Genomic DNA, 121,114 nt, shown 5'->3' with positions numbered 1-121,114 from the left:
GCAGGTATTTGTGTTCTTCTCAATTATTACTTGCTATCCAGAACAAAATGACTCAGCTGAGATCCAGTCACATAAAACTGCTTACCAGAAAGATTAAAAATTGAACTACTGCTAACAGCAACTGTTTCACTATCTTCTTCTCTTCTGCAGGACATTTTTTTAAATAAGGCTACCTTGGAGAAATGGCATATTCACTGGAGAAATGCAGCAACCTGCTACTCTGTAAAGTAATAGGAAATTCAAACCCTCATGAAATGCATCTTTATTTGAAAGAAATGTGAGCAATCAGAGCTATGAATTGAACTAGAGACTTCAGAGTCTTAAGGTAATTTGAGTAATTTCAAGTAATTCTATAGACATAGAGCAATAAATTTTTTTGGAAGATCATCAAAAAGGACTTCCAGTGAGCATAGTTGGGTTGTGAGAGCTCAATTTATTTCATTCTATCTTGGGAGGCCAAATTCTCAAAATTATCTTCGACTTTTCCTGGAAATAGACACCAAAACGACAAACGAAGATGGAACACAGATGTCTGTTCCCACATGCAACACTTGTGATTACACATTCACAGGCCAGTTTGGGTGTGAAAATGATTATATTTTTACTCCATACATAATGACTTTTCCTGGGAAAATGGGAACGTGTATAGGTAACTTCTGTTCTCACTCGTGTGTCGGAGCTCTCCATGTCTGTTCTTAGTTGTAAGTTGTTCTGAGTATAAATCCTGGTTGTTGGAAGAACCAGTAATACCAGGAGTACTATCATGATAAGGAATAATTTTGGTGATGCTTATGCAGTGTAAAGAATCTTCTTTACCAGAAAAGTAAACAGCTAGCAAACAGTCCGGATAAAATTATTATGGTAGTCAGAGTTATGCTACCAAGTATTTGTATTGATAGGAAAATGACTCCCTCATATAGCCATGGTGTGGAAAATCTGGGTGTGGTGTACTTTGCTCTCATTGAGGCTATATACATGACTAAACTGTGCAGGAAGTCACTAATATTTTGCTCTTGATCACTATGTCTTCTGTTGAAGTAAATTCATTAAGACTATAAAATCTGAGCTAACCTGGCCTTAAATAAGCATTATGGCTGTTGTGGACTTGCTAATTTTGTTATATGATCTAGATACCTCCTTAGAAATGCCATTGTCATCCTTCCTTCCTTTATCTGCCAGTTTGTTTCTCATGTTATGTTTTGATTTTTCTTACCTGGATTAATGACAGCCAGTTATACTTCTTTGGCATATCAAATCTCAAGTGAAGTCTTGCCTTTTCAAGGTTATGAAGCCCTCCTTTCTGTAACACAGAAAAATAACTATTAGGTTCCTAAGAACTCTGTGCTTACATGGAGATGATTAATTATGTTGACTTTCTTCATTTGCAGTATTGTTCCAGTATGCCAATTAATGTGTCTGGCAGAGTACACATGATAGAATGTTAAAAATTGTAATTCTTGCAAATAATCCAGAAATAAAATTGCATTTGCCACATGGAAGACGTCTTGTTTCCTCTTTGTCTCTGGGTTTGTAAATTTTTAGGTGTTAATCTGCTAAAGTACACAGATTTCTGACTTGAACTTTAGTAACAGACCCATTTGCAACAGAATGCCACCCTTGTGGAACTTCAAAGAAAATTCAGTATGCACAGTAGGGAGCTGCACTTAGATGAGTTGCAGTAATCTTTTTATTGATTTTTTTCTGGGCAAATCTGATCATCTGATAGTTGGCAAGGTGCTGAGTCCAGCTGCTTTGGTTTATTTAGTTTGCTAGGTCTCTGGGTGCATCTAACTAGAGCTGTAGACTCCCTAACCAACAGACTAAATGCATCAAGATTAGCACCAGAGGGAAAATTGCAGCAGGATATATTCCTCCTGCTGCTCTGGCTCCCAGTTTCCTACGTACTGCAACCATCTGGTCTGTATGACAATGCAGATGAGTGATGCTCTCAAATGTTTTCTCTGATGCTATGTACCAGCAATTAGAGAGCCATAGTAATGCACCAATAATGAACTTCAGCCTGCAACCAGTACTTGATTGTACTAATCAATGTCTCAGCACAGTAAGAAACATAACACACAAAACTTCAAGGTTAGCTATTAGAAATAATTTTACTGGCATTATTTTTTCAGAGACAAAAGGAGCACCGAAGACTGAGCTGGGAAATCTGTGGGAGTACCAACAGTGGAGTTGCAGCCTTGCTTCTTAGTCAGAAAACTGCCATCTCCTCATCTCCTCTAACTTAATTTGCTTGGATACACTTAAAATGCATGAGAGGTAGTTCAGGAAATAGTTACTGCTCATTGCTTCATGTATATAAGAGAATGCTATTTAGTGTGTGTAACCTCTGTTAGGGCAAAGTCGCTTTAGGCTGTTTAAGGAGATGGTGTTAGAGAAGACAAGACTGACACCTCTGAAATCTTAAAATTATCTTAAGCCAATTGTCAGGTAGAGTTGTTTATTTATTTGTTTTTTGGGTTTTTTGTGGGTGGTTTTTGTTTGTTTTACTTCATTTCTGGCTTTCAGTGCCGTAGGACTAGATCACATCTTTCATTTTCCAGCTAGCTCAAGTTGTTGAAGTATGCTGCAAGAAGTAAGTTTTCAAGGAGCTTCACTTTCAGTTACTTTGGGGTGTGTGTGAGTAAAATGTCCCAGAGGTAAATCATCTAAACAGATGCAAACAGGCATGCCCGTTGGAGCACTACTGCACTGTGTTCTGGTGGCTGTAATAGCCCTACGTGTGCCCATGCCTTACTCCTGTTCAATCAAGCCAGATGTGGAAAGAGAAGGGTAAGGGTAAATGGGTCTTTTCTCTTGTTTTTTTTCAGCCAATGCTTAGTTTCCCTTGGGAGTGTGGAAAGTCTGACCTGATGCACAAGGCAAGAAGTCCAAGTACTTCACTGACAGTGTCATGAATGCTTCAAACCACTTTTAACATAAGATGTTTTTTGTTTTTCAGTTGGTGTAATCTCAGAGGGAATATGTCTAGTTTCTCAGAGCTGTTTGTTTGGTTAAGACCGCTAAAACCCACTGTCTCTCTCTCTGGGATAATAGCCCAGAGGAAGAGTTTCTCAGAACTGTTAACAGTCATTCTTATTCTCTCAGGAATTCTTGGCCATGTTAGTCACTGTGTTGTCTTCGGCATACCCTCACAGTTGCTGAACTGGAGCATGAATTACATTAGAGACTTGTGACTTTCACATCTGCTCTGTGAGCCTGTGCGTGCCTCTGTGCAGGCAAAAAAATGTGAAACCTTACGGATCAGAACCACAACATGCATTACAGGGTAGGAAATACCATTGTTACTCATATGGATATTAGCATAGAGAAGACTTTGATCTACTTATTACTGCCACTCTACTATTTTAAGAACTTATTATTTAGCCATTGTTTATCGTGGCATCTTTTAAAATTTGTAAGTACATTCCAAAGAAATTATGATTTAGTTTTTTTTAATGTTCTCTTCATGAACAAACCTATATACCTAAAGGAGGGATGTATATTAAGATTGTGTAAATCAACTTCGTTTAAGTAGCACATGTAAAAATCTCAGTGTATCACTAATATGAGGTATAACTTCTCTATATATAAGACTTTATAAATCCTCTTACATTAAAAACAGGACTGAAACTCATGGTTTCATATCAGAAGATGTGTATCTGTTTGTCAGGAGTTTATCAGATAATAGCTGATAGACATATTTTCTGTATACTTTACATGTATGTTGACTTTGAAGCAGGGTCACACTCAGGGTAGCTGCTAGAGAACTCTTAGCCACTTTTCACCAAAACGAAATACTTAATGAATTACAGTACTGCCTTTTCTAACCCCATGTATGTGAGTAGTTATATTTACCATAGTGAATAGATGGAGAAAAGTGACTGGATTTTAAAATCACAGAAAACATCCAATTGGAAGAGACCTCAAAGGTCATCCAGTCCAACCTCTGACCCAGCATTGTAGGGTCAATACTAAACCATGTCCCTAAATCCACACACTGCTTAAACACCTTCAGGGATGGTGACTCCCCCACTGCCCTGGGCAGACCAGTTCAATGTGTGAGAGCATTCTCTGTGAAGAAGTATTTCCTAGTATCCAGCCTGAACCTCCCCTGGTGTAACTTGGAGCCATTTCCTTTAGTCCTGTCACTTGCCACCAAGGAGATGAGGCTGGCCCCCTTCCCACACCAATTTCCCTTCAGGTAGTTGTAGAGAGTGCTGAGGTCTCCCCTCAGCCTCCTCTTCTTCAGACTGAACAACCCTAGCTTCCTCAAACACTCCTTGTAGGCCATGTGCTCCAGGCCCCTTATGAGCCTCTCTGCCCTTCTCTGAGCATGTGCCACCACTTCAGTGTCCTTCCCGTAGTGAGGGGCTCAGAACTAAACACACTACATGAGGTGTGGCCTCATGACACAAAGACAAAAATTACTTGCCCTTTACAGTAGGACATGTGACTTTTATATAAGACATCCTTTTCCTCAAAAGCAAATTACACCTGAGGATTATATTTCAGCTCTTCTTTATTATGGGCATAGTCTCTTAATCTTGGGTCAGTGGCCAGTACAGTCAGCTGTTCCCAGCATTGAAGAGAGCCTTCATAGCCCAAAATACAAGTTAATAGGGAAATGTGGGGAAAAGAATAAGCAGGTCACCATCTGCTGAAGAAGCCCTGGCCAGTTTCAGGACTGGAAATACGTAAAAAGCAAGCTTAGTTGTTCTGCCCAGTTACTATGAGCATGGGCAGAGGATATATCCCTGGCACGTGAGAAAATCATCACTTGTCAGTACGCTCCAGCTGGATGCAGTTGTTCTTATCCACTGCATTGCTGCTACCCTGTAGATGAAAATCAGACAGCAGATGACTGCATGTGAAAAACTTCCACACCTTGGCTCTTGACATCCCCCTTTTGGACTGCTAAAATGCAGATGTGCAGAAAGCTTCCACTAGTTTTTATTCCCTTATCACAGAAGACAAATATAGCCTGGGGAAAACATTCTGAGACAGGCTACCTACAACCATGAGAAAAGGAGAAGAATCAGGAGTATCTCCATATAGAAGGGAAGATTTAGAGTCTGGAAATTGTACTAGGTGATTCTGACATATCCACCTTGTGTTATCAAGCGGGTCCACAGGATGTTTGTGCCTGCTCAAGTGACTACTGAGAAGCCATGGACTTAGGCTGAGAAGTAGCTTGCACTGTATTAGGACATGTCTCCTACCAAGGAGACTGCAGGCTATTTCCTACAAACTAATGCTTGCTAAGCCATATCTCTTGACTCTTATAAACTGGTCTTGCAGGCTATTTATGCTAGAAATTATGGAACCAAACACAATGTTTGTTCATGTTACTTGTCAATGCTTATATGCTCAGTATGATTTTCAGCTCTATCAATCACAGTGCAGCTTTAGCACAGCACAAATTAATTGTTGTGCATGTGAGTCAGGATTGTTTTCTTAACTAATGCTATGGAGTGAACCGGTGGAACATATGCTGTTATGGAAAGAAAACACTCAGCTTTGAGAAAATAGAAACTTTGTTTTGTTGGGTTTTTTTCTTCTTGTTATTTGTTTTGGCTTTTGGTTTGGTTTGTTTTCAGAAAATCTACAGCAAAGAAATAGGGCTTCTCTTTTAAGAAAATATACACAGTGTATTATCTTTAATCTAAAGCGTTTACCATGTGTTACCACCAGTCAGCAAAGTTTTACAGAAGTGCTGAAGGAGGTAATTGCTTTTGAAGGAAAGGGGATTTTTCTCCTTATAGGCATTGTCAAGGAAAAAAAAAAAAAAGAAAAAGCCAACTTTTCCAACTTTTTAACCAGAACAGGTTTTTTTAGTGTTGTTTTTTTTCAGCTGTAGTAAGAGATTTTGTATTTAGGCATCTACTATTTCTACCAATGGCTTACACTTTCTTGAGAGCAGCTCTCACACGGGGAGGACCTACAGCTGCTTCATATCCTGCAGTGGCTACCTAGTTGTTTGCTGCCATTTGCATGGTAATAGGGCATATAAGTGCCACTCAACATCAGGCTCCTGATACATCTTAAACATGGTCCCACCTCTAAATACTTTTTTCAGGAAATCTCAGAGACAACAGCATGAGATTTCCTTGGCATTAAGAGGAGACTCTACATCCCTGAGTCTTAACAATAAACCATTTGCTGATCAGAGACTGGTAGCCTGGCCTGTCTCAGTGAAGCCAGTTTTCTGTGGTGTTATATTCTGGGAACTTGTTTTTGTTCCTATTTAGAATTTACTCTCTCTTTTTTGGCCAGAAATAGTCATTTCACATGGCCCAAACTTGCAAATAGTTTGTGTCCTTTGTGATGCATTATTTTGCCCAGCTTAAGGGTTTGGTTGATGGTTCCCCCCCAACTTTTACTAAAGCTATTGAATTTCTTCTAAATCATGACAGTCTGAGGAATCCCTTTCCAGAGTATGAAGGCTTAAACTGTGGAGCATCTGTCATAAATGAGGACATCCATGATTTACTGCTGCTAGGTAACAGTGTCACAGGCTAGAGTTACTTCCATGCAAAGTTTCCACACCTATGAACGCACATGCAGTGCTTTATCTATATGAGAACACTGTACTGCTAGAAGACACAAGGAGCTTCAGGTTAAAATCCTCATGGAAAAAAATGAAAAACAATAGGAGGAAAAAAGTTAAATTACTAAGTAGAAAGTTAGTAAATTCATTTTCTTTGTATTTTGTATGGGTATTGATTGTTTTAATTCCCTTGAGCCTCTGAAAATCTCAAATGTCATCTGCACATTGGCTGACCTCAAGAGGAAAGGCTCCTAAAATAGGCCTCTGACAATTAATTAATTATGTGATAAATGACAGTAGGGAATACACAGCCTTGACATTACAGGATCAAGCTGCTTGTGCATGCTCATAATATTTTAAATTTATTTTTAACAAATCCACAATGTGATTTTTATTTCTTTTGGTTCCCATTTTGTTTTAAGAGTTAGAATAAATGCCCTGTTGCACTCTATTCAAAATGAATAGAAGAAACCTCATTTAAATATCCTTTTTGATAAACTTTTTGTATAACTTTGTCAAACAGCAGCAAAAGAAACATATTCCAAATGCAAGTCTGAATTGATAGCTTCAAGTTTCTAATTATTGTGTCGATTTTACCCACTGCATAAAAATAGGTAGTCTGAAAAAGTTTCTGGGTGATGAATAAACAAATTGACTAACTACAGCTCTGTAGTGTGCGTGGAGAGAAAACTGTTTTTTGTTCTGAAAAGGAAAGATGATAGCTTCATTCTGTTTCTAATAAGCTTTAACAAACAATTAAAATCTTGGGTTTGAGTCTAGTTTCTGTTACTTGGAAAAGTTCCTAGAAAGGCCAGTGACTTCTAGCCCTGTTATAATTTAGAAATAAATGCTGGTTATGTGTTTATTTTTTAGTGTATGTGATCTCTTACATACAAAAGTTTATATGAAAGACAAGCATCACGAAGGCACTTAACTGGATCAGTAATTAAAATAACATTTGCTGAAGAATACCATACTGGAGCCAACACGTGAGTTGTTTATTGGCGTGAGTTAGTCCACAGCACTCATTCTCCTGAGGAAAACACAACACTTGTGCTACAAGTACTACACAGGGATATTAACCATTTAAATGCTGGAAAAACAAACTAAGGTAGAATGTGATCAGTGAGATTGTAAGAGTACATGTATGTAAAAAGATACTCAGGAGTGAATAGAAAGTTGGTTTAGGCCTATTTTTTTCCCAAAACTGTTGCTGCTTTGGTTGGCTCAGCATTTCTTAGCTCAACTTAAAATATCTTCAAATGCTGAGCACCAATGAAGCACGCTGAAGCTTACAGGATGAATGAGAGCTGTAGGTGGAGTAAGCAAGAGAGCAGGCAAGAGGGAAAGCACGGAAATTTTATTTGTTTTGTCCAATGATATCCTCTATGACATGATGGAATGGGATTCTACAAGAACAACATAACAGGTTTCTCTCAAGGTCATTTTCTCCAGTGTTCTCCTCTCAACTTTCCCCAATGTGAATTTGAAATGGATTAATAATTCCCTCCCATTCATGTAAATTACTTTTTCTTTCTACCTCCAAGAGCAAAATTGAGTAGGAAGCAAAAGTCATAGATCAGTACAAATTCTAAACCACAATAAGGATTTGCTTTATCGGAGGGGGTTTTTGTTTGGTTTTGGTTTTTTTCCTGATTAAGATTTCATCCTGATACTTGGTCCTATTATCAGCTTTGAAATACGCAGGAGAGTGAAGTTTTCCTGCCTGAGGCCTAAGCTTTAAATGTCTAACTGAATAAATTTGAAAATGGGCTGCGGCTGTTCAAAACTTTCAGAAGTTTATTTCTCTTTTGTATCTGTGTCTCTAGATGCAAACCCAAGTGAAAACCTGCAGAGTGATCCATAGTAGCCAAACATCATTTTGAGGGATAGACCACTTCCCCTACATAGCACTGCTGAGAGAGAGGTTAGTGCAAAACAGCTGAATAACAGGAATGACGAAGGTAGATAAGAAAAAATATAATTTCCACAAAAAGAAAATATTATTGTTTGTTAAAAATAACTGTCAGGTTTCAAAGTCGAAAGCATCAATAATTTACTGCAAATACCAAAGCCTGTCTGCATCCTGCAGACAAGTTCAGATTCCAAGGCAAATATAAAAAGTGATTTTCTTACCTCGTCGTCGTCCCCCCCCTCCTCCCACTAATTAAGTGTTGCCCTCACCTGTCTGGAATTCAATTTGAGATAATCAGGGTTCTTCCAAAGTATTTCAAGTCACCTGCTGAATATGCTGATGGCTGCCAGGATCTAACCTGTCTTCTCATTACTGATACAGCAGTGGTGAAGCAGAAAACTGATTTCTTGCAATATGGAAATAGAAAAGAGTGAGGGAAATGAGACTTAGGTGGAAAACAAGGTTGCATTTGCCACATACTTGTAGATAAACGTAGCTGTCTACCTGTTGGTTTCATGATGTTCTTTGCCTTTTCTGGTTTTTGAGAAGTAATTCTGTTCTCACAAAGCTTCACAAGGAGGCAGCTTTGAGAAAAAAATCGTTCTATGACCTACTCCAAAGCCCACTGAACACAGGGCTAGCAGATTGTCCATTGACGCCACTGACAATCATGTCTAAGCTTTTCATGCAAGGAGCAAATTCTGCATTACGAGTTGTTTTGTTAAGTCACAGAATAGCTTGCTCAACACTTCTGAGAGAATAAGAAATTGCTGTTTGATGCTTTAGTGAGCATTATCAGTATTAGTCCAAATTCAGCACTCCTGATTTCATTGTTAGAGCAGGGAAAAACCGTGGGATTGTTACTGGAAGTGTGAGTTCTTCACAGAGTTTCAGTCAATGTGTGTGCATTGCTTAGCATTCTCCATACCACTTTCTGTTTATGAAATGTCTTGATTTCTGTCAGTGAGGGCTTTTTTAGTATTTCCTTAAGTAGTTAATTGCAGTGCAATACTCTTCTGCATTCAATCAATCATGTTGCTGGTGGGATTGCCAACACATTTCTGACTCAACTTTAGCCCTGTGATGGGTACATATCTGTCAAGGAACCTGAACTGAGACCATTAATTTGAAACCATGATTTAAACGATGTCATTTTGGCTGCATCTGAAAATTCTGTAAAAGATACACTTCAAATTCCAAACTATGAGATCTCATGATATGCTGTTGTTTGAGAAATACACTTTTCAAAGTGTTGTGATTGGCACTTTGTAGTAAGGAAAGGTGGTCTTAGGGGTCAGAGAGCATGCAGAGGCTGGAGATGTGAACTCAGTTTCCAGATTCATCTGGAGAGTTTTGCAAACTTCAGGTTCTGTTTTCAGCCCTCTGGCCACAGTGAAGGTGATGATCATTCTTCCCCAAATCTTATCCCATTATTTCAGTCTCTAAACTGCCAAGTGTTCTTTGCCACTACTTGTTCATCTGTAACACGTAATCCTGGTGTTACTTGGGGCCTCAGGAAATATTAAAAACATAAATTATTTTAAAATTATCTTCATGTAAACTGCACATACTGTTTATTAAATAGCTATTAGGATAACAGAGACAAGCCTGACCAGAAGCTCAGACGAATGCTGGGTTTTGTCCAAAACTTAAAATAATTTTAGTCTTTCCAGTGTGGGTGTAACTTTACCACTGGAAAATACATATACACAGCACTTGGCTTGGGGTTTGTCTTTTAATTTTTATTCCTAATCAAACTGCCAAAAGACCCTATATGGTCTTTGGGAAATAACATGTTGCAGAGAATTCCTCCTATACAACAGCAAGAGCAATAAAAACAACATGACAAAAGTAATTTTCCAATCTAAGAGAGGAGGTGTCTAATCAAGCACCCACAGTTTGATTGTTAAAAGAGAAACAAGGAAATTTTTCATTTAGTTGGCATTGAGCCAACTTAGAGCTTTTGCATTTTGGAGAGTTCAGCCTGGATCCCTGGGCATATTTGTTTGTACTCCTGTTTGTAGGATCTGGCAAGTTTGTATTAAATGCTCAGCTGAGCAGCAAATAAGTGTTATTGAGCCTGCAAGGAGCAGGGAGTTGAACTTGATCATCCTAATGGGTCCCTTCCAACTTAAGATACTCCATGGTTTTATGACCATGAAAGGGAGGAGCTCCAAGGTAAAGGATTTGGATACACATCTTATGGCCGAGTGTTTAATGGCTGCAGTCCAGAGACATTGGGACCTCAGGCTTTGACTCAGCCTGTGCTCGGACATGTAAGCCAGGTACCGGCTGCTGCTGAGCGTCACGCTTTGCCTTGTAATTTTATCCCCCAGCATAGAGGTATTTGGTTAGAGGTTTTGTTTGGCGTTGGCCTGGTGCTGCTTAAGACAAAACGGGTTGAAAAGTTTGATTTATAGATTACTTGGTATACATAAAACCGCCTAGTGAGTGATGTGGAGCCCGCTCGAAGTGGCGGTCCGATGTCCGAATACTGCAAACAGTCCCGATGCATAAGGAGTTCTGCTGGAGCACATCGGGCGGGGTGGGGCGGAGCTGAGCTGAGCTGGAGGCGAGGCGGAGTTTGGGGGCGGGTTCGATGCCGGTGCGCGGCTGCTGCTGGCCGCAGGTGCGGGCAGAGCTGTCTCCGCCACCGCGCAGCCCGCGCCGGCCCCGCCTGGATGTGCGCGGAGGTGGAGGCGGCGCCGGGCTGCGCGCAGGGTCCCGCCATGGCCTTGGCTTTCTGCGGCGACGAGGGCAACTCCACCGCCTACAACGTGGACCACGGCGTGCTCAACAACGGCTGTTTCGTGGACGCGCTCAACGTGGTGCCGCACGTCTTCCTGCTCTTCATCACCTTCCCCATCCTCTTCATCGGTGAGTGCCTGCGGGGCTCCTGTGGCCGCCTGTGCCTCGCATTCTGCCTTCCCCTGTTGTTCTGCAAGCCCCACTCTCCGGTCTTGCCTTGTCTTGTCCTCCCCCGGTCCTCCCCCGCCCCTTTATTTCTTGCTCCGGGTTCCCCACGCTTTGCTGTGTCGCTTGTGTCGTGTTATTCCCCCCGCTTGTCTGGCATGGCCTTGCCGTGTTCCCTCCAGCCTGGCCTGACCCGTGTAGCTCGGTCCCCGCCGCGCAGCAGTGCGGGAGCCTGCGGAGGATGCTAGGAGGCGGCGCGGGCTCCGGGATGCTTCGGGGAGCGCCTTTCCCAGGGCTGCCCCCGCACCGCCCCCATGGGCGGCTCTCCGCTCCTGGCCGCGCTTGCCCCTTTCTTGCTGCTGGGGCTTTTGGAGGGGTATCCTACGAGGCTCCCTGCAGGCGATATCCCCTGGGAGGGGTGGCTTGGGTGCTGGAGGAGGCTGCAGGTCATGCCTAGCAGTGCGGGAAGCAAAATAACTGTGCTTTAAAGTGTAGCAAACCTGGTGGTAAGTCTTAAATTATCAGATGATGCCCCCTGCAATTACGGCAGAGTTTCAGGCTCCGGGCAGCCCCCTCATTGCCGGGAGTGACTAGGTGGGCTGCCCGGCTGCTGCAACTCTTGCCATATCCGCAGCAGATATTATTTGATAGCATAAAACTGGGGTTACCAGTAGGTGGCCCGCTGGTTTAATACATGTGACTGTGACTCCTTCGAGTACCTTTCTGCCCAGCCTGGTCTGTCCTCTAGATAGCCGGGGCACGAATGGTGTGACTTAACCGCTAGTTTTGTTCATCCTAAAAGGTCCAGTGCTGAAATAACGGTACAACTGTTAACACGTGGTCAGCTGGAGAACTGTTTAGGGTAATCTGGCTTTCTCAATGCTGCTAGTTTTTATCTGCATTAATAGAATGAGTTAGTCTTAAAAAAACCCCAAAAGGTCAACATATGTGTAAGTTCTTTAAAGAAATACATTGGAATAAAGAAATTATTATATGCATATTTGTTCAAATGTTCAGTTGTTGTTCATTTAAACTGTTCATATATTTGAAAGATACTTAATGGATGTAATTACATGACAGTAAGTTGCTAGAAGCATAGGAATGTCTGTTGCTGATACAAATATGTATTCAACATTTAAATACATGTATGTTTAACAAATGAGTTGTGTCAACTTTAGTGCACTGGTTTGTTGTACATATGCTTTTCTGTATGCAGGAGCTTTGTATGTCACTCCAGTTGCTATGAAAGGTCTTAACAAATAGTAATAATTTAATAATTTTCTTTTCCTGCTTAGGATGGGGAAGTCAGAGTTCCAAAGTACATATACATCATAGCACATGGCTTCATTTTCCTGGCCACAATTTACGCTGGATATTGACTTTTATCCTCTTGTTTGTGCTGGTGTGTGAAATTGCAGAGGGCATAGTGTCTGATGGGTAAGTGGATGTCTACCTTCTGATGGCATTGAGCATTTTAAAGGTTTCAGGGTATTTTTTTTTGTCCCTGTCTAAATTCTTTTCTAGACCATATTTCTTGTGGTTACAATCTGTGTTCTTGGTGATTAACCTACCGACCTTGTATCAGAAATTCCACAGACCCTGCCAAGTTATGTGCACACGCACACTGACCTTAATCGTTTTTTAGTTCAGCTTAATGACACTATCTTTCCAAAGAGTAAACACAGCTAAATCCTAACAACTAAAGCAGATGGTGACATTTTCATGATATGTTTTATGTCCAAGGACCCAGTCCCACAGTCCTTACTCTGACAGAATTCCCACGTGCAGAGTAGATCATTCCCCTGCAAGCTGAATTGTGCTCATCTTAATAAAAGGAATGGGTCTATTGGACACATGCTCTTTTGCATACCCTATAGAGGCTCTTCTGATGGTTGTGCAGTACACCTCTTCTGTTACCTTGTGCAGAGTACCTCACATTGTGTGAGCATGATGCATCATCTGTTACTCAATTTAGGATTTCTTTAGAAGTAATCTGTGGGGGGAAAACAGTCCAAGTAAAACAAGTGATACAGGAGAGGGATTTATTATTAAAAAAGCATATTCTGTGTAACACTGACAATGATCATCTTCTAAAGAAAGGTCTGATTTCCATAACTGCTATGAATTTTCAGCTCAGTGATTATAAAGTTGAAGCTCCTCATTAAATAGAGCAAAGCCCCACTGCTTATCCATCCAACTCTCCACCAACCAGTGTGAAAGGCACTGCAGTATGCTGCTGTAGAAGCTGATATCATCATTATTGTTGTAACTCCTATACAAAATATATAGGTAGGATGTTTCTTAGTGCTAGTTTTTAAAAAGGAATCTCTTTTCCTTCTTATTCAGTGTTGGGATGCTCAGAGCAAAATCTGCTTTGAATTTTCTGTTTTATTTTACTCTTCAGCAGTCTTCTTTTATTTTACTTTACCCTTCTCATTATGTTTATTTGCTGTTTAACTTGACTCAGAGTGCTACTGTTAAGTACTGTCACCTGATGAGAATCAAAGCTCCTAGCTGTAACTGGGGGAGTGCCAACCCACAGTCCTGCCTCCTGAGCACTCAGCAGGCTAGTAAGTGCTCAAGTGAGTAAATGCAGATTTTGAGACTCATCAGCTTTTTAAGATTAAAATGGATCATGTTGGTAAGTCCTTTTGACAGCAGTAGAGTACCATTGGTTTCAGCACCTCAGCAATAGATGCAGCCTATTGCAGATACGGTTGTGTCAGGGAATTCCAGCAACTTCTGTCTGAAATGAATAAATTCTAAAATAAAACAAACAACAACAACAAAAAAACCAAAACCACCAAACCTCCCACTCTTACAGTGTAACCTACTGAAGCTTAGGCTGCATCAAATCTGTTCTTGTTGCTTATTTTTCCTTACTCAGAATTCAGCCTTGGCATACAAAACTCCTGACATTACTGGGAGTTCAGACCAGAGGACCTTATTTGCGGTACGCAGGTACAGCTGATTGCCAACAGAAGGAGTTAAGTGTTTGTGACACAGGTTGTCAGCATGCCTCTCCAGCCAGCTCTGTAGAGTTCACCACAATGTCCATGTGAGGGAAGGCTTTCCTTTCCTTGTTCTAGTATGGATCTGTTAGACATTTGGGATGTTCTCCCCTCAGAAATGTGATGTCCCATGACAGCCTTCAGCTCCCTGATAGCGCAGCTCTTTTAGTCCCTTCAAACTACACAAAGCTAGCTTTTGCTGCATCAGGAACAAATCCAGAGATGCTAACTTATTTTCCATGAGATTCAGAGGACAAACTGAATTTCCCTGAGAGTTTGTGTCCTGAAGGTCTTCATTTTGGCGCTCTTTCAGAGCGGATTGGGAGACAAAGGGAATAGTACCTCTTAACAACACAGGACACATCATTGCTTTTGTGGGAGAAAGAGAAGTGTAAGAGAAGGTGACATGTAGGAAGGAAGGGAGGGTGGGAAGGGGGGCTGGGGGAAGATGATTCTTCCCAACTCTGCACAAACCAACATTACCCAACAATTCCCATATCCCAAAGTGCTGCAGCTGGCAGGATCCCCTCTGCTGCTACTTAAAGCAATGTCAAGAGAGTTCTGCTTTATAGGACAAAGCTTAAAGGTCTGTGATTCTGTTGTAGGTTTTGTTTGTTGGCTGAAAGCACAGATCACTGTAAGTACTTCCTACGCTGTGGTGCTGTTCCTTCTCCCAGACTGGAAAAAAGAAAATTAAGCATTTCCATAAAATGTTTCTGTAGGAAACCTTCAAGTGTGCTATCGGTTGGTCATATCTGCATATTTTGATGGACAGCTCCCAAACTAGTTTAGCTTAAATTAACTTTTCTCATTTTGGAGCTGAGCTGCTTATCCTAATTTAAACAACATTCCAGATGATTTCAGTAGGAATGAACATATCTGATTTTCAGCACAGGGGAAGAATTTGAAATCCAACTACGTCATTTAAGAGCATAAATCCTATTGAAAATGGGAGAGATCTGCGTCCATAACTCATCGTAGGAAATTGGATGCCAGGGCTGGGCACAGAATATAATTAACAAAAGCCAAGAGGGTTTGATTTTAATAGTTGTTCATTTCTTTCTTTTTAAGGGTATCTGAGTCTCGCCATCTGCACCTGTACATGCCAGCTGGGATGGCCTTCTTGGCAGCCATCACATCAGTTGTCTATTACCATAACATTGAGACATCTAACTTCCCCAAGTTGTTAATTGGTATGTCTCACAACTTACAAGACTGGGAAATGTGACTGTGGTACTGTGTGTCAGCTCATTCTGTGGCAGGTTGTGACAATCTCAGTGCTGCCTTGTGTGGATAAAGCTATATGTGTACTATGGTCTGCTGGCTGCTGTTACTGGACTCAGTTTGGATTTTTCCTGAGCCAGTTCATTGTTCTCAGTGCTTGTCACTTCTAATAGTGTTCTATATGGACCTATTGGCCAAGTGAAAAGATATCCAAACCTCCCTCTTGTCAGTGTGTTGCGTTTAAGCACAGTTTATGTTTTTGTGGGTGTTGTTTTGGTTTTTTCCAGAGGTATAATGCCATGTTTAATAATTGAGTGTCACTACCACATTCCCACTGTTAAGTCATGGAGAAGGGAGCACAAATGTACAACTGGTAGTCAAGTACCTTGCTTTGCATAATTCTTTCCCTCTAGCAATCCTTTTATGATAATTTTGTTCAGTATTTAGAGTGCTGATGCTGGGCAAGCTCTGGACACTACTTGAATAGTAAATAGTTATACCAGTGAATGCCAACTCTTAAGTGTTATTGGCACATATGTAATAATCTTGACCTTTTGTTTTTTTCAAGAATTTTTGGGGCATAGACTCCTGTAAGAAATAGAATTTTAACATCTAACTCTTAGGCAAGAAAGAAAAGTAGACAACAGTCTTTCCCACTTAGCCTGATTTAAATTTTAATCCAAAGTCTTTGCAAGCTGATGGCCTTTGATTTTTTTTTTTTTGATTTTTTTTTTTTTAATTCTTGACTTTTTGGGTTTTTTTGTTGTCTCATGTTTGAGAGAGAGCCTAAACCAGATGGTTCTAGAAGTATCCATCCTTTGTTCTTGACTACACATACTTATTACACAACTGTGAATATTGTCATCTTCCAGTGTTAATTGCAATACTCTGTATTGACGTTTGGGATTAGGTGATGATAACTTTATGTGAATTAGCCTAGTATGAGATAGTTAAATTATACCTATATTTAGAGATCAACCCACTAGAGTGCAGTGTGGCCATGACTTTTCTCTTAGAACTTAACACAAATGAGGTAAATTGGAACCATGAGGAAAAGCTGGAGTTTGAGCTTAACTTGTTGCTGAGTATATGAGACAGGAAACCAAAAGATGGTTCCTAGTTTATAAAATGTTGTAGATAAGGACTAATACTACACAAATAGAGTAAAGGAAGTGACCTGATACGGCATGTTCTGCTGTATCTGACTATCAGTGAAGTCCACTCAACTCCAGGGCATCTGCTTCATCCACAGTATCAATGCCTATGCTTGCAGAGTTGGTAACTGTATAAAGCAAAGGCTAACCAAGTCTTATCCAAAACTTACTAAATCCAGTGGGCAAACTTTCACCAATGCAGTGGAGAAGACCCTTAAAAACCTGTTAATTAATTCTGAACAGGATAGAATTTTCCAGTCCTGTGGAACTTTGAGATGATGTTGGCTTTTTTAACTTATTTTTTTTTCCACTTTGTACCTTGAAGAAATCAAGTCCATTTGTAGCTCCTCATAAATAAGCAAGAGGCAGATACCATACCAGACCTGGGGATTAACACGTTCCCTTGGGGTATGCAGGACAAGGACACAAAGTTCCTGCACTCATCCTGCTTCTCAACTTTATACCCAGGCTGTTGGCTGGTTCAGAGTAGTCGTTATCTCTTACTAAGAGAAAAAAAATTGACAGTTTAGAATATTTATTCTTTGAAGCTAAAATAGGTAGTTATAACAAGCATGGCTCTTCCTGTGTAGTGCTGCTTATTGGGGTACTCTAGTAGTAAAGCTACTTCTGGTGTTCTTTGTACAGTGTTGCAGGATGGGTGCATAATAGCTGTACAGTTTAGCAGGACAAATTTTAGAACAGTTTTCATACTGAATTGGAAACATCTGCTTGCTTTCTCAACCTCCAGAGTACACAACTGAATATGAGACTCTGCATGAGTTCTTGAGCTAGTTTACTTGTTTTGTAGCTCAATAAACCTCAGAAATTGGACAGTCGGAGAAAATAATTAAACAAGAGGACTTTGATGCTTTTAATCTGAAAGGGATACTAGTATGGGGTTTATTTATTTATTTATTTAAAGAAAGCTGTCCTGTTTTGAACCAGTTGTAATTGTAGGACTGCTTTACAATTCCTGATAGCAATCAGAGGGAGTGAGATAAAATTTCATTCAAACCTAATTTATAGCAGTCTTGTAGCATTCACCAAATTTGAAGCATCTCATTCACCAAATTTGAAGCGCCTCATTCACCGCCTTCACTTGTGGGGCAGCTCCCTGCCTTGAACTCATTATGTGGATGCATGTTTACAACAGATGAAAATTTCCTTCTGCAGATTTCACTTTGTAAAACTTCCCAAATATCACTAAATCCAATAGGAGAAGCATTTGTAACTAATAGTATCTTAATATTTCCATGTTTGTGGAATTGAATTTGGCTTCTGTTTTGACTTGAGAAGGTCACTCTCTGGTTTTTATTTTTTCTTGTGCATTATTTCTGGATATGTATTATGCTATTGTGTAATTTGCAACTGTGGAGCTGATGTACTTGTTTTTCCCTTTACAGCATTACTGTTCTACTGGACTTTGGCTTTCATAACTAAAACCATCAAATTTGTAAAGTTCTGTGATAATGGGGTTGGATTTTCTCAGCTTCGATTTTGCCTCACAGGACTTCTGGTTGTTCTTTATGGAATGCTACTAGCTGTAGAAATTAATGTCATCAGGGTGAGGGTAAGTTACTCTCCTGCACACTATAAAAACATCTAAGTCTCCTATAACCATGAAAGTCTCCTGCTGTGTTTTTTGTTGTTTTAATTTGTTGTTGTTTGGAGGGGTATTCCCATTTCTGGGTACTTAGTGTAAAATGCATTTCTAAAGGAGAGAGAAAATCCAGTTAGAAAGAGAAAAATATTTGCAAATCAAAAGCTAATGTAATTTCATTAGGCTAGATGAATCCATAATTTCAAAAAAATGCCAGACTCCATTGTAGTTAAATTAAGATGAATTTCACCTGTTCAACTTCTATTTTAAAATGTCTATCACAATTCACAGTTCCAGTCCTCAGAACCAAGTATTTCTGATGCAAGGGAAGTCCGGGTGAAAGGAATCATCTGCTCTATCGGAGAATATCTCAGACACACAAATAACATCTCTCATTCTCTGGGAGACAATAACAATAAGTGATTTACTGGAGAAACTGGGACCGCTATCAAACCTCCCTGCTATATATATGTATAGTTTTTCCCCACTGTGGTTATAATCCAAAATGAGAAATAGATTTAGAGACTGCTGGATATATAAATACTGGAGTTCTTCCTTTCGCCTGTCCATCACTTGACTGTGTGTACAAATTAAACTTGGTCTCTGGAGGAAATGAAACTTTTCTATGGAAATTTTCTTGTCACTTCTCTCACATCAGTATGTGACTCTTTCCATTAACACACTGGGCAGTATGGATTTTTCTTACAGCCTGTTGTGTCTATGGCAGAGTTTGGACAGCCAGGTTTGTTGCTACAGCTGGAGGAGGAAGAGATTGGGGTGCACGGAGAGCTCACCACTGCAGAGGTGGGAGAAAATAAAAATAAGGGTTAAGGCCTCTGTGCCAGCAGAAACAGCAGGCATTAGCCTCACCTTTTTTTCTGTTACCTTCCCCCATTTTCTACCAGAAGACAGAAGATTGACTTGTTTGACTTTCACTCCCAGCTGTATTCTTTCCACCGTTCCCATTGTTCTTCTAAATAGCCTTTTCCAAGCCTTCAGCATTTTTTCTAGGATCTGTGCATTATTTCTCTTTGTATGATTGGAGGAAAGATATCAGTGAAGCATATCCAGAAATCCTATTAAGATTAAAAGGATTTAGGGGCAGTCAGGTATTGAATGACTGAGTACTTTTCAAAAGGAAAAGGTTTATTTCTTTAGAGGCTTGACTTTGCATTCGCAAAAGTGAGCAACGTCTGAAAAAAGTTTTGACAATAGCAAATCCTTATCAGTCTGCCCTTGCTCTCAGTGGCTTAAATGACAGAAAAACATTTACTAGTGCCATATGCAGCCTCCAGTGCAGTGCTTTCCCAGACCTATTCAGGCCAGTGTAGGTGGCTGCATGCTCTTAGCTAATTACCGTTGAGGCAGCATGGGGGGGTAGGGGGGTGAGTGACTGAAAAACTCAGGGCTGGGCTTAAGCTAGTGTGTTCTATGGGGCACTCTCTGGAACTGAGGGGGCTGTTCTTGAAATGTAAGGTGAGAATTATTTTCCTGCACTAATGCAAATGAACTTCCATTTTCCATGCATTTAGTGTGATTCTTTTGGATTGTTTTGTATTTTTCTGAATTTTAGAGGTATGTTTTCTTCAAAACTCCCAAAGAAGTTAAACCTCCTGAGGACCTCCAGGACCTTGGTGTTCGATTCTTACAGCCCTTTGTGAATCTGTTATCCAAAGGAACATACTGGTGGATGAATACATTCATCAAGACTGCCCATAAAAAACCAATAGACTTGAAAACTATAGGCAAGCTTCCCATTGCTATGAGAGCTCTGACCAATTACATTCGCCTTAATGAAGCCTTCGAAGCACAGAAGGTAGGCAAAGCAGGGAATTATGTCTCTGCTGACTCAATGCTTGTGGTTTTTCATTACTTTTTATGCTGTGAACATGATATAAAATTTCACAGACAGGATGCAAATGAAGGATCCCCATTAGCATAGCTTTCCATAAACAGAGATCACATCCTCAGTTGTACCTTGTACAAATAATGACATTTCTCTAAGCATGTATGTCAAACAATTGCTAGTTACATGTGTGCAAAATCCATGTCATCTCTCTTTTGATGTGGAAAGCAATTATGGACTGCATTCACACAACACCATTATTCTTCTTAATTAGATGCTGGAATCATTCATTTACAGAGTCAATATTAATGAGATGTCATAGGATAATTTTTTTTTATGTGTTATTTCAGTTACTGTTTGTCTGTAGGAGACTTTAGAGCTGAAGCGACATCAGCTCAGATTCTCTTTGATTCCCTGGTGGGAGCTGAGTGTATTTAGAATTTTAAGAGAAATCTTTTGCATCTTTTCTAAGAAGTCAGTAGGTTACTAGTCTCTGTGTCCCCAGGAAAACAAAGCCTCCCTCTTTTTACTTTTCTCCCTCAGCAAGCCACAAATAAAACACTTACTTGGAGATGAGTGCAAATAATGCTTTGTTCCGAGTCTAAAAAGAAAAAAGAAACAGTTGTGGTTCCTGTGCTGTTTTAGCTTTAAGATTGCAACTTATTGTCAATGAACTAAAGCGGGGATAAAAGTACCAATCATTCATCAGACCTGAGGTTAATGTATAACATAATCCTTACTACTGTGTTGGTTTTTTTATTCTGAACAGAACAAAAGGTCATCATTGCCACAAGGATCCAGATCAATTTGGCGTGCTCTCTGCTGTGCTTTTGGAAGACCCTTGCTTCTCAGCAGCACGTTCCGTATCCTGGCTGACTTGCTTGGATTTGCTGGTCCGCTCTGCATCTCTGGGATTGTTCATAATGTTGGAAAAGGAAATAACACCATCCGCCCACAGGTACTTCCAAGTGTCATAAAAACAGAGGAGTCAAAAACGTAACGCTATGACTATGGATGGCCTCAGTAAAGAAAGTGACTCTGCAGTGAATTTGTGAATGCTAGAATGACAGTAAATATGTACTGCCTATTACTCACTGTTACAGTGTGATGGGGAGCAAAGCAGGTAACCCACGCATCTAGTCAGGCTTGAAGTCTGGAAAATTACTTCAGTCAAGATAACAGTCAGAAGTGTCCAAAACCCAGTAAGATCAAGGATTTTATGAACAGTCTTGAGAAGAAACTGTATGTGAGTGCTTTTCAGAAAGGAAAAAGTGTGTTTTCAATAGGCTGGCCTTTTCATCTCCAAAAATTAGTCATATCTGAGAGAATTAAAGCAGGGTTTGGTCATCATAATAAAATGACAAGTTATTTAACTGTGACAAAGAATTTCCACTAGTGTCTTTGGGGAGGTTACTTCTGGAAGATCAAAAGATATTTATTTTTAAGGGATGCTACTGAAATGCATGTTCTCAAAAAAAAAAAATCAGTCATACTTCTTGATTAATGAAAAATAAAATGCACACTCTCAGGAAGCATTTTCTCATTATAAGATGAGGTTGCTGAGGCTGAATTTCTTTGAGAAAGATCGGTTTATTTCTGCAGCTCACTTACTGTTTGATGTAAGACTTCGTTTTCAAAGTCTGTTGACACTAATGGAAATATACCCATTAACTCAAGTACACTTTGGATTAGGTCCACTGTAAATAGTGAAATACATCTGATGCATTGCAGAAAACTTAACAAAGGCCTTAGGCTAAAATTAATTGTTTATCCATTTTGCAATCCTTATCCTAATATTTGGAAACTTTAATATAGCAAGTAGATGCAGTGGAGGCCAGTTAATTAAAAAATTAAGATTTCAGGGCTATGTTGCAGCAAAGTACTGCAGAAGCTTTTGAGCTCTGCTTCTTGATGATTTGTTTGGAATGCTGCTTTAGCTGAAATGATACCAAATCACAGTTTATAGCTTATCCTGTTTAATTTTCCTATTACGATGTCAGTGGTGCTTCTCTGTGAAAGCAGCTCAGGTCTGATCCATACAGGCCCTAAAGATGGGCCTCATCCAGCCCTGACATCCTCACTCTGTCTAAGATGTACCCTCTTCATCACTGTCATTTACACTGGGGATCACCTAACAGCAATATACACTGATGATGAGAGCCTATGAGTGGCATTTAAGGGTGTATTTCACCTTTGCCTGGCTTCTGTGAATTGCTTTTCTGTAAAGAGGCTAATTATATTGTTTTCCTGGTCAGAGGCTAATTACAATGTCATTCATGTAATTTTGAAAATTGCTTTTGCTGGATTAGATGAAAAATTTTTCTGAAATGCATGAAGGCTTTCTGTTCAAACCACCTGTAACCAGACTGGGGTGTTCAGGAAAACTCCCACATAGCTAGCCAACTGGGTCTGCTCTGGAAAAAGTTGCACCATCTCTACTGATAGGAGTGTTACATCCTTATTTGTGATCACTCAAGAAAGGAGAACTTCACCCTATTAAGTGTTTGCTCCTGAGAGCCACATAGGTATGAGAAAGGCCTTCTAAAACACTGTCTTAGGAAGGCAAAGATAAGGTGTCAGATGTGCTGCTGAGTTTGAGGATGTTGGAAAGACTTGCCGTACAGTGGGATAGGATTGGGCAAAGTAAGGTGCAAGTGGAGTGGGGAGCATCTTCTACTCATCCCTTGTATTGACAATTCTTAAGTAATGTAGGTTGAGGAGATGTTGAAATGAGTCAACCTTGTCTTCCAAACACAATTTGTTTATGAAATTGAAGGCAAAGAGATAAATCTTAAGACCGAGTATTTGCTCTAATCTTTAGACCCTTTGTGACAGATATAAACTACTATGGAGCTGGAACTCTGAGATCACATGGGTGTCACAAGCAGTATTAACTGCTATAGAGCATGACAGCATCTTAAATTCTGTCACGCTCTTCATTTTTATTTATAGCTCCAGCATCAATATTTATGGTCACCCCAGAACATTCTTATGGCATGAATTTCTCTGGGTGTTAATCACTTCACACCTAAGAAGAGATTGACAGAATGATAACCTTTATATTTTGCTGGTAGCATCTTCCATATTGCAATGTTAGATTTAGCAGTTTCAGTATTAGGAGTATCTGCTAACAGCACATTCAAATGTTGCACCAAACCTCATTATTTAAAATAAGTTTAGTCTCTGTATTAACTTGTTGCATGGGATTTCTAGAAACAGTTAACTGCAAGGTGCAGATCAGATCTAATAACTTGTACAGACAGTGAGAGTTTGTGAAATACAGTTTATTAAATGTTATAGAAGCCTTGAAATCAGCAACAGCAAAGGGACTATGTAGGCCAGAAGAAATGTGTGAAGCAGGGAACACAGCTGGAGTGTAAATGATAAGAAGCCCTGAGAGGGAATGGAAAGGGCTGTCTTCCTGTTATGTCAGTATAAGCAAAGTTTTGAAGGAGCCAAGGGTAGAAAGATAAGCAGCCAGGGAAGATCAGAGGCGTTTTAGTTCCATAAGGCTTCACAAGGAAAGCTAGCCTCACAGCTAATTGTGGCACCTAAAGTGTCAGCTTGTTAAACGTGATCTAGAAGAAGTGTACTGCTTTCCCAGCAAGCTATAGACATGCTTCAAAATGCACTTTGGTGAACTTGCTGGAGGTAATGACCCTAAATAAAATTGCAAAACAAGATGTTGCAAACCAAAATAACATGTAGTTCCAGGGGTTGGAAGGATGGGGTTTCAGCTGGTTGTGAGGGTCATTTTAGTGTTCACTGACCTGAAGTGATAAAATAAGGAGACTCATATCTCTGAAAGGATGTCTCCTAGTCGGTGGGCAGTGCACATCCTTTAGCAATGACCATATGGAGTTCCTCAGTGTCCTAGCATTTTGGAAGGACATCAGAAATCTTATAGGTGTCATTCTGCAGTTAAGTAAAACTTACTGAATTGGTACATTATATGACTGTTTCCCTAAACTGATAAACTGTGAGGTTGGGAGCACTTTCAAGGTAATAAACTGTAGCTACCTCTGCTAATTAATTGTGCAAAACTGATAGCTAAACTACCATAACATCTGATTTCTACTTTTTGGTTTTTTTTAATAGATTAAAATCCTTGGTGTTTTCTTTATTTCATCTCAAGAGTTCCTGTCCAATGCTTATGTTCTGGCTGTACTCTTGTTTTTTGCCCTTCTCTTGCAAAGGACATTTCTCCAAGCATCCTACTATGTTGCTATTGAAACGGGAATCAACTTGAGAGGTGCAATACAGGTAGCTGATATTAAGTAATTAATTATTATTAATTAATCTATTTTAGTACCATCATGTCTGTTTGTAAATACCAATTAGAGTTTTTAAATTCCAAAATGAATCTCTCCTAAAATGTGTTGTGTGTTGCATATAACCATTGCCATTAAAGTCTGTGTTATCTGGGACCTGCATTCTTTTTCCTCTGCAGCTTCTCTGATGATCTGATATAAACATCTATTTATAATATCTTAATGCTGTATTTCTTGTTACCTTTGAACAGAAGTTTGCTGACAGAAAAACTGAATGTAACTTTTGAAATAATTTAGGTTGTGAATTATATCTCTTCTATCTCAAAGGTGAATCTTTGTAATACCCTGTGCAAATAATACAGCTTTAAATATTCTTGGAAGTATACTTGGGACAAGGTTATGTTGTATTCCTTATACCTGAAGTAGTGTCTTATTCTGTGGGTCGTGCCACAAAATCTACCAAGTGTTGCGGACTCTGTAATTACTGAACAGAAGATTGGTAAAATGGAGTCCAAAATTGCTGTAGAACTGTGGACAGCAGATCAAAGCTTTACATAGTATACAAAGCTCTGTGCCTGGAAATGAGAGCATTAGGGGTAAGATTACAATGTGATATTGCCAAGTGCACTGGCTGAAATCTACCCTCTGACAGCTTCAAAGCCAGCCTTAAGTTACGCTATTTATCCACCAAACTACATGTATCCTGTGAGAGTCTGTGTGATGGATGGATGCTTTCAGTGGCACTGTAATTGTTTAATCTTCTTTTGATCTTACACTTGGAGACAGTTGTCAGCTGCCAGACTTCTTGATTCCATCCGCTGGTTTTCCCTTAATAGTGTGAAGTAGAAAATTCCTAAAGAAACAAAATTTGATTCAAGATACATAGAAAACAATTACATGGCTTGTATCAAGCAGAAGAGCTGCAACTAACCAAAAAACACATGAAGTGTTACACCCCTAAGTGTAAAAGGGGTATTGTCAGAAAACAGGGATACATTAATTTTGTTTAAGAAAAGCTTTGTGTTCTCTGCACTGGATATTACCCTGAGGCCCAGATAACACAAGCAGTCAGACCATTCAAACTGAACAGTGTAGCCATCACTCTAAGCAACAGAATTAGTTAGTATTTGTGGCAGTCCCAGTGCCAGGCTTTTTTAAAATACTTTTTTCCTATAATTTTTCAATTTTCTTTGTCTTCTTATTTTCTCCCCTGTGTAAAACTGCACCTATGCAGCATGCCCTGTATGACTTTATGCTTCACGATGAATAGTTGGCACTTGGTCCAAAGACACTTACTGAATCAGAGCAGCTCCTGTCAGCTGAGTCTTGTGACTGCAAAGCAGCTCAATGTAGTCTTTTCCCAAACCATCTGGTAAAAATATACTTCGATTATTGTGTTTTAAGTTATTTTCGCACATGGTGCCTGGTTCTGCACTGAGATAACTACTTAATTCAGTACAGGACCTGTCACATTAGTTCTGAGAAATAAACTTTGTAGTGTTGCTGAGCTCTCCAGACAAAATGTATCGATGTTCTCAGCCAGGACTGTGGTCTTGAGGCTGGATGAGACCTGAATCAGTTGCCAAAGAAAAACAAGAAGAATGTAATGATGAATAGTTCTATTAGCACTAGTTACAGCTATGAGAAGCTGGAGATACCAATCATAGTAAATATGGGCTTGGGGCCTTTTGGACAGTAAAGGTTTCATTCTCTTGCTGATTTGCAGAGGTGCAAAAAGGGAGTGCTGAGACAACCATCATGTACCTAACTGCACTGTGCCCTTTCTGGGCAAATACTAAGACAGTAGCTTAAAATTTTCACTGTTACAAAGAAAGCCAAGCCTTATGCTCTTCATTCAAGTTACTGGGAATGTTGTTTTCCCTTAGCATGCTGTACTACACCTGTGTTTTAGATGGAACCAGAAATCCTACTTTATTTCTGAATGTTAACATGTTTTGATCTCTCTTCCAGACAAAAATATACAATAAAATTATGCAGCTTTCCACCTCTAACATGTCTATGGGGGAGATGACTGCAGGCCAGATCTGTAACCTGGTTGCCATAGACACAAATCAGCTGATGTGGTTCTTTTTCCTCTGCCCTAACCTTTGGGCTATGCCAGTACAGGTAAGGCGTTTGAGCGTGCTTTTGTTACTAATGTGCCTCAGTCTGTAGTGATTGATTGCTTATCAATTTTATGAAGGTAGACATATTGAAGAAGTTAAAGAATAACTTTAAATCACATTCAAGCTGTTAATATTATCTAAAAACTCTGTATGTATACTCCACATCTGTGACAGGACTCTAGATAGTTAAGGTTGCATTAGGATCTTGAGGGCTGCCAAACACGCTTTGCATTTGTAACAAGAACTTGAAGGATGCAGCAGGTTGTGCTACTTCAGTGCATTTATTCCATCAGGGAAGTTAACTGCAATGTATTGCATACATTTGTCTCCTGAATCCCAGCAGAAGAAAAAGAAATAGCAGTTCATTAAAAAATATGATCACTTAGAGATGATCCTTTGGATATCCTTTCAAACTTACTGCTGCCTCATGGATCACAAATTCTAGCACACAAAATTCCACAGATTTATTTCTCTGAAATGTTTGCTACTTTATCTCTGGTGTCTTTCATCTCCTGTCTTTAAATACCATTCTCTTCCGTCTCCTTTCCCATGTGTGACGTGGCAAATCACTGTTCTGAGTTGCGCTCAATCACCTCATGACTTTTGGTTCCATGTCCTGTAGCCTCAGAGCATTTGTAATGCCCAGTGAAATACAGCTGTGTCTTACTGAGTCTTTAAGGCAAAGAAAGCCGTGTCCTAACTCAGAAGGTACTTTTGTGATTGATTAACATACACCTAAGCCTGTTGCCCTACTAAACAGGAGTTTGTAGGCAATGTCCAACGTAGAAACATGGTGTTTCTACCTCCTTCATTGTTCCAGTTCTCTATATTGTGCATTGTGTCATGTGAATTTGTGAAGCTACTGAAAAACTACTCTGATCAAAGCTAGGCTTTTTTCAGTGTAGCAGCATTCCTCCGAGTCTCTGAAGTGGTCAGTCTCACTGAATGGCCACAGCATTAATGTAGGTTTATGCTAGTAAAAGGGTAGAGAAAACAACGAGTAGAAGGAGGTCAGAGAAATCTCAGTGTAACTGTAGATCATTTTTCAAAGCTTACCCTTACTGAAACAGTACTCAACTGCAAATTGCTTTGGGAGAGCCAGTACTGGAAGCCACAGAAACCTTCTGCACTTCCATTTAGGAATTTCCTGAGAAAACTAACAATAAATAAAATAGCTTCTGCTTTCTTCCATCTACGGTGTGTGGTGGTGGTGTGGATGCTTCAGTGCTAGCAGTAAATACAGACAAAAGAGGCAGCAGAGTGTGAATTCACACAGTGTTTTCAAAAAGAAGTTTCAAACCCATTCATTTTTTAAAAAATATTTTAAAAACATGGTGAAAATCCCATTGTTCATGTCACAAAGGTGGTCTGGTTCCAGCATTATGTAAAGCCTGATTTGGCTGGCATGGAAGTCAGAAAGCTGCAAGTAATCTACCCAGCCATGAAGGTTCTTGTCAGAGACAGTGAGTTCTTGAATGCATCTTGTGTCCTTTCACACAGTCTCTGCCTATGGGGAGTATTTGTTCTCTGGAAAACCAATTAGTGTCTTCCTGAAATACTCGGAGTCCTCACACTTTTGCTATATGCTTGAAATCTACTGTGGTACCATATGTCTTTTAGTTTCTCTGTGCTAGTGGGGGTACATTGTTTCCAAGACTGCAGTAGGACCTGGAGGAAAAACAAATCTGTCTGATTCTCTGGTAAAACTCTTTCTGACTCCTGGGAGAGTTGTGTAGAGCTTGAAATCAGGATAATGAACATGTTAAGATGTAACCAGCCAGCAGCTTACTAACTGATGGCTTCTTTTAACTGTTCTTTGGTGCCCAGGGTTTGTCTTTACGCATGAGCTGTGTGTAATTATAGCTGTTAAAATACTAAGATTCTTGTGGTCATACAGGTCATAGTGTGGCTGCATTCACACAGTATAAATGCATTTATTTCTCTCTTATGCAGGATTAACAGCAGCAGGATATAAACTAGTGTTCCCAACCTACTCTACAGAGGTTTATATGCCAGTTAAAAACATTTTACTTGTATTTAAAAAAGGCTGCTGGATACAGGAATTCTCAGTAGGAATTTTTCAGAAGGAAATACTCCTCTTTTAACATCAGTATGGTTTTCTTGAAATTATGGAGGGGAAAAAATGGGAACCAGGTTATTGTAAAATAGGGGGGAAACAATGATCAAGGAACATGTGCTAATATTGATGCCTAATTGTAAGAGAGTAGACAACTGTAATGAAAAAAAAACCACGAAATATTACATTAAATATAATAAATATATAAATAAATATATTACAGGTTGGCAGTTTGTTAGCAGTTCAGTTACCAGAGTATTTTTTGTCCATTGGCTAGAAGTACCTTGCAGTAAGAAGTCAGTGATTGTATACTGCTAAAATGATACAGCTGTGAGGCCTTCAGAAGAGTCTGCCCCTTTAATGATAACTTGTAGGGTATAAATACTGTTAGGCTTAGTCCCACGTAAATCTGTTAGTAAAACAGGCTGTGAGAGGTAGCCATTTCCTGTATGCTTTTGTAAGACCACTCTGGCAGCTCAAGGTGGTGAGGGCTTTAGTGCAAGTGAGAGTTAAGCCAAATTCATTGGGTGTTCTCTAACATTGTGCTTTAAAGTGCCAGAAGTCACGGACTCAAAGTTTTTTCTGAATGCATGCTTGCATTTGTATTAGAACTCAGCCTGCTCTCTAGTAGGTCAGGACAATCAGTGCCAAAGCATGCTCCTGTTTTGTTGATGGTGCACACATTGCAAGGCACAGATCAGTGAGTCATGGTGGGCACAAACGTTTCTCCAAAACATGTTTCCACATCAATCATTCAATACCTTGTTTTATGAGGCAGTAACAGCAATTACTGGGTGCTTGAGAGGTGGCTAATAAAAAGCTGAACAAGCTTCATTATTAGTTAAAACAAGGTTTTAATTGTTCTGTAGCTTTTGAATGAACAATCAGTGTTTCAGCCTCCACTGTGGATTCGAAGACCTAGCCATTCATGATGAGTTAGGATTTCTCTACAGAACAGATAATTTGAGCTCCATCTTTACTCTGACTGGAATCAATAGGAGCCTTAAGTTACTGTTTGAAGGCCATTGAAATGTATGAAAAGAGGCCTGAGGATGGCCATAAATTGAAAGATGCCCTCAGTAGGCTTGGCTCAAACCCTGGGAGCAAAATGAGGCCCTATAGAGGCTTTTCCCCTGCTTCCATTTCATAAACACCCTTTTTGGTTTCATAGTGATTATTAAAAAATCCTGTATTCTCATCTCTGGTTCATTGGCAGGGATAGCTTACAGCTGGAATGAAAGGCCATTTGTCTGTTTCAAAACTGACCACAAAGTAGTTTCTGGCTGAAAGTATTTGCTACCTTATGTAAATAATCAAGACAAACTAACCAGAGCTATTAGTGAATATCTTGCTCATGATGTATCTCTCTGGCAGGTAAAAGCTTTGGAATTTTGATGAAAGGGTAGGAAAGTGTTTCATTACACAGTTCTCTGAAAATATGATCATTTCCATCTCATGTTAATGAGAGTCTTCCCATCTGCCAGATGCTGTCCTCCAGCAATTCAGATATTAGCTATGTGCTGTTTATTCTTGCCTGTGTAGTGTGCAGTATGATAAATATAGAACTACTTGCAAGGTTGCTTACAGATTTCAGCACTTTTCAGATGCAAATATTCACATAATTAAACTGACAATGTATTTTCTTGGCCCATACCTGACAAGTTTGCCCCTGTTTGCAATATAATGGAAAACAGGATTTTTACAGCATAGACTGACCCTTTCAATAGGCAGGATGGGAAGGGGTTGGAAGCAGCTGCAAGCCAGCAACTCCCTCAGGATCTAACAGCTAGAACACCTTTCTCCTGTACGTGTGAGAAGCTGAGGCTCTGTCTCTAGTCCCAGACAGTCCCATAATGTCCTTGACAATCAGCCAGTAGTGGTGGAAAGCAAGGTTCAGTGTTCTGTGTTGACTCTGTAGTTTTGAACATCTCTGTGCACTGTTCTGTGCTTTCCTGTATTTGAGTGTCTAGATTGCCTGCCCATGACAGAGCAGTTGGGAAAGGAGTGTCTTGATCTGTAAAGAACAAGACCATTTCATGTTCTGGAGGAGAGCTCTGCCTAGCTGTACCCAGGGGTATCTGACAGAGCCATTACAGATTTTCTTTGGCTTCATGTATACTCATGGATTTCCTGACTCCAGATAGAAGCAGATTGCTCACTTACTCATCACTGAAAAAAATAAACAATTTACAGTTTAGGCTTTCCTCATACTAGATTTGTGGTGTGTGTACAGTAGGACCTTACCTTCATGTTACTGCATATTTCTTAAGTAAATACTGTGGCTCATTTTAGGAGTTCCATTTCAGTTTAATTAATCTGCAAAGAGGCATCAAAGGATTGTTAAGGGAAAAAAATAAAATCTGGTGTGCCTTAAATTCATGAAAATGTCAAAATGGAAATGTGGAAATGAAGGACTTCATTTTTCTTCATGGAAACATCCAGTTCTCATCAATATGTGTGAGAATGGATGAGCTTATGACTACTGAGCTTCAAAATGATGGAAGGTAGTGTTTCTATGAAGATTATGAGAGTATGTAAATATAGCAAGACAGTAGATAATGCTTTAAGGAAATACCCAATTTATCCTTTCTTTAATTAAGGGAAATGATGTATGAAATTAGCTTTCTACCATTATGTCTTCTGATTAATCTATTGGCCTAAATGGATAAATATGTAGAGTGTGGGTGCTCCAGATTGTGCAGGAGCCAGTCATTAGAGTAGTGGTAATTAGCATTTGGTGGCTTCTGTATCTTGTTTGCATTTCTTGAGCTGCTTACAGGAACCCTTTCCATCCAGGCTATGGCTCCAAAGACAAACCGTTCTTTTCTTAAGTTCTTTCACTAACCTTTCTTGAAGTCACGGCCAGTCTGGTACAGTGCCTCCTTAAAATAATTCCTTTTATGTTTGCTAGAGTTTATTTGAAGTGAAGGTTCTTATTGATAGGATTTATGATGGCCCTGGTAGAATGATCATACCCCACTGTGCCAATGATGCAGGAAGTATGAAGTTTGGGGGGCAGAGTTAACTGCAGTTGCCGTTGCTTTTGAATGTGCCTTCTGGTTACCCTGTGATTGCTTTTTGTATTGCATACACAAAATGAAGTCATCCCTAGCCTTCAGCCTTCCTCTCATTTGTTTGTTTTCTTTTTTTCTCCAAACAGATAATTGTAGGAGTTCTTCTGCTCTACTACCTTCTTGGAATCAGTGCCTTAATTGGAGCAGCAGTAATCATAGTCCTTGCACCTGTTCAGTACTTTGTAGCCACAAAACTCTCACAAGCCCAGAGAAGTACATTGGTATGTATCTTCAAAATCATACATGATGTAAGTGAGACCTCTGGAAATTATGCATTGCTCTGTGTTTGGAATTGCAAAGCCAACTCTAGATATTGATCAAGAACCCATTCTCAAACATTTTGTAATGTTCAAGAACGTGAAAATCTGATAAACATACTCAGTAAAGATGGTGGTTTGGGGGGTTATATTTTTCAACAAGTGTGCATTTCCCTAAGCGCAAACCCCAAAATCTTAAAACCTTTCTAACTTGCAAATGTGCACTGTCAGTGCAGTCAGATGGTGCACAAATAAGTAACTCATGCAAGGCTAGCTGTCCAAGGTGAAAAGAAGTAGAAATGCTACATCCAAACTCAGATGTTTCACAGATGTGTAAATCTATCAAGCTGATCTATCTAAATTACCAGCAGACAGTCCTAATTCCTGCAGCATGCTCCTCGGCTGAGGAGTTTAGGTGTCTGCCAAGTTCTGAGCTGTTGCTTGATCCCTCACTTGTCTGTAATTTAAATTGCCTACATCACTGCTGAGAAAGTTACCTTGGTTTATAGGAATTACCACACCCAGCTGCTTTGAGCCTTATCCCTATATTCAGTGACTATTGCACTGCCAAGCAAGCCATTTGAGCCTGGATAACTTGCTGAACTCTCTTCCACCACATTGCAAGCAATCAGAAAGCGGAGTAAAATGTTCAGTACAAGCTGTGTGATTTAAGAGTGCAAAGTGACTGCCTATTCACTTGAGCTCTAGGGAAGCTCACCTTTGTGGAAAATAGTAACAAAGGCTCTGAGTGGACAGAACCAGTGCAGTTCACCTCACTGTCCAAGGGCCTGCATATCGTTTTTGTGTGATACAATTTCTTTAAATATAGTCTTTAAGTAAATATGTATGGAAATGTTGCAGGAGTACTCCAATGAGAGACTGAAGAAGACAAATGAAATGCTTCGAGGCATTAAGCTCCTTAAACTCTATGCTTGGGAACACATCTTCCACAGCAGCGTAGAGGAAACCAGACAAAAAGAAATGACTAGCCTCAAGTCTTTTGCCCTTTATACCTCCATATCCAGTAAGTTTCTTCCTTCATTCTAATCTACTGTTCAGCTGAAGTGCTACTACATTATTAGCTGCTAATGAAATTTACCACTTCTCTGTTAATATTGATTCAATAGCTTTAGGCTCTGATCTGTACTCCTCATTTTCCATTTAGTGAGACTTCCCATTTAACTGAGTAGATTTTTGCCTTTATGGGAAATACACCTGAAAGAGAAACTCGAGATTAATGCTTCACAGGACATAGTTGGAGAGAAGCCTTTAAGGGACAAGTGTTTCACTAGCTACCTTCAGCCTGCAATATTCTCCTTTCTAACAGAGCATTCAGGTGGAAACTTTTATTGACGCTTCTTTTTCTTTCCTCCTGTATTTTGCACAATACGGTGTGCAACTCCTGTCACATGACTGGTCTTTGCACTGAAGTTCCAGCAGATGGTACTTAAGCTTTCTCACTCAAAATTCTCATTCCTTCTAAAACCAAGTGATTCTTAAGAGCCTTTCTAGATCCTAAAAAGGTAAAAAATGAAAATCATGGAAATTTCATCACTCCCTGACCAGATTGTTTTGTCTTGTGTAATCTTTCAAGCTGCTTTAAGGCATTTATCATCCTTTCAAGAAGACTAGGCCACAGTGAACTTTGTATTTGAGGAGACCATATGCAGCACCTGTATAATTGCTTGTGTAATACTTGGAAAAATTAGTAAAGTCATCATGAAGAACACTTTTTTGTAATCTGCAAGGTATTAAATAATTGAAACTTATGGTGAGAAGTATTTAAATGCCCTAAGGTACCTGTGCAGATATTTTCTAGGCTAATAAAGAAGGCTGCTCCCTAGGAAAATAACTTGCAGACTGGTTGGTATTGTTTGATTTCATTCACCCAAGAGATGAGCAGCTGGCTTTCTTCTCTGCCAAATTGTGACAAAGACAATGCACTCCAAGGGAAAGATCCTGATCTGAATGAATTTGACTGACATTACATGGAGGTTTTCTTTGACTTCTGAGGCCAGAATTCATCTTGGGAGATGCTGAGCTTTCTGTCTGGAGACTAACTTCCATTTTGACATAAACCAGAATTTAGCTGGAGTAGATTGTGTGACCGGAAACTTGGTCATACACCAAGCTCAGCACAGATGGGCTCCCTTTGTTTGCATTTCTTCATGTGACATTAAAATCTATTTATAGTCAGAGCCACAGGTTCAGCTGTAAGATTGAAGGAGCTGTAGAGGCTTATTTGATTTTTAAATCCTCACAATATCATTTTTAACACCTATGAAAAGGTGTATTCATCCTAAGGGTACTGTCTAGCCTGTAAACAAAGTGACATAGTTTGTATTTATGTTCTTTAAAACAATTCTGAATGTGCACTGATGCTTCTTCAAACACTTCTTACGTGCATTTGTGGTCTTGTTTGCATTACATGTGATATTTATGTGTATGTAAGACACAGCACATCAGTTTCTCAGCTGGGGTAAACCAATACTGCTTTTTCATGTTGTTGTTATGTATCATTCTTGGCTTATAAAGAGTTCCTATAGTGTCAACCTAGGAGTTTCTGATACTCTCTTTAGCAGAAATTACACTGATCTTTACAAACCTGCACTTGAGTGGACTGTATAGGGAGCATAAATCTAGGAGAATGTCCCAGTTTTCTTACCCTACATATAAATAGAATGATAAGCATAATCAGCACAAAGCATCTGCTAACGTTATCATGAACATGATTTCATTTCTTTCTTTAAAGAAAAAAAATATGCAAGAAATGTATTATTGATCAAGAGGAAGGCATACACTTCATAGAACAGTAAGAAAGCAGAAATTGGGAGGGTTATACATTTTATTTATTTATTTACAATGTTGAATCAGCTCTGGAATACTTGGCTACTATCACAAGGAAGAAAATGTCTTCGGAGCTACTTCAATTCATGAGGGATAGATTGCATTAGATTACCGAAAGTATACATACCAGTTTCAGGGCAGTGTTGGATAGACAACAAAAAAATTCCACTTCAGGACCACACAGGAACTGAATCTCATCTGTCTCACCCCTGTGCTTGGGTCTGTTTTGTACATCTGTGGAATTGGTCACGTTAGCTCTTTCTATAATTTTAATGAAAGGCACCACCAGAATCAAAGCTGGGCTGCAAAATTAATAGTGACACCTTTTGAGCTTTGGCAGTAGCAAAGATGACTCCTACATAACAATCCTGTGTTTGGTTTTACAGGATTCCTATGTTTGACGTTACAGGATCATATGTTTGATCCTATGCTTGGTTTTACAGGATTCAGTACATGCAGTTTAATAATTCAAGACCTAGCTGAAATCAAACTCCACTACATATAAGTAGTTAGAACCTGTACCAGACTCCTAAGGACATTCACAGAGTAGCCAAGCCTAATTAAGCAGGAGTAACTGAGTAAATCCTCCACAAATATAAGCTGTCAGTGGTACAGCACAGGGCTGCCAATCTTTCCTTACCCTTTGAGCTGCATTCTGAAACCTGAGGGGGCAACAAAGCCCTGAACTCCAGAAGTGGTACTCCAGAAGTAGGTCACAGCTTGATATATGTGCCAGGGCTCTCCTAGGAGGTCCTGCCACAGGACTGGGGGATGGGGCCGAGCCAGACTGTGCAGCCACTGCTGGGTCACCTTTACCCTCACTATCAAGGATTCAAGTCACCTGCCAGACCTTGTACCATCTTGGCCTTTCTGCCTGTCATGAGAAGGAGAACTGCAGCAGCCCTCACCTGAGCCACATGTCAGCTGGTGACAACTCGAACCCAGTCATCTTTTTTAGGGTGCATTGCTGGGTTCTGCCCTGATAATGTGAAGGGAAGTAAACCGTAGGCATTTTAAAGCAATGTGTTGTGTGGAGAATCTTGCACATTTTTCCTATCTTAAGCATAGAAAATACCATTGTAAAGCAGTGTTAGTAGTATTTGAGCTTTTAGCATGTCTGATGGAAATTGTTTCTAAATGTTCCTACGTGTTTTCCTTCACAGTCTTTATGAATGCAGCAATACCAATTGCAGCTGTACTTATAGTAAGTATGGACTTTCCTAAGTAGTGTCAATTACAACTGCATTTTCAAGTATAAGCGATGTGGAAATGAGGAAGGAGGAGGACAGGATGCAAACCTGCTACACGTTTGCACTTCCTCTGGGAGAGAACGGAAAATACCCACTTGTCATCCTGACCAGAAGCAGCCTGGAGTATGCAGCACTCCCCTAAACTGTTATGAGAGTATAAATTAAGATTCTCTAAATTTAAATGCTTATAAAATATGACATGTTTGTGCATTTTCTTCTTTATGACAAAGCACTGATGATGATGCCTGTCTCTTTATAGACATTTGTGGTCCATGCTCATCTGACAACAAAGGCTGACTTCTCCCCATCTGTGGCATTTGCTTCCATCTCCCTGTTTCACATTCTTGTGTCTCCGTTGTTCCTGCTCTCCAGTGTGGTCAGATCCACTGTCAAAGCATTAGTAAGGTGAGAACTGTAAAATTAATGACTTTGCTACCACCTCTCTGACTTCTGAGAATGTGTCTGTACCTCATTCTACAGTTGTTAAGTTTAGGAATAATGTGGTGACTATTTCTGTGTTGTTGTAATTTGCTTCCCAGCTTTTTACCGTGCGTGGACCCCTTGGCAGTATCATGTGGGCCAAGTTCTTTGCTGATACAACTGTCACAGACAGTATTTTGTGATCCACAGCTAATACTTCATTGAGTAGAGTGGGCTGAGCTAAAGCCAAAACTCGCTTAAGATTTAGTTTTGCAAATCACCCAAAGGTTTCCCTCCATCAAGCATGTAAAAGGGAACAAGGTAATCGCAGAAGCCCCTGTTTCAGCATGCATCTCCTGGGCTATGCTCTGCCTTCATCCCTCTGTCTGAGAGGTTGCCTGTTGGTGGGAAGTTAGACTTTGTCAAATTTAAAAAAAAAAAAAAATAAAAATTTATGTGTGAAAGTAAGTTCATGGCAAAATGTCTACTCCAGACTTGAATTTTTACTTTCTCATGAACGTGTTAGTCTGAGCATTCAAAAGGTGAGAAAAAACTTCCAGTACTGTTTCACTGGGAGTTCTGAATATCACCAGATTTGTGTAAAAACCTCTTAATCCTTTTTGTATGCAATGTAACTCTACCTGACTGATAGGGGAGGAAGAGACAGTCTGGACTTCTTACTTTATTAGGACTTCTTTGTGACCTCCAATACAGCTGTCTGAAGAGCTTGTCTAAACCATGGAACAGATACTGGACACCAGCCCTTGCTTAATTGCCTTTGTGTCTCCTTGGAGGTGCAGACTGCAGCAGGAGGTTGAGATTGACCTTGCTGTTTCAAAATTCCCTGACAGTGCAAAGTCACAGCTGTGTCCTCTTCTAACAAGTGTGACATCTGAGAGTGCTGGCAGCTGGCATGAATTTTTTTGCAGCCTCTGTGCTAGACTCTGGAGTCATGGCAAGTTGGCACACTAAGACTGCAAGCCAGCAAAGCACTGGGGGGACTGCACTGGTAATGGGCATGTAGTTTGGCTTGTCTGAAGATTTCTTTGTAAATTTAGGTCTTTGCTTATTAATGCTGCTGGAGCAATTGCAAACTATTAGTAATCAAGCAAGTATTAATTGTTGCTATCTGGGAGTTCTTCATGTGTTATTCTGTGGTTATCTTCCTATTAACAGGCTATTGCCCTGCCATTTGTAGTGCAGGCAGGAATCCCTGGGTTTAAACTCTGTAACACAGTTGACAGGATCCTTGTCTTCCTGGCTGGCTGTAGCACAGTAACCCAGCACTGTTCCAGAGTGCAGTGCTCCACCGTGCTGCTGGTGGTACTCTAGATGTGACTTCTCAGTACTTTATCCTTGGGTGCAATGTTTTGGAAGCATGTGCCAGGTATTTTCAACACATGCAAACATGTGAAGCAGACAGCTATTAGAAAGCTGTGTTTCTGCCAACTGAGCACAACTAATGCATGCTTGCTGTAAGTGTGTTCTGCTGTTAAACCTTCCTGCTAACAAATAGCTGAGCAGTAAGATCAGGTAAAGGTAACCTAACTCTGAACAACACTGACTTTCTCTAGCCTGATACATACTAATTGGATCTAGCAAACATATCAGACAGTTTCTCCTGTAGTCACAGAAAGGAACTAATGATCCAGCAGTGAAGACAGCATGTGAAGGACACTAAGAGAGTTCTGTTAATATCGGCTACAGTCTTTGATGACAGGTGCTATTAAGGACAGTAATCTCCATAAATAAGCTTGTCAGTATCTTTGATGTGCCCAATTGCAAAGCATCCTCATGGATTGTCATTGACACTATCAGAACTGTGTGATTGACCCCAATAGTAAAACAGATTTAAAGCTTCTGTTCCATGTAGGGATCTTGCAGACTTTCACTCCCTGGACCATCTACAGGGCTAGAGTATCCACATCTGAGTGCAGAGACTGTTGAAAGCCTTTAGGAAGGTGAAAAATTCTATTATCTCTTTGAAGATTTTGGGTTAGAATGTAGAGTGTTTGTGTCATTGAAAGTTAAAGGTGAGCAGCCAGTTGATGGATTTCTCAAGCTCAAGGCCTTCAAGGACAAAGCGTGTGCAGTTTGCCATCAGCAAAAGTCAAGTAGCAAGAGTGGCATTATGTATCTTAATAGGTTTAATATGAAACTGCTTTTTCAGTCAGCTGTGCAAATAACCATGTTTTAATCACTGCATCTATTCTGTGGCTTGAAAGTATGCTCCCTCTTGGAAATATTGGAATACTGGTGAAATTGTGATGTCACTGAGAGCTCTGCAGAGAACATAATTGTTGTATATTCTTCAAGAGTTTAACAGTGTGTTATTCTGAAATGGAAGTTGCTACCTCTAGCAGAAGATTTTCTAGTAGCTGTACTGTATTTTTTCAGTGATTCCAGGAGCAGATTATTGGGCAGGGAGAAGTCTTGGCACTTAGAGTACACCTTGATACACAACCAGAGACCAAAAAGCAAAATCAAACTATTGAATGGCTTAATAAAGGCATGCTCTTGTTTGGGTGTGCATGGTTTGCTGTCTTCTCTTTCTCCCCTTCCGGAGCCTGGAGTAGACATGCAGGGGACTTCTCTATCTGCTCTTTATACCTTCAGAGCAATTACTCTAATTTGAGTGTAATTCTCCTATAGAGATATGGGTGCAGCTGCATACCAACTCTCTATATAGACAGCATCTAAACCATGATTTGCTGGAGCTTCTAATTTCTTCCTTTGAGATAACAGACCACCTCATTAAGGAATTTTGTTTGTGTGAAGACTGAAGTAATTGTTGTGCTTCTTGCCCCACTCCAAGTAGTTATTCTCCTCCTTTTCAGTTGCTTAGGCTGTAGTACCTGCTGTAGCTAAATTCACTTCACTACGTGTATCTCATAATCCTCAGCTGTCACTAGCAAGCAGGCATGTTGGCAGGAAAGCTGTAGAACCAGTTCTTTCCTGGGGAGTCCTCAGGTGGCTTCCATCTCTACTTGTAGTACAAATGCTAACTGTACAGAGGGTCTGCAGTGCTCTAATGCTTTAGTCTAAGCACTGCTTTTGCACCAGTTGGGTATCTCATGAAGCTCTTAGAGGAGAATAAGTCTCCTCCTGAATAAGAAATTCCTTGAGTGGACTGCAAAATAAATGTTTTTATTCAAAAATACTATTGGTTTTAATGTTTAAGATCTCTATACTAGTAGATGGCCACGTATCACTATGCTACAGAGGCATCATTTGACTCTCTCTGCCCAATTAGCCTAAGGCTAAATATTGAAATCAAATTTTTTTTAGTCCTGGTCTGTACATTTATTTTTAGGAAATTAAAGACCTTCTGCCACTTTAGCATTTTGGAGAGTGATAGTTAACTTATTTCTGGCTAATTGAGCCCCTTTGATCTCACGTTCATGATTCAATCCACTTCCTTTACAAATTTCATTTGCTGTCCCTGGGAGTAGATCACATACACGTTTTATAAAGTCAGGTACAGAGATAAAATTGATGCTATGATCTGTTAAATGTCATAATAAAGGCACATTATCTCTTACCTAATTAAATCTTCATCAGCTTGTGAAGATTTAATGCCATCTCCTTTGTTGCTGGTTGTCAGGATTCCTTTTATACCTCATCTGTTGTATGCTGCTCTGTTAGGGTATATTCCTTTTTATTACCTTTTACACTTTGTATTTCACCATAGCTGGTTGGATTTGTCTCACTATGTACAGATGTCCACAGACTGCTAGTGTTCGTAAGGCTGTTCAGCAGAACTGACTGTGCAACACTTCAGTAACATAGATAACATTAATTCTGTTCTAGCACGTGGCTTCAAAATGACCTGCTACTGTAGCTGGTCTGCATCCCACCCAGTGCCTGAAAGTCTTATGTAATCTTTCTGGTGGTAGAGAAAAGACAAGACTTGAGAAGCATCTACACAAACCATTACAATATTGTAGCTGTTAACAGACAACAGAGTAGGCTGTGTCAGCTCCCTTGCAGTATCTTCTCATTGCAAGTTTTCATATACCTGTAACAAAACGAAAGCAAACAAGCTGCACAGCAGGCAGTAGTTGAAATACTAAAGGGGATGCTCTATAATAAACAGAAGTTTTGCATTCCAGGTTAAGGTGTGATTCTGTCTTTTCCCTTTCAGTGTGCAGAAACTGAGTGAATTCCTATCCAGTGAAGAAATTGGAGAAGAGCATGATAAATCTTCAGAGCTAAGAAGTGCAGATAATCACAGCAAATACCAGGCAGTGGTGAGTAACGCTGTTTACCTGCAGATGAAGTGGCCACAGTCATCTGTGCCCAGAGGATTTATTTTTTAACCTTTCCATCTTCTAACAATTGTTTCTTGCAATTGCAAAAGCTTTTTAACACTCTGAACTATGTATGTCGTAATATGGTTGTTTGTGTTTAGGATATTTTGCTGGTCCTGCCACAGATGACAACTTATTTCTGTCTCTTTGATTTTGCACAGCCACTCAAAGTTGTTAACCGCAAGAGGCCTGCCAGAGAGGACTGGAACAATTACAGCTCTCACATAAGACCAATTAACATCACAGAAGCAGATGATTTCTGTGTAAAGGTGATATGAAGGTCACTTTAATAACACTTACTTCTAGCTCACTAATAGTTACTTTTGTATTCTGACAGCAGTTTCAAATTCAAGAACCAAGATTTGATGTGAACTGTCAGACACTTGTGCTCATGTCAGAGATTAACCTCCCCCTATCTTCTCAATGTCTTCCAGTTTAAGAACTGATTACTGACCTGTATGTTGTGACTAGCTGTGTGTTCCTCAAGATTTCACTCCCCACTTTTCTATTGGAAGTGTTTAAGTTATTAGTCACGTTCTCATGAAGAAAAAAACTAAAATTACCCATACCACTTTGAAGACTGAAGCTCTTCATTTGCTATAGAGATGGCCAGAAGTAATAAGAATCTTGATGGCTGTCCTGGTGATTCTGTTTATTTAGGAAACCTGCTATTACATTTGCATTTCTGGCACAAGAGAATGAATAATTCAGTTTCGTGGGACTAAGTAGGACAAATGACAGAGCTTTCAGAGGTTTTCAGAGGCTGTGATCTGACGTGCTGCTTTGGTGCAGGATCCTTCTTGAGAAGACTTGCAGGGAAATTAGAGGAATGTGTGAGAGAGGTTTTTTGGGAGGATGATGTAGGAGCAGCAGACTGCCTGGAGTGAGGACAAAGGAGAGGCCACAGCAGTAACCTCTGTAAGGACAGTATTTATAAGGTCTTGAACAGAAAGGCAGGGCCAGCTGTAATCTTTAGCGTCATCTGCTGACATCCTTGTCACCAGTGGCACCTAGATCTGCAGGTCATTGCCAATGAAGAGCCGTTTTTGGAGAGAGGGTCCTCTGGCAGCCTTTGGAAATCTAAAGGGATGAACTGTGTGCTTTCTTTTCTCTTTTTTCTTTTCCCAAGTATTACTACTTTTTTTTTTTTTTTTTTTGTGCCATTCCACTCAGATCAAAAATGTACCTTGAGTTGCTGAAAGGCTTTTGAAGGCTCCAGTGACTGGAAAAGTGTGAGAAGATCATTCTGTATAAATAGAGACCTTCTAAAATTGTCTCAGCTTCCTGATTTTTCACAGTATTCATGGAAATCTCTTCCACTTAAAGTCCTGAGCAGGCCTTGTTTTCTTGGTTTTGGTCATTTTCAGTGAAAAGATCTCTGTATCTAGTAAAGCCTACATTAGCTGTGCCATATCTGAAATATAAAGGAAAATACTGTAAAAGGCAGCAACATCTAATTTCTGTGGCAAGTTCTGCAAATCTGCTTGGGATTTGGACTGTAATTGCTGTATATGCTGCAGTGTCTAGGGTGACATTCGGTGCTCTGCAGAGAGCAAACTGTGACTGTATATAATTTAATCATGTCATAATAATTCCTTTTTTTTTGCTGTGCCCACCTTACAAATAACAAAACAGAAGAAATCCTAAACAGGAATTATTTTTTTTTCTGAAGGAATGTCTCATAATTTCTTATTTGTTGTGCTTGCTTGAGTTCAGAGGTTCTTGCCCATCAGAATATAGGCCTTTACAACACCTGTCACTTGCCTGTTTCCTGCAAAGGTTAACTGCTCCTGTACCCAATGTAATGAAAAGAGAAGCGTCTGTGATGTTGAAAAAAAGAAGTCAGCTCTGAAAGTGGTTCTGTCTTTCTTTTTTCCTTCCATATTGGTATAGATCACAAATGGTTTTTTCACTTGGACACCTGAAGGTCCTCCAGCATTGTCCAACATTGATATCCGAATCCCTCAAGGTATAAAATGACATCAGAGGTACAGAATAAGTTGTTTTTCTGTGAGCATTTGGTAAATCAAAGGTTTATATGTGCTTTCTTCTCTCACAGGTCAGCTAACAATGATTGTAGGGCAGGTTGGCTGCGGTAAGTCATCTCTCTTGCTAGCCATACTTGGTGAGATGCAGAAGATCTCTGGGAGCATATTTTGGAGCAGGTAGTGCTATTTAAAAATTTAAGATTGAGTATTGCAGAAAAGAGGCAAAATCCATCCTGGGAACCGTTAGGTGGAGTCAGGGGGTTTGTAGGTGTGCATTCAAGATCAAAACCTTATCCTAATGGTAGGGGATCACATCAGAAAAAACTCTGTCAGGGTCAGACAACCTATCTAGTCCCTGAATAGGAACAGATAACCATACTTTGGTGTTCTGCACCCTAGTGATATAATCTGAGTGAAATCGTCACTTACCAGGGATCAGAATTAATTAGCTCAAGTGTTGTGTTGATACAGACTACATTTGTCCTTTCAGGCCTGAACTCAAGTCTTTGGGCTGACCAGGAGTGGTCCTTGGCCATGCTTTTAGATGTGTGCACCATCTCAGCACTGGTCTGGTGCCTGAGAAGTTGAAGACTCTTCTTATAAGTGGCAGTGACCTCAGGGTACTCCCCTGATTTGACAAGAGGGAGGTAGTCGTGTCCTTCCCTCCTTTCCCAAGGGCACTCAAGCAGCTGTACTCTGACAGCCAGATAAAGCTATACTTGTGTCTCACCTTTGTACTGGCCATGAAGGGAGGGAAAACAAACACTGCCTAGCTCCAGCAGCTGTACTGTTAGGACCTGGTCTCTTGAGCCTCCATCTAAGTGGCGGATGGTATGTAATAGATTGCAATTGCGGAGTGTGGTTTCTGGTAAATTACTGCCATCTCCTGTATGCTGTCTGATCAATGTGTGTGAAAACTTTTTGCCCTGTTTATTTTACAGTTTTACACTTTCTGGCCATACAGTCTGCTCTTTCCCTTTTGAGATACCATTGTTTGTGAGTAAAGTGTTGCAAATTGCAGAAGAACGTAGAGAAAATTCAGTTTATTTCCAGATAATTTGGAATGAAAGAACAACAGTGAACTGTGTCAAGTCCACACACTGTGGTGGACAGAGAGTCATTGTTACTCAGTGCAATGTTATGCACTGATTTTGGAAACAGTTCTCACCAATTCCTTGAGAGTTTGTAGAGAGATATTGATATCCAGCCTTCGTGCATAAGCCAGTCACACTACACAGATTTACACATGCTTTAATAGTACTATGACAAAGAAGGAAGATTCCCTATTTTATAGGTGAGGAAAATGGGACACAGGAAGGTGACCAGCAGGTGAGGGAGACAAGAACAGAAGCCAGATTTCCAGAATGTGGTGATCTATCCCTTAAAACATACTTCCCAAGGAGAAAATCCGTGTATGGCGAGGAACCATACAGAATCCCTGCAGCCCTATTAGGTGAACTAATTTCATTTCGGTAAGGCTGTAATTTTTTTACAGATGACATAACATGATTAAGAAGTGTAATTTGAAAGTCTGAAGCTAAACTAAAACAGATGACATGTTGGTTCCAATCAGCCTGCGGTTGTAAACAGCACTTGTTTAGAAGTGCATGCTTCACAACAGTGTAAAGGTCAGAACTGGTTTTCATGTCTTCTATATGTGCCAAAGTATCCCAAGGTAAAATTCAGTTGCTCTCTGTCAGATGTGTATAAAGGGGCTGTGGCTGGAACAGTCTCAGCACTGTAAATGCTGGCTGCAGTGGGACAGATAATGTTTTATCTCATCTTCCAGGGCTACTGCCATGTGTACCGGTCTATTCAGAGTGGTGGATGCAGTCACTGTGGGTTGCACACCTGCGTTGTAAAGCTATCCGATGAAAGCTCTTTGCATTAGATAAGAATACTAATGCCTGACCAGGTACATGCAACATTATCCCAGGTTCCAGGAGAGCAGTCACCAGAGCTTGTAGCCTTAGCTCAGGCACAAAATGTCACCAAAATCAGGAAGACCTTTGTTACAGTTCTTTCTCTGGCATGAGATAAATGCTTGGCTTCAGTCATTCACATTACAGAATAGCCTTGAATTATTTTGTTCCAAATTTCCTTCCCCTTCCCTTCCTCCAAGGTCACAGCTACGAAGATGAGGGATGCATCCTGCTGACATGACACTCAGTGCTCAGGAAATCTGGATTCTATTCCTGGCCCTTCCCTTGGTCTAATGGATAACCTTGCACAAGTCATTTCCCTCCTCTGTACTTCCATGCTGTATCGATAAAACTGGATTAACTTCACATCATCTTCATTTGCTTCCTATACAAATTATTTGTTTCAAAACCTTGAAAAGACATGCAATTTATTCCTGAGCTAGGAGCTGGCTAATCACAAGTGAGCACAGGCTTGTTTGTGTTTATTTTGTGGTTTATATTACAGCATGTGCCTGGAAGATCCAGCTCAGATTACTGTCCCTTGTCCAAAGAGACTGAGAGCATCTCAGCATAAATACTTTATAATATGGTTAGAGATTAACAAAAATAGAGAAATCGTTATTTATATTCTGAGCAGATGGTAAATAGCATTGATTTGACTAGTTGAGTAAATAATTATAGTATATGTCATGCTAATTTTGTCTGGGCAGTATCTCACTTAATTCACAGGGAGCGATTTATAGTATAAGTCTTTTTGAAGTCAATAATATCAGCAAACTGACCTATATAAGAAAAAGTTCGCTCAAGCAATTATGTCATTTGTTTCTAAACAGGACACACATACTCCCATGTGAGTCTAGAGTCCTTATAATATGAAATGCTAGATTTATTAAGGCTGTTAAGATTTTCTTTTACTTGATGTGGAGTTGACTGTTTTCAAATGGCAATATTTGGAAAGTTACCTTGATGCCTAGAAAGTACATTGATTTTTACCAATATGTGTTGGCTGGTGCTTACTCTCAGAAACACTTGAGAACTTGATAGCTTCTGTAAAGAATGTGTTGCTACTTAATGATATGCAGAAGGTTCATGGGTTCTTGCCACTGAGTTCACAGTGTCATTATAAAGACCAAGTGTGAGGTAACTGGAAAAACTTTGTTCAGTACACTGTCATAAAGACACTAGTGGCTGGCTGCCCCTCTCAAATTCTACAGTAAAGTCAAGTCAGATATGGTCGTTGTTCACTATGCCGTAACTTTTTGCAAGGACCTCAAACCAACCTTTTCGCCTGCAGATGTTTTCTTTCCTGGATACTTGTAAGCAAATGATGCTAGCATCAAGTTAATGACTACTCTTTAAGGCACGAACACTTTTGTTCCTCCTTAACTTCATTTATGCTGTTTGACGTACAGGTATTTTTATTCTTTTCAACAGAAATGAATCCAGTATCAGTCCTAGGCCAGTCTCCTTCTAATCAACTGGCTGTGAGCATTTTAGTACGCATACAAAAATGGCAAAACCAAAACCTGTCTGTTCTTCAGGCCTGCTGATGCTTGCTTACACAGGCACATCCCCTCCAAGGATAGGGCTGATCCAGAACACAGCATGTCAACTGAAAGTGGGATTTGGGGTTCAAACTAACTTATTGTATCTTTCAAGGGTGAAGTTACTGCTATGGAAAAATACAGTATCACAAATTATTGGTTTGTTTTCCCTGAAAGTGTCCCTTTTTTACTGGAACTATATTCTTGTCAAACTAGGACTTCCCAGTTGGAATGTGTCCAGAGAAAGGCAACAAAGCTGATATGAGGGGTTTGGAGCACAAGCCCTGTGAGGAGAGGCTGAGGGAGCTGGGGTTGCTTAGCCTGGAGAAGAGGAGGCTCAGAGGAAACCTTATTGCTGTCTACAACTATCTGGAGGGAGGTTGTAGCCCGGTGGGGGTTGGTCTCTTCTCCCAGGCAACCAGCACCAGAAGAAGAGGACACAGTCTCAAGCTGTGCCGGGGGAGGTTTAGACTGGATGTTAGGAAGAAGTTCTTCACAGAAGGAGTGATTAGCCATTGGAATGGGTTGCCCAGGGAGGTGATGGAGCCACCATCATCAGAGGTGTTTAAGAAGAGACTGGATGGGGTGCTTGGTGCCATGGTTTAGTTGATTAGATGGTGTTGGGTGATAGGTTGGACTTGATGAAGTTCTTTTCCAGCCTGGTTAATTCTAATAGTTCTAAATTCTAATAATAGTTCTGTTAGCACCTCCAGGACAGAGTGGGGGTGATTGTATTTGTGGAGTCAAATTAAATGTTCATAAGGGGGAAAAAAACTTGTTCACAAATTATTTCTTTTTACTACTAAAATCAAGTCAGTTTGTGTAGAAGGAACAGACGTTGCACTGCAGCTCTGTGATGATAAATACTGTTTGCAGTCTGTGCAGTAAGTGGAATTTAATAGTTTTGCTTTCTGGGGCAGATTGCCTGTGCTTGCTTAAGTAAACAATCTTTGCTTTCTATTTGTGATGCAGCTGTACTTCTGACAGTGAGACGGGGGAAGATGGCAGGTATGGTATTGCACTGGTCTTCCTACTAAATCCGTTGTGATTAAAGGAACCAAAGGTTTCTAAAAATCTATGCTTAGGGTTTTCAGTCAGAATTCTGAAAACCAGTGAGACTCTCGCTGTATTAATTAGATTAGGATGCAGTTTTTGAAACCCCTTCTGTGACTTACGAAAAGAAACATTTTTATTGAAACATTGCTGCTTTGCAAATCATCTCACAACTTTCCTATGTGTCTATGAAACTCCCTTTTTAGAGTCCGAACCAGACTAGTGCCTATGCTACACCATAAACTCCAGTAGCAAATATTGCAGTAAATGTTTATTTTATTAAAATAAATTCTCCCCATTGCCCTTCTCTTCCCCCCTTCCCCCCGCCCTTCCCTGCATCCAGTCATAAGTTTTTCTCATCTAGCATTCTTCAGGCACACACAGACTGAGAGGTGTGGGGAGCAACAGATTAGTCCCTCTGTTGGCAAGGGATACTTGCATGGAAATTATTTTTACCTGATTAATATAGTTCAGCTTGGATTTTGGGAATAGCTACAAAGTCAGCTGAGAGCAAAGCTTTCTGACGTGATTCTCCTTATAGTGTGGTGGGCAAACCTTGTCTGAGTGACAATCCTGTCCCTTCTGAAGTCAGCATGAGCTTTCTTCAGCAGAAGAAAAATACCTTATGATACCCATTTTCCTGACTTACACTATATTATGTGTTGTCTTCTAACAAGAATATTTTCTTGGTTCTGTGTTGCATGAGCTACTGCCTTTACTTAAGATTTATCAAACTCTTTTTCCATTTACCTTATTTCTCACACACATTACCTAGTTGTCAGACTGAGTCCTACAAAACCTCTGCTCTCATCCATGTATAGCATAAGAAGTACTTTCATGTGCCTAGAAACTAAGGCTCATGTTAAAGGATGCTAGAAATCAGAGATCTTCCTTTTTAGGACTGTGATTTCTAGGCAAGTTTAGAGTGAAACCATTTAGACCTGTTAAGATACAAGAGAAATGTGATCAGAATTAGACTTTGCATGTCTGAAACTGTTATATGGGGGTGGACAGCAAACAGTAAGAGGTAGTATGCACAACAACATGGTAAGTCTATTCAAAAGCAGGAAAAAGTATTAGACTGTGTGAAGCAAATACATTATCCTATCTCCTGGGAATCCTCTTCATGCTGGGTAAGCACTGTAGGAATATATTTGTTCAGTACTTTTCTACAAGGTTGTTTAGTGCTTATCAAAACAGAAGCTTTAACTTCTTTTTATTTTTTAGATCAGTACAGAATTGTAGCATGCTTAAGAGAGTATTTCTGTTAGGCAGTCATTTTGTTGTATTTTTCACTACAACATAGTGGTAGTACTTCAAGGTATTATTTGCTCTCTGAAATCACTGAATTTCTTTAAAGAAAACCCAAACCCAACCCTTGTTTGTTTTCTGCAGCCCAGAGAAGGAGGTTCCTGTTGACACGGAATTCAGGTAAAACACTTTCAAAGCTGATGGGAACCTCCAGAGGTCCCTTCCATTGTTTTGAGTTGTTTTATCCTTAAAAAGCAAATGTGTTTTCTCTGGAAGGAGCTATTGCAAGATTTAGAAGTATAAAACAAGCAAGTGACCCTTGCAGTTTGATAATGGCAAAACGTATGCTCCTGAGTACTTGGGACTGCCACCTGCAGAATGTTCCATTACCTACCATCGAGCTGAAAATAATAGAAGCATATCATTTTGTTCATGCAGGAATAGTACAGGCCAGTACACATTTGTGTCATATCTGGAGAACATTTGATTTTGAGTTGTTGACCTATATTAGAAATTCACAAATTGTGCAAAATAATCAAGATAAAACCAAGTCAGCAGTGTAGAACATACAGAAAGGGCTTTGCAATGTGTTCTTTACCATTAGAATCATAACTCCATTACTTTTTCATAATTTTTTTTTGAAAGGGCCAACATCTCAGGCTGGGTAGGTTTATTGAGTCATGTATGTTCATATATGAACATCCCTTAATTATCTTTATTTCCAGTCATCTTGAATCGGTACTGAGCCTGCTGGATATACAAAATGAGATGTGAAGATAGAGTTAGATTAGTAACTTTAAGCAAGCAACCTTCACAATGTTGTTTCTCATTCTAAATTAATGAACAGGCTTGCTCCTATATTAGCCAAAACACATAACCTCCAGGGAGCTGAGGAAGGGTTTGTCTTACTTATTGTAAGGTTGGCTTTTGCTGTCAGAGTCTATGTGAAAATTAAGAGGCTATGGTTAGTCTGAGTTATTGGAGGACAAAAAATGACACTCCCTTGGTGAAAAGGCATGTTTATGCACTCAGAAGAGAGGATGCAATTACTTGAACCTCCAAAGTTCCTCATTAAGTCTTTGTCTAAGGCATTTGCTTGCATTCAGTCTTCTAAGTGTGAAACCTTAGACAGGTTCAAGGTAGGCTTTCAGAGCAAGTGTTCTTGCAAATATTCTGTTCCAGAACATTTTGTTCTATGGGTTTCTGACCACTTGTTTCTCATAGTTTGAATAGAAGTTTTGTTTGACTGCCCCTTTACTGTAAGAAGCAGAGTACGGATGCACTTGCAAGCTTTTTGCTAATGCCAGAGTATGATCTGCCCTGAGATGTCCTACTAGTGTCAATTTGCAATGAAAATTAATTTAGAGAGGTTCACTGAATTCTAAGTCTATAATGAAACTTCGGCAAGCTTGTTCCCAAATTACTTGAAGGAAGTAATTGTCACTGATGACCTAAAAGCAGAATTGCTGGTTCTCTGCATGGAATGCACCTTACTGGCAGTGCTTGTATCTTCACTGAGCAAAAGAACACTTCTTGCAAATGTTACAAACTCAGCATCCTCAAACCGTTAGTACTGTTTCAAAATCTAAATTAGAAGTAACTTTTTATTCACATGGAGAATTAAGAGAAGCAACAACACAGTTTAAGGCAAGGAAAGGGCAGGGAAGGGAATACATGTTTGTCTTGCAGTGCTCAGAGCAATTATTTCTTGATCACTGGGATGAGAATTTCATACTAATTAAAAATGCTTCCCTCTTGAGGCAGGATTGCATGCTCTTAGAATTAGATTTTGGGACTGTGGCCTGGGCTGCCTAGGGGATTTTATTCTGTCTTTTCTCCTCTTTTTGTGTGTGTTTGTTTCATTTTCCAATAAAGATAATTCATAAAACATAATTAAATGCTAATGAGCCATCAAACATTGAACTTGGAAGCATGTTAGCAGGGTAATATAACTGTGTATTCTTCTGGGTTGCCAAAGAAAATTGGATCCTGTAATAATTTCTAAGCAAGTTTGGTGAAAGCCTGAAAAATTGAGCAGGGTGACTGACCTTAATTCCTGATAAAATGATAAAATGCCTGAAGCTTTTTGCCTGCTCATGGTTTGAATTGCATTGAGGTCCAACTGTGAGGAGGCTGCTGTAAGGGCTGTTTAGCAGACAAAGGCTAGGTTTGGGTGAGAGGTCCTATCTTTTTATTGTATTAGGTGATATAGCTGGAAAGAAAATGGGTGTGTTTTTAGGTGTATGATCCCTCTTTTGGCTGCTTTCTGGAGACAGTGATATGTCACTGAGTTTTTCTAACAGTATTGGTTGCTTTGACAAAAAAGGATTCCTTTCTCTGAGCTCTGCCTTAGTCCTTAACAGCGAACTAGAGCATCACTACTTCACTAAGAGGCAGATACTTTTGTTTTTAAATAGTAGTGATAATCCCTATGAAATACAATATACATATCAGGTAAGCCATCTCTTCTGAGGGCAATTCCACAAGGAGAAATTTAGCATATATATTTTGTCTCTGTTCTCTTTTCTTGTCTTTGTAGACATAGAAAGATACTACCCATGGCTACCCTTTTTTTCATGGGCTTGACTTCTCAGAATGGGGAAAACAAATGTGTTTGGGGCAGGAGAAATTGCCTTTGTGCATATGTGGAGTTAATTTAATTTTAAACACCTTAAAAATGTCTTTAGAACATCCTTCCTGATATGTGTTGCCTAACTAGAAATTTTCTATAAGTTTTGTTGTTCTTCTTCTTCTTTGTTAATCTATCCAAACAGAGCTGAGATTCTTGGTAATTTCCTTCCTGACATCTGTGCTGCTCAAGAGGCAGCTTTATTAAGCTAGCCTCTCCAAAATGCCTCTCGCAGCAGAAAGAGAGGGAACAAACTGAAATTCAGTTAGGTGAACAGTTTCATTATTCTGCAAGGAATTTAAAATCTTATTTTTTAACTTGATGAGAGACAAGAAATGAAAGACAGCATTTTTGAAACCTTATCACCAATTTCTTCCTTGATAAGGAACACAGTTTCCAAACACATCTATTGTACTGATAAGCTGGGCACACTGTTTTGTGGTTGGTTTTTTTCCCCCCAGGAAAAGAGGATCAGTAGCATACGCATCACAGAAGCCTTGGTTGCTCAATGCCACAGTGGAAGAGAATATCACCTTTGACAGCCCGTTTAACAAACAGAGGTAAGAGGTTTCAGCACTGTCACATGGTTTACTCCCCTTCAGACAATAATGGAATTGCACTGGCCTCAGTTGACTTTAGGGTCTCCATCTCCTTCTAACAAAAAATGTACTGCACCTGCCTGAATAGTGGCAAAAGACCCCGAGTCTTACATGGTCCCCCTTGGACCATGGCTTTCCTGAAGGGCACAAGGGACAGAGTTCTGTCTCACTTGAACTTAAGCGCAGAAGTTGTTTCATTTCCAAGGAGTGTCCTTGCTTAGCATAGAGCATTCTTTTCTAATGCCTACTTGACTGGTTTAACTGTCTTAAAAGAGCATTAGCCATTTGTGAGTGGGAATATTGTTTATTACAATTTCAGTGTTTGGGACATTGTGAAGGATTAATGGCCTGCCTTTTTATCCAGTCTAAATGCCCACCAAACATTCTAAGATATTTAAAATTAATTGCTGGTATTCCATCCCCCCTGCCCTGGCACTTAAAAAATGGTTGACTATGCATTCATGTCCTACATGCATTCTTCTGTCATCTTTGGATATTCAAACAAGAAACAAAGGTCTTGGGCATGAAAAAAGTTAAATGCTAACCAGTAACAATATACCAGGGAAGAAGTGGTGCTTGTTTTGCTTGGTTTTAACTATTGGATATTTTTAACTGGAAGCTGCTTTTTCTTAGCTGGAATACTATTTACTTCCCTGTGATTGAAAGAGATCCCATTAGAACAATTAGTGGCTAACAAATATGTTTTCCACTGTGTGATTTTTCCAGCTGGTTAATTTTTGTTCCTCTGCAGGTAGGAAATGTGCTTCTTTAGCAGTATCTGTGTGGATTTTGCACTACGTTTTTTGTTTCCGCAGGTACAAAGCAGTAATTGATGCTTGTTCCCTCCAGCCTGATATTGACATTCTGCCTCATGGAGACCAAACTCAGATTGGAGAGAGGGTCAGTAAACAGCTACAGGCTTCTATTTTTGTTTTAAATATATAGAAGGGGTTTTATTATTTTGTTGTGTTCTTAAAATCTTACTGGTTATTTGGCAACAAAGGTAATCTTTTAGTGAAGTGTGTTTGGGTCATTAGTCTGAAAGCTTATTGCTCAGTAAACATGGAAACGCTGTCATTTATGTGAGCTGCAGTGGTTCAAACATGCTGCTGTCAGAATGTTTGACTGTTCTGTGGCCACTGTCTCAGAGATCCTGGTTTCTTTAGGAGTAAAATAAATAATTCATTGATTTATTTTTTTTTTTAGAACCCCTTCATTTCAAAAAGGGCAGGCATTTAATCAACAGCAAACCAAGCTTCAGCACATCAGAGAAGACTAGGCAGTCATAAGAAAGGAAACAAGTCGCAGATTAGTAAACGGTTTACTCAGGCATATACCAGTTCTGACACAAATTTAAAACACCAAATTCTCAAATGATAACAATTCACCCCACATATTTACAGTTAAGGATACATTTCCATACCTAATCTCCACACGGGCTACTATATTAATTTTACATGGATGAGTTCCTAACCCAGTTCCTTGTGTAGCAAATGAATGGGTTTTGGCAGGAGGTGGAGTGGAGGGAGGAGGTGGAGTAGTTTTTTTTGGCAGCAGTTCTGGCTTATGAGAGCTTCAGGTGTTGGTGAAACTGCAGAGGGATCACAGGGAGGATAAGTAACTTACAGCAGGGTGGGAGCAGGGTACTAAGGGCCAAAACCAAGTACAATAGCAACCAGGTAATGTTCACTTAAGCAGGGTCTGACCTTCCAGTTAGCAATTGCTGATGCCTCTGTATGATACAGCTGATAAGACAGTATACGACTAGAAAAATAAACCCCAGGACACAGCCAGACTCATAAGGCTGACTTCTGAGTAGAATTCTGGTTTGGACTGCATGCAGAATATCTATGCCACCTACACCATGATGTCACCACAGCTATTGAACATTTCCTGCCCCTCTGACATGTATAGAATACAGCTTCAGACATGCCATCTACACAATGATGTCACAAAAAGCATTAAACATTTTCCACCCCTCTGGTTTGTGTGGAGTACAGCTCCAGATGGAGCGCTCTGGCTGTCCTAACAATTTGTTTACTGTGTTCCCAGATGAATTACAGGCCCACACTTTCAAAAAAATTCTCTGGGTTTCTTTGTCCAGAAAGACTTCTGTGGATAATTTAATCAGAATCTGAATATTCAGTTGATGTTTTCACAAGTGTCTGATTGTTTTTCTCCTGCTTATCTCCAGGGTATTAATCTGTCTGGAGGGCAGCGCCAACGCATCAGTGTGGCAAGAGCACTTTACCAGCAGACAAATGTTGTGTTCCTGGTGAGTAGATGCCATTATGTTCATTGGTCCAAACAGAAGCACAAGATGTCAGCATTTGGAGTAGTACATGGGTAACACACAGAGATCATTGTGCTTCACAGGGCAAAGCCAAATGTGCACTGTTTATTTTGTATCTGCTGTTATCTAGTCTGCAGGTAAGGAGTATTTTGTAAATGCTGCAGAGCGATAGATAGGTATTAGGATACCAGTTGAAATGTTGATGCTTCCCCTCTGTCTGCTGACATTTGATTCTGATCCTTGTGTTTGTCTTTGATATGTAGAAATTCAATAGTGTCTTCTGTATTAATGGAATTCCTAAGATGTCTCAGAACTAAAATGAATGTTGTCCTGTGTCTTGGATGTTTCCTTTCTGCAACAAACTAAGCTATCTTCTGTGTATATCCTGTCCCAGCTTCAAAAGAAGTGCTACGGTAAAAGGAGTGAGAGCAAGCTATGAAAACTTAGGTGGGAAAACAGATGCATCCTACACATCCTAGTAGTGAGTTTACTAGCTGTCCAATTTAGGATTTCCTTCTTACACTTAATTTTTAAGGTGCTTTGAATGCAGCTGCTATGGCTGTGAGACGTGAGTCACATGGGATTAGAAAAGTTGTAAACATTAGAGGTCATCCCTTAAAGTCTTAGAGGTTAGTTAGACCTTTTCCTGTAATCCAGGTGATCAATATGTGCTTCCTTCATGTGTAGAGCGTTTCCTGGAAATCACTGTAGAGTGGAAGAGAGAGAATACTTGAGCCAGGTGCTGCAAGTCAGCAGATCCAGTATTGGGTTCTAACTTGGCTTTGTCACTTTTGTTGCTTTTGTGCAGGGCACTTAGTAGTCTGATAATGTGAAAAGCACTTCCTTTCCCAGTTAATACTCTTTTTAAAGTAATCAGGAATACCATACATTAGTATTTGCAAAGAGTTCTTTAAAAACTGAATTTGTAGACAACTGCTTATGAAAATTCTGTCTTACAAGAGACAGGGAAGTACTGGAGAGAGTGCAACAGATGCTATGGGGATGATTAAGGGAATAGAACATGTCTCTCATGGAAGACCTGAGGCTGTTCAGCCTGGAGAAGACTAAAAGCAGATCTTATTAATGTTTACAAATATTTGAAGGGTGGATTTGAAGAAGAAGGGGCCAGGCTCTTTTCAGTAATGCCCGGTGATAGGATGAGGGGCAATGGATACGAACTGGAACACAGGAAGTTCCACCTCCTTAGGATGAGAAACTTCTTTGCTGAGAGGGTGCTGGAGCCCTGGAGCAGGCTGTTAAGGAGGTTGTGGAGCCGCCTTCTCTGGAGGCTTGCAAAACCCACCTGGACCACATTCCTGTGCAGCCTGATCTAGGTGAACCTGAATTATCAGGGGGGTTGGACTAAACGATCTCCAGAGGTCACTTCCAACCCCCAGCATTCTGTGATTCTGTGACAAGAACACACCTCATAGTCAATAATCTTCTGTATTCTCTGAACTTGTGATCACTGCAGATAGAAAAAAAGGGGTCATGTGATAATTCATTACCTATTTTATTCTTAATGACATTCAGTAAGCATGTTTTATTTGTTGCATGTTGGACTCGACCTGTAGCATGAACAGATTTGTTTTTTAGGTATCTTGTAGTCAGTGCATCATCATGCGGTGAGTGCCACCTTAATGAAAAGCCTTGCCTGACACCACAGTGTAATATCCTGTTCTCTCAGCTGGCATTTACAGCTCATAGAGCTGCACCATTGCATACGAGGTGGCTGTGCGCAGACTCGAAGCTCAGGATGATGTTAGGTCTGTGCCAGGTCAGAAGAATGCAGCAGTGAAGCTGACACCAAACACACAGCTTTGCTCAGTGAGCAAAGGGCACACACAACTTAAGAATAAATTCTATATTGCAGTCAGAAGTTGCTGTGTTTCAAAAGCACTTTTCAAGTGTTCTGCTATGATGCTCTGCTTGATTAGAGTTTCAGTGGTGGTATATCTTCTTGCTGATGGCAGATATTTTTGATTTTGCATGTGCATTAAAGAAGCAATACTAAAGTAACACACAATAGAAATAGTTGCAAAACCAAAAGGAATAAAATTTGAAGGGTATTTTCTAGAGCATTCACCTGTTTTCTTACACCTCATCATATCTAACTGGTGGCAATGATGTCACTCAGTGAGCAGACCTGATTCAAATTCAGCCCTACTTTATCAGCACACTTCTGAAGAAAACAAAACTATTTCTAGGACATCCTGGGTTTAGTAAAACAGAATAATATGAAATAATATGCCAAGTAAATCATACTACCAGTATGACTAGTGCAAGCAAAAATAATAGATGTGTTATTCCACATAAATAGGATTAGGTAAACACGTCCTCCAAAAGATGGTACAAATTAGTTTATGCCTAAATCGATTGCATATAATTCATTGATTCAGTAAATTAATCCTCGTTGTACATGAAGCATCTAAGCAGAGTCATCAAATTAATCAGTATTTCTCCTTTTGTGTTTCACTGTTGGAGCTTTGATTTATGGATTTAAAAAACAAAACAAAAAACCAACACACCCTAAACCAGAATGCAATTCTGTACAAGGGAAATAAAACAGTGCTCTGTGTCACCGTTCCTGGAGCAGTTACATAACATATGCCACAGGCTTACATTGCTGTCTTGAGTCTGACAGCCATGATGTGCTGCAGTTATGCAGGCTGTGAAACACATCTGGGGAGAGCAGCAGCTCCCAGAACCCTTATCAAATCAGCATTTACACACAGCTGACATTGCCCTATGTCTGAGTACTCACTGCAGAAAGACAGTTTGAGGTTTGTTGGGGTATTTATGAAAACCATTCCTCAGAACAAATTTGATCTTCTGATGGTCTCTTTTGCTTGTTTGTAATTACCGAACTGGTTTTACTAGTATTGAACTCTATTTGCTTGAATCCTGTAAGTGCTGGCTCCAATCTGACCTCTTTTCCTTGTGGCAGGATGATCCATTTTCTGCACTGGATATCCACTTAAGTGACCATCTCATGCAAGAAGGGATCCTGAAAATGCTACGGGAAGACAAGCGGACCATTGTGCTAGTAACTCACAAGCTGCAGTACTTGCCCCATGCTGACTGGGTAAGAAAGCTCTCCCCAGTTTTTCAGGTGGCACACACAAGGCTTTTGCTTCACCCATCCAACCAAGTGGTATTTTTAGTGAGGAGAAACATAACAAAGATATTTTGAAAATTAGCTAGTGAGTTTTAGGTGCCCTGATTGTGGGATTCCCATCCCAGAACATGTAAATCAGCTGGATTTTCCTAGAGCTGAAAGCAGACTGCATTTAAAATATGTGGAGTACCCAGAAACTTTATATGGGGAAATTTTACTCACTTTTTTGATCTCAAAATCCAGTGAAATGTTTGAATAACATATTTGCCTCTACTGGGATGTTACTGTTGTCTGTGCTGCCACAAAAAAAAGTTGCTTATGGATGTTGAGGTGAATGGGAATATTAAGAATGGTATTTCCTTGTGGTTAGTACATAATGTATCAACAACAGCTTAACCCTTTGTAAATTGGCAAAATACTAAGAAATGTGGAGTATTCGGTTGTTTGGTTAGATTTCTTTGTTATATCTTGTAGTTTACAGAAAATTGAAGGTATGCTGTCTGTAACAGTTTGCAGTTGCAAGTGTCAAAGATGAAGCAAATCAAGTAGGATACGGAGATTTGGGGGTTTCGATTTTTTGTTGGTTTGGGTTTTTTGGCATGTTTTGGTTTGTTTTAGTTCATTGATTCGTACTGGCCTTGCACTTAGTTCTCCTGCAGTTATCCAGCTACAGGATAACTTGTACTTGAGGATTGATGACTGCAGTTATGCCTCCTAGCAGGACTCCTCTCATTTGCAGCTTGCACAGACTATGTATCATCAGTTACTCCCTCTCAAGAAACAATCATATGTCAGCTGCTTACTCTTCTTCATATTGCCCTCCTATAAAGTTGCAGACAGACATTAATCTTGTTCTGATCATGTTGTTGTGGGCAGCATTTATCCTTTATGGTGTCTGCTGGGAGTTTAAGAATTATTGCTCTTTTCAACACAGTTCTGGTTTTCCAGTTAGTGCCTCTCAGGATACAGGAATTTTCTGCCTTTTTCCCCTCCCTGTGCTGGAGAGTTCATCTTAACTTCCTCATTTCCAATTGTTTTATATTTGCAATTTTTAATATGCACAGCCTTGAATCAGTGTAAACTTTTATCGTTTGCTTTTTGAATAACAGACCCATTTGTAGGCATTCATGTTTTATGAGATAGTCTATGAGAATTATTTTATTCCTGTTATCTTCTAACTGAGTGTCAGTAATGCTTTCTGAAATACACCTGCAGGACATGAAGAACTTACATTAATTAGATTTATAATTTAAAAATACCAAGAAATAGTTCAGGAGGGTTTCCAAAGCACAGGAATTATTAAGCCTTACCAAGTCTTACACAATGAAGTGCAGCAGGGATTTTTATTTTCTTAAGGAACTTTAAATAAAAATTTGACTTGAAGGATAGGTGATGTTCTTCCCAATTCTTTATAGCTAAACTCTCAGAAGAATTCAAGGTCCAGCCCAATTACAGGTTTCCTAATTAAATTGACCACAAGCAGATTCTTGCTTGCTTTATTCTTCCCTTTCCTCTGGTGTCAATTCTTAGCAATAAGTGGAACAGATTATTTCTCCACCCCCTCCATCTCCTGCCCATGGAAATTTCTGAGTTTCCAGGGAGAAAGAAAAATAAGTACTTCATTAAGTATTTTTTAATGGTGTCACGTGAGTTCACAATCCACGTGCCTCGTTTTCCAGTTCTCCTCATCAGATATGAAGTGAAGGTCGTTCCATTGGGTGTAAAATGCAGTTACACTGATATAAACTGGGAACCACACCCTTTGGGCTGCCTTGCATATATATATATTTTTTTTTTTTTGTAACTGTCCACTGTTTATGTCTTTAAAAGGTTTAGAGTTTCAAATTCCCTAGCTTTCCCTTATCAGATCCATGATACCAAACAGCCAGTGAAGCCAGCATGCTCCTATCTAATTGCCTGACTGAGGGCAAAACATGCTGTGCACAGTGTGGTGCTAAAAGCCTTTTCCTTTTAGTAGGTAAGAGAACTCTAATATCTTATCTTGCTAATGACTTGTAGTTAGGAAGAGTAATGTGTTTTCTGTCTGATGACAAGGACCCCATCCTTCTTCTTAGTTAAAAGAGCCTTCCTTTCTGAAAACCTGAAGTGCAGGAAGTTTCTGGGACTTGCAGCATCTTGTGCAAAAGGGATAGAGTCAAGAGAGAAATCCACAGTCTTTTTAGAAGACAGATTTGTTCTCAGAAATGTGATTTATTTAAGAAAAGAGGAAATACTGGCCAGGCTCAGCAATGTAGCTTTAAAATAGAGATGCATGGCTATTTATCTCACCACTTGTGTTTCCAACTTTTTAGATAATCGCGATGAAAGATGGCAACATCCAGAGAGAAGGAACACTCAAGGACATTCAGAAATCAGAGACTGAGCTCTTTGAACACTGGAAGACGTTAATGAATCGACAAGACCAAGAGCTGGAGAAGGTTTTTAATTGGCAGGGCAATTAACATTTGCAAAAATTGACTTTTTTTTTTTCCCTTAGGTTGAAGCAGTAGCAAGGATTGAAGAGCTGTGTGTGATTTCTGACTTAATACTACATTAATACTACCTTTCATATTTCCCTGATACTGTTGCCTCTGATCCATTTTTGATAGGAAACTCTATCAAAATATTCTTGTCTGAAGTCTATGAATGGGGCTATTTCAGGGAAAGCATTGGTAATGTGCAATTCTGACAGCTGCTTCTATAAAGATGCCTCCATTTTCTCAGCTTTTTAGATGTGCCTATATCAAGCTCTCTTCATTGCCAACACATTTTGTAACACAGTAAGATGAGATATTGATCTTAGTTCTTATTGATTCAAAGCTATCTGTCCAAGCTAAGACTCCAAGAGGGTTGGGATCAGCAGCATGAAATTAATGTCAGATATCTAATTTACATCCATTGGTTACACACACAGGTAGTAAATCAAACACTTATGACTATCTCCTGTAAGTTCACACTTTTTTTTTTTTACCTTTTTTTCTTTTTTTTACTGATATTCTGACTGGAAACAAATTTTGCCATTAATATAGTAATTTTGCTAGCATTATAGTAATTATTTAGTTAAAAAAACATGTGAACTGTCCTTTTTTTAGGAGACTATTATTGAAAGCAAAACTGTTTTGGAAAGAACGAATCTCCGAAGGACTATGTATTCCCGTGAAGCTCTGCTGAAAGACGATGAAGAGGATGAAGGTAAAAGGGCACCCTTTGAACCCAGCGCCACTACATTGCTCTTCACAGTTAAATCCTATTAGAATGGATTAACATAGTTCAAACTGGCAAGAGAAGCAATTAATAATTTTTCCAGTGTGTTGAGTGCTATTTCCATTGGTTTTATCTCTGGACCACAATGATTTCAAGCAGTCAGCAGTCAGCGTCCTCCCAGCTTTGAGGTTTTTCCTTATAATGGAACATGATTTGATAATGGCAAAGGACTAGTAGTAAACAATTTACCCTGGGTGAGCTTCAAGCACACTTGTTTATGGATTTTGTAGGTAAAAACTGCAATCAGTGTTTATCAATCAAGTACTTTCAAATTGCAAAAACATGATTGAAGACATTAATCACCAAGTGCTAAGGTTTTTTGCATCTTTTTAGCATGCATTACTACTCGATTTAACAGGTGACTATGTGCATGACTATGTGCAGTTAGTTTCACCTCAAAGCCATTTTGTGTGTGGTACACTTGATTTAGCTGCTGCTCACTAGTCCCTGTGGAAGGTGTGTACAAGTAAGTCAGCGTGGCCGTACTTTGCTTTTCTCGCATGTTGCAGAAGAAGTAACAGAAAGTGATGATGAAGACAACCTGTCTTCAGTGCTGCATCAGAGAGCAAAGATGCCCTGGAGAGCCTGTGGCAAGTACCTCAGTGCAGCAGGAATCCTCCTTCTGCCGCTGCTGGTGCTGTCCCAGCTCCTGAAGCACACAGTAATGGTGGCCATTGACTATTGCCTGGCATGCTGGACCTCAGAAGCCATTTCTTGGAAAGCAGAGCAAGAGCTGAAAAACTGCTCTCACTGTGAGGAGGTATGCAAGACTTCTTCACCTTCTTCTGATTTAACTGGTGGTAAACCTCTGTCAAGATTTGCATGCACTGCACTGTATTTATAGTAAGAGAAACTCTAGAGTATTGAAGGTTAATGCATTTGGGGGTAACAGTGCAATAAAACTAACTGTTTAGTGTGTTGTTCATCTCCTTTTGCTAGATGTGCTGTACTTTCATCATCTAGCTGATTATGCCTAATCCTTGGTCTGCAAAGGGATTTTGATATTGCAGTTCATATTTTTGTTTTTTCCTGTACTATTCTCACTGCAAGCAGGGCTTACAGCTTTTGTCACTTATGGGAAAGACAGGCTGGTTTTTCTTTTTGTGAGAGGCATACTTTTTTTCAGTTGATTTTTATATTAATTCCACATGGAACTGACCACAGCATTATTTAGCAGAGTACTCTGTATGTATAAAGCAGTAGTGGAGGGATTTTCTTAGAGATAGGATTGTTTTCTTTATCAGGATTTAGTGCCTACAAATAATCCACATAAATGTTGGGAAGGGCATGTATGATTTCACTGGAGTCATGCTTTCATCTCTAAAAGATGCTGTATTGATTGTAGGATTTACCATTAAATTAATAGTTTGAAGTAGAACCAATGATTTTATTTTTATTAAAAAACAAAGCCATAATCAATGCTTTGAGGATGATTTTTCTTTCAAATGAAATTATCCAATGTATCTTTCCAGAGATTTTTAAATTGTTTTAAATTTCTGATTGATCTCATTTCACCCACTCTTCTCTCTAAAGGATAATAAATTGTGGTTTAAGATGGCTGAGAATCATTGGCAGTTTAATTTAGGGAGGGGAAAGGATTTGTTCCTTTTATGTGTTTGTTGGGGTTTTTTTTCAGTTCTGCATTCATGTTTTTACAATAAATTTTAAATGTTTGCAGTGAATAACTTTTGTTATTCTTTCTTTGTTTCTTAGGATTTCAACCATTCTTCATATTCAAAAATTTTCAGCATTCTCTGCTGCCTTGGGATTGTATTGTGTCTTGTCACATCAATAGCAGTGGAATGGACTGGCTTGAAAGTCACCAAGAAGCTACATTCTTCTTTACTAAATAAAATTATTTTGGCTCCAATGAGGTACTCCTCCGATTCTAATACAAATAGTGTTGTAGTCATTTTGTGTTCCTTACTCCAAAGCAGTCTTCGAAGCACAGCTTTCATTAAGAAATGACTGTGAATTACATTGTTTTTAATGTGTCATTGAAAGTCACCAGATGTCAAACCACTGAGCAGTTTCTGAAAATGCCACCCAGGCTGCTTCAGTTCCTGGACACTGGACAAATACATGACTGCAACATAAGAGATTTACTTTTCTTGCCTGTTTAATTTCTCTTTGCTGTTTTTAATTAGGGAGAAACCACAATTATTGATCAATATGTTGTAGAGTTCCTTCATAGCATGCATCATAATCTTAATCACTGTAAAGATTTGCTATCAGGCAGCGTATGATAATGCCCTTAGACAAATGTCATCAGTGGCATCATTACACTGGGATGTACATTACTGGTAAAGTTGTCCTGCATATGGTTTTTTTTCTAATGCATAAAAGAAAAGCTGTAGCTTGATTCAAACCTGCAGGTGTTCCTGAACATTAGGAAAAATGCCTTGTTGATTTTAAGCTATCCATACATTGCCTACTGGGGTGCACTAAGAAGTGTGGCCAGCAGGTCAAGGGAGGTTCTCCTCAACCTTTACTCTGCCCTGCTGAAGCCACACCAAGAGATTATATCCAGTTCTGGGTCCCCATGTTGAGAGACTAGGAACTGCTGGAGAGAGACCAACAGAGGGCCATGAAGACAATGAGGTTACTGGAGCATCTGTCTTGTGAGGGGAGGCTGAGAGACATGGAGCTGTTTAGTCTGGGAAAGAGCAGATGGAGAGGGGATCTTATCAATGCATATGAATATCTAAAGGGGCAGAGGTCAAGAGGATGGGCCTTAGCTCTTTTCGGTGGTGCCCCATGATAGGACAAGGGGTGACAAGGACAAACCACAACATAGAAGGTTTCACTTAAATCTAAGGAAAAAGTGTGAGGATGCCAGAGCACTGGACTAAGCTGCCCAGAGAGATTGTGGAGTCTCCTGTGGAGACTTGCAAAACCCACCTGGGTTCATATGCAATCAACCTGATCTAGGTGAACCTGTTTTAGCAGGGGAGTTGGACTAGATGATCTCCAGAGGTCCCTTCCAACCTCCACCATTCTGTGAGACTCCAGGTTCAACATGACTTAGGTAACAATTACAGAGCAGTAATGAAGTTTGCATTTTGCACATGCAAATGGAAAGTTTTTTTGCTGTATTATTCCAACAACCTTTCTTAGTTATACATTTCTATTCCCACAAACTTTCACTTTGTTTGCAGTTTTAATGAAGGGTCCTCAAGCTGCAAAGCTGAATTATTATTTTTAATGTAATCATGTGATTTATGTAGCTTAGGCAGCAGAGGGAGCTGAGGCCACACTTGCAATTGTTGCTTTATGTTCAAGATGCAAGATGGCCACTTTATTGGAAAGTCATAGCTATGGGGAAAATGAGAGAGTTTACTGTGGATGCCAATTTATTTCTGTTTGTGACTGAGTACCTAGCTTAAGGAAGATGAGAGAAAAAGAGATGTCAGCCCATTCTGGCATCAGTATTGTAATCTTTCTTGTTCCTTGTCTCACTTCAGGTTTTTTGAAACAACACCTCTGGGAAGTATATTAAACAGATTTTCAGCTGACTGCAATACCATTGACCAGGTACTCGATAAATATCATCAACCTCCCAAGTTATCGTATCTTTCTCAAGCTGAAAGAGTGGATTTTACACAGATTCCCACACAGATTCACAGAATATTCTAGATGAAGTTTACTGATAATGTATATATTTGACTACTGTATCAATTTGTATTGTGGTTTTTCTAGGTTTGGAATTAATTCCACGTCTTAAATGCACAGTTAAAAAAAAACAAAACAAAACACCACCAAAACCAACCAACCACCAACAAACAAAAAAAACCCTACCCACTACATTTATTTGACTAAGATGCCCCATACAGAAAGGGGAAGTGAAATTAGACCAACAGTGATATCCCCAAATTAAGAGAATCTTCTTTTTTTAAAAGTGGGTAAACATATTAACACATGAGCAAATGAAATGAGAAAAAGGTAAATGCTGTTGCCCAAAACAAATGACTGAAATTCAAATTATCAGTATTTACCCCAGAGTACAATGCCAGTTCATAGGATCAATTCAGATGCCAAAATCAACTATTGCATGCTATCTGTGATCCTTGGACATGAGGATTGTCGTCCACAGTGCAAACATCTAAGCATCCCCACAGAAATACCTTCAGACTTTTCCAAAACCCAGCAGCCAACTCCAAAGCAGATCTGTATATTTAGTACTTCAAATCTTTAACATTTGTTGTGTAAGTGGGAGAACAGAAAATAAAATAATAGTGTTTCGAACTTGATAAGTTATGAAAGATTGTGTGGGCTTATTCTTTATACAGCACATTCCAGCTACCCTGGAGTGCTTGAGTCGCTCCACATTGCTGTGTGTATCTGCTCTTGCTGTCATCTCGTACGTCACTCCGATGTTTCTCATTGCCCTGGTTCCCCTCGCAATCATGTGTTACTTCATCCAGAAGTACTTCCGAGTTGCATCACGGTAAGAGCACAAACCAGCATCATTCTGGCAGCAGAAGCGTCTGCAGTGCATGATTGCATTGCAGAATCACAGTGCTGGGGAACTGCATGTTTAAATTTGGTCCTATCAAAGCCCCTCTGAAAGTGACCCACATTCACTGTAGTAAAAATGTGTCATTTTACAAGTGCTTTCCTCTGTAGCTTTTCAAGCAGAACTTCTGGGAAGCATGAGCAGGGTCTTTGTCCCTGATCAAAGTTTCTTAGAGTTCACAGGACACAAAAAACCCCCAACTGAATTCTGTCCTCTTTAAAGGCTGCATGATGGGCATGTCCAAGAGAATGTGGTGACAGAAAAGGGAAACTGAGGAAGAAATCTCTAAAGCCAGGGAGAGGCTGGAGAATATAGTATAACCATAATGATACTGATGTCCGTTTTGGATCTCTTGTTCTGGTCATCTGTTAGGTTTTTTACAAGTTGAAAAAAATTAGCCACATCTGTGATTTTTTCTCTTACGTCACACAGCTTCCCTCCCCATGGAGCTCAAGAAGTATTTGCAGCAATGCTGCATTTATCCGTTCATGTATGCATGGATCAAGAGGGAGTCTGCAACCAATTGACTTCCTGCTGGAAGGAACTGAGACTAAATAGAATTGCACCCCACATGTGCTTCAGCTATTTGATGACTAAGTGTGAAACTGAGAAGCACAACCTAATGATGACTGTGGGCTCCCATTTACCAAGTGTATGAGCTCAGTGAGAAGTCATGCATCATATGGGGATGAAGAGCAGAGAGAAGAATTTGCTTTTTGCCTTTTGCTCAGCTCACACTCTTATTTGCTGTATCACATTATTCTGGTCTTATACCGAATATAAATTTAGTGTTTAAATAAATAAACTTAATTGAGCATGAGAAATAGGAACACAGGAGAATCAAGGGAAAGTGGTGAAAGAAAAGACCCACTGAGAACTCCAGCACTGTTTGTATTCAAATTTCAAAAGAATAATCCTTCTGGGTTCTTAGTTCCCTGTCTCACACTCTGTCTGATTATATATGTATAATTATTGTGATGATATTCCCTTTCATTTCCTAGGCTTATTCCAAACAACTGCACAACAAAACTGGTTTTTTACAAAATTCTTTTCATCACCCCCTCCAGGGACCTGCAGCAGCTGGATGACAGCACTCAGCTACCATTACTCTCCCACTTTTCAGAGACCGTTGAAGGTCTTACCACCATCCGAGCCTTCAGGTACAGTTTTTTAAGAAACATACCTTACCTCACTTTTGAATATTGATCTCTGATTCTGTTCTGCAATTGTGCAGTAATAAGTAATGGTTATTTGGTTCACCTGGAAAATCCATAATCTCCAAAGCATTGGTAAGGGGGAACTCCAAAACACTGAAGAACTGTAGGAGTTTTGCATGTGAAGGAGTTGCTGTAGAACGATAAGCTAATGCGTGTCATCTGTGCTGCACTGACTCTCCATATGCTTGCACACAGTCTGAAAAATACTTGTGGGAAAATGTGATTTAAGAAGCTAAATTAGCTTGCAATTGCTGCAGCATGCAGTGTGGCAGACTATGTTTGGAAAGTTTCCATGTAACTAATATACACTAACTTGTTATGCCAGAGCAATCTGTGCATGAGTCGAAGTCCGGGTAAGGTAAACCAGGCATATGCTAGTGGCTTCAGAGGCTACAATAGCACCCAAAATGATTTTTCAGGTTGCTATCAAAAAATGTGGTTGTTGATACAGATATTGGAAATGCACAAGCTGGAGACCAAGTCTTTCATCACCTGTTTTGATCCATTTTTTTCAACCACATATGCTCACAGGAGTATCCCAGGAATACCCAATACTGCGCCTGGGCTGTGTGTCTCTGCTACAGAAATGGCAGTCACGCTAATACCACCAGAGGTACCAGTAAAAGCACTGCTGAGCTTACCACTGCTTTCCCTACTCTAGTGCTATTCTTGTCACTCCAATGTGGTCAACTGGCTTCCACACCTATCTCATCTAGATTTTGTCATGTTTTGTCAGTTAATTATTACTGTTACAGTAATGATGGCATTTATTCCTCCTAACCTATACTTTATATTTTTTAACAGAAGTAATGTGCAAAGTTAACTCTTCTTAAACTATTCTGTATAGGATATAAATAGCTCAGTAAAAACAGTTTGAGAGGTTTAAGTTTTCTTTTTTTTGACTGAAGAGAACTTCCTGAAGAGTGGGAGAACAGCATAATATTTTCCATTAATAATTACTGCTATTGAATATTTAAGTGCCAACAGTATTCTCTAGTTTGTAGCTATGTCTGTGTTCAGTTTTAAGGAAATTCAATTTCTCTTTTAATTGTTGCTTTTACATTTATCAACATATTCCTTCTACTTCATCAAAAGGATCTGCAGTTGTATATCATGGCAAGTATTGATACAATAAATAATATTCAATGACATGTAGCTAATATTTTCAGCTTTTTGGAGCGTTCTCTTTTGGATCTTCCTGTCCCCTTGAAATGAACACCACTGTAAAGAAAAATTCTAAAATTTTGCAGTCATTGCTCTGTGTCTGACCCAAAGAGCTATGTGTGCTCAGTAAGTTCTGTATTCCATCAGCCTCCCACATCAGCTGGTAACCTGCTATTTTTAGGACTATGTAGCTTTTCAGCTGCCTAACATATTAGTAGCAGTGGAGTTCAGACTCGCTAGCTTGAGTATCCCTAAAAATAACACTAATTCAGGAATCCAGTCATTAAGTTAGGAGGTGCTAGTTATTTCTGGAGTATCCCTTCCTTTGGTAACTCTCTATCCTGCACTTACTCAGAATGCATAAGGAAAGAAATGTGCAAAAAAATGCAGAGGGAGATCAGAAAGACAGCTACTGCAGCAGATATAAATAAACCAGCAAATGCCCTGGATTGATTTGTAGTTTGCTGTCCGGCACCTCAGATAGTATTGGTTCTCAATAATCAATAAAATGTGTATGTGAAGGCTTCTCCAAAGATTGGTCTGTATTCTGAGAGGCCTGCTCATCTGGAGACTCTTCTGAAGAGAAATTCTGATATGCTGACTTTCAGGAACAACCACTTCAGGCGACACAAACACCAACACGCTTGGAGCTAGCACAGGCCGTTCTCTGTTGCTTGCAGCAGTCATGTCTTTCAAACTACTTCCACAACGTGGCACTTACTTCTTCCCCTAAAATCATACAGGATCTATGTGAAGTTGTAACTGTACTCAGAAGAAGGATTCACTCTACAGTGAACAAATCTGAAAGCTTCTCAAAGCTATGTACTTCATAGTTAAAACACTGTCCTCTCTTTCTTTCATATCAGTATAAGGAGGGCTGAGTTTTATAAATAAGTGGTGCTTGTTGCAGCCATAGTAGCTAAGGCTATAAATAGGGCCAAGTTTGTTAAGCTTGCTAATGTAATAAAGGGGAGAAAAGGGCAAGCTTTGGGTGCTTAAACTAGAACTTCAGGCCTTCAAGCTTCCGTTGCTACCCTGGAAAAAATTTCTGAGCCAAACTACTTCTTATTAGACATTATTGATACGTTTTGTTATTAACATCCCACCTATGCAAATAAATATGCCTGTGGTGACTTGCATGCTTTCCAAGCCCCTGGTCTAGATAAAAGGTAGCAGGGAATCATCTTCCTTATCTGCTGAATTCAAGGCAGAATTAATTCACTGATGCAGCTGTTCTGATGAGTGGGTGCAGATCATCTGTAATAAACTGTAAACAGACCTGCTTGCCATTAATCTTATTTTGTATTCTGTGGCTAATTCATTTGGGAGGGAATGACACTTTTTCCAGTCTGTTACTTATTGTTGCACCATGTGCTTGGATTTCTGTTTTCCAAAGTATCCCTGTTGTTTAGTGGTTAGGACAAACACCTTTGAGCAAGTTTGGCATTATCATGAATGGAGGTACTTTCAATCGATGCTCTATAAATTGTTACATTTCTAGGCACTGCAGTGATACAAAGTTTAAAACTTGAGCTTAGAAGATTGAGAAGAGGAACTTCATTCTGCCGTTTCTGCTTCTTTTCCTAGGTACGAAGCCAAATTTCGACAAAAGCTTCTTGAATACACAGATTCCAACAATATTGCTTCCCTTTTCCTTACGGCTGCCAATCGCTGGCTGGAAGTCCGCATGGCAAGTACATTCATTTCATATATACACAATGAATTTCTTTGACTTCAGTCAATCTGATGAGGCATCCAACAGCTACCCAGCCTCCTCTGGATTTTGAAACTCTACCTTTACCCTTTACATCTATATCTCTGTATCTGTAATTGAACATGTGTCCAGCCCACCCTGGACAAACTGAACAGAGTATGAATTTTCGTCATGGCCTGCAGCTGTTTCTCCAAGAACAGTATTCATAGGTCACATTGACTCCTCTGTGTGTGAACAGTGATCAGAGCTGGTTGAGCTGTGTCACCAGCCAGGCTGCGTTTATTGGGACTGTGTTAGTGTTAGCAGGCCTTTGCCTTGTGGGTTCCCCAGGAACATTTCAACATCTTGGAAGCTCTCTTGTTAAGCATTGACAGGTATATGTCTGTTTTGGGTCATCTGAAGAATGCCAAAAGTATTCAGGTGCCTGTTTCCTTAGTGTGCTCACTAAGTGGACTGGCATGAGAACTATTTATTAAAATAATTCCTTGAAAAGCAAATTGAGGAATGGTGTCTTGGGCATGGTGATATTTGTATCAGACTTTCTTTGACCCAGGTGTAGTATTGCTGCTGTGGTAGCATGGGCTCCTTTTCTACGCACTAAATGTATGTTAGCTCTCCTCACGCTCTCCATTATGGATTCCATTTTAGCCGGTGCTTTTTGCTACTTACATTCAGGCATCTTATGTTATTACCTTTTTACACGTGGAGTCCTAGAGACCACCATACGTTCCTAATTCTGATCTATGCCAAGATCACTCAGTAATACAAACATAAGACAAGTGACAATTTCCCTCCTATGCCATTTGTTTTCCAGTCTGTTACATAATTTTATACAAAGATTGTCTGTGGGAAGGCAAATCGCTAATGATTTAAAGTAGCAAAAGCCCATTATGTGCGGACACAGTCCAACTAATAGATACATGCTGTGCAAGGACAGCTTGTGTGAACAAATATGATGGTAGCCACCCAGGAGCAACCAGTGCCTCCAAGCAGTTGTCAGCCAGAGTGGGTCCTATGAGCACTCCCCTCCTACCCTACGTACAGCACCTGCATAGTTTCAGCTACCTCTACTACAGGCAAAGATAGTTGTGTTGGCTTCTCCAGAAGATTAGCAGTATTGGCACAACTCTTCCTGTGTGCAACAGCATCTCCAAACAGCACAACCCTAGGCAGGTTCTGTGTGAAGTTATGTTGGTGTTTTATGCCTGCATTTCAAACTGTGGAAAGAATTTGTTGTTTGGTATGCAAAGTTATGAGGATGCTTTAGTCATCTGTAGCCTTGTAATGATGAAGCTTATTCGTATTCTTTCAGGAGTACATTGGAGCATGTGTGGTACTCATAGCAGCTGTCACTTCTATTACCAGTTGCTTGTATAGTAACCTCTCTTCAGGACTTGTAGGCTTGGGACTAACATATGCTCTTATGGTAAGAATCTCAGGACCCTTTTTGTTCCCATTTCTTTGTAATTCTTCAGGGCACAGAGATGAACAGGAAGATTGAAGGCGTCTGTACATCTATAGTGGGTACTCTGTAACATCACTGAAACCATGTGTTAACTTCAGTTCACATTCAGTGGTTGATATATTTGAGTGTGTGATTTCTTCAGATTTTAGATAAAATACTCATTGAAGTGTTAGTTCAAATATGTCGACAAAACATGCCAAGTTGCATCATATTTTTTAATCTTGTCTTCCATTATTAAGAGTATTTTTTTCCAGTGCATCAGTTGTAATTATGCCCCACTACATCATTCTAGACTGTCAAACCTTGTTACCAAGATGTCTTTTGGCCTGCCTTTATTGCTCCCTTTCCTTTTTCCTGTTGGTGTATATCAGATCTACAGAGTACCAAAGTATCTGTTCACTGCAGTTAGGAAATTCAAGCTTTAAGCATTGCTATCACTCTGTTGATGTGTATTGTACAGCTCACTCACAACTTCAGCTCGTTAAAGCTGGACGAGTGTAACTGCGAAAGAATATAAGCTGCATGCTGGTCAAAGGTTGCAAATTACTAAAAATCTGGAATTTAGTAGTGTATTTGCTTTACATCAGGTGTCTAACTACCTGAATTGGATGGTTCGTAACCTGGCTGACATGGAGATCCAGCTGGGTGCAGTGAAAAGAATCAATGGCCTTCTCAAAACAGAAGCTGAAAATTACGAAGGGCTCCTTTGTAAGTGCAGTTTTGTGCAGCATGCAGAAAGAGCTTGCTGAAACTTTAATGACTTTGCAGTGTATTAACATGAAAAATATAATAAACCACTTAATGACCAAATTAATTTATTATGAGAGGGTTAATGTATTTTTTTCCTATTCTCCTGGTACAGCTTCCTCACAGATTCCTCAGAACTGGCCAGACAGAGGCGAAATCCAAATCCAGAACCTCAGTGTCCGATATGATAGCAACTTAAAGCCAGTGCTAAAACATGTCAATGCCCACATCTCTCCAGGACAAAAGGTAAAGAACTGCAAGGATTCTGAGAAGCTCTTTAGACTAGCACATCATAGAAATCACACAGTTGAAAAAACATACTGCAGTGCATTTTGATTTGTAGAATTTTTACTCTAAAAGTGTAATGCACTGGATTTAGGAGCCTGTGGGTTTCTTAGTTTGTTGTGTTCAGGCACATGTTAGAGTGAGACATTAAAATTACACACTATTTCTCACTATTTCACTATATCCCAGTGCCCTGCTGCCAGCACACAGAGCCAAAAGAAGTGAGTGGCCCTTCACTGGGTTAAACGTATTTTCCGTCATTCCCATGTGGCTCAGTTGCCTTCATTCCCATCACTTCTGCTTGTCTTTTTTGTTTTTCTTTTTATTCCTATATGTCTGTGTCTGTCCTAGGCAAACTGGGCCACCTCTGGATCTTAAGTTTTGCCTGCAGCACTGGTTAGACCTCCTTCCACTCCTCTATGTCATTCTCTTGTTGTTCCTGTATATATAGGACTGACCTTGATTTCTCTCTACATTGCTCAGACCCCTGAAGACAGAGTGAACTTAGGGACTCTGTTATGGCCAGTTGAGTTCCTCTACCCATTCACCTTAAGTGTTAAATACAAACATTATCCATTTATGTTCACTTGATGTTCATCTGCTTTCTGTGTCACAGATTGGGATCTGCGGCCGAACAGGCAGTGGAAAATCCTCCTTCTCTCTTGCCTTTTTCAGAATGGTTGACACTTTTGAAGGTAAGGTTAATGCTTTTTTGTGTTGGTCAAGCTTAGCTCTTAGAATGTGCTTTGGTAGTCCTTAGCAGCAGCTTTGAAGTGCAGTTTATAAACCTTGTATAAACATGCTATCATCTGTCACCTAACAGCTGTGCCATTGATATGCTGGATCAATATAAATTCTACTTAACAGAAGTTCTTGTGCTGTTAAATCATAGCAGTAGAAGCAAACCATGAAAGGGGAAGGTGTTAAAAAGTGCAGTGAAAGATACTCACATAAGGCATGGATAGGACCCACTTGGCCCACAAAACTCAGGAAGTGGGGACTGCAGTTTGGCCTGCTGCCCTGGAATTTCCTGCCATATTTCCTGCTACGTGTGCCATATCATGGAGTATCTTCCTCTGCATCTCAAAAAATTTTAGCCTCAGTTTCCAGCCATGTTGCCCACAGGATGCTTATGCAGAGCCAGACAGTGGTACTTGCGAGACAAAATTTCCAAGTGCTCAATAGCAATTTGACTTTCTGAAACGCTTGTTTTCCCTGCTAACTAGTCCCTGATTGTAGTAATCTTTATCTTGTTGCTTAATAGATGTTTATAATAGTGAGGAAGATAAGTAGTGTGTCTAATTATTTATAAAGTATTACAGATACACTTTGCATTTTTTCCATCTAAGGCTTAGTCTCAGGATGGTTCTGCTTGCTGCTTAACCAAAACTTTTTTCATTAGTGAATAAGGGGATATGCAATTCAAGGTCTGTTCCTACTGTACTGTATTGCAAGCTGAAAGTGAGCCATGTCTTTGCAGCAGTGGTGTGTCACAATAAAGAGGCTAGCAGACTGTCCATTTTCTTTTGAATAGGAAGGATTATCATTGATGGTATAGATATTGCTAAGCTCCCTTTACAGACGTTGAGATCCAGGCTGTCAATCATTCTCCAAGATCCTATTTTATTCAGTGGAACGATCCGGTAAGCATTAAGCGCCAGCAATAAAAGCCATACTGTGATTTATATGCCATTAGATACAATAATGATACCATAGCATGACTTTTCCAGAACTGCTGATAGCACACCACTTCCTGTCTCCTCAGTAGGAGTGGATGGGATCACTGCCTCTGTTTAAAAAATGTGTTAATTTGAACTGATGATATTCACAGATTGGGTTTTGGGTTTTTTTTTCTTCAGAGCTTTATCTAGTAAAACATGAGCATTTCTTTAGTTGTAACAAAATTACTTCTAAAACCACAAAGATATTTGCAAAACAGAAAACTTTTCCCATCCTGCTCAACTGAAGGAGTCTAGTTTTGGTCTTAATCACATTGGTGTAAATGTTGACGAAGCCTAAAAATTCAGTGGCTTTATACCAATGATCAGAATGGTATCTCTAGTATATGATTCTGATTATTTGCAACTTTGTTTCTAAGCACACTAAAAGAAGAAATGCATTGCAGAAGTTTATATTGACTGATATTCTTGAATTACACATAACTAGGTTTAACTTGGACCCTGAGAAGAAGTGCACTGACAGCATGCTGTGGGAAGCACTGGAAATAGCACAGCTCAAGCATGTGGTGAAAGCGCTCCCTGGGGGCTTAGGTAATAAGACTTCCTTCTTGAGAAGATAACTACCAGTGTTCACAGTGCTCCTTTTTCATGTTTACTTGTCCTGGTTTGAGACCTGGCAGATCCTCTCTTGCCCCTGAGAGGGGCGAAAGAACAACACACAAATGGTTTGCAGAAGTGATGGAAAGTTTAAATGGAAAAGCAGTAAGTGTTTTACAGAAACTTTAAGAACAGTGACAAAAGAATCCACTATAGCACACCCAAAACCTCCCAACACTTCCCTGTTCCCCACCTGAGGGTATGCCCAAGACCCCCCAAGGCTCTTCCCTTCACCCCGCTAGGCCAGTCTCAGGCTGGCCAGGTCTGACACTGCCCCTCCCCCTTCTCCTTCTGGCATTAGGCCTAGACAGGCCTAAGAGGCCTTGAGATACTCCCCCACCATTACCTGATAGGGAGCATCTCCCACGAGAGCAGAGAGAGGAGGAAGAGAAAGACTATGCAGATGGATTTATAGGACACAGGACATTATGGCTATGAAATACGCTATTTCCTGTGTCCACCTACTGGGTTGGACCCTCTGGACACAGAAAGTATAATTTATGTGGCAGGAACAGGAGGCACCCAGCCTAAACTGCCACATTACTATTTATTAAAAACATAGTTGCTGAAAAATAAGGACTTTTTAGGTTTACGGAGAGCGACAAGAAGTGCTGGCTGCAGGCAAAGGTTCTACATCCATCTAATTGCCTTACCAGCTGCCCTTGTGGGGCAGAATCCTGCTCCTATTAAATCAGTAGTGAAATTCTTAATTTTCTTTAAGAATGTCTTCATTGTGAAGCATTGAGGTTTACGGGCCTTAAAGGTGCCAACAAGTCAGTGTTACCTAGAGTATGTTCTTTCATATTTTCCAATATTCATGTCCACACACACCAAAAAAAAAAATAAGGTAAGTTACACACTGCCTTAGGGTAAAGAAATGGTAGATGTCATTGTGATGGAGAGATGCAGTACCCTAGATGGCACATCTTCCAGAGGAACCCATTCTTAAAATATCCTTAGTTACTTCGATGTCTAATAGATATAAAGAGTATCATGAAACAGAAGTACCGGTTGTGTGGAACAATGGAAATAAACAGGCAACATTGGGTCACCCACCAGCCACTGTAGGCCAAATCTTGAAAATCTTTATGCTGAAATTGAGATGTTTTCCAAGCATATGCTCTACTCTGACCTGACCAGACATACACCCATAGACACATTTTGTTCTGTATCATTTCTAGATGCTATAGTCACAGAAGGAGGTGAAAACTTTAGCCAGGGACAAAGACAGCTGTTCTGCTTAGCACGGGCTTTTGTGCGGAAGACAAGCATCTTCATCATGGATGAAGCCACAGCATCTATTGACATGGCAACAGTGAGTCTGGAGTATTTCTGATTTCTTGGGGGTTTGGTTTTTGGGTTTTTTGGGGGGCAGCAAGGTGGGGCAGACACAACACCCAACTGCTAATATGCAAAGCAAAAGGTGGAAAGCAATTCTATCTTCTCTGTAATACATTTACATCATATTTAGTGCAGGTGTGTTTACAAGTCCAGGTAGTTCTGAGTCATTGCTCACTAATCTAAAGAGCTTTTTACCAGGGGTTTAATAGATATTCTAGCACTGCTTGCATTAGGAAAACAAAGCATGTTATTTTCATCTGCAGTTTGATTTCCTAAAGTAAACAAAGCTTTGAAAGGTTAGCCGGGTTGGTCAGTGAAAGGTAAACTGGCAAGCAGACAGATTTCCCCAGCATAGCAGACAGGACAAGTCAAGAAGTTAGAAGGGTTGAAACCAAGCCTGAAATTGCTAGACAGAGGTTAAACTACACAGTAAAAGTGTAAAAGGATATTTTTTTCCCTCTAGTAAGTTATGAGAAATGTTTTGGTCATCTTTATGATTTTTCTATGAGTAAAGAATATAATCAGATGAGTTTATTGTAACAGCTAACAGTTTTTAGTTCTGTAAAAGGTTAGTCTGTTGGGTATCAGAAAGGTTGGAAACTTGACTGTAATTAGCCCAGTTAAAATGTATTCTGAATTTCAACACATTGAGGATATAGTTCCTCCCTTGAGATACATCTCTAAAGAACAGATAAGAATAAATAAAGGTATCTGTGCTAGTGACATTTCTAGGCTGATTTTGGTACACATCATGCTGCCTAAATAGTAAAGGATGAGTACTTGTTGAGTGAGAACTATGTATGTTAAGACCATCTTAAATATCATCTCCACTGTTAAATATGCCAGGTACACCACACTCCTTTACTTATCTCTGCCACCCCTTGGTGTTAGAAGTCCCCAGTGTGCTGGGACATTCCTGGGCTTCCAGCAGGGTGAAGAACATGCTGCAGAGGTGCCAGCATGCGGGCAGCCTGGCAGGATACTGAATTCACTTCTGATTCACCCTGTACAGCTGAGGTTAGGACAGCTGAGGCCTGGGGGGCCAGGGCACACAGATCTTGTGTGTGCTGAAGCCCAGAGGCAGTGGGGGGTGGCAGAAGCCAGCAGGGCTAACATGATCAAGCTCTGACTCGTAGTTAATTTTTCATTTCTGCAATGAAGAATCAATAAAAGCATGGAGTAATCAGTGGTTACTTAATCCTCCTTACTTTCTGTGTGTTTATCACGTAACTTCTGTTGTCTAAAAAGCAACAAATGTTTTTCTTTATAGGAGAACATACTACAGAAGGTAGTCATGACTGCATTTGCTGACCGTACTGTGGTAACAATAGCAGTAAGTACAATTTCTGCTGCCATTGGAACGGGAACAAGAATCAAAAATGCCACATTTATTAATACTGACAAGATTTGACTATGCTAATTTGATCACTAATCTTTTTTTTTTTTTTTTTTAAAGCAATGTTTAAATGTGAGCTTTCTTTTCCATTTTAAACTACTTATTTAAATACGTAACAACAGTTTATTAAATGTGCTTTGTGATGATGCTAGGTCTGTTTGCCTGTAAAGGCATGTAATCTAAGTATGGGTCTACTTTTTGTTACTCATTTTATGCTCATATAAAGTACAGTATGATTCTGACTACCGTGAAATCTAAGTTTCATCAAACTACAATAATTGCTGAACTAAGGACAAATCAAGTTGTATAATAGTTGTGCCACTGTATAAAGAGGCAGATAAAATTACATTTCAGAATTTAAATAAACAAGTTTCTTACTAACTTAAAAATAAACATTCCATCCCTGTTGACAGTGATTGAATTTAAGTTTGCATATTCTTGAAGTCATTATATGAAGATCTTGAGTATCTATAAAAAAAATTGTTTATGAAAGAGATTCGGCCTGAATCAAAGCAGTTGGCTCCACAACAGATACACCAGAAGAAATACACATCTTTCAGTGCTCTATTTTCTAAAAATACATATTTCAGAGAGGTGAAATAATGTCATTATGCTTTTAAGATTCAAACATTAAATACAACTCAAGAAATATATGCTTAGGAATCTTACGCCATCTTTTTATTTTCACCTAGCAGATGTACATAGAAAACCTGATTTATCTTAAAATATCTGTTCAGCAAAGGAATCACAAACATGAAATTTCCTGACTTCTCTGTCTAAAAATTCAGACTTTGCATTCAGACTTGCTAAAAATGCACCTTGCATTTATGTATCTTTTCTAGTCTGATTGGGGATATGACAGGAAAATTCATTAGTCTTTAATAGTTTTAAACTGCACAGTTCAAGGAAATAGCATTTTGGAATGAACTTGCTTTGGTTTTACTTACAGAATGCTATTTGGTTTACAAGCAGATGGGTTTGCATTCAAAATGCTACACAGCAGAAACACTATGCAGAGATTTTGGGTAGTGGTTTGGGTTTTGGCTTGGTTGGTCGATTTGGTTTGCAGAGTAGTTGTTTTTTTCCAGAGAAAGCCATATATTCCTAATTTGTGCCTAGGAAGAATAAGAAAAGGAAGATTAGAGTATTTGGCCTATGTTATCACTGATGTTACTTTACCAGGATGGCAGCACTGATTGTGTTAGCCTGAAAGATACCAGACACTAAGGGCAGCAAGTGCAACTGGAATGTGGTATTTCAGTCCCCTCCCCCTGCCTGAGGACAGGATGAATGTCACAGGAGGACTGCAGCAGAGATGAGATTTGTAGATGCCATCAGCAATTATTTTATAGAATATCTGGCTAGGAAGCCACAGAAGGCAATACAAGAGCTGTTTTGGTACTGAGGGTGCCCAAGATATCACAAGGAACCTTATGGTGACTGTATAACAGGGACCACCGTATTCTGAGGTGAAATATCCCTGCTGGAGTAAAGAAAAGGAAAAAAAGTCCAATGCAGTTACACTCAACTTTTGAATGTGGGACCCTGTAAAAAGGAGGCAGCTTGTTAAAAGCAGAACCCAAAAATAGATGGAGGGGGGGAAATAGCTGAAAGAGGAAGTGAGGAAATAGGATGATTGTGGAAATTACTGAAGGACTGTATTCAAAAATCACAGAGCTAATGTATGCTATATATTAGGAAAGGTTTGAGTAAGTGTAGAAAGGAAGCTGGTGTAGCTAAACAAGAGAAAATACTATTAGAAACATAAAGGCATTCTTGTAAAAGCTGAAAAAGCAGAAATAATGCTAAGAAGTCGTTACATGTGAAAGTGCAGTAAGGCAGCCACCCCCACCCCACAAAAATGAATCCCTGTGATTGGTGCATATGAAAGAAATGCTCAGGAAAAATAATGGCATTGCAGAAAAGCCAAGTTAGTTATTTTCAGTATTCACTGTGGAAAAAAATGGGGAGGTTTCTTTCTAATAAAACAATCAAATCTTAGGGCTTACTAAGAAAAGGGTCAAGAACAAAAAAGAACACTGTGTAAGCCAAACACACCTTGAATACTGTGTGTAGTCCACCACAATGACATGTTACACTGAAAAATGGCAGAGAGGCACAAGGATGATCAGAGGTGTGAAACTGCCCCATAAGGGGAACAGCTGAATAGGTTAGGCTGCTTCTGCCTGGAAAAAGGACGATGTAAGGACACATGAGAGTAGTCTGCAAAATCATTAGCCAAGAAGGAAGGGGCATCAGAAGAAGGTCTGAGCAGCAAGGCACAGAGCATACAAAAGGGGAGATTTTTTTCACACAGTGGGGAGCAGAACTGGAAAACTCTTTTCCAAAAGATGTGGATGCAGAACGTAAATGAAAGCTCAAGAGAAGAGATGGAAAAGGTCTTAGAAAAAGGTCTTAGATCTATTCAGTTTCACAAGCAGACAAAACTGCACCAGGCTCAGGAACTCCCCCTGATAGTAGAAGTGGTCCAGAACTGGGAGAGTACTTGCATAGAGTACCACACGCACATGCCCTGTTCCTACTCTTCTTGGCTATCTTGTGGCAACACATGGTGGCAGGACAACAGGTTAGAGACACTACTGTGAACTAACATAACTATTCTTACTCAAGTGCCTAATTGAGGTACTTGAATATCTATGTGGCTCTGTCTGGATGTTTATCAGCAGCACTGAAACAGTAAAATAGGATAAGTAGCCTTGAACTTGTCAGAAAAATTAATTTCTGGAAGTCTGTCTTCTCCTGCAACGTATTTGCTGGATACACTGAACTGGCATTTTGTTTGTTTTTCAGCACCGTGTGCACACGATCCTCAATTCAGATTTGGTTATTGTAATGAAGAGAGGGGTTATTTTGGAATATGACAAGCCTGAGGTTCTGCTAGAACAAGAAGACAGTGTCTTTGCGTCTTTTGTGCAAGCAGATAAGTAATAAATCATTTTAAAATACAATTGTACTATTTTCTAAAAATGTAAAGTATCTGTAAATAAATGCTCTTTCGTAAGAAAATGAGATTTTCCTTTTTTAATAAAATGAGCCATTTTTCTCCATCTGAAGCGTTAATAAATTATCCTTGTACTTTCCTTTTTTGTACACTACTAACCTTCCTTTTATTTGCTACCAAAGAATCACGAAGTATGGTTGAACTATGACAGGAACCACATCAAAGAAACATAGCCAGCATGGAGTTTTGATGTCACTCTTCAACTTCTCCTGTCATTTTACTAACATGTTATTTTTTAAGTATCAGAGCCCTACTGTAGATAATGCTCATGATTTAATAAATACAGAAGGAATAGCAATATACCAAAGGTATTTCTCAAAAGCCTGTATATCTTTTAATCATATGACTCTGTAAAGCTTTAATACCTAAATATAAAACCTGTAAAAATTATATTGTGGTTTATTGATGGTGCCTGCGTCTCTTGCTCTCTCCTTTAAAACCTTTCAGAAATTAATTACAAGTTGGTTCCTTCAGTCTTTCTTAGGCTGCCTCAGCTCTACAACCACTGAATCGTATCATGCTGATTCCAAAAGGGATTGAGCCAGCCTTCCTCCCAAACTGAGAGGAAGTGAAGAAGCAGGTTGTGATATAGTATCAGTGGTTAATGTACAGTTCCCAGATTGGTACACATGCACTGATTCATCTGGAAATTATCCCTCCAAATCTAGTAAATAAACAATACATAACCTTTCCCTGAAAGCTTGACTTGTTGCTTCCCAGTTTCACATATTTCACCCACTGCCACACTGTTTCTAGACTCACTGTGATTTTCCCAAGAAATTACATATTATGTATTTCCCACCATTATTCTGCTTATAGTAACTTTGGCTTTACATCTGGTTTTGTCCCCTTGCCCTTTTTGAAGAATGTGCAAACTTGGGAAAACTCCTTTTCTTTTCCTTTAACCTGATCAATTAATTTGGAATCTGTTTTTTAAAGGCTTTATTTTCTAGTAAGAAACATCTTGGTGTTCTCATGCCTTGCTTCTAGCACAGCAGCAGATAGCAAGAAAAACTGAAGAACTGCTGTTGCTGCACCAGTCCCACAGAAGTGTGTTTGCAGCATCTGCCTGCTACTGTTTATGTGATACCAAGGGCATTAGACTGGTGCCACAGAACACATAATCAAACAGCAGAGTGTAGGATGAACAATGGTAAAAGGAGATAGAATACAGCCATGCAAATGAGATACTTCAGCCCTGTCATTGCCTAGGACAGAAAAAAGAGAAAATAGGCATTAGGAGAAATCAGTTGCTGGGCAGCATCAAAGGAAAAACATCTGCAAGGGCTACAGGTGCATTTCCACTCTGGGATACCAGGCTTCCATTACGGCTAGAAGAGAAGGTGACCATCCTTCCAGGGCAGGACACAGCGCAGAGCAGGCTTCTACCACAGCTGCTGTGTGTGCTGTCTCCTAGCTGCCCAGCACTGGTCCTGTGCAAGCTTAGGAAAACACCACTCTGCACGCCATCTCAAACTCATGCTGCAGTGAGCGAGCTGTGGAAGCTTTTCACCAGTGGAAGATCCTAAATCCTAAGGGCAAGAGAAGAGATCTAGACAAATGATGTTTGATAGGCTTTTAATACAGTGCCTGAGATTTGATGCTGAAGTTTGAATTGGGTCCTATTCCACAAGCTTCTGCCAACCCTACCTGGAAAGGAATGTAAGGGAGTGAAGGACACAGCATATGACCAGCAAGACTGTATTATACCTTGCAGTATTAGGAAATAGAGCTTAAAGTACACGTGGCATACACCTCCATTATAAATGAGGCTTATATTTTACAAAGCAGCATTGCAGGGGAGGAGACTGGGTTGGTTCATATCCAACAATTATGTATCTTCTTAATGGTGCCACACTCCTGGATAAATACGTGTGAACAGGGAGGCCTCTTAGCTGCCACTTGGGGAGAACATGCTTCACATTTCCTCAACACATTTTATCTATTCTTCTTGATAGAGGGCCAAGTCCCAAGAAGTTTCTGCCCCTTAAATCCAAAGGGTTAGAGTCTCAACAGTGACTAGGAACAGTATCCAACAAAATTATTCTGTGGTGGGAGGCTCTTTGCCATTACCTGAGTCATTAAACCTTGAGATAGGCAGTCCTGAAGTCAATGTTAAATCAGGCTCACAAATGTATTTTGTATGGCAATGATGCATTACTAAGGAAAGTGCTGCACTAATATGGGTGGAAGGCAGCCCTAGAGCAGCCATTTGAAGGTACTGAGGGAGCTGCCATGTCCAGGCTTTGATTCTTCTTCTGGGATGAGACTTGTCTCAGTCCCAAAGGTGTCAGTGGGGTCAGCTGCCCATGGAGACACAACTAAGGATTGTTTTATTTAGTTTGCTTTCTGAAAATGCTTCCATTATATAACTCCTTTATAACATTTATGCCCTTGTCTTAGTGTGGCAATTTCATCCTGTTCTAAGGGAATGCCTGGGAGGCCAGCATGCCTGATAAGTTAGTCCTCTTCCCAGCTCTACTCATCCCTTCCCCTGTGATTTTGCACAGCCAACTCCCACATCTTTCTCCTGTCTACCCACTTGTACAACAAGGTGATTTATAAGGCTTAATTCATGTTAGGCTAACAGTGTGTAGCCTCTGAAAGAAAGGTCTGCTTCTGAAAAGCAAAGTAATAGTATGGTGTCAAGGAAATTTTAATGTCATAGTTGCATCTTCTTCAATAGCCATTAAAGCTAGGATAAATCAGGGTGAGGGGGAGTTTTGAAATATAAAACCTACTTTGTGGGTGGAAGAACTACAGTACTACAGAGTGGGATTCTTCATTCCTGTGAGCCAAATTTGATCAGCAGCTCTTAACACAAATATGTTGGCTCACTCAGAAGATCTGTCACTTTTTTAAGTATCTGTCACTTGATCCACAAAGACAGGGCTCCCTCATTCTGCTCTAGAAATTCTTCAGCAGAAGCCTCTTGCTTTGCTGTTCCACTCAGCTCAGAAGCAAAGGAAAAGAAGTGGCAAATGACAGTCCAAATAAAGAGTAGAAGTTGAGTCAAAGAGACATCAGAGTTCAAGAATCCTAAACCCCACATGGTGAATGTGTTCATGCAGTATGCTCCATTGGTATTCCCAGGACCAGACCAATTTCTCTTTACAGCACTCATCCCAGACACGGGTATATTCGTTCTACACTCGTGTAGTTATCGCCCTCTGGAGGAAACGTACAGAATAAGGCAACAACCAGAAAACACTAAGGAAAGATGGCGTGAAGGACGTGACAGCCTCCTTGAAAGCCTATGCCCACCTCCGCAAAAAAGTGCGATGTTACAGAGCTTCTTCATGCTCACTTCAAAATGATAGACATAACTATGAGTTGCCATCAGCTGGATAACCACACCTTTGACAAGCAAATCTTCAAATTACTTCATCCACTTATATTGGGGTTTTGGTTGGTTTGGGTTTGGGTTTTTTTTGGCAGGGTGCTGTTTTGTATAGTTTTTTGGTGTGTGTGGAGGGGTTTTGTGGCTTTTGTTTGTTTGCTTTTAATGTTTCCAACGAGAAGCATAAAAAAATCCAATATTTTAAAAGGTTAAATTATACATATAATCATGTACTTAAAGTGTAGGTGCAGAAGACATTCACAGCAAGCACAAAAAAGCATCTAGCAGACCAAGTGATACAGAGAAAGGGAAAGTATCTTTGGCTAAGCTCAGTGGCCAGGTGCCAGGGCACTTTGTTGTTATTTTAGTTTTATTTATCAAAACAGCTACAAAGACAGCCCAAAACAAGAGAAAGCACAGAATACTGAAAACCAGCACCTCCAGACAGAATGGATTATCCAAGGACATGCAACTATCCATACATAAAAAGTAGAAATAATAATAGGAATCATTTAATTGCAAGACCTATAATGACTGCTCAGAGAGCTCTTGAGTGATAACTCAAAAACACTATTCTGAAATCCCTAGGTGGGCCACTAAATAGCTGTAGGTGGTGAAAGTTAATTTCAACCTCAATTGGCTGGCTTCCAGCCATCAAGTGGGCAATTGCCTTGCCCAGGCAATCAATGCCAATAATTGCTTACACTAAGTGCCACAACTGCAGGGAAAGTCCACAGCCACACACGATTAGAAAAATAAAATCATAAATGCACTGGCACTAAAGAAACCTCTTGCCCAGAATATGCTAGGATGCTTTAGCAACTCTACAATGTTGGTGGCTAAACTGAAATGGAAACAAAATATATAGAGCAGAGTAAGTAAACACACTGGAGTGTTTTTAAACAAGGCATCTTGTTACAAAACCACATCCTTACACACATGCACATGTATGTACTTGTGCACACACACACAGACATCGTACTGCCACATACAAGTTCTAGGTTCCTGGCTGCTGCTGCTTGTCACTGTTGCTGTCCCTCTGGAAGTTCATGTCACCGCAGGTTAACCATTTGTGGAGGGATCATTTGTTTGGAATTTCTAGTGCTACTTGGGCAGTAGGCGTTTTCCTGAACTCGTATCTCACATCAGCTCACAAGCTCGTTATTTCAGAAAAATCCTTCCTTAGGCTAAATCACTCTAGCAAATTTTACAAATGGGATTGAGCCCCTTTAGTTCTGGGTGTCTCTTTAATCACTATATCCTTAGACTTGGCCTCTTCAAGCGAATTTCCTAGCACTGCCTGCCCGTTTCTTTAGATGCATGCTTTCCTCCTGCTTACAGAAAGACACGCAGGTGAATTTCAAGATTTTTAGTAAATTTCCTTCGTTAAAGTTTTCTTTTAAAAAAATAACCACCATTTTGTTTTCTATTTCATGAAATAACTGTCCAACCTAAAACCCCACCGACTCCAAGTAGCTGCCGTTAATAGAAGCCAGGTACCGGCAGCAAATCCATCCTCGAACAAATATTGACAGAAATCAGCCCTTGGGGACAGGGGATCGCTCGCACCGCCGCGGCCTAAAATCCGACCTCCCCCCTTCCTCAGCGGACAGGGAAAAAAAAAATAGAGGTTAAAAGTAAAGACGCACCCAGGGCTCACCGGGGAGGGATCCAGTATCGGCTCCCGGGTCCCCGCTCCCCTTCCCACACAGCGACGCTGAGAAACGGCGGCCAACGGTTTTTAACCGCCGGCCATTGCCCAACGACCGTTAGGCGGAGGGTGCGCGCGGCTCCTCCACAGCCTTGCGCGGGAACGCCTCAGCGCCTCGTTCCTCCGTTTTGGGCTCGCCGAAGGGTCCGTATCGGCTTGAGATTTGCAACATGGAGGCCGTGAGCGGTCCAGCCCGGCCCCGCACGCCGCTCACGGCCTCGGCTGCGCCTCCTGGTGACAGTGCGGCCCCTGTCACCGCCTCAGTCGCGCTGCCCGGACCGGTTACAGCGGGGGCTGCGGCGGCGCCGTTGAACCCGTTCGGCCCCCGCGACGCGGCCGTCACCGTGCCGCCCCCCCCCCCCCCACCTCATTCCCACCCTCGGCGGAGCGGCGGTTGCATGGGGTGGTGCTGAGCGGCGGCGCGGCGGCGGGGAGCCATGCTGTCGAGGAAGGGGATCATCCCCGAGGAGTACGTGCTGACCCGGCTGGCAGAAGATGTGCCGGATCATGCCCGGTACCGCGCCCGGGAGCGGAGGGCGCGTTTCGTGGGCAAGAATGGGGCATGCAATGTGGCCCACAAAAACATCCGGGAGCAGGGACGCTTCCTCCAGGACGTCTTCACCACCCTGGTGGACCTCAAGTGGCCCCACACACTGCTTATTTTCACGATGTCCTTTCTGTGCAGCTGGCTGCTCTTTGGCATGGTCTGGTGGCTTATAGCCTTTGCCCATGGAGACCTGGACCACAGCACCCGTCTGCAGCGTGACCCCGGAGGGAGTGCGTCAGGGTCCCTGGACAGTTTCGTGCCCTGTGTGACCAGCATCCACTCCTTCACCTCCGCCTTCCTCTTCTCCATCGAGGTACAGGTGACAATCGGCTTTGGTGGACGCATGGTGACAGAGGAGTGCCCAGCTGCCATCCTTGTACTGATTGTGCAGAACATTGTGGGGCTGGTGATCAATGCCATCATGCTGGGCTGCATCTTCATGAAGACTTCACAGGCCCACCGCCGGGCTGAGACTCTCATCTTCAGCAAGCACGCGGTCATCGCCCTGCGGGAAGGCAAGCTGTGCTTCATGCTGCGAGTGGGTGACCTCCGGAAGAGCATGATCATCAGCGCCACCATTCGCATGCAGGTCGTGAAGAAGACCGCCAGCCTGGAGGGAGAGGTGGTGCCCCTCAACCAGATCGACATCCAGATGGAGAACCCCGTAGGGGGCAACAGCATCTTCCTTGTCTCCCCACTCATCATCTACCATGTGATAGACAAGAACAGTCCCCTCTACGACATCTCTCCCGTGAACCTTCACCACCACGAGGACCTGGAGATTATTGTCATCTTGGAAGGGGTAGTGGAGACCACCGGCATCACTACTCAAGCCAGAACCTCCTACTTGGCAGACGAAATCCTCTGGGGCCAAAGGTTTGTGCCCATTGTGGCAGAGGAAGATGGGCGATACTCTGTGGACTACTCTAAATTTGGCAACACGGTGAAAGTACCCACCCCTTCATGCACTGCTAGGCAGCTGGAGGAGGACAAGAGCATAATGGACACCATGCCACTGTCCCCTAAAGGCCCAGTGAGGAAGAGGTCTGTCAAGCTAAAACCCAAGTTTACCCTAAGTGATGAGCCTTCCTGATGCCTTTTGACTGGAAAACTCTCTTAGGGCTTTGTGTCGGAAAGATCTCATAAACTCAAAACACTGAGGTGGCCTCTTTTTTCTTTTTTTTTTAAATTCAGGTTGGTAGCACAAGGTATGTTCTGGTGTTATTTATTATGGGATAAATCTAAAGCTAATTATATTTTTTTAAAGACATGAGAGATTTCAAGCAGCACTGGGAGTAGGAAAAGCATGGTCTGCAGCTTTAAATATCAGTTCAGACTGTCCTATTTAATTACACAATCATTTTGCATTGATTCATCTGCAGGTAATGACATCTTTTCATGACCAAAAAAAAGTATGTCCTCAGACGTTGCAGTAATTAGGGTTTTGCAGTGTCCTCAAGTCAGTAGTTTTTAACTGATTCCTCTAACTTGGACAATCAATATAGCAAAATAGAATATTAATAATTAATAAATTAGGCCGAATGTGAATGATAACAAAAGGGTCTGGCAATGTTATGCATGACACCAGAGCAGATCTGGAAGCATCTATGTATTAAACTCTATGCCTCAAAGAAATTAATGGCCATATTGTATCATACGGAGCCACTCCTACCACATGCAATATAAAATGTATTGGAATATTTACTTTTGTTTATTTTAAAGCCCTCTACACTTCCGAAATAAAACATTCAGTAATACAGTTTTGGGCTGTACATTTCTAGTAGTAAGCAATGATTTGCTATTACAAAGAGCAGTGGATAGTATACAACTGAAATTAATTATAAATAGGAAAAATTCTGTATTCAGACTTCCAGACGAAAAGAAGCAAAAAACGTACACACAAAGCCACGTGGCAATAGGATACCCAGTGAAAAAATAATCTCTCCCTTGGGTCAGAGTGAATTCTGTTAGATAATCAGGGAATATAAATAGATATTTTAAAGGAGTGGGTAATGCTGAATTATGTATCTGCATGCAGTAGGCAAAACCTTTCACTCCTTTCCCTTTTGTAAAGAAGCTGAGATTTTCGTTCTTGGGGTAAGGAGGGATGTGAACAGCGTGGTTGCTTCTGTGATGCTGTCACAAAACATTCCTGCTGACAAAGCAATTCTCAGTTACATTTCGAGCTCTCTGCACAGCCAGTGCCTGTTTGGATTTTAGCTGAATTCAAGGTCTGGCATTTACTGGCAAACGTGAAGGAGCCATGCTCAGCCACTCAGTTCCAGTGACAATCATCTGCCTAGGGATCTTAGTAACAGCAACAATTTTATGTCTATGCTGGGTTGTCAGGAGATAGCACTAGTGTTAGCTACGGTGCCCTAGAACAGTTACTCAAGTGAAAAAGGACAACATTGTCCAAACAAAACCTAAATAAGCTTTACAGAACTGATCCATTACCTGATTACAAAAGCTGTGCAGAGGCACCGAGTTACTTGCAATTTAATTATTCAAGGAGCTTCTAATATCAAGTTCTTGTGTATTAGGTAGCTCACAACAGAGATCTAAAACTATTATTGTTTTAGAAATAATATGGCTAATTGCCTTGCCAGTGTAATGCTATGAAAAACTCATTCAAGACTGCAACAAAGCTTTCACATTGACAATGGAATATTTTCAGGCATCTGTATTAAAATAAAATAATGTTTGGGTAAAATCAAAGGTTGTTTTAAAATGATAAAATAATGGTTCTATATTCAGTATTTATGTATTTCAGCTTTATGAAGACCATTATCAGACTTCCAATTAAGAGAATAAATGCCTGTTCAGTCTCCAAATTCCCACGAAAAGATGGTCAAACTAGCATTAATGAGTAGTAAGCAAGGAACATTTGGAAAGGCATATTTTGCATTTGTAATCCTGAAACATCCTATTTTTTAAAATAAGGAATCATGAAATGCCTTTGGTGATTAAATTTCTTCTCTAAGACTGAGCCTAATTGTCACATTATTTTCTAGCTTTCCCCTTTTACTCCTCCTGTTCCATCTATCATTGCCCATTAGAGGGGCACTTAGAGTAGAGCAGTTTGCATTTCCTGGACACCTTTGTTCCTTTATAAGTTCATTGTTTATCCTTTTCCACACCACCTGTTCTTACAAGAGTCAGTTCTCTTTTCACTGACTAGAAATGGTAGGTTTCTCCCTGGTCTCTTTAGTTCCTTATTTCAATGTGTGAGGTGGTTCTTAGGGTTCTTGCATAAAGCCTCTTCATCTCTGGTAGCATTTTAAAACTCTTTTCAAGATTTGACCTGAATGTGAAGCAGCTTCAGTAGCACTACTACTGTGCAACTATTTTCAGGAGCTGCTGCAAGGATCTTTTTAGCTCGGGGAAATCTGAGGCAGAAAATTCTTTGTTCACTGTGAAGTGGGAAGGAAGGACAGGAAGAAACGGCTTGCATTTACTGTCCTGCATTTCAGGACCACTTTTTGTGTCACTTAACAAGAGTCTGCCTAATTTTTTTGAAGTCTTGCAGTAAATATCACGAGGAAGGCAGGATTTCTACTATTAAAATCAACAGAATGAATTATTCAAATTATTGGTTAATTTTGAATCTCAGGATTCATGTAATTTTTAATCCTTTCTATTAAAATATTCAGAAACATTTCACGAGTAGAGCAAGGAAGAATATATTGATTTTTTATTAGGGATGCTGCTTCTTTGTGAGGATCCTTTCATTCTGTCATTTATGAAGTATTTGGGAACACAAACATCTGAAATTGTTCTTCAAGTTCTGCTGACTGCCCCCATTCTCGGTAGGAAGATTGTGAGGAAAGCGCCAGTGCCACCATCTGACATAGGAAAGTCCTCATTCTTAGCAGTGAGAAACTGCCACATTATCCATAGTTGAAGTTCAAAAAGTGAGAGCTCTGGTGAGAGAGATGAAGTATGAGAAGCTGGTATAAAAGTCTTTAACAGGGCCAAGGTTTATATGCTATCATATATTAGCAACAGTGCCAGTGACAAAATTCAGTCTTTCCCTGTAAGGCCAGACTGCAGGCTGGGCATGACCAGCATTGCTCAATCCAGAGGGTAAATATTGCTGCGTATTGAGCAAGGTACAAGTCACCACAGAGACCTATTGGAAACAGTGTTAGAAGGGCTTTGTGGCAGCTGGTCCTTGTGGTCATTTGTTAGTAGTTCATAATATTGATCTGATTAATATTTAATAGTGCCTTGAAAATGGAATTTGCTTCTTGATGTTTTCCTTCCTCTTCCATTCTTTCTTTGTACATTGGTCACCATAGGTCTACTAGCATAGATTTTGATTTTGGGTAAAGCACAAGAGTTGCCCTTTGTAGTGCACGTTCCTTTGTGGCCCTGAAGTCATCCAGGGCCAGCTGCTCCATTCCAAGATGAACATCTCAAACCCAACAGCCCTTACCCAAGGTTCAGTTCCTGGAAAGTAGTAATAAAATTGCCACTCATTTTAGTGATTTTTTTGATCAAAGGATGTAATCTGCCAACTGGCTGAAAGCATCTGCTGCAGCAGAAAGTGAGATTTCATCAGTGCTGCAGACCTCACTCTAGCAAAGCTGCAGTTCGAGGTGAGAAGACCCTTGTATGAAGAAGGCCTTGGATAAGTTGAATCAGAGCAGACAGTGAGACCTGTGCTGTACATGGCTGGTGACTGTGTAAGTGCCTGTAACAAATGACTCAGTGTACTATTTTTGATTCAGCAACAGGAGAAAGATATGTGATACAAACCTCCACACACCCCACCCCAAGGAGAACTATTAAAAGAGCAGAAGACATTCTTGAGAGGCTGCAGATACTGCTGCCTCCATCCTGCTCTTAGCACTGCTGGGTGCCTGCAGAGGATGGTACACTGCATGTTTTGCTGGCTTACATCCCTATTTTAATACAGTGTGACTTTAAATAATCATCACAGGGGAATGACTCAGTTTAAAAGTAATCTTCAAAAATCAAAACCGGCAGCTCCTCTTCACCACTTGCTCCTGTCAGCCTTTGTGCCTGAATACTTACAGAGTTTAAATACAGATGGCAACTCTAGGACAGGTTTCCTAACCAGCTTCCTTACTGCAAAACTGAGGGGCCTTAAATCCCATTGGAACTGGAGGGGGCCCAGAGACCTTGTAATGGTGGCTCCACAGAAGAACACGTCTCCTCTTTCCTCCCTTAACATTAGCTAGGGTCTGCCCTGCCAGGACACGCTGAGCATCACATCCCTTTGCCACTGCTGCCATGAGGGTGGTGAGGAGCTGAGCTGGGACTATGGCTGTCATGTGCTATGGCAGAAGGTATGCAGATCTGTCTCCACTGAAGAGAGTCCATTGCTTTAAGTGGTGTTCAATCAATTTTTAAAATGCAGGTTTCCTCAAAACTTTTATCTTCAGTAGAAACCTCATATCTGATCCTACATTTTTTGCTGTGTTTCTGTTTTGCAAGCTACACAAGAGATCCGTCCTCATAGTCCTTATTTCCTACTTCTTCCTCAATATGGAGTAGTCCCTTAAACCAGATAACGAAACTCACCCTTTCAGATACACAGTGCTGAAGTGTCACATCCACCCCAGCCTTTGGATGTGCAATAATTCACTTTATCTTCAAGGTGGCAAATCCTTCCTGGCTAGATGGACCACAATCAGAGAGATGATGATAAAGGTCTTGACACCTAAATGTGTCATGTTGCCTGAGTGCCTTCTGTTCTTCCATTAATACTGTAATTTTCACATTTCAGTGATGTCTCATAACATCAAATAACTACCTGAGGAGACTAGTATAAATATAAAAATCCTTGTTTGGACATGGCCTGGAGCCTGCCCAGTGTGAAACTGTCATCTGTTCAAAAATGTTGTCTGTGAACTGCTGTTTGGACTGCCAGATACCCCTTACTGCCTCCTTCAGGTGACTTGCGTATCAAAAGCCGGTCTTTGTTTAATAACTACTGGTATTGAGGACAGCTTCTTCAGTGGTGGTGGACAATATACAGCCTGCTTGTTTTCTTTTCTACACACACATTGCTGATCCCAAACCTAGAGTTCTCAAGAAGATACAAGTGTGCAGCTGCTGCAGAAGCCATCCTGTCACTTATAGCTTCCAGTCATGTTTTCCTGGTCAGGTGAGGACCATGCTCAGGAATTATACTATCAGAATGGCCTTGTTCTGTTTTAAAACTTGTACTTTAAAGCTTCTGTGTGGCTCTGATTCTCAGTCAGAGACAGTTTATTAGCAGCCCTGATACTCCTACTTTGTAGAAGAATCTATGATTGTTTACGATAGTAATAATTTATAGTGACCTATCATAAAGGGAGCTAATGTATGCAAAGAAAAAGCTACCATCTTGTATTAGAAAGTATTGCCAAATTTACACTAGTCCTTGCAATTTTTAGTTGTATGTTCTCATTATTCAGTGTTCAGTCATCACTGGCTTTCACATTGACTCTCAGAGAAAGTATTCCAAAGTGTGGTAAATTGAACAGATGTCTTAAAAAACCTGGATGCGGTTCAGAAGATGCCTGACTAAAATGATGTGCTGGCACTCCTATTTCATTCATTTTTCTGAAACAGTTTAAATGAAAAACATTACTGATCAGCGATAGTTGAGGAGTTTGATTTGATCCTTAGTGGCTTGCAGGGGGAAAGTTCTGTTAGTTCCTTTTTGAAGTTTACAGTTTAGCTATAACTTATTCACGTGGGATGGAAAATTTAATCATTTCCACATTATCCTGGCATACAGAAATACTTCCTTAAGGATTTAATCTCTTTTAGGTAAGACTCCAATACCTCTAATAACTTTGTGGGATGCCTTATTCGCCTACCCAGACACACTAAAAGAAGCTGGAGTATTTGCAAACTAGCATCCAAATTGAAACAAACTTCTAAGACATAACATAAAGTAATAAACCAGTACAGTTTACCTGCAGCCTCCAGTTTAATGGCTTGTTCTACACAGCATTGAGTTGCTGGATGAAAACCCTCACGTTTTACTATTTTCATATTGTTAGATGTCTTTGGAAAGAACTGTAGTTCACTCATACCAAAAAAATATAATCCACTTTCTCCCATATTAGATTTTGTGACTTGGTTGGCTTTGGGTAACTCTGTCCTGTCTTTGTAGCTGGACTCAGTAAGACACTACACTTGCATACATACACAGTGTGTCACACTGAATATACTAAAAAAGAGAAATCTTTCCTGCTCTGTATTAAAGGGTGTGGGTTTTTTTCTGGAGGCAGCAATAAGACCAACATAGGAGCCCTGTCAATAGGATAGCAATTAAGCATTTGTCTTGATCAGGCTGTTTGTAGCTCATTCACCATCAGTTCAACCAACTGAAATATTGGCTTACTTTACTACTAGACCAACTAATTGTCTGAAATAAACTCCAGACAAGGGTTTGATGCTAATACTTCTCAATTATTAAATCTAAAATCTATATTGCTTTCTCACCACTAGAATTTTGCAGCAGGGCGTGGCAGAGTCCTGAGGAGCTGATAAAGATCAGCTTCTCCTTGTCTAAGCTTCTTTTGTTTGCTTGTAGAACCTGGCCCTACAACTAATTAGGCAATTGACCACAGCCAAGCTGACAGGGGTATAAATGAAGTTCTGCTAGAAAGGGGAGTTCTCTTGGTCTTGCTCTACAGAAACAGCTTTTGCAGCTTGGAACGTCTTTCTTTTAGAATGGAACCTAAGGAACCTCACACACACACACTTCATCCTACCACCCCCTGCGGTGAGTATCGATAGATAGATATCCTGGGTATTGGTGGGAGAGTTTCCTTTTCTGAGTAAATTGTATGCACGCTTTGGTTCATCTCTCCAAATACTTTAATAGTTTACTTAGTTGTGCAACAGTATTTTCCCAACTGACATCTAAACATGTAATTTTATTGTGTTAGAAGGAGAGCAGATTTAACTGTAATAAATCAGTGGCTGTTAGCTACCTGGTTTGTGTGTTTCTTTCACAGCACAGGGTAAATAGCAAATTACATCTTGTGGTTGAAAGAGGAGAGGGATAGTGAAATTGTTCTGGCCAGGTGTGATACCTCCTGAAAAGCAAGATGGTGGTGGAATGGCTAAATTACAGATAATAGAATCTCAATTTTTTGGCTTTTCTTTTTATAACCAGCCAATTTACTTTAGCAGTAAGTAAAGGAAAGCAAAAATCCAAGTTAATTTGAACCTTTGCTTATACCAGCTTGTTGAAACTTTTGTGGATGTTCTCAGTAGCAAAAATAACATAGAACATGCCAGGTAAATATATCTCCTGGATCACTGTGTAGACTAATTCAATAGAAGGGTACAGCCACAGTCTCTGGGGGCTAAATCATGTTTGCGGTGACTCATAACATATACTTTCCTGTCCCAAATGGCTTTGTACACCTGAAACAAAATTGTTTTCCCCTCAAGTAACATCAAATAGTGTTCTGTACTACCCTGAGAGTGAAAGGACCTACAGATGTATTATACATACCTGGAAACCTTAGAAATATCCCTTTTGTGATGGGTTTCTCCAGGCTTTGTACATAACTTTGAAAGCAATCTTTTTATGGCAGACATAAAAGCTGCAGGTGTTATCTGAAGCACAGATTGTAGGTAGAAGCAGTTGCAGCAGCTCTTGTCTGATGTTATCCTTAGTTAGATCCTCCTCTAGTAACTGGATTTTAATCTCTTGAGGGCAGAAATCCCTTAATCTATATGCACAGACATGGATGATATAGTATTTATTAATGCTAGATAAGAAGATAAAGGTGTGAAAAAGAAGTTTAAGAAACTTGATTATTTAGCTCTTTATAGCCTTGTATTTGTATATTTGGTTATTTTTAAAGGAAATAAGATGCATCAAGTCTCAGTAAAGGAATACAACAATCATGTTCTTTTGACAGCTTAAACACAATGAACTTCTACCCCTCTGGATATGGAAGTATATTTATAATGCTTGTCCAACTACAGAGCTTCTACAACAAATGTAACATGTATACATATCTTGTTATGTTTTTCCCTATCTTACGGAGTTCCTAACTTCTCCTTGCTAATCTTTCCTGTGGTCCCCAAAACAGCTATGTCAGAGTGATTTAAAAGATGGCAAATTATGAGATACAAGAAGTTTCTCTGCTGCAGGAGGACCAGTCTATTTCCTTTCTTGTAAAGCATCAATGTCATCTAATTAAAAAACACTTACTCAGGAAAATATTTCACGAACTCCAGAGCTATTGTTTTCCTTCTGCTCAGTGGATTAGGCTCCCCGAGGGGTAGGCAGGAATATAGATGCTATGGACACTTTGAAAGGGTTATTTAGATGCATATGTTTTTCACTGCTTCTTTTTAGTAACAAAGAGACCACATCAGGCAGTTGGGAGTTATCCCTTTGAAGTTCTACAGGTGACACGTGCATATCAAGCAGGATGATGTGCATTAGCCACTTTAAGTCAAACTGCAGCCCTTCAGTTAGTTGGAATGCGCTGCATCTAATCCCAGCACTAATTTCTCCCTGTTTCATAACCACTATGTTGCAGTTTGAGTTTGTGTGTTGGTTGTTTTTCTTTCCTCTTTTTTTTTTTTTTTGGGGTGTGTGTGTGTGTTTTGTTTTTTTAATTTATTTTTTTATATGCTCTGGGCATACTTGGTGCAACACTGGCACAACCCAGGCTTTGTCCTGGCCAGCCCAAGAGACATCTGAAACATTCAGGACATGTCTAGACTGAAAAATGAGCCATGACGTGTGTATACGCTGGCAGAGCCCAAATGGATGTGATGCAAACTGGTGATCCCTGGCCCTTTAAGGCTGGCACTGTGCAGGCAATCAGACAGCTGCAGGATCCAACCTGAATCCAGCCAGCACAGCTCTGCAGTGCCATGTAACAGCACAGATGGCTTAGCAATCTCCAGCCTGCCTGCAGCCACCCAAGTACTAAATGAAAACCTTTTTTTTTAAAGCAAATAGGAACAAAAGCATGCAAGCATTGCTTTTGGAAGCAGTGCCTACAGATGACAATAGCAGTAAGGAGTGTTCCAGTGCTGACTGTAATTCCTCATCTCTTCTGTTAACCTTAGACTAAAATAATTTGCAAAACTGTCTTCAGTGTAGAAATTGTAATATAATCAAAATAGAAATTTAGATACTTGAAATCACTTTATGTGGCTTGTAGTGCTTAATGTACAGGAATGCAACCAGTCCAACCAAAAGACAGACAGCTCTTAATCCAAATACTGAGCCACCTAAAATGCAACTTGGGAGCTGTAAATAATTAATAGATAAATTAATAAAGACTACTCTGATGATACTGTAATTACCTGTAGATTGGACTAAATCTACCCAGCAGAACAGATGACTGGCTGGTTATTTTTCTTGTCTGAATGAACTGGCATCCCTAAGCTGGCTTTGATATCTGCTATTTTTACCTTTACAATTTCTGGGGTAAAAAAAACAAATATGAAACAACTTACCAACTACCTCCAAAAAAGCCATTCCTTCAGGAGTGACAATGAGTTTGCATCTGTGTATTCCATTAGCTCCAGCTGTATTTTTGGCAGAAGTAATGCAGCATTGCCTTTGTTATTTCAATGTCTAAAACAGGATCCTACTCATAGGAGGACTGTGGTTTCAAGCTATAAATGTTAATGATGTCTTCTCCTGGTCTGTATCTTGGGCTTTTATATACCAAGTGATTCTGGTGGTGTTGTTATCCATTGCTGGTGTATTTTACTTGGGGATCAAGCATGGTACAGAGGTGTCTGTATTCATGAAGAGCATTGTTAGCTTAGTGCTCATTTGCACTTTCAGGGTACATCCCAAAAGGAAAAAGTGTAGTATAGGAAATGCTTTCTTGTAAAAGACAAAGGCTTTTTGAAACATGGCAGCTGTTGGACTTTTGAGAGATCATTCAGTTTTGAACATGCTATTATGTCATCACTCTGCTGCTTAAAGTGCTTGGTACTGCTTGTCTTGGACTCCCTCTAGTGAAGAAACAGTGTGCAACTGTTCAGCCTATCAAGTGCTAACCAGTGTGTGTTATAATAGATGTTGCATCATTGCTCCGTGATGCTGAATGCACTGCCAAGGTCTGCACAGCTGTACCGGCTGGTCTCGTGAGTGGTGGGGGATGTGTCAAACAACAGCCTGTAGAATAGGCATGGGCTCAGGAGCTTCACTCATTGCTGCTGAAGTAACTAGTGTCTTTCTGTGACTGTAGAAATTTCTGTATGTTTAAAGTTTGCTTAGGACTCCATGGCTGAGTAACTCCTCTTGTAGATAGGCTCTGACTTAACACAGCAGGGTAGCTTCATATGATGCATGGTGGAGGGCTGTCTGCACCTCCATCCTACTTTCTCCACTGTCACTGGTAGTAGGGAGCACAAAAATTGAAGTCTTCTCAATGTAGTATTAACAGCAATGACAAGCTAGTAGGAGAGGGCGTGAAATGAGAGATTAGAGGGGAAACCACCTTCTGTAACACAGAGAAGGCTATTTGGGCAGTTCATTAGAAGATACCAGCTGTGAGCTCTTATTTATTGAGAAAATCCATCTCTGAGTAAACACGAGTTGCTACAGAGACAGTCACTGTGCAGTCATTCAGACTAACAGTTTCTTCAGTTGATGGTAAAGCTGCACAGAATGGAGAGATCAACTTTGTAGTACTGCTCTATCCCTGCACTTTTCACTGCCATTTTTTTCAGGTTTAGAAACTTGTGTACCTGAAAAAAATTGCTTTCACTGATATTGTACTTTAGCACCCAAGCAAGTATGCAGGTTCTTATTTAGCATAGTATTCAACAGCATAATTATAAAATGTGTTGCTTTTGGACACAAAGTGATTCTACTCTGGCAAGTGAACCTCTTGAGACACTAGAAAACATTATGGTAACTGTAAATAGTTTTGATGTTTGCTGTCTGCAGATGCATAAATAATAGGAGTTGAGCTAGTGCCCTATTCCCCATTAGGTAAAAAAAAGTTTCTTTTTTAGAAATGTAACTAAACTACAGGGAGTGTTGCTGTGTTTTCAGATAGGACTCTCATTTTACTGTCTCAGTACATCTCTCAATTTCAGTACATAACAGATATTTGAGGATGTAAGCCAGAAAGTACCTCTGGAACCAACCTTAGCGACAGCTCCTGGTATCTGCTGCTTACTTCTGCACAAATTACAAAAGGACGATCCATAGCTCAGCTTCATTTCTTTGCACAATGCATTCATTTTTTGCTTAATCAAGAAACACTTACAAATGGCAGAGTCTAATGTGTCTGGATATGGCCTGCAGATCTCCCCAAGAGACACATTGCCACAGCCATTCAGACAGCCTGGAATGGCTGGCACAGTGATTTGAAGGCAAAATCTGTAAGCAAAGAGAAAGCAACCTATAGGGGGGGAAAAAAAAAAAATCTTGTTACTAAACCTGTAGGTGTTTCACCTTCTCTGGGATTTCTGGTTTCAATTTGAACGAGTCAGGGAAGTGTGTGCAGTGTTCTTAAGACTCAGTAGTGCTGTTGCAGTAGTTAGTTTTATATTTTTAGGAATATTGGTAATTGAGCATTCAAGTACCTAATTGGTGAAGAGCTACTCAGTGAGGCAGCTGGTGCCAGGGAAAAACACAAGACAATTGCTTCTCTTGATAAATTCCTTTGCACATCTTTCCAGAAAACAAAAGTAGAGGGCAAACAGGAATGGCCTCCACCCTACTGTGCCCATAGACAACATCTAAACCCACCTCTTTCCCACCCACTTACAATAAAACACTGGACAGCTGTCACTGCGATGTTTCAGTTTAATCCAGTTTAAAACTAATCCATACAAATTACAGAGCGGGGCTTCTTTATCTATGTATATTGCACCAGAGGATATGAATTTGTACAACACTGACCAACTCTTACCCCGTCATATTCCTACTGAAATCCCATCCAACTACAAACCCAAATATCTGCATCTTTGTCTTGGAACGGGTGTCCATATGAAGTTACATTTGGTTTTCTTGTAATCATCTCCTAAATGAAAAGCAAAGTACAGGTGAAAGTACTGGTGCCCATGATATTCCATTCCCATGTGTTCTGCTTCCTCACTTAGCTGTAAGCTCAGTAATTTTTTCCCCACTTAAAAAAGCTCCTGAGAAATCAGTACCATGGCAGAAGCATGCTTTTAGTGGCTAAGGATTTTAGTCTCTCTTATGAAAGAAAGAGCCCAATTAAAAGAAGACATCAGCATTGCAAACAACACACACATTAAAAAGCAATAAATCTGCTAAACATTTCATGTGCAAGCATGACTTCAGCACATTGCATAACCTCTAAGGCAGATGTTCCTCACAGTGAGAGAACTTACTTAAACCACACTTCAAAACTGAATCCACAAAAATGGATTGGTGACCTTCTCTACAGAGAAGAGTGACGGAGGATGACAGTATTGGGTGAACACTGTCCACAGACCAAAACTGACAGACAATCTTTTGAAAGAACATCCACTCAGTCCCTGCTGTCTTTGTGGACATGTGATACAGGTACCCATGCATATAAGACTCTTGAATTGGGGGAACAAGCATGAAGCTTTATTTTGGGCTCTCATTTGAAAAACCTTTAGGCAACAAATATAAGATGTGTCCAGCAGGAGTTTGATAACTTTTAAGAGTTATTGAGAACTGAGGCTCTGACTTCCACGTAACTTAGAACAAATAATTGCCAGTTGGACTAAATCCTGACTATTATTAAATCTGATCACCACTTCTAAGGTTTAAAAAACTGCCTGCTTCCACTTCTTAAAAATGAACAGGAAGGCTGTACATATTGCTAAACTGCAAGCCTACTAATTGAATAAACACTGACAAGAACAACTCCTAGGTAGCAGATAGCAATGAAGGAAAGATGCAGTTTTACACTGAACACAACTCGGTAGCTAGCTGAAATGCAAAATGAGGAACTTTGCTAATGCTAGCTCATGATGAAACAAGTGAAAACTCTGGCTTCTCACAAGCAGCTTCCTCAGTCACCACTGATAACTCACTAGACTGCAGTGAGCAGAAGCTGAGTTTAGTACCCAAGATGCAACAATTCTTTATGAAACTCTGGATGTTTCACAGTAAAAGGGATAAGAGGAATATAATGCTCATCTCCAACAGTTGGGAGAGGCAGGATCTTGCAACCAAAATGTAAAGGGTTGCACTGAAACTGAAGCTTGAGCATTACATTACAAAGCACATCATTACATTTAATGACATTTGTTAGGAGGCAAATTTAGCCTGAAGTAATTATTTGTATTGCAGAAATACATTTACACCAAAGATTTCAGTTCTTGATTCTCCACAAATATCTGTGGCTGTATCACTTGTCCTCTGTAAACTTTCATGTAGGATGGGGAGAACACAACAAAATTTCCCAACTCTTCCACATTTGGATAATTCCCTTCTTTCTTTGTTACTCATTATCAGGCTACAACTCCAAAGCCCATGCTGTGCATTGTGAAACCTTTAGATTGGATGTTAGCTGTAACTATGTCCGGGCCTCTTAGCAAACAGATGAAGTTGTTGAAAGGTATTTTAGTCTATTGACAAAGACATAATCAACCTGGTGTTAGAACTGCACGGAAATGACAAACAGTGGAGAGAAAGTTTGGAAACTAAGTCAAATTGTTAATCAGTTTAGCTTGAAGAACAACAACAACGAAAAAGGTTAAAAGTCAATAGTTTGAATGGTATAAATGAAGGACATGTGACACAACAACTAACAAGATCAGATGGCTAAGGAAACCTAATCTGTTCTGACACTGAGTTCTAGTATACTGTGCGGAGGACAAGAATATGCTCAAGCCAAATGAAAGAAGCCTTAAATATGGAAGGACTATGCCTAGCTTCTATCCATCAAAGTCTTCAGAGTGAGACATTCACAAATGTCAATACTAAACATTATTGTCTCCTTTTTGGAGTTTGCTTAAAATACATGACTTACTCTGAAAAGAACACCTTTCTATAACAGAAGCTTGACCACGTTTCTTTGCTCAAAAGCCCAATGATCTCCTTTAATGACACTGTCAGCAGAACAGGAAGGAAATGCAAAGAATGCTTGCCAATGTGTATGTGCATCACTTCAAAGCCAGCATAAAACAATCAGAAAATTTAAAAAACAAAACAAAAAACAACCCAACCACCACCACCAAAAAAACCCCAACACCCCAAACCAAACATAAAAACCTAATCAAACAGAAGTCAGAGTTCATATTTTAGGATACTTTCAGTCTGAAATGAATGACAAGCAAGAACAATCACATATTTTTCAATGTTATAGTAAAACCCACAGGAAAATCATTCTTATGTAATCTTGGCTTACAATATTAGGGACCCATCCTGGTTCAATACCAAGACAATACAATCAAGTAGCACCCTTCTTTAGGACACTTCATAAACTTACACCAACTGCTGAAAGACTAAGAGTTAATAGTGAGACTCTTAAGTCAAAGATTCATGTCTGAGAAGAGCTTTCTGAAGTACATGGTGCATTTTGAAAAATCTGGTATTATCATAGGAGGTAGGATAATCAGTACAGAAAAAGACTGAGTCTTGTTCTGTTTTGCACAACATTTCCATCAACATAAAAAGCTTATTTAATAACATGCAAAATTTTGAGATCAGCTGGTACATGATGAAAGAAAGGGGGACAAAAGTACTGTCCCAAGACCCAGTTGAGTATTCAACTGCTGCACAGAACTAGTCTCAACAAGGACGGTTCAGACCAATACACCAGAAGTACAGTATTCCTGTTGAAGGCCTACAGTGAAATTCTTAGGTTTCTGTAAACATGAAAAATATTCACTGTTCCACGTAACTCTTTGCTGTGTTTAGGTTTTAGAAAGTGCAAATTTTCTGTGATTAAGGATTAGATGCTTGATTTATATTTGGTCTCAAAGAAGAAAGGGTTTGGTAGTGCTGGAAATGGTAGGCCTTTATCTATGCTTTTTTATTTCCCTGTATTTTGCTTCTTGATATTTCTGCAAAGAGTTTCTACATAAAACTAGACTTAACAACATTCAGGCCAGTTCCCTGCTTCCTCTCTGAGAAGATTCCAATTCATGCCTAAACACAGAATGGCAGACATCTCCCTTTTTTGTAAGAGAAGAGTTCAACAGCTCAGTCCTCTGGCTATAAAAAAAATCTTTCTTAACAGTTTCCTTAATTCTCTCCATTATAGCCTCTAAATGATTGCCTTGTTGTATATCTTACTGATGCACTGGAGAGAAAATTAGTTTCATTTATAATTCAAATCTGATTGATACTTCACCTCTAACATTCCCAATGATTTTATGATCTAGGGAAGAAATTGGAGAGTTTGTATTTCACTGATTTCCTGTCACCTCCCTATCCTTCCCCTCCCACCGCCCTCCCCCAAATAGTAAAGATGCTATAAAGTTGAGGCACAAGTGGTTAAGGGTGAACTTGATCAGTTCCAGCAACCGGTTCTTGGACATGTCCTGGTGGTAAAGGCTGATCACCTCCCACAGGATGTTTTGGTGCATCTTCAACTTTGTGTTCCCCAGCTGTAAAACAAAAATAAAACCATTTCCATCTTCTCAATTAAATTGGTCCCAAATGTCTAAAGTCTTTACAGCCATTTCTAGTGGAGGGACAATCAAACAAAACCTTCAATTTTTTACTTTTTTAGTAAGTGGAATCAAGAATTCTGTAGGTGACTAACAATGAAATCAGATTACCCAATAGACTGCATTATCATATTATTCAGTGTTTCCTCTTAGCTTACTAATCATTTCCATTTTCAGTGAAATACTTCTAAGTAGAACACTGATTCTTTGGAGATTGTTCTTTCTGAACTATATTACATATTTATGAAATCTTTAATCCTAATATGGGGAGCCTGAAAAAAACCATTAATAACTTGCTCCTATATTTTACTTCTCACTGTGTCAACAATACATACAATGTTTCTTCTTTGCCTGCCTTTGAATAATATGAAATTTCCTAGTTTGCTGAAGATGTCAGAATTTGCAGCTGCCTTCCCCCCCCCCCCCCCTCTAACTGCCCTTAGTAGGTCCAGTGGCCTACAGATTAGGAGTATTGTCTGCTTGGGTTTTCTTAACTCAGTGCATGAGCAGTGACTAGTTCTGGCTAATGTAACGAATTCTTATGATATCCAATTACATGATTTTTCAGAAAGTTTTCACATAAAATATGTCTTTGATACTGCCAGTATCAAAAGATATATCATTAGTCAAACTCCCTGGACTGATAAGTGCAGTCCTTTTTTGCTGCCCATTTGATGAGTTAGAACATCTAAAACCCAAACAAAACAAAACCCAAAAAATCACAAACAAAACCAATTCAGACTTAAAAGGACTAAGACTTCAGGAATACTTTAAAAGTGTTTTGCAATTCCCTCTTTGGATTACTGAACTCATTGTATGAACAGTTTTAACAGAAAATATAGTTTTAATGACTTTTACATTAGGGATCTTATTTCCAGGTTTGTGTATCTACACAAAAAGTCACGTACGGGGTTGGAATTTCAGTTCTCCACCTGGTCCTGCAGGAGGATTTCCTTGCTGTAGTTTCTTCTGTTCCATCTGTTTTACAACCTGGTGAAAAATGACAGTTGAGAAACTTAGATCTGTCAGTGTTCTCTGATGTGACATAACGCTTGTATTTTGCAGCCGTTATGTAAAGTCTTTGTCAATGGCTATACTACTGAGTTGAGATGTCTGCAGTCTTTGTTATCCTAAATACTAGATTATATTTTGCTGTGGTGCCATTAGCTTAGATTTCATCTGGGACTCATAAGAAATCAAGGTAAAGAATACTCTGTTCACATAATTGTACCTGCTGAAGCTCTTGTTTCTGAGCCTGAAGCTGGTCATGCTGTCTCTGTAGCTCTTCCTTCTGCTTCTGAAGATCTTCTGCCTTCTTTCTAAGTTCATCTTCCTGCTGAGAAATATGATTTTCAAATTCCTTCAGCTCATCCTCAGTGAAGAGTTGCTGTTGATCTAGTGTCTGCAAGAAAATACATATAAACATGAGTACTTAGACAGGAATGAATATATATTTTTATTCCTATTGAAATTATTATTAGCTGAATTGTACAGTTCACTAAACAGCCTTCCGAATTCTCATCAAGATACTCAGACATGAGACTGCAAAAAGATAATATCATCACTGTAAGAAACATCAAAATAGCCATTCCTCAGCAAAATTCTACTGCAGATTCAAAGGTAGGTGAAAAATTTCCTCTTAACTTCCCTTTAAAGTGATCTATTAAAACATGTCTATTATCCACTTGAAAAACATGTGGCAAAAGCTCTCCTGGAATCCACAGGGTGGCGCAAGATCTCCTCTGGCTGCGTGTGGACCATGAAGATTCCAGATGTACTTTATGGTTCATATGGTTCACTTAGCTGTGTACTTAACCATGCACATACCAAAAGAGAACTGGAAAAAAGCAAAGGTCAGAGGCATGCCATTTGGTTTCCTGGTTAGAGTGATGGCAACAGTACTGTGTGTTGCACTTGGAACGTATTTTCATTACCTCCCAGCTATCTGGCTCCAAAAACTCTTTCTTCTCTGTAGCTCGCAGGAACTCTTCTAATGTCACTAGTCGGTCCTTGTTGATGTCAACCTATTTGAAGAAAAAAAAAAATTAAACATAAAGGACAGGTTTTGAACCTAATATATCATTTCATCATGCAAATACCTTGAAAGATAACAATTTTATTTTAAAACTGTTCCATTTACAAGGGAGGGCCTGCAGCATCTTCTAAAAACTTCTCTCACAAGCTTACATAGCTTCACAGAAACAGAAAGCGAATTCTCACATTTTACTTAAAAATGCATTGGCTTTACAGGAAACATTTATTGTGGTCAGGGCCCCAACACTAATAGTGGAATGGATTATTTTTTGGAGAAGAAAGTTTCGTAGATTTCTGGTAATAATTTTTTAACTGTGAGTCACTGGAGGTTAGCCTGTTGAATAAGAAGGCTTTAAAACAGAAAAAAACCCCAAAAGAATTGTGTTGGGAGTCCCTTAAGGGGAAGGGAGGAAATGCTTCTCTTTATGACTAATAGATGACCAGGCCTGCTCTGTTCCTCAAACTTAAGGAATACTGGAATATGAGTGAAAAACAGTAGTTTAAAACATCCTCTTCCCTTTTCTCTGTTTTCTGAGCTGAAAACATGTGAGAACTAGTACAGGTATTCACTGTTATAGGTCATTCCTTGAGCTCTGAGCCCTCTTTTGAAGGGACAATGGTGAGCTTCACAAAAGAAGACATTGCTCTTCACACACCTAAATCTTGCCCATTTCCTAAGTGCAAAAGCACATTCAGAGTCTTCCCTGTTTGACACAAAATTCACAGAGAATTTCTACTGAATCTCAGTATCTACAAAAGATGGAGGCTGCTACACAAATCTTTCTCTGGAACTTGTGAAATAAGAACTAGACAGCAAACGTACTTCAGAATACAAGCAGAGGGCTTGAGAACTGTAACTTCATTGTGAATCCTTGCACAAACATTCAGTGTGACAGGTTGTCCCTTTCTGCTGTACTTGGACAACCTCCTTGCTTAGGAGACTGTATTTCTTGAACATAGAAGGAAATCAGCAGCTCTACTGAACATCAGTCCCCACCTCATTCATTACGTGTTCTCTCATTCTCAGTCTTTCCTCTTCCATTTCAACCATGTCATCCTCTTCATTTTTGGGATCATAAACTTTTTCTAGCTGAAATTCAAAATTGGCAAATGTTAGTTTGGAGAAAGGTCTGATCATCCAAAGGACAGAGCATGTTTGAAACAGTAGCACAAGATGTTGCTGCAAACATGAGTTCACCATTTTTCCAGCAGACTGAGAGCATGTGTAATTCTGTTCTAGCATTGCACAAGTGAGCCTTTCATTGCCAAGAATGAAATTTTCAGTCAATTCATGTGGTGTGCTGTGGGTATTACAGTAAAATGGACAGTCTGAACCTACAATTTACTCAAAGCAGGCAGAATTTCCATGTGGTTTTTGGAACAATAGAGGGTTTTTTTAATCAGAGCACGCAGCTGACCCTGTAAGCATTCAGGGTATCACAACACAAATTTAGTGCTTAATTTAATGGTCCGCTTCTCTTCTTGCACAAGGTCTTTCTGGTGAGTTCATGTTTATTTACTTCCACTTAGCTTTCTTAATCACAGGTAATTTCGAGGCCCCAGACTATTTGTTTGTAAACTACAAAACTGCAAACTAGTGGGGTGTGTTTATCAAAAAGACTGCCACATATCTTCATTGTATTAGAGAGGATTATAGCAAAGTATTGTTAGAAATCCATATTTGCAAATTTAATTTCTCAAAAACTTAGTTGTTTGAATGCATAAGCTTCTAGATACACTGTACAATACATTTCTTCCCTGACTCATTAAATCTCAAAAATTAAAAAAAAAAAAAAAAGTAAGACTAAATATTGACAGCCATAGTGCTAGACCTTTCAATGGGAAATTTAGGGTTTTTTTTCCTGCTATACTAAAGCAGAACCTCCGGGGGAAATGCAGACCAACGCCTGCCATTTACTCTTTGATTTCGCAATTCCCATCACTAGAATTTCAGTATGTTGCTATCACTACCCCTCTGGGAGGCAAAAAAGTGCTAATGTTTGAGTTTTCAGACAACAAATAAAACCTTAGAGAAACTAAGCACTTGTCTGCTTTATCAGATGGGCATGTGCTCCAAAGGAGCTAGATAAAACAATGTGTGACTTCCACAACAGCAGGCTTTGAGCCAATTCAGATGAGCGTGACCCTTTTTCTATTAGCAAGTCTTAGGACTTGTTGATAAGCACTGAATGAGCACAGCCACCCAGCTCAGAACCTCTGACAGGATGTAGAAGTATAGCTCTCTGCACTGCAGTTTATACAGGTATAGCTATTCTGTGGGTTAATTACAAAAATCTCAAGCCTGTGGAAGCGAAATACAAGAGCACTAGATCTCTGGTGTTTCAGAAGCCCTGTGCTTCAATGGTTTTATCTTCCCTGCTGATAGGTTTTTATACTTCTGTAGAAACATTAAAGATGCACAAAATTTGGCATGAATACTCTACTTTGTAGTCAAAGCCTGTAAATATGTTTTCAAAAAATACAGACATCCCTGTAACCATTTATCAAAGTAAGTTAAGTTTCTGAACTTTTTTTTTTACCTCTTTAGTAAATAAGGCTTCTAATTCTTGCTCATCCAGAAAACCATCATTGTTGACATCTACAAAAGGAAGTATTGAAAATACACATTCAGTATGTATACAAAGTAATATATGTAATAGTTCTCCATGAGTTATCAGCATACATACCATACCTTGTGTGGATCATTTAACAAGATGCTACTCATATAGGTTACGGGGATTTTAAAAGTTTTTATCAGGTATTGGCTGAACTGTATAGTCATTGTTGGTTGGACAAGTCTGGAGCAATCTCCCTACTTCTTAGATTAGCAAACCAAAATAGGTCACAACAGGACTGCACACAGTGCAACTGCCAAAAAATATTGCTGAGAACAAATTGTCCCAATTTAACTAAATTTGTAAACAGATTCAGGAGTGCATTGGTCTGTAGAAAAACTTTGCTAATCAACAGTATGACTCTGAAAAAACCTACACAATTTTGTTAAAATCTATATAAATATGCAGTGCTTCAGAAGAGATCACTGAAAAATATGCTATCTCTGAAACTGAAAGACAGTGTCTACTTCAAATGAGTGTTGTTATGCAATAATTTAATTGTTTTTAATATGCTAAGCTCTGAGGCAAATGGTTATTTCAACTATATCTGATTTGGTAAGATTTGCACCAAAAATTACCCCAATTTTTCAGAAAATTAATCTTTCAAGGTCTTTTTCTACAGAGAAGGTATAAGGTTTAATAGCCCTGATACATATGTATGTGTGTTATAAACTAAAATACAAGTTCAGACTGAGCTAGAACACTTTGGGATTAGTTGGATTCTATGTACTGTCCAACTTTTCACAGCCCAGTGCCAGGCAGCATCTGCTTAAGGGTACTTTACCATGAAGCATTTAACACTGTCAGAATACAAGGTTAAACACTGATATAATCACATTTAAAGCAAAATACCCATTGAGATGCATCCTCATCTCTGCTATTGTTTTATTGTTTCTAGTTTCATACTGCTCAGAAACAAAGAAGCATGATTTAGGGGTGGATTTTGGGGTTTGTTTTATTAAGACAATCTTGCAGCTGTTGAAGAAATTTGGCACTTCTGTGACTATTCCAAAGATAAGGAGTGCCTGGAACTTTTATCTGCAGAGATGATGAGAAAGCAAGTTTTCCCCACAAACACCTCCAAGAATTTAATCCTAGTATGTAGCACATAAGCAAAATTATAGATATGGACAGCCCTCTAAGTACACATTCGCCCCTGAGGAATCACTACTAGTTATTTGCTCTATGACAAAACAAAACTCAGTATTCAACTTTTAACCTCCATTTCAAACTTTGAAGAAAGATTACAAACAATAACAAATTATTTTCACCTCTATATTCTTCAGATTGCTTGACAGATAAGATTTCATCTTAGCATTAAGACAAACTTGCCCTCAGCAGAAGGTAACAAAGTCACTTCACTTGTACATTAAATTAAACTAAACCTCTTACCATGTAATTTGAAAAACGTTTTGGGATCAAATTCATTAGGATCTAGTCCGTCTGCTTCTTCCCACACTTCTTTCAGTTGATCTTTGCTTCCCTATAGATTGGTTACAAAGAAAAACTATTCAATAGACAACTAAGTGTAATTTTCCTGCATTAACTTTACAGATTCTCTGAAAGGCTTTATTTTCTGATTATTCATGTAGCAAATAGAATCAATAGAATTTTCTTTAATTCCTTTTTGGATAGATCTAGTACTCTGATTAGACAGGCACAGGGAATGAGGGAATGTCAAGGAAATGCATATACTGTAGGAAGGAACACATCTAAGAATCACTCATGGCCACATAGACTGATGTGTAAAAAAAAACAGCTGATGGAAGTTAAATTAGTTTTCCTTTCTAGAGCAAATGGTACTGTGATGTGGTTCCTTGCAGACCGGGTATACCATGAGGGCATTCCCACAGTTCTGAATACCATTCTGGCTTCTCTCTCATAAGTTTTAGCCTGTCTGTAAATAATAATAATTCTGCCAGCAAATAGCTTATTTGCACACAAAAAATATTAAGAACATACAGTGGGTTTTGTAGTGCTTTGAGCATTGTTCCCGCATACTGCTCCCATGCCAGTGAGAAGAAAACAAGATGCCCTCTTTATTAGTTATTTCTCCCTGGAAAGTAAAGTTTCCACCCAATCACACAAGAACAAACTGTGGCCTTACAGGATGGTGAACTTTAGGGTGATCTCCATGTTTTTTCTTCATCTCCTCAAATTTGGATTCTTCTCGCTGCCTCTTTTCTTCATCCAGTGTTTTTAAATACTCCCTCCTCTCATGTTCTTTCATCATCTCGTATTTCTTAAATTCTTCATGGCGGGTCTTATCATAGTTTTCCAGGTCATTTGTAGCCTAAAAATACAGACATATGTACCATATAATTATGTTAATATGTCTGACATAAAAAGCAGGGTACTGTTCAGGTCTGTGGGTAAGGCTGGACATGTTGCTGTGCTTTTACATGAGATGGACTAGTTGGGAGTTTTTTTTCATGTGACAGTGATGCACAAACATCTCTCCTCACTTCCTTACTTTCAAAGAAGTTAATTTGCAAAGGTGGTTCAGCTGATAGACAGTTTTTGCAACTTTGTACTGTAAGAAGGCATCAAGGTGTCCTTTCTCATCAGTTAATAACTCTAGTTAAGTAAGTCCCATACTAATTAAGTGCAGCTTTAAATAGTACTATTAACTCCTTGGTTAGTTCAGAATAAGAACATTTGCAGCTTATCCTACAGTTTAATGAAAAAAGTGCTTTTATTAATAATGGGAATTAGTTTGCAGGAGCTTAAAACTCCAATTACTTGGTAAATGCGTGAGGGGAGAATTTCTGGTAAGTACTTGCCATTTAATAATGTGGTATGTATCAAAGTATTTGGATTCACCAAAGTAAAAAAAGCATAATAAATACCAAAAACCCACACACCCCATAGTAGTTTGTAATTAGCACTCACTGCTTTGATCAACATGTCTAAATCTTTAGGTTCAAAAGTGTCAGGATTCTGATGGTTCAGGTGCTCAAACTGTTTAAGGAGAGCCTGATGGTCTATGCCAGTGTCTGAAAGAAAAAGTTACAAATGTAAAACATTGAAATAAGTTTGGATCTAGTGAAAACAGGAAGAAAATGGGAGTGGGAGGAGGTTGTGTCCTCTTTTTATAGATCAGATAGAAGACTTAGATTAAGTGGTGTTACAGGGGGAAAAAAACCAACAGAATAAAAAGGAAATCAAACAGTTCTCTCTCCTGTTACTACACAATGCTCTCTTGTACATGTTCCAAGACATTACCTAGGTGAACTGATGCAGCTGTATTTTATGCATAACCTGGCTGTGTGCTGTCAAGTACTCACTGGCAGGGCTGATTATAAACTTCACACAATGTTTTCCCACTTCCAGTGTTTTTGCATTTTAGCAGTCATCTGAATATTCTGAACTGGAATACTCTGTTCTTGTTTTTTCCCAAATGTAAGATCTCATGCTTACACTGTGACAGATCTGATCTCTTATGGCAGCAGAGAGAGCTAGAAGTCATCAGCCCATTAAACTACTAAAAAATTTCAAAATGCACAGAATTACTATGTACACAACCAGGTATCATTAGCTGCTGTCAGTTAGCTCACTGTGTCCCCATGATGTCACTGGACCAGTTGCCACATTAGGAGCACAAGACCAGGCTCTTGGCAGATAGAACGGTGCCCGAGGAAGATGAGAACAGAGTCTGGCAGCTGTGTGAGGCAATGCACTGACTCCTGTGGAGTGCTGGTCTGCACCATCTAGCTACCCAGGAATTAGAACTTCCATTAGAACAAAAAGGACAGAAAGGTCATCTGATGCCCTCAGCAAACTCTGGAGTCTGAAAAATTTAATGCCAGAATCAAGTTTGGTTTTTTACAAAATACAGATGGCTTTTGTCTTCTCCCCACTTCTGGCATGTTAGCAACAAAGCAAAATGGATCAACTTTGGGCACCTCTCCAGCACAATCCCATCTGTTAACTCACCTAGTTAAACTTTATAATCTTACCTTGAACAGAATCCATTTTAGCTTTAATTAACATTCTTAATCTTGCCACCTCTTGTCTTTTCAGCTCATCCAGTCGTGTTCTCACATGGTGGCTTACTAAATCAAGCTCTCTGCTTAGTTTTCCACTCTGTCAAAAAAAGACAAGTATGAAAACTAGTATGAAAAGAGAAGTATGCAGGAAAACTAGAAGCATGTAGCCTTTAGGATCCCCATTAGAGATTATCTGCAAGGCAGCAGACTAGTGGCAGTCCACAGTAGCCCACACTAAAAGAATCCCACTACTTTTTCAAGCCTGTGGTTACAGAAACAGGGAGGAATCCTAAAAGCTTTCTGGAATGAGTTTCTGCGTATCTCGCTCCTCCAAATGACCAAAAGCATGACCTTGAAGAAGCAATACCTCATAATGTTTAGAAAGTGACAAATTTCTTGATCAAATATTTTCTAATTAGCTAAAAAAAATGAGAGGCACACCAGGTGCTGTTTTCTTCATCCACTTAATTACAGCTGTAAGACTTGAGAGGAGGTACGAGAAGAGCAACAGCCACCAATGTGTATTGCAAGAGTATTAATCAAGATCTGGAAATGGATAGCAACCTTTAAGGGTTACAACAGAGAGAGAACAGAAAGAAAACTGGACAAAAGCTGCCAGTGGCAGGGTTAAAGGAAATGCAAAAACCAGGATCTTCTCTTTAAGTCTGCCACTATAGACTGTTTCCTACCTGTCCCTTGCTGAATTTCTAGCTCATAAAGGGGAATGCAGAACAGCCACCACCTAGAGCCAGGAACTAAAGTAGAAAACACAAGATAGGTGGTGAGGGTGTGCTATGTGGGTTGGCACAAATAAATGATAGCAGCAGAGAAAGCCAGAGGTCTTCTTCATCCTAAACTCATCAGTTTCACCAGATTTCAAATTCTGAGTGTCTTGTAATTCTCTTCCATGTCATAGTATCTATTTGTGACACACTATCTTAATCTCAGAAGGCAGCTATACTTCTTTATTCAAAACATTCTTCCAAATTACTCAGCAGGCAACAGTAAGCAAGGACTACAGTTGCAGAGGATTTGATGTACATGAAGGGTCACCTACCTGTATGGAGTCTGAGACAGGCAGCAAGCAGAAACTAGACATTCAAGTACACACTGTCAGGGGGAAGGTTATACTATGGGATGTTCTTTAATGAACAGAAGTTCTGCTCTGCTGTTGTTTGACTACAGACATAGATCTAGTAAGACTTACATACTTAATAAAAATTAGAGGAAATCTAAGCTTGAAAAAACTGAGAAGTAGGAAAAAAAGAAAAATAGGAAAGAATACAACATGCATGGCCCATGATTATGGATTTAATAAAACTTTACTTTTTTTTAATACCCACCTTTATTTCTTCTATGTCCGCAGTCTGGAGCTTCTCCCTGAAGTGCTTATCTGTTTCCAAGACGTCTATTACTTGTCTGAGATATTCATCATAATAAAGTCCTGTATCCTTCAAAAAGAGGTGAAATTGAGAAAAAAAAATATTACCAAACCTTTCATTTTAAATACAATGACTAAACAGAAACTCAAATATTAGTAACACAGGCATTATACTCCCGATATCTTTCTTTTTTGATTTGTGTCATTGCCCTGTAACAACTTATGATTCATTTGTCTCACCAACTGGCAAAGAGGAGAAAAGTGTTTATGACTACATGTCATACACAAGCATCTACCATGTTAATATAGGGGGGTCTAAAACAGTGCAGTTCATTACTATTTGAAACACTGAACTGCAATCACTGAGTGGAATTTCCTAAGCCACCATTCAATCACTAGAGGAGTCTCTGTGGAACAATAAGTAGCTCCTCATATTGCAAGCTGGAGAATTCCTTCCACGTGCTACCTTGCCTTTAGCAGCTCATGGCGGGGGGGGGGGTGGGAAGATGAAAAAACAAATTTAAATGGAACCTCACCATAGCAGATGGCAGACTGTATAGCAATAATAATACTAGTTTCTATCCAGCAAGTAACTCCAGTAAAAATCATCAAATTTCAGGAAGGGAATTTGCTATAGCCAGATAACTAACAATTAAAACAAACAAAACCCTTCTTTAGGTAAATTTCATTATACTTACTGGATTTTCCACCTTCTCTCCTTCTACATGGCCTTCTCCTCCTTTGACTTTTGTCTTATCTATGTCTATAGGTACAGCTTTCAAGGCCACTAGCACACATGTCACCAGAAAAATACATTGTTGGAGCAGGACAGACAGCCACTTCATCTGAAATGAGAACAAAGTCACAAAAATTAATATAAATGAGCGTATTGAACTGCACTGATTTAAATCTTTTACATAGGTACCTGTAATAACCCACTTTCTGCATGTTCTACTGCTCTCAAGGAACATTAAAACTCTTTGAAAAAGTTGTTCCTGGATGCCCACCCCTTCCCAGGCCATGTAGGGTCAATCTGTGTGTCTGATCAAGGGTTGTGATTTCTCCTGTAAGGGCTAGGAGCCATCAAGTCAACAGATAATCACAATGCTGCAGAAGACGATCAATGCCAATCTGATTGCTGTCATCAGTGGTACTTAATGCACAGTGTATATAATACATCCTTGTGCCCTGCCATGGGTATGCTGATTGATCCTATTATTTATAACTATTCTTCCTAATGCTACACACATTAAATACAAAAATTGACATGAATCTGCTCAGCTGACTGGTTAATTGCTTAAAGACAGAAGATAGATGCAGGTAATGTTACAACTGTCATCTGAAAATTAAGTGATTTTAGTCAAAGATGTGTAGTCTACCTGAAAGAAAAGTTAGCACAACTCTAATCTGCTTGTATGAAAAATTTAATCTCATCTTTCTTAGAGGACTAAACAAACATTTCTACTTGTGATACATAATGAGAACTAATCATAACAGTGCTCTAGAACTGACAAATACTGTACTATATAAATGAAGTCAATACCCTAAGCTTTACAGGGAAAAACTAAAACTGGAAACCTCTCCTGAGTATGAAGTATTTAAAAAAAAAAAAAAAAAGGCAACAACAGCAGCATGAGAGCTAAAAGAATGGGATAGTCAGCAGAAAATAGAGCCACCAATGTACTTGCATGAACAGAAAAACACAATTAGAAAAAAAGCAGGCTGTCTGCCAGCAACCTTGATCTTGATCCCACTAAAGTTAATCACAAATTTCTATCAACTTCAATGGAACAGGATTGGACATTTCAATTAAAGAGCTGTGGGCTGTGAAAGGTAACTACAAAATGCAGTTTCTAAAGTTTGTTCTAGCAACACTAACATAAGCAGCTAAACATGGCATTAGCACACCGACTTTACACAACTGCCAGATGTTTATATCAAGCTGAAAGTTTTAATTTTCATTAACTCCTATTACCCCAAGAACAGCATAGTTCTGGCCTTCAGTATCACCTTCCTAGCAAAGAACAAATATTTTTAAAGCAATACCACACAGCAACAAATTTTCTAAAACTGAGGTAGGCAAAATTGTACAGTGATTGTAGTGTCTGCACCTGTAGAAGCTCAGTGGATGATTATGAAGCAAGAGCATGCAACACTGTAAATGATATACTGCATGTTTAAAATGTCCATTTTAGTTCCTCCCTGTTACTTCAGGAGGACTTGCTGCACAGACATTCTGTCATATCTTAATTAAAGTAAATAAATCTATAGTTAATGTATCTTCTTCACAATGTTAGTCCATGAGTAAAACCAGGATTAGCATGGCTAAAACATGGTAATAATTCTGACAAGCAAGCGCAAAATCCTATTTCAGCTAAAGATAAGATAAACCTCTGGCTGTGGCAGAGCTGTCACTAGGTCCCCTGTCCTGTAGATACAGATTTCTCATTGAAGACACAAGCAGAAAAATGTGTAAAAGGGAATAGCTATAATCTGCAACTTACCTTTCAAAATACAGAAACACCTGCATACTTTTCTTCCCAAATGGGAATTAATCCTTTTAGCAGTTAATACGTAATCATTGTTTTTCCCTCTCTCCTCTTTCAATTAATGTTCCACCCACAGCAGCAGCAATGGTTGATAGAATAGCTTTTTGCCAAAGTCTCAGAAAACACAGCATGCCTCATGTAATTGAAATGGCTTAAGTACCCGGCTAGGTTTTTAGCTACACACAAGCACATCCCTATCCAGAAGGCTTGTGTCCCACTATGTATTCAACAGAAACTCCAGAGACATCTCTTCTGCTTACTGAGCAATTAAATGGATGAAAGCACAAAACCTTACTAGATAAACACCTTTGTTGCACAGGAATTCAAATTAGGTTAAAAGACAGTATCAGTGTTGCCTTAACAGTAAAGGATTTTATCTTTCTTTTGTAAAGCACATTTGTTTAGTCAGGATATCACTAGAAGTACAGGTCAATATTTTCACACCTCTGACATTTGAGTCAATATAATGCTATTCTACATATTTTTTTATTATCCCAGAGAACTACTGCTCTCCCCTTTCACGGCTACCGTTTCACTTACACATATAACTTCAGGACAGCTTTTGATAGAAAACCTTTAAGTTGGGTTATACAAACTGAAAACAGCACTACCAGTACTACACAGCCAAGCTATGGAAACTTCTTATTAAAAAATAATTTCTGTTGTTGTTGCTTAGTTTTTATTTGATCGATGGCATTTTCTGAATACAATTTCAGACACCAAATAATGCTATCTCAAGCTGTGTATCAGATGCCTACATAAGACGCCCTTGCATCCATAAGCTTTATTAATTTCTTTTCCCCTTTCTTATGTTTACCTTATTTGTCCTGGTTAGTGAATGAGATTCATGTTGTTCTACTACAGCACAATTTGTTCAGGGATAAACTTACCTTATTACTCTTTTATATAAAATTACCTTATTCTAAAATAAACCACTGCAATGGTTCAAAAGATTACAGTAGCAAGTAAAATACATGATCACAGCTAGGAGGTACTATGTGTAAGCATGTTAATAATTTGCATTTTACCGTAGGTGTTGTACTGTAACTATGCAAGATCGTTGGGTAGCAGATGACAGTAAGAGCTGTAAGCTGATTGTAAATGCTCACAGAAATGCAGGCTTCTCCTGTAAACCTTTTCTGAATCTTAAGCAGGGGCCCATGAAGATTACAACACAACCATGTTTCAAACTGTAGAGAAGGGTCTTCGTCTCCTAGCTAGTGTTTAGAGTAGAAATCTTTCTGTGCTGTTCTGCTTAGCTGAGAGGGGCATTCACTTGAGAATGCACCAATACAGAGTGAACTGGACAACTTTTCTTCACAGCGAGAAAAAACACCTACCACAAACACGATGACAAAAACCGAAAGCAAACGTCTACCTTGAACTTGACACCATGTTGTACTAGTGATTCGCTTTTGTTACCGTGATGGTCTAATTTTGAAAACGCTGAATGTTACTTCTCCAAGGCGATTACTTACAACTCAACAGAGACTTTTCTCCTACAGGTTAACTGCCTGTCCTGCTCCAGCTCCACCAAGGAAAGTGACAGCAAAAGTAAACAAGCTCTTTGGAAAACCATAGCCATGTTGATTTCAGGAAAAAAGCTACCTCTCTATAACCATGCCTCAATCTTTTCCTCTTCTGGAATGTTTTCCGAGTATGGTGGTTAGCCTAACACTGTTTTACTTGCCTACTCCAGTAGTACTACATCAACCACAACGCTGAACAGCTCTATCCTTTCTAGTGACAGCAGCCCAGCACCCTCTCTAGTGAAACTAGCCCAATGAAAAGCTGCACCCTCTCTACTGAAACCAGCCTAGTAAAAAGCTGTACCTTCTCTGTGGAACCAGCCCAGTGAAAAGCTGTACTCTCTCTGTGCGGTTGTGAAATTACTAGCTAGTCAAGATTTTGCCGCCGCTGCCAGGTACGCATGAATCTCTCCCAGTGCTTCAAAGCCAACCGCTTACGCGTCGGCCGGAGAGGCTGCTAACGCGTTACTTCCTGGCCCGCTGTGGATGCCCCGGACAGCACGGCAAACACAGGCCCCAGGGAAGGAGAGCGCGAGCCCCGCGGAGCCTCCTTCCTTCTTGACGAGCGGCGGGGCACCACCGGCAAAACTTCAATCGCTCCTATCTCCCGCCACCGCTCCCCCACAGCCACAGCGCCTCCGGGCCGCCCGCCTCCTGGCACCACCACAGTACCATTTCCCTCGTTATTACTACCTACGACCGTTATTTCGTGGTTTCAAACCTGACAGAGGGCGGGTGGTTAATCACCTCACCCACCGCACTCCGCCGCGGCCCCCAACAGCTCTCCCTGACAGGAGCTGCCCCACCGCCAGGCCTCTGTCCCGCTCTGCTCCCGCGGGCCGCCTCCCATCAACCCCATCCGCCACCGGCGCCAGGAACGGCGGCCCCGGAGGCGGCCTGGGATGGGCTACGGTACCTTTCGGTGCTCTTGCGGCGGGAAAGGAGCCGCTGCTTTCTACGGGTGAGATGTCCCCTGCGCGGGGGGCTGAAAAGGGCGTCCCCCAGACGTCCTCCTGGGGATCTGCACGGCTCAGTCTGGTCAGGCACACCTCGGCACAGGACAGCACGGTGTGGTACAGTGCGGTACGATGCAGAGCGACAGCCCTACAGCACCCCGGCGGTCCCGGCTCCCGTTGCCGTAGGAACAAATCCCGCCTCTCGAAGCGTAGAGATTGGCCGGGCCTGACCCCAGCGCGGGCCTCGCGGAGGACTCCGATTGGGCAGCGCCAGACGCCGAGGAGAGGTGACGCGAGAGGCCGGGCCGCCTGCGCCGAGCGGGTACGTGGCGGCTGTCGCGGGGGAGGGCTCGGCTGCGCGCCGATGGCGTCACAGGGCAAGGGGCGGCGTACCTGTGCTGCGGCCCGGGCAGCTGCAGGGGGATCCTGATTGTGGTGGGGGTGGTCTGAGTCCCGGGGCCTGCCATCACCTCTGCTCTAGCCCTTCCTCAACCCTGCGTGGCCGCTGGCCCTGGGTCGTTTCATAAAGCACGTCTTTGTTAGCGGTGGGTGGGCTATAGGGAAGTCCTGGTCTGTTGTGAGGTGCGTCGGGCCCGGTATGGGGTCACAGAGCCGTCCTCTGAGCACTCTCACTTCGCTTCCCGCCTGTAAGTGTTCCTGACTCCACCGCGCTGCGCTGTTTCTTTGCTGGGCTACAGGGGGAAAGGAGCTTGGTCTGCGGCTCGAGCTGCCGCTGTGTCAGAAGTTTGTGCTGCTCCCAGTGACAGCAGCTGTTTCTTGCCAGCCCGTTTCCCTCCCCTGTGGGAAGTGTCACCTCCATCGGTGTCTCTTGTGGAAATTCACACCTTACACCAAAAGGCGTTTCTTGCAAGTCTTTTCTTGGCGTAAATTGTTACTAGTGTGTCTGGTCGCGAATTGATAAATGAAAACGTATTTTCAAGCAGCCCTTTCCATGTCGGCTCTTTCTGCTAATTATTTTGACCCATTTGAGCCTTATTGCATTCAGACTGGGTTTTCCCTTTCTCTCAGATATAGTGGAGAAAACCCCGGGGGAATCTTGACCTCCATGATGATTAGACAATTCAGAAATCTATTTTCAACCTGCACGTTTGTTGCACTTCATGTAAGCTTGAGGTTTGACTTGTCTATTTCCATTTCCACCAGGTTTTTTTGGACTGGTATCTTCTGGGCACTGAAAGTGTCCAGGCACTACTTAGAAGAGTTATATTTAGTGACTAGGTAAATACTAGCTGCAATAGCAATTACTCTATTGTTCCTTTTAAAAATTAACTCTTTCTGCAGTAAGCACAGATTCTAGTTTTAACCTGTCATGTGTTTCAATAGAGTAAGTCTGTATTCAAACAAAGGTATTGACACGTGCAAAATTTTGGAAAAGTTCTATTGCCATAGATTTTATTTCTGTTATTCTGATTTGCAAGACAACTATCTACAAGTTAATTAAGCTTTGTTCAAGAAACATGCAACAGTTTGCACAAATGAGAGGAAATGAGTATTATTGAGGGATTTACAATCTTGGCAAGGTACTCAAAACTCTCATGGGTTTTGGAATACTTAATTATAATGAGACTTGGAGTCCAAGGTAGTGGTTGAAACTAGTTTTTGGGTTATGTATGTGGAAGAAAAGTGGAAGTGTAAACAGTCTACAATGGTATGTTGTAATAGAAAGCTATTAAAGTAATTGGGCTGATTCTGCTCGGAGCATTCCCTCTATCTCAAGGAATTATCATTCAACATTTAAAAATCACTTTTCTACAGTATTTTTTCTCTCTAGAAAGAGAGTATTGTGGTCAGTTAGCATTCTTTACTATTATTTTTGAGACCCAGAAGCACTAGAATTGATGAAGTGTCATTTCATATGTATGTGTCTGTAATCACAACCAACTTATGGCAAAAAGCTAAACAACTGTTCTGTAGGGAACAGTTAAATGTACAGTGATAATTAAAAGTTCAGTTGAAGATGTGCCACAGATGTGCAAAAAGAACCTGTATGCTTGTAGCACTGCATTTTGTCAGAGTAAACCACAGCACTGCAGAAGGAGATCTTTTGACATGTCAGACTCCACAAGTATGACTTGCTGTAGGCAGGATCATCATGCTCTCCCTGTTTGGCAGTGACCTAGTGTCCTCGGCTGTGAATCATCAGGAGCTGGCTATGTGATGAGGCAGGAAAGAAAACCTGGAGCGCTTTGGGTGGTGTTTGGCCAGAACTCACTCAGTTGGCTTTCTGGGAACATGATATCTCACTTTTCTTTAAGATTATAGCCTGCATCATGCTGCTCTGCCATAGTGTTCTGTCATCTGTATTTGAACAGATGTGTGCAAGGCTGCAGGATAGATCAATTTACTGCTGGGTATTTATTTAAAATACATATTTTGTGGTTTTTTTTCCCCCTGCCTCTATTAGCAAAGTGAAGAAGTGGAACATAGGAGAGAGATGGAAATTCTTTAAACAGGTATTCATGTCAAGAGATTAAAAGCTTTGTGGAGCTGTGCCCTTGATGCTGATACTAATATGGGACATTGTCATGGTAGGGCCTAACAAGCTCAGCACAAAATCCAGACTGGCCCTGATGTGTCTAGACATAGTCCCCCTCTCCCTCTTCTTCCTGCAGAAAGTTGGGGTAACGTGGGAAAAGGGACAAGACCATGTGTGTCTGGTAAACAAGTCTGCTTCTGTGGTAAGAGCGCATGTACTGGCCACTGCTTGATGACCAGACCTATGTTTCTGCCTTTCATGGCCACAGCCTGGCAGAACCCCTTTTCATCACGTACCTATGTGCTGGCTTCAGTTGCCCTATTGGCCTAATTGAATCTCAGGCAAGATATATATATACAGGTCGGTTTCTAGTTGCCTTTGCCTTGGCTTGCTTGAACCTGCTTTGCCTTGGACATGCCTTACTTGAATCTGCCTCGAGTTGTCTCTCCTCGAGTTGCCTGGTCTAGATCCTGGGATAAAAGCTACAAACCTACACACTGCAACCTAGAGAAGCCACAAATCTTGGCGCTGGAGGCAAGCCTTGCTTCCCCTTGCAACTAGAATTTTGCTGTGCCTCAGTTTACCCAGGAAAGCCAAGAGCCCTTCGCGATAGCTTCGTGCAGCCCGCCGTCCTGCTGAAGCCAGACCAGCCCCGAGACTGCATGGCATTTCTTGCCTGCAACCAGTTGTGTCAGCACCGCTTGAGAAGACCCCAGAGGCCGCAACAGGTAATACACAGCAGCAGCACTCCCTGGAACCAGCAGCAATTCATTCATTGCCTCTTTGGCTTAACGGTTCTTGTCAAGGTTTCCTCCCTCCCACCCCGTGGTCAAGCACCATTTTGCTCCCAGGGATTCTTTCTTCCTGTTATTTCCTCCTGGTTACCATACATTGAACCTATTTGATATGTTTTGGCAATTTTTTCATATTAATAAAAAGTTAGTAATATTTTTATTACTGTCCATTTGCCATATCATTTATAAATTAAACAAATCCCATAACAGACATCCCATGTTGTTTTCCCTAGTCAGGTACAACATCAAGCTCTTCAGTGGCTGATCTAGAAAGTACAGTGGTAAAAATGTCCTTTGGCACTTTATGCAAGCACCCTGTAAACCAACAAGACAAAAGGGAGCAATTGCTCTGCTAATGCTGGTCACTACATAAAAAGCCCTGGCATGTGTGAATGCAAGAAAATTCATCTTGGTATCTACCACTGAACTAAAATACACTTACTTCAATGCAATTGCAAGGTTTTGGTTTTATACACTTTCCTGCTTTACTTTAGAATTGTTTTCTAGATTTCTCTTTATAAAGCATTATTTTCTTCTGTGTTACAAGATGATATTACACTTACTGAGACTCTTGCCATTTTCTTTCTTTCACTTAATTCCTTTGGGTTTGTACCTTGGGATTTCTTTGGTCTGTCTAGCTCAGATCTCCTATGGCTTTAGCCACACAGCTTCTAAAGCTGTTGGCTTGCTGGTTTATATTAGAAGATGCTTTCTGGATTCTTAAAACATTACTGCAGTTTCACCATGCAGGAAGCTGCGAGGTTTGAAAATGGCTAAGGATTTGCATATTGCCACACAAGCAGTTACACAGATCTGAATTTGAGTAATGCTGTTCAAAATTCTGAACATAGCATGGCAGAGGGGAAGAGTGGA

The 121,114-nt window shown here is 40.1% G+C and overlaps 3 protein-coding genes and 1 long non-coding RNA gene across 4 annotated transcripts; 3 read left to right on the top strand and 1 right to left on the bottom strand.

Moving 5' to 3' along the window:
* Positions 1–11,067: 11,067 nt before the first annotated feature.
* On the top strand, positions 11,068–79,637 carry ABCC8 (ATP binding cassette subfamily C member 8). The gene is made up of 39 exons (XM_054171874.1): positions 11,068–11,339; positions 12,671–12,812; positions 15,458–15,579; positions 18,168–18,334; positions 19,938–20,180; positions 20,980–21,168; positions 24,309–24,473; positions 26,453–26,608; positions 31,845–31,979; positions 32,877–33,039; positions 36,026–36,066; positions 36,372–36,517; positions 40,677–40,782; positions 41,004–41,111; positions 42,736–42,811; positions 42,902–43,007; positions 47,269–47,304; positions 48,745–48,780; positions 51,691–51,789; positions 52,644–52,728; positions 54,023–54,103; positions 57,069–57,206; positions 59,552–59,677; positions 60,332–60,431; positions 61,013–61,263; positions 62,217–62,377; positions 63,968–64,037; positions 64,793–64,950; positions 66,087–66,179; positions 68,988–69,090; positions 70,427–70,540; positions 71,167–71,287; positions 71,442–71,572; positions 72,228–72,306; positions 73,146–73,254; positions 73,778–73,881; positions 75,129–75,262; positions 76,559–76,621; positions 79,496–79,637. The coding sequence occupies exons 1-39, from the start codon at positions 11,144–11,146 to the stop codon at positions 79,631–79,633; spliced, it is 4,791 nt and encodes a 1,596-aa protein (XP_054027849.1). The 5' UTR covers positions 11,068–11,143; the 3' UTR covers positions 79,634–79,637.
* A 5,542-nt stretch (positions 79,638–85,179) lies between these two features.
* On the top strand, positions 85,180–86,484 carry KCNJ11 (potassium inwardly rectifying channel subfamily J member 11). Its single transcript, XM_054171841.1, has one exon. It carries the CDS (start codon positions 85,195–85,197, stop codon positions 86,395–86,397), a length of 1,203 nt encoding a protein of 400 aa, XP_054027816.1. The 5' UTR covers positions 85,180–85,194; the 3' UTR covers positions 86,398–86,484.
* A 13,985-nt stretch (positions 86,485–100,469) lies between these two features.
* Positions 100,470–117,174, bottom strand: NUCB2 (nucleobindin 2). The gene is made up of 13 exons (XM_054171848.1): positions 116,911–117,174; positions 112,615–112,761; positions 111,879–111,986; positions 110,506–110,632; positions 109,439–109,542; positions 108,654–108,839; positions 107,939–108,029; positions 106,472–106,530; positions 104,929–105,021; positions 103,832–103,921; positions 103,129–103,299; positions 102,806–102,887; positions 100,470–101,834 (listed from the first exon to the last, which is right to left on the bottom strand). The coding sequence occupies exons 2-13, from the start codon at positions 112,759–112,761 to the stop codon at positions 101,722–101,724; spliced, it is 1,371 nt and encodes a 456-aa protein (XP_054027823.1). The 5' UTR covers positions 116,911–117,174; the 3' UTR covers positions 100,470–101,721.
* Positions 117,175–117,353: 179 nt separating this feature from the next.
* On the top strand, positions 117,354–120,061 carry LOC128898350 (uncharacterized). The gene is made up of 3 exons (XR_008462816.1): positions 117,354–117,597; positions 119,376–119,424; positions 120,027–120,061. It is a non-coding gene; the product is annotated as an uncharacterized LOC128898350 (long non-coding RNA).
* Positions 120,062–121,114: the final 1,053 nt, after the last annotated feature.

This window comes from Dryobates pubescens, chromosome 22, assembly GCF_014839835.1.
Source record: "Dryobates pubescens isolate bDryPub1 chromosome 22, bDryPub1.pri, whole genome shotgun sequence".
NCBI lineage: Eukaryota > Metazoa > Chordata > Aves > Piciformes > Picidae > Dryobates > Dryobates pubescens.
The sequence above is the reverse complement of the archived record's forward strand: the minus strand, read 5'-3'. Positions and strand labels throughout refer to the sequence as shown.

Excerpts from the sequence above, each read along its gene's own strand:
- KCNJ11 (XM_054171841.1), top strand. The coding sequence starts at position 85,195 with ATGCTGTCGAGGAAGGGGATCATCCCCGAGGAGTACGTGCTGACCCGG.
- ABCC8 (XM_054171874.1), top strand. The coding sequence starts at position 11,144 with ATGTGCGCGGAGGTGGAGGCGGCGCCGGGCTGCGCGCAGGGTCCCGCC. Across the intron at positions 24,474-26,452 it reads ACTTGAGAGGTGCAATACAG|ACAAAAATATACAATAAAAT; the intron begins GTAGCTGATATT and ends TCTCTCTTCCAG. Across the intron at positions 47,305-48,744 it reads GAGACGGGGGAAGATGGCAG|CCCAGAGAAGGAGGTTCCTG; the intron begins GTATGGTATTGC and ends TGTTTTCTGCAG.
- NUCB2 (XM_054171848.1), bottom strand. The coding sequence starts at position 112,761 with ATGAAGTGGCTGTCTGTCCTGCTCCAACAATGTATTTTTCTGGTGACA. Across the intron at positions 108,840-109,438 it reads TAGACATGTTGATCAAAGCA|GCTACAAATGACCTGGAAAA; the intron begins GTGAGTGCTAAT and ends CTGTATTTTTAG. Across the intron at positions 108,030-108,653 it reads ACCCTAAAGTTCACCATCCT|GGAAGCAAAGATCAACTGAA; the intron begins GTAAGGCCACAG and ends ACCAATCTATAG.